The 144,179-nt window shown below is 37.1% G+C and overlaps 2 protein-coding genes and 1 long non-coding RNA gene across 4 annotated transcripts; all 3 read right to left on the reverse strand.

Annotated features, from left to right (window-relative positions):
* Window positions 1-26,739: 26,739 nt before the first annotated feature.
* LOC140135479 (uncharacterized) lies at window positions 26,740-41,324 on the reverse strand. The gene is made up of 3 exons (XM_072156997.1): window positions 41,064-41,324; window positions 32,258-32,359; window positions 26,740-31,059 (listed from the first exon to the last, which is right to left on the reverse strand). The coding sequence occupies exons 1-3, from the start codon at window positions 41,266-41,268 to the stop codon at window positions 31,055-31,057; spliced, it is 312 nt and encodes a 103-aa protein (XP_072013098.1). The 5' UTR covers window positions 41,269-41,324; the 3' UTR covers window positions 26,740-31,054.
* Window positions 41,325-41,821: 497 nt separating this feature from the next.
* Window positions 41,822-103,435, reverse strand: LOC140135478 (uncharacterized). 2 transcript variants are annotated; one of them, XR_011856521.1, is made up of 6 exons: window positions 103,294-103,435; window positions 66,718-66,840; window positions 66,309-66,357; window positions 65,570-65,594; window positions 62,217-62,273; window positions 41,828-41,923 (listed from the first exon to the last, which is right to left on the reverse strand). XR_011856521.1 is itself a non-coding variant. In XM_072156996.1 (3 exons), the coding sequence occupies exons 1-2, from the start codon at window positions 59,674-59,676 to the stop codon at window positions 58,473-58,475; spliced, it is 375 nt and encodes a 124-aa protein (XP_072013097.1). In that variant the 5' UTR covers window positions 59,677-59,846; the 3' UTR covers window positions 41,822-41,923; window positions 58,421-58,472. The 2 variants fall into 2 exon arrangements, 1 of the variants encoding a protein (XP_072013097.1); XM_072156996.1 differs by lacking the exons at window positions 62,217-62,273; window positions 65,570-65,594; window positions 66,309-66,357; window positions 66,718-66,840; window positions 103,294-103,435 and adding exons at window positions 58,421-58,791; window positions 59,621-59,846 and having other exon boundaries at window positions 41,822-41,923.
* Window positions 103,436-131,432: 27,997 nt separating this feature from the next.
* LOC140135480 (uncharacterized) lies at window positions 131,433-136,155 on the reverse strand. The gene is made up of 5 exons (XR_011856522.1): window positions 136,060-136,155; window positions 135,475-135,627; window positions 134,169-134,693; window positions 133,171-133,300; window positions 131,433-131,597 (listed from the first exon to the last, which is right to left on the reverse strand). It is a non-coding gene; the product is annotated as an uncharacterized lncRNA (long non-coding RNA).
* Between the last annotated feature and the right edge of the window lie 8,024 nt (window positions 136,156-144,179).

The following is a 144,179-nucleotide window of genomic DNA, read 5'->3' on the forward strand; positions in this document are numbered from 1 at the left end:
ACATCATTGGCACTGAACAAGAACGATTCACACGCTGGATAAAGGAGGCTATAGAAATTAGAAACAGGAGGGGCACCACCATGAACAGAGACGATGGGCAGTATCAACTCTCACACATTTTTGATGAGTTTCTAGAACTGGGTTCAAGAAAATCCCCAGATGGAAAATCAACTGGCAACACCAAGACCTACGCTGGAGATACATCTAGCGTTGGTTGCCAGTAGGAATCACTCATCATCAAGTGTTAATGATAAAGGTAACAGTGTTGCTGAAACGTACACAAAGTAAGTGCAATTTCTGGATCAGTTATCGAGAACTTTGGTTAATGGGGATGAAAAAATTGTTTAACTAACCCAACCTATGTTTTTTTGCTATCGGAAGGGAAAGAAGAAACAAAAAAGAAGAGAAGATGAGCAAAGAAGTCACTTGATACCCCCGGGATTCAAACCTCGGAACCCTAGCATGCCACACAGAAGATCACCGACCTGACCCACACGGGTTACGCTGGCCCGGCCAGTGATTCCCTGGGTATATATGACTTGGGCTGATTGCATTATCACATCACATGGAATGCATGCTCAAGCAGTGGTTTTAATAGTGAGATCTAGTGATCTCCCGTTCCGTTAGGGTTAATTAACGTTCAATTTGTCATCTTTACCAAATTACCATATTGTGAATAATGTACCCACCAATTCCATTCTTGTAGTTTAATAAACTTTAAATGAATGATTCTCGGTACACACAAGTCAAGACACTTTCAAACATAAATCTTTGTTAGCTTTCCAAATTGATTTATTAAAGTAACATACAGGCCCATACACAGAGGGGATTTTGGGAAGAAGGTTCACTTTTCATAAAATTGCCCCCCCCCCCACCTCAGTGTCCTGGAAAAGGTCCACTTTTTAAAAATTCGCACCCCCCAATCCTGCGTACGGGCCTGGTAACTGATAAGCTATTAGAGTCAAATGAAATATTACATCTACAGGGTGTCCCTAAAGTCTCAATACCATTCTGAACCGTCATATCTTTTGTTAGGATTGGCCAACGGGATATCAAAATACATATTTAGAAAGAGTAAATTCATGCAATTTATTAGATACCAAACATGATACATTTTCCTCCGTTATAAGGCATACATGACCAATGAACAATGCAACTCAAATGCAACATGTCAATACTGGTAACCAAAAATGTGCGTTTCTCGTTGAGAATTATGAAATCGACATCGCTCTTCGCCTTCTTTTCAAGTAAAATTTCGAAGAAAAATCTTATCTTATTCTGTTATGATATTATATTGAAATCATTTCTTCATAGAATTTCCAATTTAACAATGGTTATATTTTCAAATAGTAATTTCAACCCTGGCCCTGATCACACTGATGATGAAGCACCAACTGAAGATCAAATGTGACAATTAATGTTTAAAATATGCCTTGACTTTGAAACACTTTTAATCGAAAACGACTGGTTGTTTTCCTTGGGGTTGCAGTTACAATATGAACCATGACACTTAATGTTGGCCCCTCCGTTTTTTTATCATCTACTGCAAATTATTAAGAGTTATGTCCTTACAGTTCTGGTGCAGGAATCTTGTGAGAGAGCAGAGCATTGAAGAATGGAAAATTACCCAACTTCAGAAGATAGCTTTTAATGGCTTAAGTTGATTTCTGAATAATATCAAAGCATAAGTACACATTTCTTGGTGTTATTTGTCACCTTGATTATTTTGATAGTCTATTTTTATAATACGAGAACTGTTTGATATTTGCAATTGAATTGCATGGGGGGACGTTGGTCTAGATGTTGAGAGGAGGTAGTGGATACTTGGGATCCGGAGATGTGCTGTAAACTTATTGTATGGTTTTGTGTGCAATATGCCTTACTGTTTCGCCGTTGATTATTTATTATGGTAGTTGGTTTATATGTCAAATTTAGTGTCAAAAAAATTGCCAGAGTTTTCTCTTTGCAACGATACCTTCATCTTTGTTGTCACGTGCTGTATACTAGAGTTATGAACGTTTAAAATGGTATCGAGACTTTTGGGACACCCTGTACAATGAAACTGTTGAAAATACCATCCTACCCCAGTAAACAAAAGGAATGAAATATATACAACACATATAAGAAATATCAAATATTTGGTACAATCTGATCCAACCAGGCCAAAGGAATCTGAACTTGATATACTGGCCAAAATAGGGATCAAAAAACAATCAAATACATACGAAAATGGGCAAGTTTATATAAGAGCACATGACTTCACAGACATACGTATATAAATATAGGGATGCAAGTATTTCTGCGATTGTGTTCTTGCTTTCCCATCAGGCTGCAGATGACGATGATAATACAATGTTCAAAAGTGCTTCTTTTTTAGCATGTTTGGATCAAACTGACATTTCATACATATGACTTTTGATATTATTGAACATGTTAGCCTGTCTCTAGTATCACAATAACATAACATAACATAACAACGGCGCTTAATATAGTGCTATACCAAAAATATGAACATTAAGCTTTACAAACATACAAAAATAACAACAGCAAAAATTATACATTAGAAAATATATGTTTTGAGACCCTTTTTAAAAGATTCAACTGTGAGAGCAGTGCAAAGGGTAGCCGGTAACTGGTTCCAGAGGGTTGGACCAGACACACTAAGTGGGACATGGACTAAGTGGGACATGGCCCAAGTGGGACATGGACTAAGTGAGATTGGACTAACTGGGTCTGGACCAAGTAGGATTTGGACCAAATGGGATTGGACGAAGTGGGATTGGACCAAATGGGATTGGACCAAGTGGGAATTGCCCCACTAAATGAACCATCACCAATTTTTCTATTACTCCTGGGATTACTCCTAGTATCACAATGAGATACAAGCTGCCCTTAAATTTGTTCACAATGTAGTTCACAATCAAAAGTTAAAATAATAAAAATTCCTTTAAAAAGGAACAGGGCGAACAAATGAGGAAGTGTCAAGATAAAGGTATAGTTATTTTATTGTTTGAACTGTTTCTATAATTCGCTTCGATCATTATCGAACAGGGTATCGAACCCCAACGGTTTTAGCTTGTATTTATATTATTTATTAACATAGGCCTATTTGTTTGTGATATTTCAAACATTTTAAAATGTCAAAATAATCCAATTCAATTACACGGTTGACGGTGGAAATTTACTGAATTTAGAGAATGCACTGCGACCACCACCTGAGACTTATCAAAATAATATTATTAACTAATCCCATAACTGTTCAAATAACAGCCCTCACTTAACAGACATTAAGTCTCAATTGACAGGGACAATAAGTGCTAAAGTAAATATATTTTCTCTTTATCGCCTGCCTAAGTTTCCCCATTTAAGGGATGGGGTATGAACGTTTGGACAGTATTATTGTGGGACATTAGAGCACATCAGACATGTTGAATTGCATTCTGAATAATGAAGAATGTCCTTTTGATATAAAATAATTTTGATTTTTGAAATTATAAATGATGATTTTTTTAAAGTGTATGTAGGTGGGATGAAAAAAGCCGACGATCAATTGAAAATTTTGACCTTTCAGATTGAAGATATGGATCTTTTTCCCAAAACACAAAAAAATTAGGTCATTTTGGCAAAAAAGTCCATATTTTTAATATGAAAGGTCAAAATTTTTCAATTGAACGGCTTTTCCTCCCAGCTACATACACTTTAAGAATATATGTCATTAGATTCATAAAATATACTTGAGGACTGTTATATATCAAAAATATGAAAATATCAAATTTTAATAATTTGTCATAAAATTTGTAGGCCTATTAGATCGTGATTTTCAAAAAATGAAAATTATTTGATATCAGAAAGACATTCTTCGTATTCAGAATGCAATTCCATATGTCTGATGTGCTCTCATGTCCCACAAAAAATACTTTTATATCGAAACGCCCATTCTGTGATTCCAGATCCCTTAAGTACTCTCTCTAATTTACTCAAGGTTGTGTTTGTATAAATGAATTCAGTTATATAAACACAGCCTTGTGAAAAGGTCATGTTGACATAAATTAATTGACTGTGTGTTTAACATGTTAAAAGTATCAATAACAGATTCTAAACGCTATACAAAACAACAAGCACATACAGGCAAGTATTTTGCCAGTATCAATAAAACTATAATGAGGCTATTAATGTAGCCCAACTGTACGTACAATCTGGCAATACCGCTAAATCTTAAAGAAATGAAAAATATCTGTTGCATTTTTCGGATTTGCATAAAAGTAATTCTAGTTCATCCAAGTTGTAAAACAATTATTTCTTTTAATACAAACACATTCCTTGGTAAGACAACTTTATAGCACTGTTTGAATATCAACATGAAGTAGTAATGACAAATTTAAATGTACACTATCGCCTCTGTAGTTTCCTGATTACATAGACAGCACGATTATTTTACTTTTATTCTGCAACGCTGTGAGGAAATAAGTATGCCAAAACCCATCGCAATAAGGACGAAAAATGCTTCGCATTTTTCGCCCAAAAACCCACTTCAGTGTAGAGTAATAAGCCTACATAGTAATTGTGATCCATTCCCACAAAACCAATTGAACATGTCAGCAGATGATGTATGATAAACTAAGATTTTGATTGTTTAATTGTGATAACAAAAAAGATGGCACAAAAAGAGGATTATTCAATTAATAATAATTGTTGCATGTTGAATTATCTCAATGCCATCTGGGTGCTGTATTACATACATATACAATTTATACCATAAATAGTCACTTGATAGTCGTTTCACAGTGCTCAATACCAATTTTTAACAAGGTAGAGCTAATTTAATAAAACAATTTTAGCTAAATAATATTCAGCATTTTATACCGCACATAATCAAATGAAAGCTCTAAGCGCCTTTACAAACTACAGCCAAGGCTGGAATAGAAACAAACAAAAATACAAAAGGAATAATTAAAACATATTACATTTGTAAACATAAAAAGGTGTGTATTCTTTGCTCTATTTCTCAGAATTGAATTTTCAATATTTGTCAAAATAGAATCCTTGATAAATTACACTGTCAAACTAAATAAAAGTATACATGGTACAAACATGGTACAAAAAACAAAACAAAACGGAAGCAAATTTTGACTTATTCCTGCTATGCTGGAACAGGTCACAAATTGTCACGCTCATAAAATAATTGCCAAATTCACAAAGACATAATGACCAATTTCAGATTTTTGCCCAAGTTAGCTCTTCAATATGAGAGACACTGTAATAATGCTTAATTCACACACTCACTCTTAAGTGGTGTAGCTAAATCAGCAGAATTATTTCCTGAGTCAAGCAAGTGACTTAGGCAAATAGTTTTTTTTACTTTTCTCAAAAGTAGTAATGACTAAAGGGAATTATTTTATGAGGGTGACAAATTAAATCATAGTGCTGTGCTTTTTCATTCCCAAACACAAAATTTGAACTCATTCGTGTCATACTCAAATGTTACTTTTTAAATTTTATACCACCATTATGAGATAACTGCTCCAACACATACTTGGTCCCCACAACATGGACAGTATTCATTTCATACTTTCTTTGCCAATAACACCTCCATGCTTCAGACACAGATCTGTGCTGCAGAGCAATGTCGGAACGCCACTATGCTACTTTTCTCAGTAATGAGACCGTATAAATATAGGCACTAAATAATGCATGGAAGTTAATTATATAAAGTCTGCACAAAAAGTAACTCAGCTGTTATAAATATGCCTGTAGCATCAGAACTAATAATTGTGTTCACAATATTTTAACATCAAAAGAAGGATGATTTATTTACGCGCATTTTGATACCCCATTTGTACAATTTCGTTCAATATTAACAACACAGCAGTGTTTTTAATGAACATAACCCGAATTTAAAAGTTGCAGCTATTTGTATTGATTTGAAGTCAGCGCGAAGATAAATGGATGGTTTTACGTGCCACAATGCTTGCGTAATAACCATTGATCGCTGTAAACGGCAACTTTTAAATTCGGGGATTTTTCTTTAAATGCACTTCTGTGTTGTTAATATTGAACGATATTTGACAAATGGTGTATCAAAATGCGCGTAAATAAATCGTCCTTCTTTCTATGTAAAAATATTGTGGAAACAATTATTAGTTCTGAAGCTATAGGCGTATTTATAACAGCTGAGTTTCATTTTGTGCAGACTTTATATTGAAAGTATGGATATACAACATTTGTACATAAAATAAATTGTTCACCAAAGATTTTCACAATAAAGATTGCTTGCCTTATATTATATATAATAGCTGTTTATTTTTCAACAAAACATCAATTTCTCTATTTCATTTTCATACCATTTACCACATTATGGTCACAAATAAATCAATTCTTGCTGACCATTGTAATACAACATCTGAGAATTATTGCAATTGCAACATTTCTGATCTAAATTCAAATTAACACTTAAATTTTAACTCACAAACTGGGACAACATGACCACACTTTTGTTGTGCACCTTCATTTTGACTTAACTAAAAAAAATCAACCTAATTTTGGCAAATTTTAGCATTAAAATGTCAGTTTTCAAATGCTATGCATGCAGTTGTCCTAGTTAACGTAAATCTGGAAATTGGTCAGTCTGTGTAGTGTGTTTATTTATCAGGAGCAGGGGAAAAGGGGGTTGGCTCACAATACCCGATTGATATTATATATGGTGTGTGTGTGTGGGAGGGGGGGGGGTGGGGTGTGTGTGTGTGTGTGTGTGTGTGGGGGGGGGGGGTTAATCTGACAAGTATTTGGATATTTTTAATTGCCCCTGACCCCACAAACCCTAGCTTCGCACCAAGGTAATTTGTCATGTGCTCTTCGCGCAGAATTTGCCCCCCATGAAATCTTGTGCACACCACTGCTAATTAGAGTTAGTTGCCCTGACCCCAACCAAGAGACTATGTGAGTGATCTTAATCAACACTGAAATACATTAGTACTAATTAAATTATTTCCCTTTAGGGAAATTATTTAATGTGATTTGTAAATCACATAAAAATATAAGCGATTCTCTTCAAATAGTAAGTGATTCCCATAACTAGCTTTCAGTTTTACTGAAGTCATTTTCTTAACTTTTTCCATTAAGTTTAAGGAACCCCCTTACCTCCCCTGGTGGAAAAGTTGGAACCTCAGACATCAAAAAATTTGATCCCCCTAAAAAGGGTGGATTTTTTGATCCCCTTTTATGGTCTAAAATTTGTTGATCCCCCTTTATGTCCTAAAAAAGAAACCAAAATTATATGTTATTAACTCATAAGCTAAAAATGACTGTTTGGAGTTATTACTCATTTGAGTCATAGTGTTACACCCAATATGTAAAGTGCGCAAATTTTGTTGATTTGAAGCTTGAGAGTACACATTTGAATACTTAACATTCAATGCACGCGCGCAAAAAATTGTAATGTGCATGCCTTTTACCCTCAAATTTTATTGATCCCCCTATTAAGGACTGAATTTTTTTTATCCCCCTGTTTTGATCCACATATTTTCCAAGCCCCACCACTAGAGTATTTATGAGCACCCCCTAATCTGCCCTTAATCAATTACAAACTGTCTAAAACTTGTGTATAGACGAATCCAACGAGCCAAGTCATGGTCAGGATTTGGTCGGCCATCTTTGGTTTCCCGCTAGCACCAACCTGGGGTTTTGAGCACCCGATTGTGCAAATAAATGCCGCCTAACACCTAGAGAAGATGCAAAGACGAGGAGGGTTAATAGAATAATATATACAATAGAGGTAATCCTGTCGCATCTATTCATACATTTCATCCATTTGTACATCTATGAATAGATGCGACGGGATTACCTGCGGAATTATCTCTATTGTATTATTCTATCAACCCTCCTCGACCTTCTCTAGGTGTAAGGCGGCTTTTATTTGCACAACTGTTGGAACTGTATTGTGTGTGCATTCTTTTGTCTACCTGTGTTTTCGCGGAATGTTTAAAACGGGTGATGGAATGTAGTTTAAAATTTCCACCAAGGCCGAATCATTTCACATTTTGGATGCATTGTAGCCGACGGGGACCCAACTAAAGGCTGCTAGTCAGGTGTAGGAATGCGTGTATTTGGATTCGTCTATAGAGGCCGTCAGCGTGACGTCATATGCCGCCATCTTGTGGGTACACGCTGTGATGGATGTTCGATCTCCATGCGTGAGCAGCAAAATCACCGCATTGATGCGCGATAACAGCTGCGTGGCAAGCTGCGCCCTGCTCGTAGTGTCCAACGCATAAACACACAGATCATTTGTACCCACAAGATGGCGAAAGGCTGACGGCCTGTATTTTCTTTGCTTGTTTCTTCTCACTTGTCATTGGACAAACATGTTATAACTGCACAATGTATAAAAATAAGTAATGTGTAAAACACATTAAAAATACTAATTTCAGATGTTGTTGGGATACACAGTTCACAAGATTTATTAGCATGCATTGTGATGTTCATCCTGATATCACAAACTTTTGACGCCCGGTCCCGATAAGGAGGAGCAGTGGCACAGCAGAGGCATCAAGGAAGCCATCTGGGAGAGAGTAGAGCAGCCGTCACTTAACAAGAAAGGGGGACTGAGACACAACTTATCTCACACATGGGACCGGGCCGTCAAAAAGATACCTAGTCGCCTTTAAGTGTCACATGACCAGCCCTGCGGGTCAGTTGCCTGATGAAGTCTGATGGTATCTGACGCAACATGCAAGTTGTACAATATTCACTATTTTGTCCATCATGATATATTAACATTATTTTATTACTTGATTTCACATCCTGTAGTTTGAATAAAGCATACAAATATAGGTTTTACAATAATTGTTACAGATATCACCAAAATGACTGATTATATAACCTCCACCAAAACATAAATAAATATGTGGTTCATAATTAAGGTGACCCCACAATAAAGGTTTGTAAATACGAAGAATATGCAATGAAGTCGGTAATATTCATAAATGTCGAAATAAATGACAAAAATTATACAGCAGAAGAGGATCATACTCAAAATATGCAAATAAGTTTGAAACAAGCTCGTTAAATCTATTTTCCATATATCCTCTATCGCCTACCAAGCTTGAAGTTGATAAATTATTACACTGAAGCTGCAGAGTGGCTAAGGGGTGCACCATTAGATTTCGGGGCATGGGAGTTTAGGTCAGGATGATTTTTTTTTGGCTGCCTAAGGTGGCAAATTTTTGTCCCTTCTTTGGAGAAGATTTTTAAAGGTCGATGGGGAGAATTGTTTATTTTTAAGTATCATGTTTGCTTCATTAATTTTTTTTCCAAAAAAAATTCCAAGTAAAAATTTTTTTGTGCTTGCTTCTCCGGTTTTTATGGTCTATTGCCAATTGGTCTAATACCATTTCGTCTAATTCCCGTTTAGTCTATATTCAATTTGTCTATTACCAGAAAGGCTAATTGCCGTTTAGTCTAATAATCATATAGTCTAATGTCCATTTAGTCTAACATTGTTTGGTCTAATAACCAGTATGTCTACTAACCATATAGTCTAATAACCATTTGGTCTAATATTTCTTCAATAACCGTTTGGTCTAATAACGGTCTAATAACTTAGGTCTAATACTTGTATGGTCTAATAACCATTTAGTCTAATACAATTTCGTCTATTTATTAATAAACTAAATGCTTGTAAGACTAAAATGGTTTGTAGACCAAATGGGTATTAGACCAAATGGCTATTAGACCTATTGGTTATAGACCAAATGGGTATTAGACTAAATGGTTGTTAGACTAAACGGTTTTAGACTTAATGGTTATTAGACTAAATGGTTATCGGACCAAATGGTTATCGGACCAAATGGTTATAGGACCAAATGCTTATTGGACGTAGTGGATATAGACCTAATGGGTTTAGACAAAATGAATGTAGACGAAATGGATATTAGACCAAATGGTATTAGACCAAATGGCAAATCCCCTTTTCAATGTCCAAAAATTACTTTTTGGACAGTTGTTACTGGTTTTCAGATCTTTGTACAGAAATAGGGGCAACAGTTACCTACTATTTATTCTATTATTATTATACAAATGAAATTACCACATCGCAATACAAATTTGTTTTGTATGGATGGTTTGACCCATCCACACTCGTCAGTTGCAATGTGTAAAATGACAAAGAATATGTCTTGAGTTTTGATGCGCGCGCAAGAGGAATCTTAAAGTTGCGCAATACAATACGCGTCTTAAGTGCGTATCCATGTCTGGGCCTACTTATTGCTAAACATGCTAAAAGAGCGACTTATTTATAGTTACACAGTAAATGTTTTTTTCTATGCCTGCAGCCACTTGTTAGTTCGTTTCTGTGGTTCAAGGTTGACATTTGTGGTTTAGTTATAATAAAGTATTTCTCAGTAATGCATAGATTGCATTTTTTGCTGCTGGTAGAGTACGATTTACTTGAGCAATAATTTTCCATTTGATGGAATATGATACTTTCTTATCATTAAGGTTCCAGATGTAATTGCTCAGAGCAGTGGCGTATCTTTGATTTACAATGTCCATAACAGTACACTGAAACTTTATCAACATTGGGGAACAACCAACAAGATTGATGTTCTATAAAAGAATCTATTTTTGTTAGGGTGGAGGGTTAAAATGTTGATTACATTTCCCCTATGTTCTTAAAAAACGTTGATGTAATTTTGACCCAAGTTTCATTACAGATAGGAAGGGATGGGAACGGCTATGAAACAAAACTAGTTATGTTTATAGGACATCATAGATATGATTGTTCACTTACAAATTTTGATTTTCCAGCTTATTATATCATAATATTATATTTACAGCTACATAAAATTGATTAAAAGATCCTATTCCTGTGTGGGAATGGGTCTCCTGAGTGCAAAAGTCTTTGCAGTAGCTCATCATACATGTACAGTTGTACACATGGCAAAAAGCGCATGTTCATATAACATATTTTATTTACACTTACACAACTTCTACGAACTAGCAAGTTAATAGATACAAGATATAAACTTAAGTTTTGTTTCTGGGTCAGAAGTGGGAAGAGTGTAGCAAGATATAAATAGCCTTTTAAAATTCAAATTCAAAGCGTATTAAGTGAAAAAAAAATGTTTTGCCTAAAAATATCTAACCGTGTATCTATAAATTGACAAATAAAGCAATCAACTGTGTTAGTTTTACTAATAAACTGTTATCTACTCAGGTATCTACCAATAGAAAACTGGAGAAATTGCAAAACATAATAATCAACTGAAAAATATTTTAAGTGGTATTATAAAGTTTGTTTATTAGATAGATAGATAGATAGATAGATTTATTATTATCTTTTCACTCATTACATGATACAAGAAAAATACATAAGAATAATACATTATAAAGATATAAATAATAATACAAATATAATAATTATGGAAATGCATAATACAACGATGAGTGAAGGAATTACAGTAAAGGCCCAAAGGCCTGTAGCTCTGTAACCCTTGATACAGGTATATGGCATTTATTTGACATGGCAGCAGGTTGGTAGACAACAAAATGCCGAGTCCAACCAACCAGCTGTCATGTCCATCAATGACATATCCTATGTTAACATTTAAGGAAAAACAAAGAAAAACAAAATGCACATATCAAAAACTAATTATTGAAGTAAATTAATGAAATTAGTGAACAACATATTGGTGAGGTACACATGATTGAAAGACTAAGAATAGCTTTGCATAAGATGTTGTTTATACTTTTTCCGAATTGCTTCACTGATGACGAGCACTTGATATCAGAATCAATAGCATTCCAAAGCTTTATACCTGCATATTTAATAGATTTCTCACAAAAGACTTTCTTGACTCGAGGTAAGATGAGATTGTTTCTATATCTAGTGTTTATAGCGTGAATTTCAGAGTGCTTTGTAAAAAGGTCGTCAAAAACATTGGGTAATAAGCAATTTGTATGTTTATACATGAATGTCCCAAGCTCTAGAGCGTACATATCTTTGATGCTTAAAGTATTATATTTAAGTAACAGAGGATTAGTTCTAGATCTGTAATTACTGTTACTAATAATACGCAATGCTCTTTTTTGAATTTTAAACAGATTATGAATATATGAAGAGCAGGCACATCCCCATGCTAAAATACTATAATTCATGTACGGCAAGACTAACGAACAATATAATGTATACAAAGCTTCACTGGGTAGAAAATGTTTAACTCTGTTAATAACGCCGACATTTCGAGAACAAGTTTTAATGACATTTACAATATGCTCCTTCCAAGTAAGATTTTGATCAATTTGAAGGCCTAGAAACTTTGTGCTGGTGACTCTTTCAAGAGGGGTGACTTCACTATCATTTGAGTCAAGACAAAGATGTAGAGTATAGTCAGAGCATGTATTTTTACCACTGCCAAGTAACATGTAGTTGGTTTTTTTTGGCGTTTACAGATAGTTTGTTTACTTTAAACCATCTGTCTATATGAGTAAGCTCTTTATTCATTACTGTTTCTACCTCCTCAAGTTGGCTGTGTGAGAAAAACAAGTTGGTATCATCTGCAAAGGATATAACATCGAGAGAATTTGTAACGAGATGGATATCATTCACATACAGAATAAAGAGCAGTGGCCCCAATATTGACCCCTGAGGCACGCCACAAGTGATATTTTTTGCTCTCTGATGAAACACCATTGTAAGTTACAAACTGTTTTCTGTTACACAGATAGTCTTTAAACCAGTCATAACATACACCTCTAAAGCCATAATGGTATAGTTTACTAAGAAGTATTGAGTGATCAATGGTATCGAACGCTTTCGATAAATCCAGGAAGATACCAGCAGTAAATTTGTTTTCATTTACTGCGTCCGTAATTTTATTCACCAAATCTATCACTGCCATATATGTACTGTGGTTCTTTCTAAAACCATATTGGCGCTTGTACAAAATGCTATGTGTATCTAAGTATGATACCGATCTGTTGAATACAAGACGTTCAAGAATCTTTGATAGAATGGGTAAAACAGAAACAGGACGATAGTTTGAAAACAAATCACATTCATCCTTCTTATACAGGGGAATGACCTTTGCTATTTTAAGACTGTCTGGTACTCTGCCAGTGGAAATGGATACATTGAAAATGGTTACAAGTGGATGCACTATTCCAGGAGCTACCTTTTTGATGATGAATGAACCAAGACCATCCTGGCCTGGACTTTTATTTGAATCAAGTTTATTGATTATTTTGAGAATTTCATGTTCAGTGATGGGTGGAAAGAGGACGCTGTTGTTGTTCGCAAGCTTACTCTTTGAAAGAAAATGTGAATAGTCAATGCCAGGAATACTGTCAATTGATTGACCTAGATTTGGACCAATGTTTACAAAGAACTCGTTAAAGCCATTAGCAATATCCTTTGAATTAGTGTAAACTTTATTTTTGTCCCGAAATTTATTAGACTGTTTCAAAACTTTATTCTTATTCAAAATATTTTTAAAGTTTTCCAAGTATTTCTCATATCATGCTTGTAATTTTCTAATTTATGAGTGAAATAATTTTTCTTAGCTTTCCTTAGCACTGAATTTAATTTGTTTCTATAAAGTTTATATCGATCTTGTTTATCGGCCGTTCGGTGTTTCAGAAACGATTTGTATAATTTATTTTTATGATTAATTGAATTCAGAATACCTTTAGTTATCCATGGCGAAATCGGCTCATTTTTCCTCCTATTTTTAATTTCTTGGTGGGAATACACTCATCATATAAAATACTAAATTTATCCATGAATTTATTATACATTGCGTTAGCATCATTTGGTGATTGACAATTTAAGAATTCATCCCAGTTGACTAAAGAAAGTCTGTTGTTTAGTAAGTTTATGTTATCATCTGTAAATTGCCTTTTATAGTTACTTTTATTTTCTTTGCATAGATTATTTTTTTTACTATTTAAATCAATATTAGTCCTGGCAAAGATTGGAAGATGATCACTGATATCTGCTACAAATATACCAGAATGATACTGAGTGTTGTTATTCGTAATTATGTTGTCAATAATAGTAGCAGAAGTTTTGGTGATTCTGGTTGGCTTATTAATTATTGGATGAAATGTATAAGAATATACCATGTTCAGAAAATCGCCTATTGGTCTATGAATCTCTTCCTTCAGCAGGTCTATGTTATAATCACCGAGTAAGTAGCTGATTTTATTCTCATTCAAATTTTATTCAAAGTATAATCAAACTCAGAGTTGAAATGGGCAATGGGGTTATCATTTCCCGGAGGTCTGTAGATAGCTCCTACAATAATATTCTTGCAATTTTCTCTTTCAATTTCGACAAACACTGATTCAAATGTTTGAGATGTTATTTCAGTTAAGTCAGATCTAATTTTGAAATTTATGTCATTGTGAACAAAAATGCCAACACCACCTTTGGGTCTATCTACTCTGTTTTTATACACAAATTGGTAACCTGGTAGCTGAAAATAATCAGGTGGTGTACATTTAAAGTAAGTTTCGGTGACGGCAATGATCGAGAACTGTTGGTTGATGGATTGCAACAATAAGTTCAGTTCATCAAAATGCTTGTTCATACTGTCTATATTAAGATGAAAAATTGAAAGACCAGATGTACCTTCACTGATTGAGCTCGAGTTGTTAACATGACTGTTAAAGCTATCATAGGTGAAATAAGTGCTGTTACAGTTTGTGTTTTGCTCGCTTTCATTTGAATTGAGATCATCATCATCTCTTAGAGGATTAAAACACAAGTGATCATAACAATGAATATTATCAGCATTAACATGAAAGTCTGCATCTGATCCTTCAATAGCATCAGTGAAATCATCATCATCACTATAATGATTAAAAGGAAAATTAACTATTCTTGTGGTACATTCAGAACAACTCCAAAGATTTGAAGATATTTCATTCCTGTTTACAAGGATGCAATCATTGTGAGCATAACCATGACATACAATGCAGTAATTTTGGTTGTTATCAATTTCATTAACATATTTGGAACAAATAATACAGATGTGTGCATTCAGCATTTGAAAGTAATTTAAGCTAACTAATAAGATAAATAATAAGACAAATTTACACAAACAAACAATATACCTGCAAAATTATTATTTTTTTTTGCAGCACCTGGTCTCTCGACCAAAATGAAAATTTTTTAAAAACATGTCTAAGCAATCAATTTTAAGGAACTGAGCAAATCAACACAGTAAAAATTTGTCTTGCACCTGAGACAGTAATTCAGATGATAAACTGTTTTTCTAAAAACCTGTTTTCCTAATAAACTTTATTTTTTCTGATTTTTCTCATAAACTTGGCTTTTCCGATGTTCTTTAGATAAACCATATTTTCAAATTTGTCGATGTCTGATAAACTAATTTTATCAGAAAAACAATGCTTATCAGGTAAAATAATAGTTTCTCATAGACATGATAGAGGAACTTAGTTTATCACAAAAACTACTGAGTGCTTGGCTTGCCATGTAAATTTAGATCAGTGGACAAATAAGGCTGGTTTTTCATAGCTTGCTTAGAGGCCATGGAGCAATTATACCTGAAGTCATAGGAATGATGAAACATTTTAAAATAAAGTCAGAAGATTGTCTCCTTTGGTAGGACTAGCCTGGTGGCATATAAAACTTTGCCTCTAGCTGAGCTTACAAACCAGGGATATGAGACAATAGAGTTCATCAACCTCTCACCATTTTGGCATCAAATCCATAGGATCCAATAGACTACTATAAAAACTACTACTATCATATTCACATGTTCATAAACAGATAAACAAGTACATGTAGATGACATCTTTTTAAATGTTTTCCAAATTGTAAACATGGCATAAATATGAAAAATGGATGATTTCAACATTGACCTTTAGTGAATTTTCCCTTCAAAAAAGGGCTGATTTTCAATGTTTTTACAGAAAAACAGCGGAACTTTGTATTTGAATTGGCCTCCCTGACTACATCTTTGACCCCAACAATGCTCATTGTGACCATGTGCACAGTACATGAATTTACATATGACAAAATGTTCAAAAATGTTATTTATTGATTAATTGGTTGACTGTAAGCAGTTAAAGTCAACCAATATTTCGCTTATTTCTCATAGGCAATGTCATTTTGGTCTAGTCTATGTGTACATACAGGGTGTCCCAGAAAAAATTACTGAGTGAATAAAATTGAACGTAAGTCGAGAAATAGACAACGAAATCAAAAAAATTAAAATGTAGCACATAGCCTATTTTATTGTGCATTACATACGAAAATTTTATTTTATTCGGTTGACTGGTTGCGAAGAAATTAACGATTACATAATGCGCGCATCAATTCAGTTCATTCCAAGTTTGATCAACAGGCGCTTTTTTCATACTCGCTCACCGCTTCCTAAAGTTTGTGTATCTCATTAGATTTAGTCCACATTATCTATTTTATAATCCGACGGTGTTATGTTATGCATGCTTTCACTGAAGATGAATAACACAGTGGCGTGCACAGCACATTGAAAGTCGGGGGAGGTTGGAATAACAGTTTGTCCGAGAAAACTTTGATTTCAATTGGAAGCTTTCCAACTTTAATTCTTTAGGTTGTGTAGATATGTTATATTTTAACTTTCCAAATAACATTTGAACCAAGAATGACAATGATCAAGTGCTTCAGTTTTACGTGTGATTTTTGATACCATTCAACGTTAATGTTGAAGTTTTAAAAGATTTAAACTTTGCATTACAATTTCTTGGAAATATTCCAAAAACATTAATGTGTGTGATAATTTAAGCCAGCTGGAATTCTTTATGCAATAATTCTTTATGCAACATTTATATCAACATTAACGAAAAAAGATATTTACAAGTACCGAGCATCATCTTACATGCAAGCTTTCATTTTTAATATCGTGCCGGTTTTCAAAATTGAACAAAACCTAATTAAATGTTCTGCATGATACATATTGTTTAAAAAAAGAACGAAAAGGATTTCACGGAACAAAATATGAAGCCCATTGACGGTTAACCACTAGTGCGCATTGTGTTGAATGATCTTTCTTTCAAACTTGGAATGAAGTGAATTGATGCATGTGTTATGTAATCGTTCATTTCTTCGCAATCAGTCAATCGATTCCAGCAAAATTAACGTAAAAGATGCAGAATAAGATGAGCTACACGCTGATTTTTAGATTTTTGGATTCTGATGTCTATTTCTCGACTTACGTCCAAAATAATTTGCCCGGTTATTTTTTCTGGGACACCCTGTATGTCATTTTGCTGCAGGATGTAAAATTAATATCTGGGAGTATGGATGGAATTCATGCAATAACACGTTAAGGTGTTTTTAAAGAAAGGCTTTTAACTTTGAAGTGCAGTACCAGTGGTTACACATAGTTATTGGCAAATAACATTACTGCAATTAGTCCTGGCCCTAACACTCAAAACTATACCGAGTGTGTAACCATGATCATTCTAACTATCACAGAAATAACTACCAACCTCAAAATTGGTAAAAATAGGGATTATTTAAAGTCCCACTCTCCACGTAATTCAGAGAAAATCTGGTGCAGGTGATTGGTCATGTATCAGATAAGAAATGAGGGAAATTCAAGGTGCAAACCTGGCTCATGATATAATCTGCAAATCATGATATATTGAGGCTTTTCTTGTTGTTTTCATACCCATTGTGTTAAAATACTACAGGGCGCTGTTGCCAACATGGCGAAATAACGTGTTTGAATTTGGCTCTCCAAAATACGTTTGTTTTCATCAAAAAATGGGATGTGATACGTCAACATGGCGGGCCCAAATAGGGACATATCGTCACCCGAGAGCTTGGAGATGTGTGGATGTTCCTGGGAAGTACGAAAATGGTGGAAAGACGGACTTTTATACAGATATGTGTTGGCGACTATTTGTGTGTACAGTCATCATTAACACTGTATTCAGCGGAGGTCGGCAAATGGCTGGTGTACTGCCAATGGCTATTGATACTACGGTATCATGGTTCGCCGCCTCATACCAGCCTGTCTATGATGGACTTTATGTGTCAACTACTATCACCTCAGCGCCGTTTGTTTACCAGCCCTATGTGCCAACGATTCTGTTGCAAGCTGCGGACATTGAAACGAACCCAGGACCAGATAATGAGGACATTATGAAATCCATTGACAAGCTTGGGAATAAACTGTCTACGGAGATACAAGGTTTGTCGTCAAATATCAAAAAGCTACAGACAGACTTTACCGCGCTAGCTATCAGACAAGGCCTATTTGAAAAGGATTGTGAAACCATTAAAAAAGATCAGAAGAAATTGATGGAAGAACTTCAGGAGCTGAAAACGCAGAGAAAAAAGGATGCAGTAAACATTGGTGAGCTTCTTAAAAAGTGTGATAACCTGTCTGGATCTGTTGATAAACTTGATCAAGAATGCGATCGCCTTGAGGGTTTTTCACGTCGCGATAATGTCAGATTTTTCAACATCAAGGAAACGGAAAACGAAAACTGTAAACAGAAAGTTCTGGATGCCTTGCGTGAAAACGTTGGCGATAAAGATTGGAACGATAGAGACATTATACGCGCGCATCGCCTCGGGAGATCTGATGCTTCAAACCAGGGTAACTCACGACCATTGATCGCAAAATTCGCTCACTGGGAAGATAAAATGCTCATCCTAGGCTCGCGTGATGAACTCAGAAGATCGGGAATACGTGTCGCGGGTGATCTTACAAGAAGACAGCGGGAGAATTTAAAACGTGTTAATGAGGAAACCGGTAAGAGATGTTATTATAAGGGTCAGAAATTAGTAATCCCGGAAGATCGCGTTACAAACTCCGGATCTAGCTCTGAAGAGGATCGTGATATTTCTTCCACTGACACACGCAGACGCCCAAATAAAAGACCCAGGGCTAACACTCCACAATAGGGGTTAGGCCGAAGCCAGACTTTAAATAACATTTCTGTAACTGCTTGGAACGTCAATGGGTTAAAATTTAAGTTGCATGATTATGACTTCATTCAGTTTGTTAAATCATTTCATATTATCGGTTTGGTTGAAACGTGGCTTTATGCTGACACTGCTGAGTGTACCACCATTTTCCCTGAGTTTAAGATTTTTTCTTACTTCAGACCGAAGGCAAAAGTTAAAGGTAGATACTCAGGTGGTATTACTGTTTTAATTAAACATGACATTGCTAAAGGTGTTAAACGTGTGTATAATGATTGCCATGACATGATTTTTCTTCTTTTAGATGGCAACTATTTTGGTACTGACAAGAATATTCTCGTTGGTTTTATATATATGTCTCCTGAAAATTCAACTGTTTACACTGATCAAAATTATGATCCATGGTATGAGATTGAAAATGTTCTTGCCAAATGTTATTGTGATTTTAATGACCCAAATGTGTTACTCGTGGGTGATATGAATGCCAGAACTGGCACAGAGTGTGATTTTATTGCAAATGATACTGAACATGTATATCCCCGTACCTGAAAATTATGATACTGATGATGTTTTGCCTAGAAAATCTAAGGACGAGTCTGTCAATAATTTTGGAAGGAAATTATTAGACTTTTGTAAAACAACTGGTATGCGTATTTTAAATGGACGTACAGAGGGTGATAAAGAAGGTCATTTTACTTATGTTTCTCACACAGGTCGTAGCGTTGTTGATTATGCAATTTCTTCCGTTCACTTTATGCATTTAATTGTGTCTTTTACAGTGGAGTCGAACCCAGAGTCTGATCACATGCCTATAACTACTGTCATTTCAATCGATACAGGTGATCTTTATAACAATAATCCGGATATTATGAATACATTCAACCCATTAAAGTACATATGGAATGCCAGACATAAAGATTCTTTTTATACCAAGGTTCAATCACTGGTTACAGGTGTTTTTGAAAGTGTGTCATATGATAATGTTAGTGATTGTGTAAAAAAACTATGCAATGTTTTCTATGACGCTGGCAGAGCGATGAAATAATCAGAAAAGTAGCAAACGAAATAGTGTACATACAAATTCCAAAGTGTGGTACGATGATGAATGTAAAAGGTTAAATCTAAAAAGAAAAAGTGCATTAAACAGCTTCCGTCAGAGTGGTTCTCAAAATGATCGTGATAATTATTTAAAGTGTAAACGTGCTTACAAGTCTACTTGTAGGCGTAAGAAGGACTTGTTTTTGAAAGATCAAAAAAACATGCTTTATAACGCTATTAAATGTAAACAAGATCTATGGAATGTGTTTTCAAAACTCAAACCTAAGAGCCCTGAAGTAGGGGATCTCATCAGTGCTGCTGATTGGTTTAACTATTTTAAATCACTGTTTGCTATATCTAATGATCGTGATACAGTGGCTGTTAATTATTTGATGCAAGCAAACAATTATTATGATGGTTCATCTCTGAATACGCCTATAACTGAAGATGAAGTTGCCAGTGCTATTTCTCTTTTAAAAAATGGTAAAAGTGCTGGTATTGATGGCATTCCAGGTGAAATGTTTAAATGTTGCAGTGACATTTTGGTTCCAATTATCACTAAGATTTTCAATGCTATCTTTACAATGACGAGGATTCCTGATGACTGGAAAAGGGGCATTATAGTGCCAATTCACAAAAAGGTTCTTTGAAAGATCCAAATAATTATCGTGCAATTTCTCTCCTTTCAATATTCAGTAAACTTTTTACACGTGTTCTTAATACTCGTCTTATGAATTGGACCCATGAGTTCAATGTTATCACAGAAATGCAAGCTGGATTTACGTAAAGGTTACAACACAACCGACCATATTTTCACACTTTACACAATTATTCATAAATATTTGAGGAAGAAAGGAGGAAGATTGTACTGTGTTTTTGTTGATTTTCGTAAGGCATTTGATCTAATTAGACGTAATAAATTGTGGTATAAACTTCAAAAGCTTGGAATTGATGGTCTTTTTCTAAATATACTCCAGCAGTACTATGATGGTATATCATCTAGTGTTAAAACAACTAAGGGATGTACAGATTTCTTTGACTGTCAATTCGGTCTTAGACAAGGTTGTAATTTTTCTCCTCAGCTTTTCTCACTTTTTATTAATGGTCTTATTGACCATTTTAATCAAAATAACATTCATGGTATTCAAATATATGATATTGATATTTCATGTTTAATGTATGCTGACGATATTGTTCTTTTTGCCGATGATCCTTTTGAATTACAAAATATGTTAAATGCTCTTGGCGAATATTGTGATATGTGGGACCTAGAGGTCAATATGGAAAAAACAAAAGCTATGGTTTTTCGTAATGGTGGTATTGTTAAACGCAGTGAAAGATGGTGGTATAAAAACAAGGCTGTTGACATTGTTCCTTATTATAACTATCTAGGTATTAAGATCAGTTCTAGAGGAGCTTGGTCTGTAGCGATCGCCTTGAGGGTTTTTCACGTCGCGATAATGTCAGATTTTTCAACATCAAGGAAACGGAAAACGAAAACTGTAAACAGAAAGTTCTGGATGCCTTGCGTGAAAAACGTTGGCGATAAAGATTGGAGCGATAGAGACATTATACGCCAAGCATCGCCTCGGGAGATCTGATGCTTCAAACCAGGGTAACTCACGACCATTGATCGCAAAATTCGCTCACTGGGAAGATAAAATGCTCATCCTAGGCTCGCGTGATGAACTCAGAAGATCGGGAATACGTGTCGCGGGTGATCTTACAAGAAGACAGCGGGAGAATTTAAAACGTGTTAATGAGGAAACCGGTACCCTTACCAAAGTGAATGCCTTCGCTATGCAGTTTCTATGCAGTCGTAGATGCAGTTATTTTATGTAGTCGGTTTAAGTAGTCGAAATGATCTTCATATGCATCGACATGTCCATATTATGCCTTCAAAGACAGGATATATGCCTTCGAAGGCTTATTTGCAGTCGCTATGCCTTCCCACAGCAAAGTTAATATGCAAATTAGCTATGCCTTCATTGGTCGACTGCATAGCTATGCCTTCATTGGCCGACTGCATAGCTATGCCTTCATTGGTCGACTGCATAGCTATGCCTTCATTGGTCGACTGCATAGCTATGCCTTCATTGGCCGACTGCATAGCTATGCCTTCATTGGTCGACTGCATAGCTATGCCTTCATTAGTCGACATGTCCATATTGTGCCTTTTAGAATTTTGTCATTCTTTACCGAAAATGTTGAAATAATAATAATAATGATAACTATTAGGAAGGATCTCTGTCCATTTTTAGCCAAATTAAATATTCACAGGGTAACACTAGCTATTTCCATGTTTTTGATTCTATGGGGGAATTAAAATTGTAATTAGAATCAGGCCAGTATGCAGCGGTGTGCACCCCCCACTCGTGGGACCCGATTACAATCCAGGTCTTTATGATCATGATCAATGTGCATTTCAGTGGAACGGCATAACCTCTACATGCAAAGGGCAATTACATTAAAAACAGTGTAAACCCATTGCTATAATTATGCCCTGTTACATAACTACTCATGAATACCCTTTATACTCATTAATTGGGTTTTCCATGTGTTTACCATTGTGACATTTGCAGGATGGCAGTTTGGGCCACTCACTGTGACAAAAAGTTGAACACAACAGTCCCAAAGAAATAGGATGACCATTTGGCACCATGCATAAAGTCATGGCTCTTAAAAATTGTCTGCCAAAAAAGTTTAGAACCAACATCTTGATGAACCAATATAAACCTTATTGCTCCCACCTTTCAGCCTGCCAAAATAAGACAGAGATCCCCAGTACATTAATTATCCCTGTACCACATTAATTATTGTCATAATACATGTACATGTCAGCATAATTATAATGAACCAAACTGTTCTGCTATACAAATCTAGGTTGCCACTAAAACTAATTTTGAATACATGATACATCTCTGATGTACAAGTGCTTGACTGCAAAATTCAACAGGTTTGCAGTAATCATGTAGAGCATAAATCTTAAGCTTATACATGTCTACTCATCTACATGCAGTGAAAATCTGTAAGCCTCAAATTTACCTGTTTATACAGTCATTGTAGTAATCTGTAATGTGGAATTTCCTTTAAAATGTCTGAATTATGTAAAATAGTGCCCAAAACATCCACCATCTTCTTACAGCTTGTAACTGCCTTGAATCCAACAGCAAATTTGAAATGGCAGTTGGTGATCATGTGACATGTATGCAAATTAGCTCTCGACTGCATAATTTGCCTTCCATAGGACTGCATAATTTTGAATTTGTCTTTGACTACTTGTTTTCCCAAGCTTGACTGCATAGGACTGCATAATTTACAGTGACTGCCTATTTGAAATGTCTTCGACTGCTTTCTATGCAGTCGAAGACATAACTACATTGTAGAACTGCATGATTAAGTAGTCATTTGTCTTTGACTGCATAAAGACTGCATATTATGCAGTTTTGTTTGGTAAGGGTAAGAGATGTTATTATAAGGGTCAGAAATTAGTAATCCCGGAAGATCGCGTTACAAACTCCGGATCTAGCTCTGAAGAGGATCGTGATATTTCTTCCACTGACACACGCAGACGCCCAAATAAAAGACCCAGGGCTAACACTCCACAATAGGGGTTAGGCCGAAGCCAGACTTTAAATAACATTTCTGTAACTGCTTGGAACGTCAATGGGTTAAAATTTAAGTTGCATGATTATGACTTCATTCAGTTTGTTAAATCATTTCATATTATCGGTTTGGTTGAAACGTGGCTTTATGCTGACACTGCTGAGTGTACCACCATTTTCCCTGAGTTTAAGATTTTTTCTTACTTCAGACCGAAGGCAAAAGTTAAAGGTAGATACTCAGGTGGTATTACTGTTTTAATTAAACATGACATTGCTAAAGGTGTTAAACGTGTGTATAATGATTGCCATGACATGATTTTTCTTCTTTTAGATGGCAACTATTTTGGTACTGACAAGAATATTCTCGTTGGTTTTATATATATGTCTCCTGAAAATTCAACTGTTTACACTGATCAAAATTATGATCCATGGTATGAGATTGAAAATGTTCTTGCCAAATGTTATTGTGATTTTAATGACCCAAATGTGTTACTGTGGGTGATATGAATGCCAGAACTGGCACAGAGTGTGATTTTATTGCAAATGATACTGAACATGTATATCCCGTACCTGAAAATTATGATACTGATGATGTTTTGCCTAGAAAATCTAAGGACGAGTCTGTCAATAATTTTGGAAGGAAATTATTAGACTTTTGTAAAACAACTGGTATGCGTATTTTAAATGGACGTACAGAGGGTGATAAAGAAGGTCATTTTACTTATGTTTCTCACACAGGTCGTAGCGTTGTTGATTATGCAATTTCTTCCATTCACTTTATGCATTTAATTGTGTCTTTTACAGTGGAGTCGAACCCAGAGTCTGATCACATGCCTATAACTACTGTCATTTCAATCGATACAGGTGATCTTTATAACAATAATCCGGATATTATGAATACATTCAACCCATTAAAGTACAAATGGAATGCCAGACATAAAGATTCTTTTTATACCAAGGTTCAATCACTGGTTACAGGTGTTTTTGAAAGTGTGTCATATGATAATGTTAGTGATTGTGTAAAAAAACTATGCAATGTTTTCTATGACGCTGGCAGAGCGATGAAATAATCAGAAAAGTAGCAAACGAAATAGTGTACATACAAATTCCAAAGTGTGGTATGATGATGAATGTAAAAGGTTAAATCTAAAAAGAAAAAGTGCATTAAACAGCTTCCGTCAGAGTGGTTCTCAAAATGATCGTGATAATTATTTAAAGTGTAAGCGTGTTTACAAGTCTACTTGTAGGCGTAAGAAGGACTTGTTTTTGAAAGATCAAAAAAACATGCTTTATAACGCTATTAAATGTAAACAAGATCTATGGAATGTGTTTTCAAAACTCAAACCTAAGAGCCCTGAAGTAGGGGATCTCATCAGTGCTGCTGATTGGTTTAACTATTTTAAATCACTGTTTGCTATATCTAATGATCGTGATACAGTGGCTGTTAATTATTTGATGCAAGCAAACAATTATTATGATGGTTCATCTCTGAATACGCCTATAACTGAAGATGAAGTTGCCAGTGCTATTTCTCTTTTAAAAAATGGTAAAAGTGCTGGTATTGATGGCATTCCAGGTGAAATGTTTAAATGTTGCAGTGACATTTTGGTTCCAATTATCACTAAGATTTTCAATGCTATCTTTACAATGACGAGGATTCCTGATGACTGGAAAAGGGGCATTATAGTGCCAATTCACAAAAAAGGTTCTTTGAAAGATCCAAATAATTATCGTGCAATTTCTCTCCTTTCAATATTCAGTAAACTTTTTACACGTGTTCTTAATACTCGTCTTATGAATTGGACACATGAGTTCAATGTTATCACAGAAATGCAAGCTGGATTTCGTAAAGGTTACAGCACAACCGACCATATTTTCACACTTTACACAATTATTCATAAATATTTGAGGAAGAAAGGAGGAAGATTGTACTGTGTTTTTTTTTTTTTTTTTAAGGCATTTGATCTAATTAGACGTAATAAATTGTGGTATAAACTTCAAAAGCTTGGAATTGATGGTCTTTTTCTAAATATACTCCAGCAGTACTATGATGGTATATCATCTAGTGTTAAAACAACTAAGGGATGTACAGATTTCTTTGACTGTCAATTCGGTCTTAGACAAGGTTGTAATTTTTCTCCTCAGCTTTTCTCACTTTTTATTAATGGTCTTATTGACCATTTTAATCAAAATAACATTCATGGTATTCAAATATATGATATTGATATTTCATGTTTAATGTATGCTGACGATATTGTTCTTTTTGCCGATGCTCCTTTTGAATTACAAAATATGTTAAATGCTCTTGGCGAATATTGTGATATGTGGGACCTAGAGGTCAATATGGAAACAACAAAAGCTATGGTTTTTCGTAATGGTGGTATTGTTAAACGCAGTGAAAGATGGTGGTATAAAAACAAGGCTGTTGACATTGTTCCTTATTATAACTATCTAGGTATTAAGATCAGTTCTAGAGGAGCTTGGTCTGTAGCAATTAAAACTCTAAAATCAAGCAAATAAAGGCCTCTTTAAGATCAAGAACTTCACTCAAACTATTCCTGATCTTGGTGTTGAGACAAAAATGTATCTGTTTGATGCTATGGTCAAGCCTATTTTACTTTATGGCTCTGAGGTTTGGGGTCAAGATGAATGTCAAAACTATGAAACTGTTCACACAAAATATTGTAAAAATGTTCTTGGTATCCCGTACTATACTGCAAACAACAGCACAAGAGCCGAATTAGGTCGATTTCCATTATGGATTAAGGTTTATAAGAGAATGATTTCTTATTGGTTAAAAATCACCAGTATGGACCCAAATCGTATCCCACTGAAATGTTATCTTTTTCTCAAACGTTTGGACAAAAACGGTATTGATTGTAATTGGGTCTCAAAAATTCGTAAAATTCTTAATTATCATGGTTTTGGATACGTTTGGTTGAATCAAGGTGTTGCAAATCATTTTAATTTTTTGAGTGTTTTTGAACAGAGATGTAAAGATGTTTATGGTCAAGACTGGAGAGCTATAACAGACTCAGAACACTGCCGCTTTTATTTAAAAATTAAAACTGGTTTCGATATTGAAGAATACATCAAGCATGTAACTGTTTTCAAACACAGGTGATGTATTACACTCTTAAGGACATCCTCTCATAATTTGAATTTTAACAAAAGATGTAAAGACCAAATAAATGGACTTTGCCAGATGTGTGATTTAAACGATCTTGAGGATGAATTTCATTTTTGTCTCGTTTGTCCTGCCTATAAGGCTCAAAGAGAAACCCTCTTGCCATCACACTTCTGGCAAACCCTTTTAGTTTAAGAGAAAAGGGGCCTTTGAAATAGTAGTCCTTGAAAATGCAAAAGGGAGTGTTTTTGCAGAATTTTGTACTCAATTTTGAATGAAAAATTGAGGTGTAGGTATCACTGACACCCACTGTATCGGTACTAATACTGTCATCATGGTGATCATATTGTTGAATGTTGCTGACTTTAAAATAATATGGCCTACTACTATACTAGTATACAAAAGTAAATCCGAACTGGTTTGCAGAAGCTTATGATCGAATTCCCTTGTATCAAGCATACATGAATCCTGGTCCATGTACATGTATAACAGCTTATAGCAGACAGTTCATAGCACAGGTCACGCCGCGCCAGTTGTACAAATTAGCTCCCACCCAGCGATAAAACAGATCGCAGAATTGCGTGCATGGTTTACCACCACTCTGAGTTGTGGCGCTTGTGGCCTACCATATGAGGTACCTTATTTGCTCACAACATATAGTCACAAATTACAATTAAACTTTAAAGTACTCCACATGATAACATTTTTGGTGAAGAAACAACTATTTCCCATGGCCACCTGTTGGCCTATATAATCAAATATATTGACATTCTATAAATGTGTACAAATGACTTTACCAATACAAATATCTGATTTACATCCTTGGCATCAACATAATCCAAGCTGATAACACTAGGAATACATAATGATATGGATCACAATTTCCACAAACTATCGTGAATGAAATGCTTTCATACATTCTTTGTTCTGAAGTATTACAATTTACATTTATTATCTGAGTTTGGTTCCTGGTGCTATCTACTGCAGATGACAAGAACAGTCAAACAATGTCGATATTACAGTTAATCGCACATCACTAAAATTGTATGCTTTACAGTTAATCAGTTATCTTAGGATATTTAAATAAAGGCACTTAATTTAATGCCCACGTGATTAGATGGGCGCTGATATTACAGCTCGTAGACAGGACGTCTAGAAAATTGGCCTTTGGCACAGCGGGTGGTCTTCCTGTGTTGGAAACATGGCATGCATGTCTAGATTTTCTTGCAAATTTGTCATTCTTTTGCAGCTTTGTAGTATTATTGTAAGAGTTTCCGTCAATAACTTTTTTATCCATTGGTAAAAACTTCCAAAATTTAGTTCAAAAAGCAGAATCCCCCAATGTGTAATTAAGTTGCTTTATACATTTTTAGCAATTTTGATGATATTTGTCTGAAAAGTTCCTATCTCTTAGCATTGTAGCACATCTACTGATCACTTGGTGGTCTTTGTATGGCGGCCCCCATGGGTCACGTGGGCATTAAATTTAGTGCCTTTTATTAAATAGCCTATGTACACTGTATATACACTATCAGAACTTCTTTCCATCATCACAATACACTTTTTATGTGGTTGTGGCAAGATGTAGATGTGTTGAGATGTAATGAGTATGACAAATCCATGGTGGGGGATTTCACATGCACCTTTATTGGCTATGTCACTGGGTAGCCTATATGTCAACTTTTCTGCATGATATTTGCTATCTGCTGATGACATTACATCATATTAATTCAACACTGACTCAAAACCTGTATAGCCTGCATCACATTTTAACAACTTTTTTGTGATATATTTATTAGCAAACAAATTATTCAAATTTCAATACTGAGAAGTTTATGCTTAAATTTTCAATGCATATATATATTTGTGCAAGTAATATAATATCTACTGATGGTAACACAAATGAATATTTGAATAATTGATCTTCACCAAATGAAATTACTGAATTGTATAGAGTATGTCTCATTATTAATACGGTAGGCTACTATGTGCTGTATAATACTCAAGATAGCGAATGTAGCTATAGTTGATTTTTAATATAATATGTATCTGTGTTGTCTACAGAAGATAGCAAATGTAAGACCGCCCACCAAATCCAAAAAAGAAGGGAAGGGAAAAATAAATTAGAGGGGGAAAATGTAGGTTAAGTTACATTTGCCTGCAATTTGGACAATTACAAAAAGAGGTCCAAGTGCAAACACAAGTTGCATCAAAGGTGTGAGCAAATTTGGACTGGTAAAACTCCAAAACTTGTTGCTTAAATGAAGCAACAGAATTTGTGGATCTGATAATACTAGGGAGCTGGTTCCAAATGGGCACCATACGCTGAAAAAAGCCCATCTTGTGGCACTCAGTTTTAGAAAGCTGATTTACCAGCAACAAAGGATCAGAGGAAAATCTGACGATGGGACGGTCTTTGTTAATACCATTAAAAACTACATAATCATCTAGATTGATGTCATATAATCCCAGATTGCACTTGAAAAATTTATTGAGATCGACATATTCTCTTCTAAAACTTAATGGAAGAAGAGTTAGTGTTGTTAACCTTTCTTTGTACTCAGCCTCGGGATAATCTAAAATGAATTTAGTTGCCCTTCTCTGGACCCCCTCAACTTTCTAGATGTTGCGCTTTGAGGTACCACTCCAGAGGGGACTGCAATATTCCAAATCACTACGAACCAAGGCCGAGTACAAAGTCCTGGATACATTACGAGGGGCATTGAAGCCAATGGTGCATTTAATCATACCAAGTGGTTTGTTACACTTTTTAACAACCCTGTTAATGTGATCATCCCAAGTGAAAGATGAGGAAATATCAAGACCAAGATCTTTGATGGAACTAACACGGTCTAGAATAGCACCATTCATTTTATAATCATGACGAATTGCATTCCTACGTCTGGTGATTGATATGATCTGGCATTGAGAGGGATGAAAATGGAGATCCCATGTTTTGCTCCAATTAAATAATGCATCAATATCACTTTGGAACATCAGAGACATCAGAGATGTTTTTATAACATTTATAGTAATCTGCAAACAAAGCTAAAGAAGAATTCTGGGCAACACTGGGCATGTTGTTAATGTATAAAAGAAAAAGCATAGGCCCCAATATTGAACCTTGGGGCACCCCTGAAACAACGGGAAGCCAGTCGGAATTAACCCCATCATGTTCTTTCCCATTGAGTTAAGTTTATGAAAGTGGTCAACCTTGAGCAATTTCACGACTGGACTAGGATATTAGACAGCAGGATAGACTTGACTTTAAAAACTTAGCTGGGAAACATTATGTTAAGTGATGGCCAATCACATGACCTGACCAACTTTAAATCAGGCTGATGCAATTTTGATCCTAGCAATCTGTATCTGATATCTTTTAATAAAAGCACTTAAATGTAACACTTGATTAATAAATAGTGAGTTCTCTATAAAAAGAGAAGATAATACTTTGATAGATTTAATCACATTGAGGATCATAGACAATTTAAAATGTATCACAAATTTTGAAGCCTATCTTGCTATAATATTAATTGATGAATTTAATCATTAAAATATCTTTGCTGGTTACTGGTTTCTGCTGAAATAAAATTGGTATAGAAAATTGGCACATGGTAAGATCAAGTTTTTACTGAGTAACAAAGATTGGGCTCTTTAGCGAGGGTTACCACTATGAATATCTCATCACTATTTATGCTCGCATACGCATAAAATAAACAACGACTCCTTTGAAATGTAAAGTACCAGATGTTAATTAATTACTCTGCGTGATGAGTGGATGGTTCCACATGACTGTTAATTCTGCATAGAATGTCTGGCAGACCTGATGAATGAAGTAATACATAGCACTTGAAACACTTTGCAATGCTTCATTTATATTCTTGATAATGTGTTGAAATTTTGCACTGTAAGTATACACTTCAAAAATCTAACCAAGGCTCCCTAGGCAGTAGCGTGTTCAGGGGAGGGGCTTTGGGGGCTGAAGCCCCTGCACTTGGTTAAAAATCATGTAAAATCAGCCGTTTTTTAGTGATTTTAGCCACTAGCCCCCCCCGCATAACTCTGAAAGCCCCTCTGAGCCACCCGCAGGAACAGCTCCTGGACAAGCCGGTGCCTACTGAAGTAGAATAATTTTACTTCATACATCAACAGTAAAAGTATAGAAATATGTAACTTCTTCCTTAGGAATTTGTCGCACATCTCCAATTGTATCCAGCAAACTGGAACGGCCCTGTTCAGTTCAAATTAATATCTATGCTAAACAGGCTTGTAGGAAAAGTCATACTTGATGTGGTGCATGCAGTCCACGGTGGACGATAGGTTGACTCAGCGGTTGACTCTTCATCATGCTATAAAAGACAAATAGAAGAATTACTGTAAGGTTAGAATTTCATACACAGATTACCAGTCTTTTGTGGGTTGCATACTTTTGTCTATAATAAACATATATGTATTGTGGCACCCAAGGAACTGGAATCTAATCAGCAGGACAACTTTGCAATTTAATAATATTTTACTCTACTTTTGGCCAGAATGCCAATAACACCATGCAGGCAGATGCATTCTTGTAAATCTGATTCTGGATGTGTTATCAGTAGACAGACAACAGGTGAAGTTATCAGCACAGTTTAGCAAGACCTGCAGATAGTTGCACATTAAGTTCAGCTCCAGATGTGGTTAACTTCACGCCTGGTGGTTGCTACGTATACCCATTGTTCTGAACAGGCATTATTCCGACGTTATTCTAAATTGAGCAAAATCCTAAGCATAACCTTACAACACGAAGGGGCTGTGAAATAATTAAGTGTACACCCAGGGATGGTGAATTCTCCAAATGGTCTGCCAAAATTGCTCACCCCCCCCTTGGCTGTACCAAAACTTTTGCCCCCCCCCTTTAGAGATGTGCCAAAAAAACTTTGCCCCCTTTTGACGTTTTTAATTTTAGAACCTTGAATTGTCTATGCCTAATCATGTGATTAGTTTTTAATCATCAAATTAATTAAAAAATCATTGGTTAATCAAATCCCTTCTGAGGTTTAGAAAATAGCCCAAAATGGGGGAGGGGGGAGTTTCAAACTTGCCCATACCCCATTTCTAAAGGGTCATTTTTACTTTTAAAAACTACTACATTTTGCTCTTTTTTTTAACATGGTCCCATTCAAGTAGCACATGATGTATTAACATGAAAGTCCCAACCCACATTGCTTTTTTCACTCGCTTTGCTCAAGCTAATCTGTCAAACCAAAAATATTTGGTTACGTTGGGCCCATATAGAGGTTATCCGTGTTCTATAAGTTGCATATCCTATCAGCGACTGCTATACCTTGTTTAGGACTTTCAAAAGAGGTACCTGCATGTGCAACCATGACTGCTTCAAAATAGCCCGCCAAAGTCATGCAGCCGCACCAGGTAACTCCGAGGTCATGCATTAAATTGGTTTGAACGAGGAATGCTATGGGAACCAGCGCCTTTTGTTAGAAGTCACACATGAGTTAAGTGGATAACCTCTATTGCATGCTTCACATTATTCATTATAAAAATGTTTACCTGATTTATATAATTTCCTTGTGTCTATCTTAGTCGTACCACTCGATGAAGTCATCCTTGAAGTCCTCTTTTTGTACACCTTCAGGGAACCATGGAGAGAGCCTGTGTAAACATATAAATTAAACAGATATTATAAACCAAATGAGATTCTTAGTCACATTATTCTTTTATGGATATGACATCCTTGGGTGGGGGGATATGGGGGGTCATGCTCACACAAAAGTGTCACCCTCCCATCCCAGGGTCTTAGCTACATGTAGCATTTGACAAATGCGCATCATTATCACAAAAACTCCCTGTCCAGAATTTGACCATGAAAACATAATTCAGACCTGTACCTGCATCTTCTGGCAGTTCAGTCAGTTCAAATAGTTGGGTCTTGTTTATTCAAGCATTATTTTTAGAAAGTTAAGCATTTGCCAGAGGCATAATCTTGCCTATCCCAGGAGCAAACTGCCCATCCAAAAAGTGGATGGGTGGCTGCCGCGACACTGCCACCCACATTCGACAACATCTGAAATGCATCCTAAATGGCATTTCGCACACAATTAAATTATGCAAAGGCTACCCTAAATTGTATATACGCTATAACAGGGATTTTATTTTTATATTTCCTGCAGAAGAATAAGAAAAACAAACATGGGAAAATAAAAAACCTTTCTTACACAAAACATTAAATATGAAAATTTGATCACATAACTCCTATATTAAAAGATCTTCACTGGCTACCTATTCGTGAGAGAATTCACTTCAAAATACTCATTTTAACCTGGAAAGCTTTGAATGGCACTGCACCAGAGTATTTAATGAATCTTCTTCTTCCTTATACTCTGAGTCGCACACTTCGGTCTTCTGATAAACAATTACTTGTCATTCCACGGGCTTCATCTACATTTGGAGATCGAGCCTTTTCTGTTGTTGCACCCACGCTTTGGAACTTGTTACCTCTGAATATAAGAAACTGTGATTGTTTTCAGACTTTTAAAAACTTGTTAAAGACTTATTTATTTAACAAAGCATATACCAAACATAACTGATGTAACTGATGTATGTATATATTTTAATGTTTAATTGTACTTGTACTTTATGTATGTTAATGTTTAATTGTACTTATTTGTTTTTCATGTCTGCGCCTCGGAATAGTTCTACTAGATTGATGGCGCATTACAAATGCTTATTATTATTATTATTATTATAGAGTTTTACTATTCAATTTCTACTTCCAAGTCAAGCAGCAAAATAGCCAAACATAAATGGTGGCTGTTAAAAACCCCCTAAATAGTGCTACCGGCTGTAAAAGTATCTCTTTTTTCAAAAAGACGTTGACACTGCCGTGTGGTGAAAATAGATTCCCATGTTTCTCTTGGACACAATGATTGTGAGCCCTGGAAGGGGGGTTGGGAGGGGCAAACTTTTTTGGCAAACCAAAAGGGGATGGGCAAGCAATTTTGGAAGGTCAAAAGGGTAGGGGTGGAATTTCCTGCTTGCTACGCTCACATTTTATATCCAGACTATTTAAGGTTTGCAAACTGGGTTCGCATGTGCAAGGGGGGGGCAAAGATATTTTGGCAGGCCGAAAGTGGAGAGCAAAGATTTTTTGGCAGGCCGAGAGGGGGAGGCAAGCAATTATTGGCATGCCATTTGGAAATTTTACCTACCAGCTCATTATTGCACAGCCCCTTAGCAACACATGTGGTGAGTAACCCCCTAACCCTGTTTGATGACTTAAACTTAAAACTTTATTCAGAATATAAAAAATAACAATAATAATAATAATAATAATAATAATAATAATAATAATAATAATAATAATAACACTAATAATAATAATAATAATAATAATAATTAAAAATAGCGAGTTGGGGCATACGGCCTAAATGGGCAGGCAACACAGTTCCCAAAACTGTTTCATATGAGCTCATATTAGAGATTAAGTACGCTTACGTATTTACGTGTCATTATAGATTACTTTTGTGTAATATAATTATTTTTTGTGAAGTTAATTAAAAATTTTTAGCATGCATGTTTTTTTTCAAAAATGCCTTAACTTTTTGGGGATGAGATTAATAGTATAAATTTAGACTTAGGGCATCCAAATGACCTAGGGTCACCTGTGTTAAAAGTTCCATTGCCTCAAAATCAGCTATTGGACTGGCAACTTCTCACTTCCGGCCTTGTCAATTAATCGATTTGGTAATCAGCTGTTGCTCTTGTTGATATCTGGTGTGTGTCAATTTCGACAAAATGAATCGTCATGACAGATTACATGTTTAGGAAGGTCTTCAATCGATCTGATTCGTGATGTATGAGGTGCTTGAATGATGTAACAATTACATTGTAATGTCATGAACATGTGAATGTAGAGAGGTGTACACTGTATTGTAGTGTATGATGTTGTATTTGAACATTGTTGGTCATGTTGGTACCGGTAAGCTTAATCTTCTCATGTATGTACAATGTCAGTGTATGACTGTGGATCATTTGCAAGGTCTTTTTAGGTCTTGGTGAAAATAAAAACTTTAATCGGTATACGGTTGTGCAGCCTGTGCATGTGTGTGTTAAAGCCAATGTGTTATTTGCTTCACAGCGAAACCCTCAATTTTACTCGGATTTCTACTTTTTGCATAATTTATTATTTTAATGCCAAAATGAAATGGTATACTAAAAGTAAAATACCACATAAAAGACTGAGCCTGAAGTGCTTTAATAACAGTAAAAATTTACATTTTGTATTAAAACCGGGTAGACCGGTTTTATTCAGAGTTCAACGAGTGCTTGCTAACATTATACCGCGGATTTATTTATTTATTTATTTATTAGATCTTATTTTGCCTGGGGAAACCCAATCATGTGTGAACACTGTTTTTCATGGGTGCCCAGGGGTCAAACAAAATACATCAAAATGGTTAACAATTTACAAAAATAATAAATATTATATATTAAAATACATTCAAAATTGCAAACTCTGGAACTTAAAGACACTTAGGTACATATAGCAAATATATATTAAAAATATAAAAATAGCATTAAGATACAATTCTTTTAAAAGTTCCAAGCTTGGCTGGAAGTGGTGCTTTAGCAGCAGTTGGAAGGTTGTTGAATGCTAAAGCCCCCCTATAACTAAATTTTCTACTGTCAGATGTGTTACGACAGAGAGATAGGACCAAATTTCCCTGAGAACCAGCTCTTGTCCCGTAGCTATGAATGTCAGAAACATTATTAAAAATATTGCACAGATTTTAGGGTAGACTGCCAGTAAGACTTTTGTAAACCATAATATTAAGGTGTTTCAAACGACGACCACAAAGTTTTTCCCAGTTCAGTCTTCTTAATAAGACATCAGTTGGAAAACGACGTGGAAGACCAAGAATGACTTTACCAGCAGTATTTTGAAGTACTTTCAATTTAGACAAAAGAGTATTGATGTCAGCTTGTATATTGTATACATACATTTCGAGCGCAATGCTCCGTGCAGTTACATGTAATACAATCGGCGAGCAGAGTACACGAGCTTCAACATATTGTAGGCGTTGGAATGAAATCGCAATTTTCTTCGTTAATATACCTCATTTGTTTGGCTCGAAATTAAAAGCCTGGGCTAATGTGATCAGTGAAAACAAACATTAAAATAAGAATCTATTCTTTATGCAAATCACACATTATTGCTTTAAGTTTAACATTTTGCCCCAGCATTTTAATAATAATAATAATAATAATGGACATTTATAAAGCGCACAAAACAGAGGGTCTCTAGGCGCTGCACAAAAGGAAAAATACCGTAAACTACAAACATCTTAAAACTACCGAAGCATAAAACCCATCAAAATTAATATCAACTCTTAATCTACAACAGGATAAAACCAGCAATCATAATAATACACAGACATCAATAATGCTGAGCCAATTTACACTTAAAGCTAAAAACGACTAAAATCAGCCAAATATACACATGCTGAGATCATTTTCACAAGAATCAATCATAGAGTACATAATCAGAAATAATGTGAAGTAACATGGTTCGCGAGCAGTTCAGCTGCAAGCCTGGTTGAAAAGATGAGTTTTGAGATGTGTTTTGAACTGGTAAATTGTGCCGGAGTTTTTAATATGAGAAGGAAGACTGTTCCACAACTTGGGTGCAATCACAGAGAAACTCCTTCCATAAGTAGTTGTGTGGCTGGAATGCTCACGAAGCAAGTTCTGTGAGGATGATCTTAAAACCCGATTTGGAGTGTACGCGACAATTAGATCAGAGAGCTAGACCGGCGCATGACTATTGCAATCTATAGCTAAAATTATTATAATAAATGTTTCCCGATCCTGAGTGAGCTCAATTATTGGCACGCAATGATAAATGCAATCGACAACTGTGTCATGAATCACTCAATGCGATGTTAAGTTAAGGTCGTGTGTCATGAATTGGGGCATAGGAAAAGGTGGGGATGTTACATTTTTGAAAAATTTTCAGGATGTTTTGTCCCAAATCTCAAGAATGTAGAGGGCTACTGAGCTAGAAATGGTCTCATTTTGTTGCTAATTTATCTAGCTAAAACTGTGGAAAGTAAAAACTTCACACTGTATTTACTTTTTGAGATATTGCAATTCAAAGGATGCAAAGTCAATGGTGGTGGTGCCTACGGTTGAGGTGTCTACGGTTGAGGCATGTGTTAAAGTATAGGAATATTGATTTTCAGTGCCTCTCAAATTTATTTTTTACTGTAACTTCATAACCCAGCAAGGTATTAGGATGGATTATGTACCATTGTTTTGGTATTTATGTCTAGCAGGTAACGTGACCAATTTTACTCCAAGCTGGTTTAATTTGTTGTTAATGTGCTGCATTCTGTGTCATGGGTTCTAGGCTTTTCTATATATACGTTACTGTACTAAACATGCATTTGTGCTCCGAAATTTTCTGAATGTCATATTTTTTAAAGAAGTTACCCTACTTCTGTAAAAGTTAACATTTTTTAGAAGGAAATTTGATGAGGAATTCAAATATGCCATTGGTTTTTGTGTAGGGCATGAAGGAAAAAAGTTTTGATTGATAATGTCATAAAAATCATAAAAATTTATGTACGACTTTTGAACACCTGTATCTCAGTTAGGCAACATAACTCATCATTACAAGTTTGCTTTTTTGAGAGCCTACAATGTTATTAGCACATCTATAAAGGGTTTTAGCAGAACAGGTGGTTATGTTGGTGAGTAAGAGAGGAACATTTTTTTAAAAACTTTTCCACCCTATATGATATTTGTGGCACCCTGTATATCAACTTAAAAGTTGCACAATTGTCTTCCTTACACTTTCAGCTTTATGATGATATAAAAATTGTAGGTTTCTGACAAACATGAGATAAATTACAATCATTTTTGTGTGAAAGCGTGATTATTTTTCAAATTTTGAGCATGTAACGCATTTGGCCCCCAATTCATGACACACGACCTTAAGCGATTTTGTTGATATACAACAAAAAATATAAGACCTCAAAACATGGAAAATATCTCTATAGAGGAGATGAACAATAAGTGCATTATTTCAAACAAATAGCATTGTTCAATCTTTTAAGGTCAGCACATTTTATCTTCAAAAATGATTATATTTCATCATGACATAAGTTTGGTAACATTAATCACTACCAATTTTGAGAAATTTGCTCCAACTCAAAGCAGGGAAGTGCAAACTTGCACTTCCCTGCTCAAAGATTATCTTTACTTATTTACTACATTGAGCAATATACTGTGTGCATGTGCATGGAAGCCATGATGGATAGCATATATGAAATGGACATGGTAGTCATAAGTGCATAATTTGAGATGGGCTTTGGTAGGCTTAAACATTCTTTAATTTCTTAACATCCTGCACATTTTGTCTTCAAAAATAGTTAAATTTTATGAGTATGTAAGTTTGCTTGTCTGAATCAATCCAAATTCGCATTTCAACACCTGATGCACAGATTGGTGTCACTTGTTGTTGTTCTCATCTCATTAATTTTTTCTTTAAAATAAGTTGATCCCTTGATAAAGGAAGGTCCTCTCTATTTACTGACCAATAAAAGTTTGGTTAATGTTTTCTGGTGGAATAAGGAATTTTTTGAAACACCAAGTTTTAGGCCTATAAATTGGACCACAACAAGTACTGTTACCATTTATCATGGCTTGGACTTACTCCCTATTCCAGAAAAATACACAACTAATTTTCTGGGATAAAAAAAAATTATCCTGTTTTTTCCAAATGTGACATGATCTGGTCCATGGGGGCACAAAGGCGGCAAATTTGAAACTAGGATAAAGGTCAAAATTAGAAGTAAAAAACAATAAAATACATAAGAAAATAGACATCAAAAAACGTCATAACTTAGGAACCAAATATGGTAGACCTTTGGTGTTTTCAGTAAATTATAGCCTGTTGTATGTATAATGTAATAATTACAGTACCTCAATTGTCAAAAATGCCTCCTTTGGCCCCCGTGGACCAGATCGTGTCACAAATGAAACATCTAGCTATATCCTAATCCTTTAGTTAGTCCTAACTATAATGAAATAAGGGCCAAAAACATGTGATTTTAGGGTGTTTTTCGTATGCTGTGACAATCAAGCCCAAAGACGTGAACTAAGACTAATTTCAGTTTATGCATTGTAATTTTGGAAAACACATGTTTCATTCTTATTAACCAACCAATGTTTAATTAAAGTAACACAAAAAAGTGAAAATCAGAACAAAATTTCGGCATATTACTCAAGATTTTAAACGCTTGTTCCAAGTCTTTGATTTTTGTGACTCGATTGTCAGAAAAAGTGCCGAAAATGCATGTGAACTTTTTCTTAAATTATCTTCAGTTAGGACTAAATGAATGATTAGGATTGAGCTATGTTTCATTTGGCAGAACTTGATAATATTTTTTTAATCCCCCAAAAATAGTGCTGTATTTGCATAGACAATACATCCATGGGTGAGTGTACACACACACATGCCAGTAGGAAACCGTTCTAGCAGCAAATGTATTGACAGTGGACATCCCTAACTAAAAACTAAACCACAGCAAAGCCCAAGAGACAAAACAAATGTTTTATGTTATAAAACAAATGTGGTATGTTTTAAAACTGCAACTGTTAGCTATCTTCTGTGGTTAAGATCCTGCTTTAATTCTTTGGTATTTTACAATATATTTATTTACTTTTCAACTTCTTGGAAAATTCAAGTTGTCACGGTGGCTTCTCTACTATATTAAATGTAGGTCACCGTGCCTAATGATACCTATCAAATTTTACACAAAGATGTTCAAAGCCAAATCAGTCTAATTTTAACATGTGACCTCATTTGACCTTCAACCTTGCGTTGACTCTTATAAAGCTGTGATATAATATATAGCTTATGCCAGTGGTTCTCCTCACCAAGTTTGGTGGTCATAGCATGCAATATAAAGGAGTAGCAGCATTTTTAAGATTTTCACTAAACTACCCCTAATATCCACTATCTGACCTTTGAGCCCTATCTGTGAACAACTTATATCAAGCTTGGGTCAGCGGTTCTTATGGCCATGTTTGATATAAAAATGGATCGATTGAGCCCATATTTATTGGTCGACCTATGAGTTTTAAAATATTGGAGGAGACTAAGATTTGACCACAGACACAACCCTTCCAAATGTTCCAAATTGTTTCCCAGGTTTGCTGTCACCGAGTTTGAGCCTTGTACCCTTATTCTAAGATTTGACCTAAGATGACCTTTGACCTGACCCCTGCAAATGTTTCAAAATATTCCCCAGGTCATGAATTTTCTTGTCACCGAGTTTGAGCTACATACCCCTTACAGAAAAAGCATTTAAGATTTAACCTCTGCATGACCTTTGACCCAACCCCTGCAAAATGTTCCCCTGGTCATGAGATTTATTGTCAATGAGTTTGAGCCCCATACCCCTTACAGATGTCCAGTAAATGCAGTAAAGAAGTAAAGAATGTGTTAACATTATTTCCCCCAGTAAATTCCCACCAGGGGTGACACTCCTCATAGGACCCGGGTCAGTTTCCTATTTGGGGTCGTTCCTATCTCAAAATCCTAAGAAGATTGACCCCTGTTGGACAGCGGTATACCACAATATACTGCCGAAGCCCCATGGTTCAGCTATGGTGTGGTAACCGCTCTAGTTTATTGTATATTAGCATTGGGAGAGTTGAGACATACTACACTGAGCTCAAAAAGAAACTTATAATTTTTACAACTTGTGAATCACAAGGTCATATCTTAAAATACTGTGAATCAAAATGAACCAAAATTACACACAGGATTACTTTAATACTCTACTCAAAACACATGTCAGTAACCAAGCAGTTGTCCAACTGACACAACAGCAAAATGCACTGTCATGAGACCGCTTCCTGGAAGTTCCTCCACTTTCACAGCCCAACATTTGGCACCCAGCACAAAAATCTTGGGCACTCAACTGAAATTTTGGTAGGGGCGTGCGCCGAACTTTCGGAACTAAAGAACTGATTTTGGGGAAAATAGGGGCTTGATGAACTGAAATTTCAACATTTTTGGTGTGTCTTGTGAACTAAAATTGGGCCAAATTATAGGCTTTGGAGCTAAAAATATTCCAAATTTGGAAAATTTTGGCTAAAGCGCTACAATTGCCAGAGTTTGAGGCTCAAAGAACTGGAGCATGATCCAGATGTGGGTCTTAAGGAACGGCCGGGGTGCCTGAAAAAGGGACCCTTGAGCGCTGCACATACCCACACCCCATTTACATGTGAGTATCCCCACTGCTCTCTACTCAAACGTCTTGTCAGCAAGACAAGACAAGCTTACCTTCATTTACAGAGTCTAACAAGTCACCTTGTGACGTAGCAACCTCAGCAGTATCAGCAGTAGGCTCCACCTTATTCATCTGGTATGTCCTTACTGTGACATCTAGTGGATAAGCTGGCTCTTTTGTTTCTCTTCCTACTGGTGTTACTGGTTGTTCATGAGTTGGTTCTGTGGGTTGTATGTATGGTTCTTCTGCTGCAAACATTGCCGGTTCTGGGGTCTCTAAAGGCCGGCTTGGTAAAGCGCTGTTGCAATAAAGTATTAAATAACATGACGACTTGCTGCTATTAAATGATATGAACACAGATGATTCATGATTCATTGTGTGAAAAAAATGACACATCTACATTTGCATATAGCCGTGAGCGAATACATGTTGGTTTGCTTGTACACACTGGTTCGTTGGAAAGGCTTAGTGCTGTTAGATTATAGTTAAGCATTCAAAAGCATTGGCAACATCATTCTGTTATTTTTGATATGTGACACAATCTGGTCCATGGAGGCCAAAGACGGCAAATTTGAAAATGAGATATAAGCAAAACGGGTCACATATATATAGATCATGAATGGTGGACGGCAAAAAAAGGCCTGGAAAATCAAATGTGCTTTTCTCAAAACTGCATTTTTTTCCCAGAAATCTGCTGTGCTAGTTGGATTCCTTGCAGTATTTCCTTTCTGAAAATGTATACTTTTATGTATTTATCATTTACTACAGTTGTAGGTCTGTGGAAAATATGTGTGTTTATACAATGTACTCACCCTTTTTTTGGTGGCAATGATGGTATTTTCTTGACATGAGTTTTTGGAAACCATCCTGATGTGCCGTTACGCTCTCCTAAATACCATGTGTCCTGCTCTTCCTTCAAAGTCACCAAAATGCAATAAAATAAAGTTAATACCATATTTACTCTATCAAAGTTTCTACTTTTTGTTTGATTTTACCCAATGGTGTACTTATATAAAGAATAAGCCTGAAATGCTTTAATTACCAAAAATAAGGGTTTTTATGAAACTCGGATTCCGGTTTAATTGCCAACCATCAGAATAGGAGCAGAATCATTTATGTATAAACTATGCCTATGTTACTATGCTACTTAAGTTATGTGAGTGAAGCTAGTGGGTGTTTGGCAGATCAACATCGAAACATTGATACAGACATTGATATAATATTGGATGGCTGAGCATGATACCATAACATATCGGATGAGTCATAAAAATATCGGACGAGCCAACGGCGAGTTTGATATTTGTATGACGAATCCGATATGTTATGGTATCATGCGAAATAAGCCATCCAATATTATCATTATTAGGTTTTCTTAACTCCTAATAACCCTGAAAACATAATAATGAATAATATCGGCCGGTATTTGCATTTTCCAAAATGGGGCCTTTATATGAATGCATGTTTTGGGCAATTTGTAGCCATATTTAACCAACAATAGACAACATGTCCATTTTATTCTTTTCTTGCAACACACAAGTTTCATTACAATTGAGGTGGCAGCAGGCGCGTCGCCATGGGGGTGTAGGGGGTGTGACACCCCCCGCCGATCCCTAAAAAAAGGGAAAAACAAAGAAAGGAAGAAAGAAAGGGAGAGAGAAGGGGAAGAAAGAGGGAGAGAGGGTGGAGGGGAAAACGTACACTCAGTTCAGTAATATAGGCCCTATTGGGCCGGTATATGGGGCCTACAATGATGTTGGCCAGGCGCGTTGAGGTGATGTGCACAAAGAATTAATGATTTTGCAAGATCATTATGTGCGCATCCCATGACGGCCTCCACACTGCGCCCTTTATCAACACCAATGGAGATTAGCCATGGGCATAGGCATAGATCCCATGGGTACGCATTTATTTTGGCAAACCCATTTCTGTGAGTAGATCTGCGAGTCGCCCCATTGGAAATTCCTTCTTTTTTTCATCTCAAACTTGAACATGATCACGAAGTCTTAAAAATGACAGTTATAATTCCATCCTTTCTATTATGTAAATCATAAGTATGAGTGCTACCAGTAGGTCAGCTCCTCTGATGCTTGGAATAAGCATAAAGCTCACAAGCTGGATTAAATGAATTAAAAGTTGTAAAGGCCTATGCATCTTCCTTCAGCACAATTTTAGGACACAATTGTCCTCATTGTGTTCATTTTAGCATTGAAATTGCAATTTTTTCGCACGCTTTATCCGAGTAATGTTCTTTTAGTAGCAGATCAGTGAGACAATTTGGAAATTTTGCCCCCTGGCCCGGTGACTCCCGTACATCCCCCTTTGAATTTTGGCATTAAAATAGCAAATTTTCACAATTTATCAATATTTGGTTCACTTAGTTTCCCGGTAAAGGAATTCTGGGGACAGCTTGGAAAAACTTGTTGTGGGGGAGAGGTAATGGTTGTCAGCGCCAGGGGTGGCAATCATGTTGCGCAGGTGACAGCAAAAGGTAAATTAGGCTACAGGCCAATACCAGCCAAATTTATTTCTCGACACCCCCTCTGAGAAAATGGTCTAGCGACGGCCCTGGGTGGCAGAGTTTCCATAGCAATGGGTATTAACATTAAAGATGTCATGTGCGCTTAACAAAAACATTGCAACTAATCACACACTACTGTCTGTCCAATTAACTTAAACACCCAGTTTTTGTTACTTATTTGAAAAAATATCCACTTTCAAAGAAAGTCGTGAAAGCAAAGTGTTAACATTCGCTGAGACCTAACGGGATTTTGTGTTTCCAAAGCATTGAGTGAGAGTTTACCAGAAATTCTATTGAAATTGGAAGGTTTGTCTCAACACTTTAAAAATAATCTGGTAGAATTTGGGTACCAATATTTTGGAAGGTCTCATTATACAGATTTGTAGGTATGGTGATTTTGGATAGTGATGAATAGTAAATTAATTATACTCCTCACCAAAAACATTTGTTCAATATAATTCAGTTCATAAAATGCAGACAGTGTTTCTAATTGGCATATTTATTCTTAGTGTATTAACGCTGCTGTGTACTCTAGACATTGTTTCTTTCATGCAAAATTGAGCTTTTTTGAAATGTATTTACTTTGTTATGTTTTTTATAAATACAAGGAAAGAAAATCCAGATTTGTAAACTCTAACTGCTCTATTTTATTAGCTAAAATACAGGTTTACATTTACTACCTTACATTATCTTGCTGTATTTCAGCTAGAGCGCCAAACGACAAGCTTCCGGGTTTTTTTTGAGAACAATACTGTTATGTAAGATGAAGAAGAAACCCGCCTCGAGCCCGCCCTACTCATTATTTCATTGTACTTATTGCAATTTGCCCACACATTACGTAATCAACACAAAGCTTTTGTGAGGAGTGAGTGGATAAGAAATTGACAGCGGAGGACACGAAGGACACACCGATTGTTAGTTGTCAATCATGAATTGCCGCAACGTTTTAATATTTTACTGCATGGCATTCCGCAAGCACCAAGACAAATTATGCTGTATTTTTCCAAAGATCATCTCATATGAAGTAAGCTGAATGCGTTCTGTACTTTTGTAACATTCCGATCGCTTTTGATCACCAATTATCGGAGAATTTGCTTGAAAACACGTGAGTTCATGTTGTGTAAACATAATTAGCATAGACACAAATGAAATTACGATGCAATACAATGCAATTTGAATGCGCAGCAGATCTATAGAAATAAGGCTGCCCGGTTTTATGCAGAATTAGACCACATCTGTATTTTATGGATTTTATTTAACTATTTCACTCGATTCCGCAATTTAAAAGGAAAGAAAATCTTTGTTGTACCATCGGGGTACACGCGCGCAACAACGCATCGCGTTTTATAGTCTCGCAATTTGTTAACGCACAGATACGCTACGCATAGCTTATCTGCATGCGCGGCGCATCTTATGGAAGCACCACGGAAGCACTGATTATACAAAAACCTAGCGGTCAAATGGCTCCGTTTCAGCTGATAAAATGTGAATTTTTTCCAGTTCTTTCTCCCAATTTTAACATCAAGATATGAATAGATTTAGCCCAAACTTCTCAAGGGGCTGTGGATTTACCCAATGTTCACGTAATGTAAGGTAGAAAAACAAGAAATGTTGCATTCTCCTGTGAGCTTTGATCAAAGTGCAAAATGTGACCACTTTAAACTTCAACGGCCTTTATTTCAATGTTCATTTTCTTGGTATAATGACGATTTAGGTACACGATAACTCAATAAATACAGCATCTACAGGTAAGCAATTATGCTCATCATAAATAGCATGATCGACTTAAGGTGGTATTGGATGCATTTTCTAGAAATTAGGAAATGCTTTGCACATGTTTTAAACAGATTAATTGAGTAGGGTAAAGTACACTGATCAATATGCCTTTTGTTTGGAGCACTGAAAACGGACATATAGTTAATATAGTTAATGAGCTAAAAGGACTGCAAAGGCTCATTAATATGTAATTTTTGCCAATATTTTGCTAAAAATCCATGCATAAATGTTCAGGGTACTTTTATTTTGCATACTTTTGCCCTGAAACTTGGTCAAAGTGTTTCTAATATGTTCTAATGTATTATATAGTGAAGCCGCCCTTTAATTTTCATATTTGCATAATTAATGAGCTAATTTGCATAAATGCTAATTAATTATGCAAATATGCAAATTAGGGGGCGGCTTCATTATATAATACATTAGAGCATATTAGAAACACTTTGACCAAGTTTCAAAAAAAATGCAAAATAAAAGTACCCTGAACATTTATGCATGGATTTTAGCAAAATATTGGCAAAAAATTATATGTTAAGGGGGTACTACACCCCTGCCCAATTTTGTGCCTATTTTTGCATTTTTTCTCCAAAATTATAGCGCATTGGTGAAAAGTAAGATTACGTATTTAAATCGAATAAACGCCCCGGGCGTTACATTTTCCCAAGGGGGCGTTTATTAGAGGTCATTTTAGCACGAAAATTCCCGTTAAAATCATTAGGTAAGCTTAAAAGTCACGCTAAAATGACGAACTATGACCTTTTGACACTGACTTTTGGTTCACTTCCGGGTTCGGATGCAGATTTTCGCCATTTATTGCTGCTACTCGCGACCATGTGAGCAACTTGGTAAGCTTACACAAAATAGCATGGAAATATCAGAATTTTTGAAACATCTTGGTTGAAAAAAAGTGGTGGGGGCGTTTATTTGAGAGGGGCGACTATTTGATGAAATAAGGTATGTATATTATAGGGGCAAGGACTACAACTACTGCACTGAAAATTCAGCAACTCAAGGCAAGTAGTTATTGATTTATTGATCAAATATGTGTTTTCCCTCATTTTTGACTGTAAATCCACAACTGTTGTTTGTGTTGAAATAAAATTTCCAGTGCAGTAGTCGTAGTCCTTGCCCCTATAATATACATATCTTACTTGTCACCAATGCGCTATTATTTTTGAGAAAAATGCAAAAATAGGCACAAAATTGGGCAGGGGTGTAGTACCCCCTTAATGAGCTTCTCCAGTCATTTTAGCTCATTAACTATATTGATTATTGATAAAAACAATAAGATATAAAGAAAATATAAATTGATATATTTTGAAAACCGTATGTCCGATCAAACAAAAGGCATATTGATAAGTTTGCTTTGCTCTACTCAATTAATCTGTTTAAAACATGCTTAGAGCAGTTTCATAATGCCTCCACAACCACCTTAAGAAGCGGTCTCTCATTTTTATATTTTGGTCTATTTCCGATTTTAGGCATCATTTTGTGCAAATAGGCATTTGTGAATTTTGAAAAGTTCATTTATGGTCAATATCTCAAAAAAATAAGGCCAATATCAAAAAACTAAAAAAACTGTTTTTGGTATGATGTCTCAAGACTAAGAAAAAAACAAAACAAACATTTTTGGAAAGACTGTTTTTTTGTTATGATGTACCGAACAAAAATTGCCAAAAACTCACTTTTTTTGTGATTTTCTTGATAATTGTTGTTTTTACCCCAAATCTGTATTTATATTAAGATTTATTGATGTCTTGCCTTTATTAAAAAGTATACTTTTATATGTCTTTAATTACAAAGTTATGGCACGTTTACTATATGCATGTCTGAGAGTACACAGCTGCCTTTAACTCAGTGATCCCAGCTGTCCTTCAGCCAATTACAACAATTCGGCGTGGTATTTGAATCTTCTTCTGTGCATGGTTTTGGCTTGGCCCAATTCTAAAAAAATACAAATTGTATGCCCTATGAATGTTCTGATGTTATTGGTGAGGAGTATAATCCACAACTAGAAGGCTATATATTTGTACACAAATACGGCTATACCCGCATGTTATCGGTGTACCCAAACTTACAGTCCTTATTTGCTGAGGACTTAAAATAAAGAAATTGTAAAAAGTCGCCCAATTGGGCAGAAAATGTGTAAAAAGTGAAAGTCCAAGTCACAAGCTTTAATTGAATGTAGGTTGCACTGTCGTAGCACTTAAAATAAAGAAATTGTAAAAAGTCCCTCCCAGGGGAGTCGCTCTCTTACTCTCCATAGGTTGCTGTTGTCAGTCTCTCTTACTCAGGTAGTATGTAAATTAAATGAAACAGCCATTTCAGAGGGAGTATGTAAATTAAACTGAACAGCCTTTTTTGGGGCCATTTCAGAGGGAGTGTGTAAATTAAATGGAACAGCCAATGGGTATGTAATTTAACTGGAACAGCCTTAACGTTTCACGCTGGTATTTCCAATTATGATATAATACGATCTGTCTGTTTAGTCCTACGTGTGTGGGGTGGATGGGTGCGTGCGTGGGTGTTTGTAACAATATAATTCTCAGGTGCTATCTGTGTACAAATTGCTGAGGACTTAAAATATAGAAATTGTAAAAAGTCGCCCAATTGGGTGGAAAATGTGTAAAAATTGAAAGTCCAAGTCACAAGCTTTAATTTAATGCAGGTTGCACTCTCGTAGCACTTAAAATAAAGAACTTGTAAAAAGTCTCCTGCCAGGGGAGTTGTCTCTCCATAGATTGCTGTTGTCAGTCTCTCTTATTCACAGTGAGGCTATGCAATGTGATTAGGGAAAACTATTCCAGAGGGAGTATGTAAATTAAATGGAACAGCCATTTTAGAGGGAGTATGTAAATTAAACGGAACAGCCTATTTTGGGACCATTTCAGAGGGAGTATGTAAATTAAATAGAACAGCCAATGGGTATGTAATTTAACTGGAACAGCCTTAACGCTTCACGCTGGTATTTCCAATTATTATATTAATAATTATAATACGGATATGTCTGTTTAGTCCTACGTGTGTAGGGTGGGGAGGGGGGGGTATGTGGGTGTTCATAACAATATAATTCTCAGGTGCTACTGTGTACAAATTCTGAGCCCGGAAGCTGCTTGATTTGATGAGAAACGGCCGCCCTTTGTTTTAACATTTAGGGCCATGGGGCCCATAATATTTGACTTATGAGGCCCATGGACATATGTTGAAGTTTAATTCTCTAGTGCTATCAGTAGACTCAAGCTGGGCACTGTAGCTGCTTTATTTACTGAGTAACGGCCGGCCCTATGTTTTAGCGGTTTGGGGCCCTGGGGCCCATATAATGTAATATATGGGACTCACATGTACATATAACAACGTGATTTTCAGGTGCAATCTGTGTACTAACTCTGAGCCCTAAAGCTGCTTTATTTACAGAGTAACGACCGGCCCTATGTTTTAGCGTTTGGGGCCCTGGGGCCCATATAATGTAATATATGGGGCTCACATGTACATATAACAATGTGATTTTCAGGTGCAATCTGTGTACTAACTCTGAGCCCTAAAGCTGCTTTATTTACAGAGTAACGACCCGGCCCTATGTTTTAGCGTTTGGGGCCCAGGGGCCCATATTATGTGACATATGGGGTACATATGTACATTTGACAATATAATACTGAAAACCTATCTGTGTACCAAATCTGAGCCCTGTAGCTACTTTATTTGCTGAGAAACGGCCGGCCCTTTGTTTTAACATTTGGGCCCCTGGGGCCTCTAGCCTTGTACATCTGGGGCCAAAATGGGTAAAAGGCACATCTACAATTTAGGGCTTATAAATGTGCAACATATGAGCCCTAGTGCCCTTGTAGCTTTAGAGCTAGGCTTGTCAATCTGTTGCCCCATATTTTTAACATTTGGGGCCCTGGGGCCCATAATATATAACATATGGGGCTCATGTATACTTGTATTTATAGAGTACCCCTGGGGCTATCAGTGTACCAACTCAGGGCCCTGAGGCTGCTTCATCTGATGAGAAACGGCATGGTTTGTGTTTTTACATTTGGGCCCCTGGGGCCCGTGACCTTTGACCTCTGGGGCCAAGATGGGCAAAAGGCACTTCTATGGGGTAGGGCCCATAAGTGCACCACATATGGGCCCCAGGGCCTTTGTAGTTTTAGCGCTAGCCTTGACAGAATGATGTGTTTGATGGAGAAGAAGGAGATGGAGAAGGAGAAGAAACTAGATGACACTGTTGTGTTTGAGCAAACACGAATATCTATGTCTGTGATTTCCCCTACCCCCCCCCTTAACACATCATGGCACCCTTTACCCATCCTGACACCCCGTAATATGTTTAATACTAAAAGACCTATCAGTATACCAACGCAGGGCATTGTAGCTGCTTTATTTACCGAGTAACGACCGGCCCTTTGTTTTACCGTTTGGGGCCCTGGGGCCCATATTATATGATATATGGGGCTTTTATATTCATATAATAATATAATGCTAAAGACCTATTAGCGTTTCAAATCTGAGCCTTGTAGCTACTTTATTTGCTAAGAAACGGCCGGCCCTTTGTTTTAACATTTGGGCCTCTGGGGGCCCCTAGCCTTAAATATCTGGGGCCAAAATAAGCAAAGGCCAATCTACAAATTAGGGCCCACACTTGTGCCACATATGAGTCCTAGTGCCCTTGTAGTTTTAGAGCTAGCCTTGTCAATCTGTTGCCCCTTATTTTAACATTTGGGGCCCTGGGGCCCGTAATATAAGACATATGGGACCATGAACACTTGTAAATTTAGAGTACCCTAGGGCTATCAGTCTACCAACTCAGTGCCAAGAGGCTGCTTTATTTGATGAGAAACGGCATGATTGGTATTTTTACATTTGGGCCCCTGGGGCCCGTGCCCTTTGACCTCTGGGGTCAAGATGGGCAAAAGGCACATCTACGAGGTGGGGCCATTAAGTGTACCAAATATAAGCCCTTGGGCCCTTGTAGTTTTTCAGATATGCTTGTCAATATAAAGGGTCTGGAAAAGGAGAAGAAGGAGATGACTAAAGAGCATAAGCAGAATATCTATGCCCTGTTCCACAGGCATAGATAACCACAGGATGGGAAGATACCCTGCATGCTATTGCATGCGGGTATAATACACTCCAGACGCATAGTAACTTGCCCTATCATTTGTTATAATGCACCAACTGACATCTTTTGAGTTATAGAGGTTTTGCATGAAATTATTGATTGGCTCCAAACAAAGGATTTGAACCGGTGTCCTTCACCGTAATCATGGCACAGTGCAGTACATTATTGTCATCAACCTATTTGATCATAGTGTAAATTTATTTGTTATGTGTGTGAGACGAATTCTCACAGTAGATTGCAAACATGCTTTTGTTGAATGCATTTGAGTAGACTGCCATTATTGTGAATTAGTAAAAGCATCTATTTAAGGTAGTAATGTTTATTTTATTTCATATCGCAGCCCTAAGGCTGAATTACATGGAAACTTACAATTTTAAAACACATCAAAAATATATGATATTACATGTATATACAACAATCAAAATTACTATATTGCACTTGACACATTTCAAAACACAATTTATCACACAGCAATAAATAAGTCATGCAAATAAAAATTACAAAAGGGGTAAAATTTCATAAAAGTCAGCACAATGGCATATAAAAACAATGAGGGGGCTGAATGAATTAAGTTAGCAGGACAGTCCTGGGCAGGAAATATAAAAACTGCTAATTATTATTATTCAATAAACTAATAAAAAATGGGATGGGGCTACCCTGGAAGCGCGAAGTTCTGGCAAAAAGCTGGGACAATTTGTCAGCATTGCGTAGGTTGCGACCATGGACCCTGCCCCTGACAGGGGGAAGTAAATCATTTGTTCTGGTATTATTGGAGAGCCCTTCGGCAAACCTCAGACAATTAATGATCCACCCTCCTGTCACAGAGAGAGTCCAGATCACAATCACTCAGTGCTTCAGAATAAGATGTGAAATTCCTGCCCAGGACTATCCTGCAAGCTCTTCTATTATTATATTGCATCGATGATAAGGATCAAAGAAAAAAGGGTGGTATCACTGATCAATATGCGCCAATAAATGGATTAGGGATTAATCTAATGTGATAATCACAACCAGGCACATGTAGCTTCCACGAGTGCAGAGACAGAGAGAGAGAGCCCATCCAGGCTCAGTGCACCTTAAGGGCACACAACTATGAATCAACTGGCGTAACTACCTCTTTCTCTCTTTTTTTTTTTTTTTGAAAAAAAAAAGATCACTTTCCTCACAAGGAAGTGAGGATAACACTACTAAACAACTACTACTAACAACTGACTTGCAGAAACCAATCTAACAGCTTATGTGAATGAAGACACTGCTGGTTAGAACACTCAAAATAGGCAATGTGCCAACAGTCAATAACATCAACAGTTCAAGAGTCTTTTTGTCTGCAATGACAAACTGACATTCAACATGAATGTAAAATGGTTCAAAGTTTAAAGAAGTAAACGTCAGTTCCAGAGTTTTCTTTTAGAATTCCAAATGACATACGTAAATCAGTTCAAAGTACAATGAAGTGACCATATAGGAGGACACCGATGATGGATTAATGTCATAGTACACAGTGACCTGTCCATTTAGTTTAACACATAGTCTTTCAGGTGCTCAGGAAGTTTGTGAGGGCGCCATGAATGCCTTTGTGTGAGCAATGGTGGCATGATCTCAGGGCCAACCATACTAGCTTGGGGGATACTTTCACTAACCTCACTGCTGTTACCGGTACATGGATTAGACTGTGCAACCAAACCGGAGGTATTGCTGGAGCTATGACCGCTATCGCGCAAGGGATCGCGAGGATCGGACTCAGAACTGGGGTGCGAGTGATTAGCATTCCTGGGCAGGGGGTCACAAGTAGCAGGTGTGGACAACTCGCCAGGTATGAAAGGAGGCTCTGGAGGAGTACATTCAGGGACCACTTCAACAAACTCGGAATCCTCGGTGGGTGGAGACGACTTGGGAAAGGGACGAGAATCCAGGTCAGGATAATACTGGACCTTAAAGCACTCAGATTTCTTGATACGATAAGAAGTATTCCGAAGCTGAGAACCCACAAACTTGCGGATGTTGCACCATGGGCCTTCGATAGTAGTGACTAAGTAGCGATCTCTAGCATGAGATTTCTTGCGATCTGAGTAGAGGTAGACAAGATCACCAACCTCCAACTCTGCTGCTGGGGAGGCAGAGGCTAATGGGGCCTTTGAATGAGCACTGTGTGGGTGGTTGGCTTTTCGCAAGGCATGCTGGGCCTGAATCATTTGACAATCAGTGAAAGGAACCTGCTCATTGGTAAACTGGTCTCGCTGAAACCACATCTCACGGGCTGAAAGACCTCGGGATCTGATGCGAGTATTAAGGGCTGCAGTAGCAATGGCAAGTGATAATGCTGTAGCCGGACCACCTGTAGAATCTTGTCTGAGCAACTCATCTTCAAGCTCACGAATGGCTTTCTCAGCAACAGGATTCTTGTTATTATTTTTAATACGACCGATCTCAACCGATAGATGGTAACGTGTGAGAAGTTTGTCATTGGCGAGTCGAACAAACCCTGGTGCTGGGTCAGTACGAATGACTGCAGGGGGGCCATCAAGTGGACGAAGTTCAATGCACAATTGAATCAGGGCATCACGCAACGTGCCATGTTGTTCATTCTCGACAATGCAAGAAGCTGTGTAGGGGCGTTGAGGTTTCGCGCAGCACAAGGACTAGCTGGCGGCTACGCTTCAGGATATCAGCTGCAAAAGAAATGCCAACTGCATCGGGAGGGTCACTTGAGGACTGCTCGATCAATGTCTTAGGGGCATTGGACAGAGAAGCACACTGGTGACAAGTTGATGTCACTTGATCAATAGCCTTGTCCATATCAAGAGCATAAAAGTAACGCTGGGTCACCAAACTGAGCTGATGTTTGGAGGGATGGTCAAGTTGGATGTGCAGGGCAGTGAGAAGACCATTTAAGACCTGTCTGGGAACAACAATACAATCGCGAGTTGGGGACAATGGTTGATCACGACGAACAACAAGTAGGCCATCTCTAGCGATAGATGCAACCTGCAAATAGCGCTTCACATCTTTGACAGAAGTAGCTTTCTTTGAAGGGCGAGTGCCCTGAACTAGATGAGCATGTGTTCGTCGCAGATCCGGGCATTCCTGCTGAATAGCATGCCAGGCTGCTTTGCTGGCAAAGGGAGCTTAGCTTTCCGGACAGAATGTCATGTGCGGAAACACGAAGGACAGTTGCTTCCTCTTCACGCTTTGATAAAGGAGCATATTTGACAAGTGGGCTCAGTGCAGTCAGGGGCATTACGACTAGCAAAGTCTGAGGGGGTGTTAGCTGATCCTGCAAGATGACGAACAGATGCTTGGAAACGACTGACAGTGGAGAGGAATGTGGACACGCGAGGACTGGCTGAAAACTCACCCGGCAGAGCTTTTCATATGCCTGAACACAAGGTTTGCTGTCAGTGAGGATACATGTCTTGTGTTTGGACTGAATAACATAGGGACTGAAGTGCTTGGTGGAGGCAGAGATAGACAGCGCCTCAATGTCGCAGGGTAACCATGTTGGCTGTCGATCACGCAATTTAGCACTGAAGAACCCGGCGAGGAAGAGTTTGTCATTGCGGGAAATATACAATGTCGACCCAATGCTATGTTTCTTCACGGATCCATCAGTAATGATCCAAAGCTGATCATTGGGATGGGGAAGTGTGACTGCCCTAGCGGAAGACAGTGCTGCTTGAGCCTTGTGAAAAGCAGTATGCAGACTATCAGACCATGTAAGCTCTTCAGTTGATTGGTGCCCTGCAATAGCATCATCTAATGGGGCTACCAGACTGGCACAATTCTGAATGACACGGGCCAGAACCTTGTATGCACCGATGAAGGACCGCATGCCACCAACTTTGCTTGGAGGCGAGCAGCTGGAAAGTGTGGCGATGCTATGGGGGCTAGCACAAAAGGGTTCCATTTGACCAAATCCAACCCAGAATTACTGTCTTTTGGGGGCAAATGACTGTTTTGGAAGCAGAAAGACGTAACCCAGACTTAGACAAAGCTTGCAAAACTTAACGCCAATTCTCAACAAGTTCATCCACAGTATTACCACCACAGTACAAGTCATCAGCGAGTTTTGCTACGACACCTTTCTCTAAGAGGTCACCAAGGACACGACACATCAGTTCCTCAAGGGCTGTTTCAGAACCTGGCATACCCATGGCACACCGTGTATACACACGCACCTCACGAAAGGGAGTTGCAACACCACAGTATTTCATGGACTCATGGGATAAAGGGATTTGGTAGAAAGCACTAGTCAAGTCAGTGGCAATCAAATACTTCCATTTGGCAATTGAACGCAATGTTGAGTCCACATTGGGCATTAGAGAGGGTTGTGGCTTGCTATATCTACCGACATCAGCAAATGCAGTAACCAGACGAAAGCCTCCATTAGGCTTCTTGACAAGAAAGGACGGGTTAAGGTATTCGACACACACACCGACATCTTCAGGTCTAGCAAAGACGCCTGCTTTTTCAAGCTGATCAAACTTTGATTGCAACTCTTGGAGCTTATCCTGTGCATACAATGGGAGACGACCTTTGCGTTGGGGGGGTTGGACCGGTCCCATATTAACCACAGATTTGAAAGGGCCGACAGCACCATTGTAACCTGGGAAACTAGGGTCAAAAACCTCATCGTACTCATCGAGAAGACTGCGGAGGTTGGATTGCTCACAAGTGCCAAGTATACCGTCTGGGTCAAGGGCAACAGCAGCTGAGTAGTTACCCGGTGAACTGGGGTTTGGGACACTGACTGATGCTGCTGCAGCAGTGTGTGATGGCTTAGAAGTTAGTGATGGTGAAAAAAACAGTGTGTATCTGGCCAAGATGTTCATGCTTTCTGATGACAAGTGGCACACCAGTATTGTTGGGAATGCGAACCCTGCCTGCAATACTTGTGATTACATCAGGCTTGGGCCAGGCTTGTTTGGGCGGTAGGAACCTACCGAGCGGGGTATCAACACGGGGCACAATGGCAAAAGTAGCATCTGATTCAACGATGTCTGCAGGGAGATTTACCTCAACGTATGAGCCTGGCCATATGGTAGTGTTTTGAGAAGGTCCACGAAGTATATGGGCACGACGAACAGTGTGCTGGGATTTGGGGCTCTTGTTGGCGCCATAAGTGATAATTGTACCATCTGTCAAGATGATTTGGTTCTTAGCAGGGCGAATTACGACATCATTGCATTTCATGAAGGGAATACCTGCAAGGATTTCTTCGTCAAGGTCTCTAACAACTAGACCTTTAAAGACAAAGGAGTGTCTGTCACGAGTAAAGGTGAGGGTTGTTTCCCCAACTACCTTAAGAGGGGATGACCCATCAGCTTGACGGGCAGACTGCGAACTCTGATGAATGGGGCATCCTAATCGTTGGACAGTGTTTTTCGCGAATGAGATTACCAGTGGATCCACTGTCAATGGTGATGCGGACCGCATGGTGCTTGTGGAATGCATCTACATAAGGAGACTGATCAACATGAATTGAGCGCTGTCTGAACATTGGGCTGCGCACTAAGGTCAGATTGGTCAACAAAGGCGCATGCTAAATCTGAGTCGCTGTCACAATCATCAAGGATGTTAAGCTGACGAGCTGGCCAGGTATTTTCTGTCCTTTTCAGGGAGGTACGAGCACTCGCTTAAGAAATGCGCATGGTCATGCCGACCAGCTTGCTCACACCGAGGGCAGGATTTACCAAATGCTCTCCCCGCTCTCAACCTAGGCATCGGTCTACGTGACTACAGTGCGCATGCTGCGAGCAGCATCGCTTGAGCTCAGCTCATCCAGGAGCGAATCCAGAGCTTGAGAAATTTCGGCTTTGATAGAAGCCAAGGTGCGGATCTTAGCTCTGTACCGCATCGCTGCTTTACTAATCGGGCAGATCAGGGTTTATAAGACGCAACCACGCTAACACTACAAAGTTTTCGAGTGTAGGCGTAATCTCCTCATCTTCATCGATGACTTGGTCATGGTGACTGATGCCGCCTCCTTCACGCATGAGGTTGTCTTCGGTGAATGCTACTAGACGCTGGTACAAGTCCTCTGGCCGCTTCATCAGGGCCAAGGGTAATATTGTTGAACTCTAGGAAGTGGCCACCTGTTGTTTGGAAGCCAAAATGGAGACGGATGGCTTGCCATATCGCTTTTCAGGCTGGTGCAGTTTTTGAGTATTGTATTTCAGTGAGATAATTGGACAATAGTTGGCTATTTGTCCAAGCATAAGCTCCAATGCAGCATTTTTCTGGACTGCTGTTTTCCTTTGGGCTTCCTGTATGTCCTCACCGTCGTTAGTGAGACCTCGAAGAGGGAAGTTTTTGACTTTTGCCCCATACCGCTCCTTCAACCAAGTAGGGAGAAAAGCTTGGGTCTAATGACAGTTTATACTGGAGGTTATGTTTCCAGCTTTCAAATGAGTTTATTGTTTCGTTCTTTGTTAGAGGCCATTGCTTGGTATACGATGTGTTGTGGCCATTGCTGATTGTTTTTACACTCGTGTATGTGAACCAGAATAAAAGCTAATATGCAGCCTTGCAGGCTTAAGCTTACTGTTTTAAGCTTACTGGTCGCTCACAGTCTTGTGAAAGATCACACATTTAGGGTTCAAGATGACCACCAATTTCGTCAGGAAGGTCAGCTGAGAGACTTCAGAGATGACTGGTTTCTAATCCAAGCTGTCACCACGCCAATAAATGGATTAGGGATTAATCTAATGTGATAATCACAACCAGGCACATGTAGCTTCCACGAGTGCAGAGACAGAGAGAGAGCCCATCCAGGCTCAGTGCACCTTAAGGGCACACAACTATGAATCAACTGGCGATGCATGATTACAATGTTCAAACACCCCTTACTGTAAATAGATTATCCCATCAAAAGTTTCAAGCCATTAGGAATATTCGGCTGGACCCAGATATCTTGCTGTAAATCAGTCAAAATTGAATAAAAGTAGACAAGGACAACTATTTTTTCATCGCTTTACTAATAATTTCTGTTAGGTCTGACCGTGTTTAGCAACTTTTCTTTCATGATTTTTTGCCAAAGTGAAAACTTTACGAAATAAATCATAAAAACTGGGTGTCTAAGTTAATTGGACAGATATAGTGGACTGTGCATTGTACAATGCACGTAATGTACCACATTGCTCATACTTGAATGATGCAGCATATTGAATGCAGTGTCTACTGCATAGTCTAATTAATATGAATCAAATCGCCAGGAATTGATTGGTTAAATACTTTTTGATGCTTGTGAATGACCGGTGTTGTTTTTGTAAAATTCCTATTGAATATGTCTATTGGGCTATGGATTATTTGGAAACTGCCATGTAAAAAATGATCTTAAGGTCATGTCTTCCATAGGGAGCATATGGATTTCAACTTGAATAGCCCTGAATGACAAGTGGTTTTCCTTTTTAGCCTCCCAATTATACACGGCTTCAGCCTTAACATCACTAGTTATGAGTTGACCCTATAAAAGTAATACATTTGAAAGTGTAAGATGCTTCTAGTTGTACCAGAGATAACATAATGAGAGATAAGACATCAGGGTTTTCTTTAAGCCCTTTGTTATACCCTTTCAATTGTGAATTTTTACTCTTACGGGATGTAACACATTGCCCATGGGAATTTTTTTAATTTTCAAATACTTTTTTAACAATGTGTGCAATTTGACTAAGTTGTCAAGCTAGTTTTCTTTGCCATGGTAAATAGTAGGTGCATGGGAGCTGGTGGGGTACTGATACATATAAATTGTTGCTTGTTCTCCAAGCTATTCCACTGGCCTTTTCCATAATATATGTGGCAAGTAAGATCTAAACAGTATCAGAGGTAGATTTTCAAACTGCTATTCTGTTCAAGCTCCTATCAAATAATTAACATGCACTGGCAGGACGGTGATTGATTAAGTAATACTCTAACCCCCACCCAATAAATGAATATGATTCAACAAAATGTTATAATATTCGAAAAATAATGTGAAAACTAAAACTAAAAGCAACTCTTACCAGACCAGGAGTTGGCGATAAAGTTGACGGCTTCGCCTGCGTAAAAGTCGACCTATTGGATAACAATTGATTCCACTATCTCATTGCCTTCTACCGGCCTTGGGGATGCAGGTGTTCTCACTGGTGATGATTTTGGAGGTGACACATTTCTCACTGGTGTAGGTTCTGGGGTATCTACTTCTTCTACCGGAGCAGCAGAAGGAGGTGGAGTTGGGGTAGGCTCTGGTGATGCTGGTGTTCTCACTGGTACAGGTTTTGGTGGTGATACTTTTCTCACTGGTGTAGGTGTATCTAATTTGACGGACGACGGTGTGATCATCGAAAACTGTTTTGTTTTGTTTTCAGTTGGTGGCTCCTCAGAAGATGGAGTCCTAAAGAAAAAAACAACTTTGTAAATAATATTGTGGGTTATATATATATATAGGTTTCATTAGATTTTGACATTTGTAACTCTACTTGATGTGTATCAAAGCAGAGACCAAACTGAAGACTTATCAAGCTTTTGTCATACCAACCCTGTTGTATGGATGTGAAACTTGGACTGTATACCAACACCATGCCAAGACATTAAACCGCTTGCATCTAAATTGTCTGAAAAATCTTCATAAGATCATGTTGCAAGACAAGATTACAAAGTTCCAGCATGTTCAAACATAATGAGCATTCACACACTGCTGAAGAAATACCAGCTTAGATGGACTGGTCATGCGGTCTGAAATGCTAAGGCACACATCTTCCAAGATCTTCTTTGGAGAGCTTAAATATGGAAAAAGGATGTGTGGTGGTAAAAAATAAAAATTTCAAAGACATGCTTAAAGTAACTCTGTAGAGCTTCAATGTTGATATTTAGCAGTGGGAAACTCTGGCTCATCAAGAACAAGACTCATAGCAGAGTATTATCATAGATGGAGCTGTCACTTCTGAGTCAAATAGGAGACCAAAAGACAGCTACGCAAATCCAGAGTCAACGGTAATACAGCAGGTAGTATAGCATCTCAACAAATCTTTCTTATCCTGTTTGTCACAGATTGTTCTGCGTACAGATTGGACTCATTATCACATCTGCGCATACATCAATCTCTGTCTTCTTTTTAACTGTTGTTGTCATGGTCATCATCAATTTGATGGATGAATCAAAGAAATTACCTATCGTTATTTATTATTATGTAGAAATTAAATCACATTGATTTACACTTATACCTCCTTATTTCCTTGATTGCCAAAGTCAGCCCATCCAGCAGCAAAGTCGGGACCATTAGTCGTCGGTGTGGGCGCTTTGGACAACACTTTTTCTGCGTAGTTATCAGGAAACCGCCCTACCATTGCACTCTCCTCTCAGCCAGCCTGGCTCTGCACTCTGGCTGCTTACAACCTAGATAGAGTAATACATACATATAATTATACACGCTTTGTAATTAAGTTGGCCGCACAACAAAGGTTTGTACAGAAATAAATACATGTATATTTTGCAAGATCTGGACATGCTCTGTTCATTAAGGTACTTTTTGTCACTATCGAGTAATGAAAAACTCTAACATGATTGGTCAATTTAGCAAAAAGTCAGCTACGCGTAGCAGCTCCACGTTGTGGCGGTTGCGGCCTACCATATTAGTATCCCATAAATAATTATGATATTTCTATTGCAAGAAAATTTTATTTGTTGTCAGGTAAATCACAGGTTTTATTTTAATACACGTACTGGAAATTAAATACACTAATCAGTCAACATTAATAGGTAAATTTTCACGGGAAAATTTTCTGGACACGTGACCAATGCGTATCAATGTGAGTGTAACCTCGAGCCTGATCTCTGACCCCCGGCGGTGACCTCGCTATTCAAGTCTTAGTAATTTTGAATTGGAATAGTATTTTTGACCGCAATTTTAATAGAAATTTGTGCATTGCAAATTTATTGAATATTATGTTACCTTAATTTTTTCACAATATCATCAAAACGTAATTTCAAAAATATCTATCTACGGAAAAAATATCTATCTACGGAAACTCTTACCATTACATCATTAACTTGCGACAAGTAACTTATTTTGCCTCAAAGGAGGAATTCTTCCTATTCAAATACATTGGAAGAACACCCGCTGTGCTCAGGGTCACATTCCATAATGCTAATATGTCTGCACCCATGGGTGTCACGTGTCCAGAAAATTTTCCCGTGAAAATTTACCTATTAATTCTGACTGCTAATTACTGAGGACCGGTATGTTGCTGTGGATATGTTTAACTGCAATTTTGCGGTAAAACATTTGAAATCCTGGGTAAAAATTGTGATAAATTCAACTCTTTGAGAAAATAATTATATAAAGGAATGCATGTAAAATCCAGGTGCAATACAATGTACATTATTGACACACTGTCACTCTCTTTATCTACGTCAATAATAGAATATCGATTCAATCGAATTGAATACATTGCTCCATTTTGAGTTTGTAGTTGACTACTAAGCGATCGATTGCTAGCCAATCAGATAGAACTCCTTTTCTTGCATTCGGTGAAATACCACTTGCACGTCGCTCACCAACGGAGTATTAAATTTATATTTATCGTATAGGGCGTCGACACTGTGAACCATTCAACAATCCATTATAGCATTAATTTTAGGCCTACGATGCAAAATTCTGGTCATACTACAGTAAAAGGTTTGTTTGAACTTTTCAATGCTTTATAGTGGAAAACAGAAAATCACGGAATCGTCCAATTTGTAACACAGATTTTAAATTTTGTAACACGTAGAAATCATGGCTTTGGGCTAAGCATTAGTCATGATTAGGTTTTTGTGTCTCGCAACGGACGAGGTACAAAAGTCATAAAGGATCAAATGATGATACAAGATACCTAGAATATATAAAAACAGGCAGACTTGAGCCAGGTATACTTGTACCAACTTGATGTAAGGAAGACACAGAAAAAGGAAGATAGTGCATGTTCCGCAGCCTCCAAAATTGTCCATCACTTTTAAATATTGACCTCCGAGCACTTTTTTTCTGAGAAATATTTACCAAGAAGGATCGAGCCAATGCCATCCTCTTAGTTCTGTCTTCAAAATGCTTTACTGATCCATGTGCGTATTTTTGAAATCTGCACTGCTGTCCAAATTTCATAGGCCTATATTATACCATAAATATTATTAGGGTTACACAATATATATACATGTCTGCATGTCATTCCTGTGCCTGGTCTGTATGAACTATTTTATTCCACCTTACTATGTTACTTGTATAATATGAAAGACAAAGATAAAAAGACTAGTTTGCGTCTGACGTCACTGTCAATCAAATTCCCTATGATCCTTGATTGCTTGATAGCATGTAAAAAGAAGGTCGATTTATCTGGTGCCGATTGGAGAAAAGGAACAGCAGAACATGACGAAAAAATACATACTTTTGCAAGGCAAAAAGCAACTTTTCTAGGCATTGTTGATATTGTACCTTCGCAAAAGAAAGTTTCTTCTATAAATATTTAACTTTTGAGATGGTTTGTATGTTTTTAAGGTGCAAAATCAACAATAAGGCGTCCGGTTTTTTACCGCCGCGTTCAGCAACTCATATCATCACTACACTTGTAAACAAACCGTGCTCGAATTTGATTGACATATAATGTCAGACGCAAACTAGTCTTTTTATCTTTGTCTTCCATTATAGATCACCAGCATTTGCACAGATTATATGTTGCTAGGAAATGAAGCAATGCATGTATACTTCTTGCTATTGCATGTCTACTGCAAATTGGTTAAGTCTGTTGGACAGTCTCTTGACTCATATATATTGTACATCATACTTACCATTGAGTTTACGGAGCACCGCAACTGGTTTGCTGGTGCTGCTGTACTCCGCAGGAACTGAAATATGAATGAAACATTTACAATATATGTGACGTGGTACATGGTATATCAAAGAGAGAGACTTTTGGGCAGGTTATCAATTTTGAGTGTTCTTAAATACATAGATATTTTGCTCCACAATGTCGTTTTCCCCCAATGAAATCGGATATTCCTAAGCGAAGATAAGGTATTATAAAATTGGAAATTGAGATACAGGCCTTTAAAATAGTATTGACAATGTTGAGAGTAGGAATGACCTTGCAAAATGTCTGGCAAATAATTATTGCACAGCCCCTGAATCTAAAACAAGAAAACTTAAGAAAATGGTATTTTTCGTAACCACTATCACCCACCACTGATCACTGTTCTCAATTAAAGATACAAGACCACTGCAAACAAAGTTCAACCAGATAAATGTTCATTCAATGTGTGCGTGAACAAGAAGGATGATGTTTCACAACACATGTTTTACTGTAACCAATTGCACCACAGCCCTTTCTCATTATTTATAATTTTTAAAACCCAAATTTCAAATTAATTATTCATGAGTTGGCCAAGTTTTGATTTGGCACTTATTAGTATTTAACTTGAATAGTGATTACATTTGCATGACTATTGAACTAAAAACTTGACCAGATTCAGAATCAGATTAACCATGCAGTTTCTTGCTGACTGCATGTTAATTAAAAAGCAAAGATTATCCATGGAAGATTGATTATTCTATTGTAGAATGTCGGACAATAAAGCTTGTATTTATACAGTCTCTATACGCTGGCGAAGTTACGTAATTAATCAGATTAATTACCATAGCAATAGGTGAAAACAATTTTGAACATATCGCGCTGCACTACAAACAGGTTACACTCACCACCTGTGTATGTCTGCAATCATAGATTGAATACAATACTGGTCTTTTCAAAGATACTAATCTAACAGGTGCCAGTAACCGGCATGATATGGTTCAATGAAGAGGTAACGTGTAAACGTATCAGTGCAGCGCGGTATATTCAAAAATTGTTTTCACCTATTGCTATGGTAGTTAATCCGATTATTACGTAACTTCGCCAGCGTATAGATCTCAATAAATAGTCCGAATCGACTGGCATTTCTGAAGCACCTATAATTGGATTGATATGAATTGTGTGACCAAACCAGCTCAAACCACGCTCCTGTGCTATAGGTCTATGCTAGCTGATGTGTTTACTATTTATATGATAAAATCTCAAAACCATACAGCACAAAACCATGCATCCCACGTACATAATCCGATTGGATTGCTTAATCCTGCCAAACTATATACATATAGGCACAAAACCTATATATGAATGTTAATCACACAATATTCACACAAATGGCTTGCTGTACCCGTTCTGCTCACTGGTTGGCACCAGAGGGGATGATGGGTCAAATCTCAGGTAGGGAAAAAAACTTTTCACATTATTTTCTTTCCTTCCACTTAAATAAAAGACAGTGGGAGTCAGGGTTAACAAATATAAAAGTTTTGCGTTTGATTTTTAGTGTCAGCTGCTTCACTCTCTGTCATTAAGTAAAGAAATGAATGTGTCTTACCCAAGGAGGGGGGCACTCACATGTAAAGGTTGTATGGGTATGTGCAGTATTCAAGGGTTTCTTTTTCAGGATCTCTGGCAGTTCCTTAAGACCCACATGCTCCAGTTCATTGTGTTACGAGTCGTACTTGACTAAGGCCAAAATCACCTTTTACCCGAACTCACACGAATGCACAACACAAACACACTGTTCGTTTAAGCTAACAAAATCTAAGTCTTTAATTGAAAGCAAGTTTCGTTTGGTACAATATAATGACTACAAATGCACATATACATTAATCAAATATAATCACTCTTTATCTATTTTGTACTTAGCCAGCATTCTTCTTCTTGGTGATCATAAAGTTCTTGTAATGTTCTGGACGACTGATGTAATATATTCCTATTCACTTGTCCTGCACGACAATCAGCGAAGTCCTTTGTACACTTGCATTGATAACTCCTTGTATAAAATCCTTACACTAAAATGGTGTTCTCCAAACACGCTTACAACTCCTTGCATAATTCTCCTATACTAAACTCCTTGCGCTGCCCCTCCTATGCTAAACTCCTTGCGCCGTTCTCCTCCTATGCGAAACTCCTTGCGCTGCTTCTCCTATGCTAAACTCCTTAGCAGTTCTCCAAACTTGGTGCTATTTCCACCTTTCACACAATATCTTCAGGAAGCAGGACTCATGATGCAGTTGTCCCCACTTATTTTGACAGTTGCGTTGAATCAAAATACCAGACTTCAGCAAGTCGACAGAAGAATATATTTCCTTTCTTGGAAGAACAACGTTCTTTGACGATTCTAGATCTTCTCCGACAACACTGGTAAATAGTAGTACTTTGACTACATAAAATAATTCTGGTTTGTAATTTCCTTTCTTTCAAGGAATTGGACTGTAAGCATAGCCCAGATCAACACTATCAACTGTGACAATAATAAAGGCTATTGCAGCCTGTCAGATCTGTATCCAGATGATAATAATTGTAACAAAATTTCATAAAGTCGCCTCTACAATCCGCAGTAGACCCTGGTGTCTTACTTTGGTCCATTTTCGTAGCTCTCGAAATAATAATCATAATTTCAGTCAAGGCTGAACTTGTAGCACTGTAGGAATCCTCCATGGCCACACTTTGTAATACTCTCTGAGTACCCAGCTTAATTATTATTGATCTCTTTTTGAGAGATAACTACACCAACCACATATTACAATCACATCGACACAGGTCTGCCTAGAATTATTATTAACATTGTGTTTTATCCCCCATCTGGGATTTTCCCAATGTTCTAAACATAGACATTAACATTTCACCTTACATCACTTCCTGTGGGTTTTTCCCATGATGTCATCATCTCTCTTTACAGTCTCAGGGATTTCCCCTTGACATAAATAGTCTTCATAAGTGATGTTGTTATTGCATTCATCTGGGTTTTCCCCCATGATGTCATAATAAACAAATGATTGCATGATTAGAAAGGTAACTTCCCCTATTTCATGATACACAATTATACAGGGTACATCACAATTGAGTCTCAACATCTGAAAATTTTAGCTCTTGATGGCTCAAATTTGGAAAATAAAAATGATTTTTTTATAGCTCTAATGCCTATGATTTGGCCTTGGAGTTCATAGCCACCACAAAAATGTTGAAATTTCGGTTCATCAAGCCCCTATATTGCTCAAAAATCAGTTTGACGTGCGTGGGACACCCCTACCAAAATTTAAATTGAGTGCCCCCCTCCGCTGTTTTATGACTTACTGGTGATCTTCCCCAGGTCAATTTTCTGAAATGAAAGAAGAAAGTTATTAATTCATAATAATTAATTAGTTATTAATTCAGTTACATGTACAAGGCAAAAATAATGCTCCACAATCAAAATATATCGGTAAATTACAAAACAGTTTTTATGATAAAAGGTTTCGATGAAATGATAACTAACATAGGCTTCTAAAATTGATTTGGTTCGGATATATGGTGACATTTAGTTCATAGTATAATACAAACAGGGAGAAAGCAATCACTCAACATGACTTTTTATGAGACACATAATTATTTGAAAAAAAAAAGAATTTTGGGTACAAAACTTGCAGCCGATTGAATACTAAAGGGGATAATTATAATATTCATAATTAGTTGTAAAAAAAATCCTGTTGATGGAAACTATACCCCAATACACTCCGACAAAAACCATGCATAGCATTTAATCACTTTTATCATGGTAAAGGTTTAAGCCTATGTAAGGGGGAGTGGGTAAACAATACATTATATGATATCAATTCTGTGTGGTATCAGTCGCACCCGGCAGTCGCAATCGTCTATGTGTCATCTATGAAGTGATTATGTTACCGATCATGGTCCTGAAGGAGACACAAAATATAAAGGAGGGCACACCATTTACAGCAATTAAATAAGATTCAAGTTTAAGACCTGGAATACTGACAGTATCACAGTTTAAATGGTCTTCACAGATTAAATGTCATGATAATTTGCAACTTACATCAATGTTCTTCTCTGCCTCCTTGGTAATGTCCTGCGTTACGTCATGTCTGTTTGAACAAAGCATGTTTATCCAAAAATATAGTTTTCTCTATTATTAGAAGAATCTCTCTTTGCTACAACCTTGTATCCTAATTGTTTTCACTTTTGATATTACAGTGGTTTAACTGAGGTAACCCAACATTTCAACCAATGACTCCCCAATTCTCTTTGATATTATGACACCTCGGGCAGTGACCATGTGCAAGTTCATGCTATTAAATTAATTTTCAAGAGTTTGAAACCAGTTATGACTTTAAGTATTTGATCTAGTTGATAGGTTACCATGAGTTGTTTCCCTTATATTCACCAGTTTTCAAATGGACACTGAATTTATATCAATTTTAGTAGGTTCAAAATATAATACTTACAAATCCATAGTCTCACATTCACATAACACCATTTGATTGATGTAGTGCAGGTGGTTGTCAATATCGTGTGATTTTAAGTCCTCATGACTGTGGAACTTTTCATTACATATTATGCATCTGATTCTATGAAGTAAGCAAATTAGCAAACAGGATAAAAATGAGTGGTTAGCAATTAAGTGAAAAACCATGCAGTTTCATTAGCAAATGATTAAGCCTGACACTTTTTACATAATTATTTCAAGCTACATGTAATTGGTAAATTAAAAAGTAGGTTTTTTTTCTGTGTCTATTTGGTTTAGTTGGTCTGTGCACAGTGATTTTCATCACTTAATTGCTCCAGTGCACTTTTGTATTGTTAACTTGATTCTGGTTGGTCCATATTGTTTTTGCAGGTATTACACTTTTGTGTGTTCTGGAATTGGTAAACTTATTTGCCTACTATACTGTACTGTGTTCCACCACATCAAGTTGGTATACCTTAACTGGGCTTTATTTTCAGGTTTTTGTGTATTCAGTATATCTTATTGATCCTTGATGTATTTTCGCTAATTACACATCAATCAAAAGTTGAGACTCACACACACAGCTCCATTCATGATCCAACATGTTTCCGATTGTCCTTAATTTCAGACTATTTTAATCTAATTAACTTACTTTTAGCATAATTTGAGAAAGAAGCTGCTTAAAAAAAATTTTCAAGCAGAATCATTGTGTCTGTGACATCTGCTATCTACTGAAGATAGCATTGTGATTACCATGTTAAAAGTTCACCAAGACTGAGACTTTCAGCAATTTACAGTCAAGAGGGACAAGTAGCCAGGCAGATCACACAGAAACAAAGAAGAACATGACCACAATGTCTAAATTATAAGTGTTGAATTATATGGCCTATTAGAGAAATCTTAACTCTCCCCCCCCTCCCCAAAAAGCTTACATGTACCTGATCCAGGCGCCTATTTCATGAGTTCCGACCAGTACCCTAGCACCAAACTGATGTCTTCTCTATCTGGCACTGGGTCATTGCATGCCATTGATCATATATGCTTACAAAATATTATGATTGTAAACATTGCATGGGCCTAAGTCACTCTACGAAATGGAATCTTTCACTCAAACACACATTTCAGGTCATAACTCACCTTAGCACTGGTACATTTGTAGCAAATGTTGCAGTTCTCTTCAATTTCAGCCTTTAATTACATAAATTCAGTCAATGCACTTCTTCGGTGAATGCAAAAACGCTAATTACACACAGGGCTAACTTGCTCCATCAAAAGTTGAGACTCACACACACAGCTCTATGAATGATCCAACATGTTTCTGATTGTCCTTAATTTCAGACTATTTTAATCTAATTAACTTACTTTTAGCATAATTTGAGCAAGAAGCTGGTTAAAAATTTTTTTCAAGCAGAATCATTTTGTCTCTGACATCTGCTATCTACTGAAGATAGCATTGTGCAAGACTTAGGCTTTCAGCAATTTACAGTCAAGAGGGACAAGTAGCCAGGCAGACACACAGAAACAAAGAAGAACATGACCACAATGATCAAGGGGAATGAGTCATATGTCGGTCCTGGTCGAAAATGAGTTTTACACAGGTTTCTAAAGAGAACATTTAGAGCTTTCAGAAACTGAAAATCCCATGTTAATACGACTTTTCTTTGTTAAGTTACGTCAATTTATCAATCACTAAAAACAATATAAAACAAAAGAATTTTTACACTTTCTTTGCCAATATCTCAAAATCAATATTAGCGACATCCGACTCATTTCCCTTGATTGTGTCACATTTTATGAGCTCCAACCAGTGCCCTAGCCCACGTGCCACCATACAGGGTGTATCAAAATGATTGGTACCGACGACTTTTCATTTTTACCGATTTGTTTTACTATTTTTTGTACCAGTTTGGGGTAAATTGTTTACATATTTGTAATTATAATAGTTTTATCTTCTCTAACAATTTTAGATCATAAAGATAGCACATTCTGTTCAGAAGTTACATGATTCTAAAGGAAAGTAGGGGTTTTACACTTTTCATCGTAACGCTAGATCAGTAGCGCACCATTTTCAAAGCTCAGTTTTACTACAAATACCTTGTGAGAATGATATGTTGAAAATGATGGCAATATTTAATTGTTCCTTGCCTATTTCTTCATTCATAATATATATAAATGTTCTAATCTTAAGAAGTAAAAGTATCACAGACAGCTATACAGTGCTCGATACCAATAAATGGTAGAGCTATTTTAAAAATATAGACACAGATATTAATACATTTCACAACACTGTGTTTCACGCCAAAGCGATCTTCAGGTGAATAAAAAAAAAAAAAAAAACACGATGATCAAAGGCCTTTCCAAAAACTCCGTAACCTAGCAACGAAATAAAGCGTGCATAACGTCTGTGATGCCGAAAAACACACCTAAGCGCAAGTATGACGCGCAACGGCAGGTGGTGAAATAGGTTATGGAGAAAATAATGAATAGGCCTAAACATACCATATGAAACATTACTTTTTCTTAACACGGCTATGACGACATTTGCTTATCAGCTCACTTCTTTTGTTGAGCGAGATTCTTGGATTACTCATTTTTGAGTTTAAGATTGCCATTTTTCTTCTAAACAAAGGTTACAAATTCCTGATTTTCTCATTTTGGTGTTGGATTTTTGGACTATATCCCAACTGATGTTGAACTTTTCATCTTTGTGTTTAAGCCCCCAAACATATTTCGATAGTTCTGTCTCCTTTTTGTATTTTTCTACCTTAAAAGACTTAGTGTGGTTGTTGTACCTTTCCTTAAATGTACCGCCTGCTAATCCAATATATTGCTTTGATTCATTGTCTGAGTTTACTGTGGCTTTGTAAACTATAGCTTGAGATAAGCACTTTCCACTGAGAGGACAGCTGTCCTTTTTTCTACAATTACACTCTTTTTCGGTGGCTTATCGCTTACGCTGATTTATGCGTTATGGGATTTCATAATCGCGCCTATATTTCTCGTGCAACTATAACTTACTTTCACGCTGTTCTTGTTGAATATTTTAAACAGCTTACTCCCTCTTGGAAAATGCTTATTAATTAGGCGAATAAAGGTACCTCCTACGCTTTGTTTTAACGTTCTTACTAAATGGCGGATTAAACCATATAACCTTCCTTTTTCTGCTCTTATTCTTCTTTTTGCTATAGTCTTGTTTCGTCGAGTTGATGTTCTCCTTTTCACTGTACTGGATTTTTTCAGAATAGCCACATGAACTTAACGCTTCGTTCTCCCTTTCTGCTGCTTGGTCGAAAATCTCTTTGCTTGAGGACAAAGTAGAAATTCTCTTACTGATTGCTGCAGGTATATTTCTAATTATTGTTGTGAAATGTATTAATATCTGTGTCTATATTTTTAAATGTTCTAATCAATATTTATTGGTTGAGAGTAATATTATTGACTTGAATAATTTAGGTGGGGTGAAATAAGTTTGTGAATCAACACCTTCTAGGGCGGTAATTTAAATTGCAGTATTGAGATTACTATTAAGTAGATGGTGTGGCAGAATGGCTATAGACTGTTGACAGTGTAGGTTAGGTTAGACCTGATAAAAGTATTCCACAGTGTTCAACACTTCAGCGTGCATTTATAGTAAAGAATCGCTGGTTAACACGACGCTATGGTGCAGAGAAGCTTTTGAAAACAGTTTTCAAGCGCAAGGAGTATCTCATGCAAACATGTATAACTTGCAATTTTTCACAATTTGATATGGGCAGTTACAAAACGGATTCTTCTCAGGTGTTCATTCAAATTCATTCAAGATAGGGCTTCACCTCATACTGCCAGAGTCGTAAGGCATGGTCTTCAGGAACTATCTTTCTAAAAGCATGTGTAAAGCAATTTGAGACTGAGGTGGGATATTGAAGAGCATGTATGCAATAAAAAGTTCAAGCAGTGAACCTATTCATCTTGTGTTGTGTAAGTAAAACCATGATTACGTCGATCTTCGTTTAAATGACAATAGCTCCCATATGCAGCAACCAATCATATTCATATTATTAGATCAATAAGTTAACATATGCCCCTTTCTATTTATAGTACAAAAACTATATTAATTAGCAATTTTATATTTTTGATATATTTTTGAAAATGTCACATAGCCCAGTACCAATCATTTTGATACACCCTGTATACTGATGTCTTCTCCATCTGGCACTGAGTCATTGCATACCATCATGATTGTAAACATTACTTGGGTTAGCAGTAGTGGAATCATAAGCTTAGCCTACCCCCCCCCCCCCCCCAACCAACAAACCGTAAGCCTACCTGATCCCGGCGCCTATTTCATGAGTTCCGACCAGTACCCTAGCACCATACTGATGTCTTCTCTATCTGGCACTGAGTCATTGCATGCCATTGATGATGTAAGCTTACAAAATATTATGATTGTAAACATTGCATGGACCTAAGTCACTCTACGAAATGGAATCTTTCACTCAAACACACATTTCAGGTCATAACTCACCTTAGCACTGGTATATTTGTAGCAAATGTTGCAGTTCTCTTCAATTTCAGCCTTTAATTACATAAATTTATTCAATGCACTTCTTCGGTGAATGCAAACGCTAATTACACACAGGGCTAACTTGCTCAATCAAAAATTGAGACTCACACACACAGCTCCATTCAGATCTCACACCACCAAATCAGAGTCCCATAGAGATATGTGCTAAATTTGCCTTAACAGGAGCGACTGAGTTTTAAGCGACAGCTATGATGGTTGAAATCAGCCCTTACCAGATCCCTCTGTCTGGGAAAAAATATCGGTTGACCATCATTATTTTTTACGACTGGCCCTCAAAGTCTACGATGTCCGGGAATTGCCTATTTTACAGGGAAAACCATGCATTCATATCCATATTGGCCACACAGCCGCGATATACCAGAATAGAGGTGTATGTCACATATTTGCGACATAGTGGCGTATGTCACTGATATGCCACTATGTCTTCCAAAACAAAGGGAATGTTGTACACAATAATTCCATTGAGTGAGATACGCCAAACCTAATTAGTGATAATACTTTATTAATTAATGACATGCATGTCTTGAAAGTTTGTCAGAATGTAGAGCTTTATACATAGATTATGAAACTGATCTTATCTCATTTTGTCAAAAATGGCTGATACGCCACTATGTCTTGGGAGCGATGAATTATGCAAATTTCTGCTCATTTTAATGCTTAAATTGAGAATGCATGGGTTTTTCTGAGAAGTGAAATTAAGGGTGCATAACCATATAATTCTATTTGGTTGTGTGAAATCTGTTCATGATCCAACATGTTTCTGATTGTCCTTAATTTCAGACTATTTTAATATAATTAACTTATTTGTAGCATAATTTGAGCAAGAAGCTGGTTTCAAGCAGAATCATTGTGTCTCTGACATCTGCTATCTACTGAAGATAGCATTGTGATTATCATGTTAAAAGTTCACCAGGACTTAGGCTTTCAGCAATTTACAGTCAAGAGGGACAAGTATCCAGGCACACACAGAAACAAAGAAGAACATGACCACAATGTCTGAATTATACATGTTGAATTATATGGCCTATTAGTGAAATCCTAAGTCTATCCCCCCCATAAGCTTACCTGATCCATGGGCACATTTTATGAGCTCCAACCAGTGCCCTGGCCCATGTGCCACCATATACTGATGGCTTCTCCATCTGGCACTGAGTCATTGCATACCATCATGATTGTAAACATTACATGGGTTACCAGTAGTGGAATCATAAGCTTAGCCTACCCCCCCCCCACACACACAAACCGTAAGCTTACCTGATCCAGGCGCCTATTTCATGACTTCCGACCAGTACCCTAGCACCATACTGATGTCTTCTCTATCTGGCACTGAGTCATTGCATGCCATTGATGATGTAAGCTTACAAAATATTATGATTGTAAACATTGCATGGGCCTAAGTCACTCTACAAAATGGAATCTTTCACTCAAACACGCATTTCGGGTCATAACTCACCTTAGCACTGGTATATTTGTAGCAAATGTTGCAGTTCTCTTCAATTTTAGCCTTTAATTACATAAATTCAGTCAATGCACTTCTTCGATGAATGCAAACGCTAATTACACACAGGGCTAACTTGCTCAATCAAAAGTTGAGACTCACACACAGAGCTCCATTCAATGATCCAACATGTTTCTGATTGTCCTTAATTTCAGACTATTTTAATCTAATTAACTTATTTTTAGAATAATTTGAGCAAGAAGCTGGTTAAAAAAATTTTCAAGCAGAATCATTGTGTCTCTGACATCTGCTATCTACTGAAGATAGCATTGGGATTACCATGTTAAAAGTTCACCAAGACTTAGGCTTTCAACAATTTACAGTCAAGAGGGACAAGTAGCCAGGCAGACACACAGAAACAAAGAGAACATGACCACAATGTCTGAATTATAAGTGACATGTGACTCATTCCCCTTGATCATGTCACAATTGTCTTCCTTACACTTTCAGCTTTACAATGATATATGGGTGTGTAGGTTTCTGACAAACCTGAGACGACTTGCAATCATTTTTGTATAAAAGCATGATTAGCACGTTTTGCCCTCAATTTATGGCGCATGACCTACCATAATTATTACATTATACATACAATAGGCTATCATTTACTGAAAACACCAAAGGTCTAGCATACTTGTTTCTAAAGTTATGAAGTTTTGTAATGTCTATTTTCTTAAGTATTTTTTTGTTTTTACCCCATATGTTTGCTTAATCTCAGTTTCAAATTTGCCGCTTTTGGCTTCCATGGACCAGATCATGTCACATATTACAAAATGCTTTTTGCTACGCATCACTCATAAAAAACCCCAATCATCACAGAGTATAAACTTGGCAAGGAGGTTCTAACTGAAACCCAAAGTCATAGTTACCTAGGTGTTGAAATAACAAGTGATCTAAGGTGGAATGCACACATAAACAACATAACAGCAAAGGCAAACCGCCAGTGGGGCTTCATTAGGAGAAACCTCCTATCGTGCCCTAAAGAATTAAAAGATCAGGCTTATACAGCCTTGGTCAGACCTCAGCTTGAATATTCGTCCAAAGTTTGGGATCCGCATACAGGAGAACTTAAACAGCAGCTTGAATCCATCCAAAGAAAAGCTGCAAGGTTTGTTATGAGAGATTACAGAAAAACCAGTAGTCCAACAAGCATGATGACCGATCTCGAGTGGGACACTTTAAAACTCAGACGCAAAGTAGACAGACTCACCCTCAGGCACAAAATCACCAGTTTCGTAACACATTAATATTTTATATGACTATTGCAATTTGCCAACAATCACACATTCGCTGACAATCACATGGTTTTGATGACAACAGTCAATATTTGCCGACAAAATTGTGTATTGGGGGTGTCACACAACCCCAATAACCCCCTCTAGTGGCGGCCCTGTGAATGCTGAGCTACTGAAGATAACATACATGCATATTACATAGTCTGAATGCTGCTATCTACTGAAGATAGCATACATGCAAATTACATAGTGTGAATGCTGCTATCTACTGAAGATAGCATACATGCATATTACATTGTGTGAATGCTGCTATCTACTGAAGATAGCATACATGCATATTACATAGTGTGAATGCTGCTATCTACTGAAGATAGCATACAAGCATATTACACAGTGTGAATGCTGCTATCTACTGAAGATAGCATACATGCATATTACATTGTGTGAATGCTGCTATCTACTGAAGATAGCATACATGCATATTACATAGTGTGAATGCTGCTATCTACTGAAGATAGCATACAAGCATATTACAGTGTGAATGCTGCTATCTACTGAAGATAGCATACATGCATATTACATAGTATGAATGCTGCTATCTACTGAATATAGCATACATGCATATAACATAGTGTGAATGCTGCTATCTACTGAAGATAGCATACATGCATATTACATTGTGTGAATGCTGCTATATACTGAAGATAGCATACATGCATATTACATTGTGTGAATGCTGCTATCTACTGAAGATAGCATACATGCATATTACACAGTGTGAATGCTGCTATCTACTGAAGATAGCATACATGTATATTACATTGTGAAAATGCTGCTATGTACTGAAGATAGCATACATGCATATTACAATGTGTGAATGTTTAGTCAATTTCATGAAGTGTCTATGGATGATGTGAGACGTACTATCACCATAGATACTATCTATGCTATCACTAAGTCTTCTAATTCGACGTGCCTTTTAGACCCTGAGCCCACATGGCTCTTGAAGCAACATTTAGAGCTCCACCTTCCAGTATTGACTGAGCTTGTCAATAGTTCTCTGAGAACTGGTATTTTCCCTGCCAACGCACATTCGGCGGTGGTTTCTCCTCTCCTTAAGAAGCCTTCTTTGTGTAAGGATGATCTGAAGAACTACAGACCAGTCTGCAACCTCCATATCGCTGCTAAAATCATTGAGAAGTGTGCTGCGACACAGTTTGTTGAACATCTCAGCTTGCACCAACTAATGGATCCCTTGCAATCTGCTTACAGGGCCTGTCACTCTACTGAGACTGCACTCATAAACTGACATCTTGACTGAAATTGACTCAAAATGTGTTGTCCTCCTAGCGCTCCTCGATCTATCAGCAGCGTTTGATACTATAGAACATAACATCTTAATAAGCCGTCTTGAAAAACGCTTTGCTGTATCCAACACTGCTCTACAGTGGTTCACCTCCTACCTACATAACTGTAAAAGCCAAGTTAATGTTGCAGGTCATTTATTTGATCCCATAACTAGCGATTTTGGTGTGCCGCAGGGCTCGGTAATGGGCCCACTTCTGTTTACTGCATATATTCGTCCCATAAGTGACATTGCCATCAGTTATGGAATTAGATATCATATTTATGCGGACGACACGCAACTTAACATCTCGTTTAATCCCAGCATTCCCGGTGATATGGAGCGTGCCCTGTCTACATTGACTCGCTGTATCCATGAAATCAAAACCTGGATGTCATCAAACTGTCTGAAGCTGAACGATTCTAAGACAGAGTTCTTTGTTGCAGGGTCACCTTACAATCTTTAACACTTGCCCTTAATTGAACTCACCATTGGTACAGCCAAGATCAAGCCATCTGAGACTGTTCGAAACCTCGGCGTCATGTTCAATCCCACAATGACCCTTTCCAGTCATGTCAACTTCCTTCGCAGATCCATCAATTTCCAATTACGAAATCTCTGGCGTATTCGTCAATTCATCGACCAGGACACTTGCCACCTTGCAGTTCTTGTGCTCATTTCATCTCGCCTAGACTATTGCAACGGACTCTTCACTTCATTATTCGGCAAAGAACTTACAAGACTGCAACGCCTACAGAATAATGCTGCGAGACTGGTTTTTGCAGTTGGTTGTAGAACTGACGCTACCGATCTCCTAGTGACCTTGCACTGACTTCCAGTTCGCCAACGAGTACTGTTTAAAATCCTTCTGTATCGCATTTGTTTTCAAACCACTTGTGAGCTTTGAGACAAACCTTTTTTTTTGCCTTACATAGTGTGAATGCTGCTATCTACTGAAGATAGCATACATGCATATTACATAGTGGGAATGCTGCTATCTACTGAAGATAGCATACATGCATATTACATTGTATGAATGCTGCTATCTACTGAAGGTTTTTCATTCATGTCCGTTTCATTAATTTATTATATATTTTGTTTTATCCGTACAAACATATTTCAGCGAATTTACTTTTATTTAATCTCCATGATCTTATTGTTTTTCATATTCAATATGCTTGTCATGACTAATAAGTTCTGGGTTTTAATGTTCACTCTGAGGTTCACTCTAGACTATGCCATAGTCTTACTTTTACTTACTTACTTTTTACTTTTTCAGCCATTATCAATCCACTGCAGGATGAAGGCCTCAGCATGATGTCTCCATGTGTCTCTGTTTTGTGCTTGTTGGTACCAGTTCACTTCTCCCCAGTAGTTTTGCAGCTCGTCCCTCCATCGCCTCGTTACGCCCTCTATTTCGCTTCCTCCCATAAGGTGTCCAATGTGTGAGTGTTGAACTCCAACGATTGTCTTGTCTCATGGCTGATATGGCCAGCCCAGGTCCATTTTCTGCTTTTGATGGTTTCCAAGATGTCTTGAACTTGGGTCTGCTCCCTGATCCATTTGTTTGTTTTCCTGTCCTTGTAGGTGATGTTTAATATACTTCTCTCCATGTTGTGCTGGGCTGCTGCTAGTTTTCTTTCCATTTTTGATGTTAAGGTCCATGATTCTGCCCCATATGAAATAGCTGGGAGGATGCATTGGTTGTATACCTTTCGTTTAAGGCATATTGGAAGATTGCCTTTCATGATGGTGCTGTATCTTCCAAAAGCTTGCCACCCGGCTTTAATTCTCCTTCAATTTCAGAGTCTTGGTTTTTCTCTCAAGAGAGAAGCGTTGTCCAAGATATACATATTCCTCGACCTGCTCAATTTCCACCCCTTTTACTTTCACTGTCTTTGGGACTGTTTCTAATCCTTTCATTACCTTTGTTTTCTTCATATTCATTTTTAATCCGTTACCCTGCTTGCCTCATCCAACTCTTGCAGCATTGTCTCAAGTTCATTTAAGTTGCTTGATATTGTGACAATGTCATCTGCAAAGCGTAAATGACTCATGTGCTCTCCGTTTATGTTGATTCCTTTCTTGCTCCAGTCGAGTGTTTTGAAAATTCCTTCTAGGGTGGCTGTAAAAAGCTTCGGTGAGATAGTGTCCCCCTGACGCACGCCCTTCTTTATCATAATTCTGTCACTGTCTTTGTGCATTTTGACTGTGTTGTAGCAATCTGAGTAGATGTCTTTGAAGATCTTCAGGTATGCATTGTTGATTCCTTGTTCTTTGAGTGCATTCAGGACTGAACTGGTTTCAACAGAATCAAATGCCTTCTCGTAATCTATAAAAAGCTACGCAGAGCGGAATGTTATGCTCCTGGCATTTCTCCTTTAGTTGGTTGATGGTGTGGATGTGATCCATGGTTGAAAACCCTTTCCTGAAGCCTGCCTGTTCCCTTGGTTGATTTCCGTCTAGGATGATTTCAAGTCGGTTTGTTAGTAACCTTGTGTACAGCTTGTACAAGTTTGAGAGGAGACTGATGGGTCTATAGTTCTTTAAGTCTCGCTTGTCCCCCTTTTTGTGCAAAATGATCATAGTGGCTTCTTTCCACTGATGTGGCACTCTCCCTTTTTGCATACATGTTGTATACAGCTTTGCTAGTTCTTTGGTTATGATGTCCCCTCCTTCTTTGATTGTGTCGATGAGCACATTGTCCGGTCCAGGAGACTTTCCTCTCTTCATTTGGTTTACAGCATGCTGTACCTCCCAATTTGTGACATTGGGTATTTCTTCTTGTGGTTCTCCTGGTTCATCTGTTTCTGTGTCACTGGCATATAGTTGTTCATAGAATTCTTCTATCCTTTTCAGAATTTCGTCTTGGTCTGTGATTTCTTGCCCATTGCTATCGAGGAGGCTTGTAATTTGCTGTTTCCCCTGCGCTCGTTTCTTATATGTTTTCTTCAGACTTTTGTTTTCCTCAATTGTGGATTTGATCATCTTGGTGTTGTAGCTCCGTATATCTTCCCGTAGCTTTTTTCTGATTGTCTTGCAGGTTTCTGTATATTCAACCCGCTGTATGTTTGTTCCCTCTGCTTTCATCGATCTTCTCTTCTCCATGAGTGTTCTGGTCGAATCTGATATCTTTGTTTCTCGAGTCTTTGGTTTCTTTCCTGCAATATCCATGGCCAGTTTTTGTGTTGTTTCCACTATCTGGTCATTCCATAATTCTAGAGTCCTCTCTTCTGGACATTCATCTGCCAAAAGTTGGAACTGGTTTTGCAGCTGCAGTTGGAATTCTATTCTCTTTTCCTGCAACTTCTCTAGGTTGATGCTGCTCTGCTTTGGTCTCAGTAATTTATGTCTCTCTAGTCTGGTGTTGATTTTAACTTGCTCATTACCATCCTGTGGTCACTACCTACGTTCACTTTGTTGACTGTCTTTACGTCTTGAATGATGTGTGGACTGTCTGTGAGTATGAAGTCAATTTCATTCTTTGTGCTTCCATCTGGGCTTCTCCAGGTCCATTTCCTACTTGCTGGCTTTTTGAAAAAAGTGTTCATAGTCAAATTTTAGTGGCCATAGTCAAATTTTATTAAAAATGTTATTATTAGTCATGATGAACCCATTTCGTTGAACTCAAAATTATACTGATGTTTATTAAAATTAAAGTATTCAATAGTAAAATGGTCATAAAGAATTCAGAATATCAGATGATTAGTGACAATAAAAGTAATTGAATGCAACATTATCTTGCATACTTATAATGGCTCACTTTAATACTGAACAATTCTGATTTTGGAATCTACCAGTTTATTGATAGCGAACAACGAAAATCCGACTATGGACTTTGAATTTTATGCAGAACTTTGCTCCGGGACTTTGCTCTCTAAAAACACACTGTCAAGCATACTTGTTTATCAGTCCATTAACCACAAGTACTAAGCATGGTATAGTACAAGACGCTAGATGTTTGATGAGAGATTAACTTTTATGTCAACACAAAAGCGCCGCAAATACCACAGATAGTTGTGTACAGTGTAGTTAATGGTAATGGCGCGGGCCCGGAAGATTTAAACCATAGTGAGATATGGGCGACCAATCACAAGACAGATCCATTTAAAGATGCATTACATCATGGCCAATTTTAGTTAGGCCAGAAATTGGCCTAACTCTCCATAGAGTCCCGTGTTAAAATCTTAACTGCAAGGCAAAGTCAGTAGTCCACTTGGGAAGCTAACAAACAGAGAGAGTGCGGTGACTGAAAAGATCAGATACAGATGTGAAAATCTATCAGTTGCACACAAATCAATATAAATCAGAGTTTTATGCTTAAATGTAATAGCCAGAGTATGCAAAATGGGCAAGTGGACTACGGAGAAGTCTAAGGTTCACTCCTGTGCCTGCTGTTATCCATAGTCTCGATGTAAAATAAAAGCACATATGGTCAATTCCAGCGAAAGCGGGACAAAATTCTCTCTATGTTAACTTTCCACTTTAAAATGTCATTAATAAAGGAAATTACGTTATTGATGGAGCATATCATGTCACGTCCAATGTGCTCTCTTTGTGCATATAGACATTTACTAGCAAGTCATACCAGGGGACAAGTTATGATGGCTTAAATGAATTGGTGTTACCCACGAATTCAAAGATAAAGCACCATATATGTCATTGAATGTCCTTCAATCAAAATGAAATTATTACCCGTTAGAAAGACGTTTGCATGATCTCTCATCATATGTAAAACGATTGAATTCCACCAAAGTTTGTGGACTCTAGAGGCCATTAAGTCAATTTGGCTAATAATTTTGTTACCCAGCGTATCAAAAATAAAATGATCGTTCTGAAAATGTTAAGTGAATATGCCATAAATGACTATATCATGAAACGAAGTTTCGTTCTATAATTCTGAGGTCCAAGTGATTATTTTATGCAAATACGTTTTACCCATAAAATTCCATAAAATCAAATTTGACGTTACCCACGTATCAACTGTTACCCACGAGTCCAGCAAATATAACTGCCATAACTTAAATTAACATTTAATGACTTTGGACACTGAATTTAGTTTGACAAGCGCTTAAAATTGTAAATCGTAAAAAATACGTTCACCGCTTTAAAAAGAATCTCTGACGCTTTAAACTTTTGTTACCCACGAATCCCGAATAGATGCTAACCTTGAAAAACAAGGAGATTGTTTATTTTAAGATTAAATCAGCACATATTCAAGCCATGGGTATGCTATAATTTTTACAGTACTTACATTTTATGCACCTAAGGAACGCAAACCCCAAACGGTACTATAGTACTTATAGCTTTTACCCACGAATTTTGTGTTACCCACGAATCAAAGGATTTACTCGTAAATTATATGTTTCTTATGCATCTTAACATTTTGAAAACATGCGAAATAGGTTCCAAAACAGTCCTGTTTAATAGCGTCCTCTTGAAGGTATACTGAAGCTGTATCATGAAGTTTTGATTGATTATCCTAAATTACCATTATTTGGGTAAATGCAATTGGTTAGAGAAACGGGAATCATTGAAACACAATGGAGGAATAACCGCATGATGGTTTCCAACCTTCTGTAATATTTTCTATTTTGCCGCTTACCAATACATACCTTCAAATATGTGTTACCCACGAACATTTTGGTTACCCACGAATCCCTACTTAAATTATAGTTAACAATGTATTGATAGTGTTTTAGTTCATAGGAACTGTCAAACACGAGTTAATAGAATATTGCTGCATGAAAATATGGAATGATTTTACTAAAATAATAATATAAAACTGTTTGCTCTGTCTATTTGAATTTGGCAACTTCATTATTCTCAAAATTTTTATACCCAAAATGCCATAATGATCCATTCTAAATAGTCCACGTAGTTTGTATTTTGATTAAAATTCATTTTAGTGCCATTGCAGCCTGAATTATTGACATACGGAAAGGTATTTTTATTTTATTAAAAAATTTAATAGGAATTGCTATTTTCCAGACGCTGTTACCCACGAATCCATCCGAGATCCTCATCCTGCATGACGAGATCTGAAATCTAACTTTATATTTATATGAAGCATTTATTCTAATCTTTCGAAATAATACAGTAATGTTAAATGACAGCCACTTTGGAAAGAGTTCGAAGAATTGACGCAATCTTAACTGTACACCTGGTTCTTTCTTAAAATTTGTAATAACCAAAATATTTCTTTGTAGATATATGTAATAAAATTCTATTTTACGTTCAAAGTCTTCACCGATTTCTAGTGTATATGAGTCACACATAAAATATTGAAAGATATTAAAGAAAGTGAAATTTTATGGCGTACAACAGGTGAAAAAGGCTTGAATTGTGGGTAACATGCATATCGCATTTAACACTTTATTTGGTCTAGCAAGAAAAGTTATTTTTCAATCCGATGGCACTTCCACCTGATGATTCACTAGATATGATCGTCTCATTTGATAAGTCTAGAATTGAAAAGGAAAACATTTTCAAAATGGCCCCCAGAGAGAATTTTGTCCCGCTTTGGCTGGAATTGACCATATATACCGGAGAGTATGTTATGTGGAAACTAGATCTGCTCTCTTGTACACCTACTGGTATCTGGTCTGCTGCTCGTACCACATTACCTTTTTCATCTGATCTATTCTGATATCACCTGTGTACACGAGTTCAAATCCTTACTTCCCATTCCAATCCCCCATTAACGCTGCAGATATTCTATGTCATTTACATCATTTTGATTATTTGTTTTATCTGTACAATTTAATACCTGCATAACGTCATGATTCGTCAGATTATTATTTTATTATGTTTCTGTTATTTCATGATTGATCTGATTATTAGAATTGTTTTCATATTTTTCTATGTCGAAAGGTATTAATTAACATGTGCTTTAAACCTTAATGCTTATTGGTTCATCTTTTCCATGTTGATACCCAAATAGTTTGATTTACCATGTTCACCTTTGATATTTGTTTTTCTATTGATGATTCGGTTATTGTTTAAATTATTTAGTTCATTTAATTGGTTTTTCATTCATGTTCATTCATATTTAATATTTGAGTCTGAGAGCTTAAGAGACTGGTGCATTTTTTTTCATCACTGAGCACAGCCTCTCCCACTTTCATACTAATTATTCATATCTTTTGATTTGTTTACAAGTTGTAGTTTAAGTAAATTTATTGGTAGTTTAAGTTCTGTGTTATTTGTATAATGTCCGATTTCATGTCCAATATCACATTTGATCCATTTTCTTTTAATTGCTCACTTAAAGGAGTATTTCGTGATCCTAGCATCCTCTTTTTATGACATTTTTCAGTAGATATCAACGAAAAAAGCTTATTTCCAAAATTTCAGTTGCTTCCGATTTTGCGTTTGCGAGTTATGCATGATTATATGTATTGCACTGCTCCATAGACAATGTGTTGTAATTTTGTTCTGGTGCACCAGAACGAAATTCAAATTTCACGATATCTTTGCTAAACGAAGTAATCTGCAAGAATTTTTTGGTACATAAACATTATTCAGTCAGAGGTTTCCAGTGATATAAAAATCTCAACTTTTTTTGAGAAAAGTGGGGGAATGATGCTGTGGATCACGAAATGCCCTTTTAATTCTCATAATGATTTCTTTGATGACACCTTGAACCTCAATTATAACAAGATCAATAGCTGTCAATATTATAGTAGTGATGATTTACCCGACGTGACTGAATTAAGCACCAGCGACCTTTCTATCCTGCATTTTAACATCAGGAGCCTCAACAAACATACCACCAATGTTGCAAACTATCTTTCTATGCTTGATCATCACTTTGATATTTATGGCTTCACGGAAACGTGGTTTTCTCATGATGATGATGCAAATCTGGCTGATCTTAGCAATTATTCATCAGTAACATGAAAGGAATGGTGGCGGCGCCTCAATTTATATCAATCCATGTATCAATTTTCGGGAAAGATGTGATCTTAAATTAGACTGCCAACATTGTAATTCTGTGTTCGTTGAGATGAATCACAAGTCTCAAGAAACTATTGTTGGAATTATATATAAGCCGGAATATGTGATTTTTGAAGATTTTATCAATCAGTTGACAAAGACCCTTGAAGCTATCTCTAAAGAAAAGAAAAAATGTTATATTATGGGAGACTTTAACATTGATCTTCTAAAATACGATCAATTGCCAAGAGTTAACCAATTTGTTAACCTTTTCTTTTCTCATGATTTTTATCCATGCGTCGATCGTCCGACTCGTGTATATCGCAACCGGCTTGGCGCTACTGGTTATTCATGTATTGATAATGTATTCACCAACGTTGTTTCAACTAATCACAAGTCTGGTGCTTTAAAGGTCTCATATGGAGGGTTTTTTCACCGACGGAAAATGAAAGAATTTGCTTCAGAAATTAATGATGAACAGACCGGAGTATGATTTATAATCATTTTTACTGTTTAAAATATCATTTTTTGCAATAAAATACATGCCCTTCTGAGCCCGACTTTTGAAACGATCGAGTCTGCTGGCGCAGAGCCAACATGACCTGTGACGTCATAATGGGTACTCGTCAGATCTCTCGGATCACTTCCCTGTGTTCACCATATCAAAGGGCTCCAGGTTCTTCCCACCACCCAAACCAACTGTTAGGCAAGTTAGACAATTCAAGCCTGATAACATCAAAGGCCTCAATAATGCCCTTTCCCAATCTGACTGGCATTTTGTGTATGGTATTGATGACCCTGAGGAAGCTTATAATAAATTTAATGATAAATTACTTACTTTACTTGATATTCACTGCCCAATAAAAACTACTCAATCTAACTACCGCAATACTCCTAAAAAACCTTGGGTTACTAAAGGTCTAATTAAATCTATCAAAACTAAAGATAAATTATACAAAAAGTATATTTCTAAACCTACTGATAATAATAAAATTAAATATAAAAAATATAGAAATCACCTTAATAGTCTCCTCCGTGTTGCCAAAAAATCATTCTACACTAAAGAAATTGAGCTCCACAATAATGACATGAAAAAAATGTCAACCTTGAACAATTTACTCGGGCGAAACAAACATTCAAAACTTCCTGACTTTTTTACTGGTAGCAAAATCACCAATGCCCATGAAATTGCCACCAAATTCAACGATTTTTTTCACAAACATTGGTGCTTCCCTTGCTGATAAAATTCCACCTCCATGTGGTGATTTTCAGGCTCCATCAAAACCGCCACTAATGAATAGCATTTTTTTATCCCCAACAACACCGGAGGAACTAATTAAATTATGTGCCAACCTAAAATCAAGCCATAGTTCAGGCATGGATGGCATCAGCACCATCCTATTGAAATTAATCATAAACAATGTCAGCAAGGTCCTCTGCCACATTTTTAACACTTCACTTAAACATGACTTAGTTCCTGATAAACTCAAAATTGCCAAAGTGACACCAATCTTTAAATCTGGTGACTCCCATGATTTTTCGAATTATAGACCAATTTCAATCCTTCCCGCCATTTCTAAATTACTTGAAAAGGTTGTTTATAACCGAATCCATGATTTCATTTCATCACACAACATTCTTAGTCCCAATACAACAAATTTGGATTCAGGCAAAAACGGTCAACATATATGGCAATTAATGAACTTTATAGCATAATTACCCAGAATTTAGATAATAAAATTCACACTGTAGGTATTTTCCTTGACCTCAGCAAAGCAAACCTCATCTGAAATGACATCAATCATATGCGGTGTCCCGCAAGGATCGATATTAGGTCCACTGTTGTTTCTAATTTACATTAATGATCTTCCCCTTTGTTCCACCACCGCAGACTTCATCGTTTTTGCAGATGACACAAATATTCTCTTTTCTCACAAGGACCAAAATTCTCTCAAAACCCTGATTAATAATGAATTGAAAACTATCTCTAACTGGTTTAAGCTAAATAAACTCTCACTAAATGTTAAGAAAACTAATTTCATGATTTTTAAAAATAAACATACTACCAAACATCAAAAGGAAATTAATATTCATATTAATAATAATAAACTATTTATTTATTCAAGAAATGGAGCTCAGACAAACTGGCATTATAATAAAGGAGAGAAAAAATCAGAACCTATCGGATTCGAACCAGCGTGCACTAACGATTACATTATAATTATATTTATTTATTCGTTATTTATTCAGGAAATTCCATCAATACAAATGTACTGGTCTCCCTGGAAGACCTGATTAAAATTATATATATACATAATACATGAACATGATAATAACAAAATAAGAAATATATATATTATACAAAATGAAAGAACCAAACATGCATGATACAAAACAAAATGCAGCAATGTTGAGCTCAAAATATAAATACAAAACTTACAGAACAATTGCATTTTTGAATCCACCCAAACTCATTGAATTAAAATTGATACGAAGATTTGGAGGAAGATTGTTCCAAGCAACTGAAGATCTGTAAAGGAAAGTTTTCTTTCCAGAAGAGGTTTTCCATATTGGAACAACCAAACTGTTTTGAGACTGACCCTTGTACATTTGGAATGTGTAGAATGAGTGAAAGTAAAATGAGACGAAAGATAATTAGGAGCAATTTGTGTGAGACATTTAAAAGTTAAAATAAGTAATTGATGCTCCCATCTACAGCCAAGTTTAACCCAGTCTAGGTCCCTCATCATATTGTCTACTGAAGTTCTAATGTCTGCAGAGAGCAAAACACGGGCTAGCCTATTATGCAAAATTTGGAGCTCATTTTTGTTTTGTGACAGGCACTGAAATTGGACCAAACAGAACTGCAGTAGTCAAAATGAGGAAAGACAAGGGCTTCATGAAAGCATTTTGACAGTTTTCCATGGAAGGTATTGCTTTACTCTACGAACTCTACGAACTCCTATACGCTTGGATATGTTAGAAGATAAATAATTTACATGTTCATTCCATGATAGTTGTGAATCAAAGGTAACTCCTAAATATTTATACTTTTCCACTCTTTCAATTTGTTCATTTCCATAGACAAGAGAAACATTGTTAAACTTATGAAGAGCTTGTCTTGTTCCAAATAACATCAGTTTAGTTTTCTTTATGTTAAGAGTTAAATTGTTGGCCTGGAACCAATCAGCAATGTTATTCAGGTTAGCATTAAGATCATTTTGCAGAATATTTGGATCAGATGAACTAAGTAAAAGAGTTGTATCATCAGCATACATTACACACTTACAGTTAGAATTTACAGACTCGGGCAGAGAGTTAACAAATACAATGAATAATAACGGTCCCAAGATTGAACCTTGAGGGACACCGATACCAATTTCCTTAAATCTGAAAGGGTAGAGTTTATATTTACTGCCTGAGATCTACCACTAAGATACGAGTGAAACCAATTAATTGCATTACCTTTAATACCATATGATTTAAGTTTAGAAATAAGAAGGTCATGGTTCACCGTGTCAAATGCCTTCTTTAAATCTAAGAAAATTGAACTTGTAACTTTACCATTGTTTATATTATTGAGAATATGATCTGTTACATCTAAAAGAGCAGTATTAGTACTGTGATTCTTCCTAAAACCTGATTGACATGGATTCAAAATATTATTACATGTGAGATAATTATACAATTGATCATGTACAGCACGTTCCAAAATCTTTTAAATACAGGGAAGAACTGAAATGGGCCTAAAGTTGCTGACATCATTTTTGTCACCACTCTTGAATATAGGAGTAACCTTTGCTTTCTTCCATTCACTTGGGAAGGTAGATGTGAACATGGAAAGGTTACAAATATATGCAAGGGGGTGACAAATTACTGGTGCAGCTATCTTCAAGAGTTTAATACTGAAGTTATCAATACCTGAAGACTTATTGTTTGCAAAGTTACAAATTTGATCAAAGATGAAATCTGGAGTTATGATATCAAATTGAAAATCTTCATACATGTAATCCCCAGTATTAGACAAAACATTATTACAATCATCATTATTAAACTTATCAGCCAACGTATTACCAATAGAAGTAAAATAATTATTAAACTGATTGGCTGTTTCAGCATCATTACAAGTAAAACCATCCTTAGTTTGAACATTAGTAGCAGAAGACATATTTTTAGGAATCAATTTCCTTATAGTACCCCATAATTTCTTTGAATCATTAATATTATTATTGATAGCATCATTGCAATAGTTCTTCTTTAATGTCTTATTAAGTTTATTTACATCATTTCTTAATTTTCTAGCCATTGCCCAATCATGAGGATTATTAGACTACCCCGTAGTCCACTTGCCCATTCTGCATATACTCTGGATATTGTATTTAAGCTTAAAACTCTGATTTAATTAATGTGTGCACAGTTGATAGATTTTCACATCTGATCTTTTCAGTCACCCTACACCCTCTGTTTGTTAGCTCCCCAAGTGGACTACTGACATTGGATTGCGGTTTTCACGCTCAACACGGCTGTCTATGACTGAGCTTCTATGGATGAGATTGTCGGAAATCTGGCCTACTAAAATTGGCCATGATGTAATGCATCTTTAAATGGATCTGGCTTGTGATTGGTCGCCCAGATCTCGTTATGGTTTAAATCCTCCGGTACCTATCATTACCATTAATAACTACATGGTACACAAGTATGCAGCCATTGTGTTGTGTAATTGCATGAACAGCGTCAGTATTGTGCATGGCGCGTATTGTATTTGCTTGCGGTTAAATTTGATTGATAAACAAGTATGATTGACAGTGTGAGAGTTAGGGACTTTGCCGCTGAAAATCCCGTTTAAAATTTGAAGTCCATAGTCTATTTTTAACCTGGAATTTCGCGATTAATAAACTGGCAGATTGTAAAATCAGAATTGTTCAGTGAAGTGCCATTACAATTACGCCATTATGATATGTTGCATTCAATAATATAAGCCTCTGAACACTTTACTTTTACTGTCACTAATATAAACTTTTTCATAACAATTTTATACTAGTATATATTTTAATGTAATAAATATCAGTATAATTTCGAGTTCAACTGAATGCTTTCATCATGATTAACATTAATAACATGCTTTTATTTATCAAAAATAGACTTTGGCATAGTCTAGAGGATTATTGGATTTATGTGCTTTTGAATAGTAATGATCCCTATTTTTCGAAAGCTTTATATATTCACTTGTAATCCACTCAGGAAGTGATCCTTTATCCTTTTTTTCTTTCACAGGACAATGCAAATTGCAAATTTGGTCAAACATGTCTTGAAAACTTTTATAGGCATTGTCCACATCATTACACATAAGTATCTTGTCCCAATTAGTTTTCTTAACCGTGTCAATAAATGTGTGCTCATTGAAGTTCTTAAAACATCTAGATTTTATGATCTTAGGAGGTACCTTTACTTTTATATTTTTACGAATTAAGTATGTAAGAGAGTGATCAGAAAGTCCTAGGCTGTGAACTACAGATGAATATACCTTATCAGGTTTTGATACAAAAATTAAGTCTAGTTTAGATTTAGTTGTCTCAGTTATTCTAGTATAATCATTGATAAGCTGAAGCATATTACAATGTGAAGAAAGATTATTAATTTTATGTGAGTTAATTTTCTTACTTAAGTCTAAATTAAAATCTCCTACTACAACAACATCATCATAAAGGGAGGTATTATTTTGAAAGATTGAATCCAACTTGTCGAGGTATTCAGCCTTAGAATCAGGTGGCCTATAAACAGTACCAAGAAGGATAGGCTTGGTATGAGGCGAATTGAGCTCTATCCATAAAGCTTCAACATCATATGAACAATTATGCAAATTGGAATTTTCTTTAAAAATAATACCATCTTTAACATAACATAACATACCACCATGTTGCATATGGGTTCTATCAAGCCTACTTATGTTATAACCATCAATTTGTATCTCATTATCACTAATATTATTATCCAACCATGTTTCAGTGAGACATAACACATCAAAATTGTTGTCATTAAGTAAAATTCTTATATGATCTACTTTGTAGCGAAGACTTTGAATATTAACATGTCCTATTTTAAAACCTTTTGATAAAGAACAATTAAAATCAATAAATCTATCCTTGAAGGGTAGTTCATCATTGGCTATTCTGAAAAACAATTGTCACAAAACCAGTTACATGTGTAATCAGAATTATTTCCAATACATTTCACATGAAAGTGAAGATCACAGTTTTTACATACTTTATAATCACAGGTCTTAATTTTACAAACACATTTACCACACACATTCAAATTCTGTGAATTCCTCATAAAATATTCACCAAACTAGAAAAAGTCCACACAACCAAATTTCTTGGCATACTAATTGACGATAATCTTTCCTGGAAATCTCATACATCCTATATATCTAAAATAGTCTAAAAATATAATGGCATTATTCGTAAAGTTCGTCCTTTTCTTCCTCAGGAATCCTTATTTACACTTTACAACACCTTTGTAGTTCCCTACATTTCATACTGCAATATTATCTGGGCTGACAAAAACAACTCGCACCTTGAATCACTTTTTCTCCTTTCTCCCTTTGGCTGGCACACACAGAACCACTCTTCAAGCAACTTAATACACTTAAGATTCAAGATATACATTTTCAGCAACTGGGAACGTGCATGTTCAACTTCCACCACAAATTATCTCCAACTGACTTGTCTCTAGATAACTTGTTCATTACAAATGCAAGTATTCACGATCACCTCACAAGACAAGCCAGTAATTTCCATGTTAATTTAACCAAAACAGAACTTGCTGATAATACCATTAAGATTCAAGGTGCTCTACTATGGAATTCACTTCCCCAGTCAATCAAATCCAGCCCTTCTGTGTCATCTTTTAAAAGTAATTTAAAAAGCATCTCATCAGTAGCTACATTTCTGACTAATGGACCAAATATATATATTTTTTATTATTATTATATTAAAAGTATATAGTATTTCAGATTGGACTTGTTTTTGTGTGTTTGTGCTATTTTGTTCTCTCTGCCCTGCGGGTAGATCTTGGTTGGAGTTTGTCCCTAATAAATTATTTTCTAATTATTTTTTGTATGTAACTCCAATGTCATTATTGTATATCATTATCATTATTGCTATATTTATCATTTACTTTGTAGGTTCTAAAAATAATCTTTTCACAATTTGTCATGTAAATGTTGGATTTAGGCCTCTGATTTGCTCATGCATGCATGTTTTGTTTTCATAGTTGTATATCCAACACTGTTACATTTTGGAAATTGTTTAAAATGACTTAATATTTTATCGAATTTTGCATTGATAAATCTTGTAATTTCTCTACTTATAGGGCTTGTTTGTCTTTGTTGTTTTTTTCTAATGTATTAAATTTGTTTTGCTTCATTTAGTATTGTATAATTGAAACATTATGTATAGGGTGGCACAACATCACGCTGTGCGTTTAGTGGCATCCTCATCCACTGCTTCTCATACTTTTGTCATATAATTTAAAACGTTCTGCACTACTCTGTCAAAAGAAATTATTATTCTGTATTATGTTTACATGTATAATTGAATGGATGAAATAAACTGAAACTGAAGATAGCATACATGTATATTGCATAGTGTGAATACTGCTATCTACTGAAGATAGCATACATGCATATTACATAGTGTGAATGCTGCTATCTACTGAAGATAGCATACATGCATATTACATAGTGTGAATGCTGCTATCTACTGAAGATAGCATACATGCATATTACATAGTGTGAATGCTGCTATCTACTGAAGATAGCATACATGCATATTACATAGTGTGAATGCTGCTATCTACTGAAGATAGCATACATGCATATTACATAGTGTGAATGCTGCTATCTACTGAAGATAGCATACATGTATATTACATTGTGTGAATGCTGCTATCAACTGAAGATAGCATACATGCATATTAAATTGTGAAAATGCTGCTATCTACTGAAGATAGCACACATGCATATTAACATAGTGTGAATGCTGCTATATACTGAAGATAGCATACAATCATATTACATTGCGTGAATGCTGCTATCTACTGAAGATAGCATACATGCATATTACATTGTGTAAATGCTGCTATCTACTGAAGATAGCATACATGCATATTACATTGTGTGAATGCTGCTATCTACTGAAGATAGCATACATGCATATTACATTGTGTAAATGCTGCTATCTACTGAAGATAGCATACATGCATATTACATTGTGTGAATGCTGCTATCTACTGAAGATAGCATACATGCATATTAAATTGTGAAAATGCTGCTATCTACTGAAGATAGCATACATGCATATTACAGTGTGGAAGCTGCTATCTACTGAAGATAGCATACATGCATATTACATTGTGAAAGTGCTGCTACATGCATATTACATAGTGTGAATGCTGCTATCTACTGAAGATAGCATACAAGTATATTACATATTGTGAATGCTGCTATCTACTTTTTACCCACTCGCCCTCGAGTTTCGTACAAATAAAATGATGAAGAATTTGCCATGAGTACTACTGATAAAGAGCAAATTGAGATATCATCAACAAACTGTTCTCCTGGAGCACAATGATTGGGGTTCGGGTCAGAGTGAGGGTTTATGGTTTGGGTTTAAGGTTAGGGTTTGCGATAGGTTAAGGGTTAGGGTTAGGGTTAGTGCTCCATAAGGACAGCTGGTTGTGCTCCAAGAACAGCTGGTTGACGATATCTCAGTTTGGCTGATAAATAAACTGCCAGCCCTGGTTTTAAAGGCCTACCTGTCATTGTCATTCTTAAAATTGCCTTTGTATTACAGCTCATGAAGTAATGCATGTTGCAGGACAGAATATCTGAAATCAAGGTGTGCATCCTTCCTTGCATCACAAACCTGGTGAGGGGTTCTCAAATTTTGTTTGGGTGCGGATGTGTGGCTGGGTATGAGAAACTTTCAGAATTTAAACCATAATAGAGACAAAATCACTGTTGGCATAATTATTATAGAAATTGTTACAATGACTCATTGAAATTTCTTAGGTCAATTGGTTATTATGAATAAAATATTGGAAATTACCATAATTTTTGCCATTTTCTTATGTACACATGACCCTAATTTTTACCCTCTCCTTCTTACACATGCTTTGTGGACAACTTAATGGTGAAAAATATGGACAAATTATTATTATTATCAAAACTCTGTCATAAAAATTTTCGGGTGCATTACATACATATGGATCTGAACAATTGGGTTAAATTAGAGTCCGAAGTTTACCGTTTTCTAAAATCCATTTTCCGTGTTGTAATCCGTGTTGTAAAATTTGTAAATCCGTGTCATGAATAAAGCTTAAAATGTATAAACAATGATATTAATATCACAATAAAGTGTTCAATATCGCAATCAATATGCTCTGATCGGAATGTTCTCACGATAATAGGCCGATTATTACGATGTTTGGAGGGATATAGGGGGTTCATGCCTCGGTAATATACCTTTATTTCGGTATTATTAAACAGTATTTTTATCATAAAATTGACATACACAACTCATGATTGTTTTTAACATTTATTTCTCTTATCTTTTAACAATTTTTGTCACATCATACAAAAATGTCATTTTCCGTGTTGTACCTCCGATTCCGTGAATTTCTTCTGTTTTCCGTAAAACGGAAAACTTCGGACTCTTGGTTAAATCCATAGTGACGGATGTTGAGATTTCATGAAAAATGGTTATTCCATAGTGACAGATAACTTTGGCAATCTATTACATTATGTGAGATAAACAATTTCATAACATTTTAACCTTTTGAAAATAACTTTTAATAGATACATGAATTGCTGAAAATTAATGGCAAGTTTATAATCTATGCCCAATACTATTCACCTACTCAATGTTTTTCCGATGTCCATATCTTGATAAATTTGCAATCGACATCCGTCATTTTATAAAACACCCCGGTTTTGACATACATCACTATGTAAGCGAGCAGGGACACATTATACGGAACGCACCTTGGCTGGCGACATGGAGGAAAACAATGGACATGCATAATCAGCTTTATTGTTTTATACTTTCTAGGCATGTTACAACCTCTAGTCTCACACATTTTAGAAAGCAACTCCTAAGTATATGTTATATTAATAAAAGTTATTTCTCACTGACGAAACAAATTACTGAAGAATCAGTTGGTATTAGGAGGGCTCGCTAAGTGAAGGGATTGCCTGAATAAGTCAGGAAAATGTGCCACTTGAGAAGAAAAGCCGGAGTCTTGATGATGTTAAACAACCCCTCAGCTCCAAACAAGAACTGCTATCGGAAGCTGAACAAAGGGGTCAAATATCAAGTGAAGCAGTGGAAAAGAAAACTTCTTGTTCAAGAAATGGAAGAAGCCCATGCAAAGAACATAAGACATGATCTCTTCAAGAAAATCACAAAGCTAGCAGGTGATAAAACCAAAATTCAAACTGCAGCCAAAGACAAACATGGTTCACTGAAAACAGCCCCAGGGAAGTAATGAAATGCTGGGAGGAATACTTCAGTAAACATCTGAATACAGAATTCCCAGGGACTGTAATATACTTAACTCCATCCCGGAGCCTGTCAACACTGCTACAGCAAGTTTGCCCTTTTCAATAGATGAAGTTGAAGAGGCCACCAAGAAGCTTAAAAACAACAAAGCGTGTGGTTGGGATAAGATCTCAGCAGAAGTGTTGAAAGCAGGAGGACCCATGATGAAGCAAATGTTGTTGAAGATCATCAACACCACCTGGGTTTAAGGAAAAATTCCTGAAGACTGGAGTAAAGGTCTAATAACCCATGTATACAAGAAGGGCGACAAACTGGACCCAGCCAACTACAGAGCTATTACCCTCTTGTCAATCCCGGGAAAAGTATTCTGTAGGATGGTTCTTAACCGAATACAACAGACTGTAGATAACCATCTGAGAGAGGAACAGTGTGGGTTCAGGAGTTCCAGAGGCACCTCAGATGCGGTATTTACAGTATGCCAAATCTATGAAAAGGCTAAAGAAAGGCGCATTCTAATACACTGGAACTTTGTAGACTTCAAAGCAGCATTTGACACCAAGGGAGGCCCTTTGGAAATGTCTGCGATCAGTAGGAGTGACACCAAACTGGTGAACCTCATTGCAAAAATGTATGAGCAAACCAAATGCTCAGTCGTGGTAAATGGAAAGATCACCGATTGGTTTGAAGTCCTAGTTGGTGTTATACAGGGATGTCTTCTCTCATGCCTCTTCAATCTATATCTGGAGTTTGTCATGAAGGACATCCAAGATCTAGGCTCACGTGTGCAGATGGGTGACATGTGCATTAACAACATCCGATATGCAGATGACACCACACTCATGGACATGGACTTTGAGAACCTGCAAATCTCCACTAATGAATTGGAAAAAGCATGCAGCAGCTGGGGAATGAAAATTAACCCAACAATATGCAAGATCATTATCTGACGATCCAAGAGATATCATGCTGAACCAAATGCCCATTGCTGGGTAGCAGTGTGTTCTCAGTAGAAGAGGATATTAAACATCGCACAAAAGTTGGCAGCCTGGGCATTTGGTAGATTGAAAAATACCATCTGGTCTAACCATGACATCACCAGATCGCTGAAAGTAAGGATTTACCAGTCACTTGCCACCTATGGGTCAGAATCCTGGGCGTTACGTGAATCCGACCGATACAGACTGGATGTTTTTGAAATGCGATGCCTTAGGGCAATGCTTGGAGTTTCCCTACTTGACAAAATATGCAACAATTCCATCAGACAGAGTCTTACCATCACTAGCTCCATCAATGATGTTATCTGCGGAGACGTTTGAAATGAGCTGGGCACATCTTCAGGATGCCTCTACCCCACCAAGCCTACATTAATGACTTTAACAAGAAAAAGACCACCAGGTCCTCCACCAACCAGATGGAAGGACCAAATTCAGAGGATTTGGGAATGACCCCACATGAAGCAAAGACACAAGCAACAGACAGAACTGAATGGAGGAGGTTTACTCGGTAGAGAGCAAAGGGCCACACCGGCCTGTGCATATAAGTCAAGTCAATCAAGACGAAACAAGTCTGAATACGTACGTACTTGAAACTATGGGCGACACAGATTTAGCATTTTGAACACTTTATCGGAGAATGTGCCATAAGCTTCTTCCCTTGTTTGTATAAAACATATTAGGCTGGCGGGGAAGCATCATTAATTGATCTCATACACTGTTTGTTGTTTGCTGTTTTCCCTAACTGCTGATTTTCCATAAGTACCCGACTTGAGCCCTGTTTATCAGGGATAGTCTGTGTAGCTCAGTGGTTAGAGCGTTACCCCGACAAGCCAAGGGTATGGGGTTCAAGTTCCCCCACAGGCACGTATGTCCTGAGTTTTTCTCTGGTTTATCTGCCTATGCATGTTATGTTTTCATTGTAATTTTGTGTTTAATTGTGCTACATGTAGTGTGTGATGCATGATTCTTCTTTCCCCTGTATATATCAAGAATTACGATTAAGCATCATTAATTTGATGTCTAGCCCTAGTTGGTTATGTTTGAATATTTTTATGTTCCAGTTTACAATGAGTAAGCCTCTTCCTTTCTTTTTGCACTACATGATTGTATATCAGAATCTCCTCACAAAGTTAATACTGGCTTAATGATCAGGATAGTATTAATGGTCAAATCTGTTCACCAGTATTCAGGGATAGCGTTAAGTTAACTCAGATTTTCAAGCACTTTCACTCATGAATTTTGTAAAGTCTGCAGGAAGTTTGGGAGTGAATTTTCATTCCCAAAATTTGAGCAACATTGTAAGAGAAAAATCTGTTCATTCACTTAGTAGCATTTATATAAAATGATAAAACATATTTGGTCACTCCATCTCAAAAATATTTTTCACCAAAATTTCATTTTCACCCACCACATTTGGTTTTCATGCAAGTTCTGTTATGTATTCAGTATATTAACCTTTAGTTCTGTTTCCCTGTCTCCCTTTCATACAGATCTGGTGGGGCTTAACTGCACCTTAGAGTAGAATAGTAGAGAACATTTGCATGAACTTTCATGGTAGCAGAGCAAGGTTGCTGAATTAAAGTAGATAACAGAACAGAACATTAAAGAAGGTAACAGAAGATTAAAGAAGATAACAGAACATAACATTAAAGAAGGTAACAGTAAGACTAAGGACAATGGCTGACTCATTGAAGGAACGCTTAATGGCCCCGCCAGTGTGGAAAACAAAAACTACGTCATACACAGATTGGAAATTTGATGTGTTGTTATGGACACAGTTCACCAAAGCAGAGAAGAAAAGAAGAGGTTTTCTGTTGTACAGTGTTTTGCCAACAGAAAAGGGTGTAAATGAGAAAGTAAGATTAGCAATGCAGAATGGTGAGATAGATATCAACCAAGAAAATGCAGTTGATCAGATATTTGATGTACTTGACAAGTGGTACAAGAAAGACGACCTTAGTGTTGTGTGTGAAACCTGGTCTTCATATAAGAATCTACAGAAAAAAGATACAGATACAATGGATCAGTTCTTGAATGAATATGAAAAGAATGTCAAAAAACTAAAGAAAGAAGGGAGCACACTCCCAGAAGTGGTGTTAGCAATGCAGATTATTGACAGTGCAGGATTGGATAAGAAAGAGAAACAGATTGTTTTAACAGCTGTTGACTTTTCAAAGAAGGAAGAAATGTATGATCAGATGAAAATAGCTTTAAGAAAATTCTTTGGAGATCAAGCCATGTCAATGAAAGGACGAAAAACTGATATCTTAACAAATGAAGAAACAGTGCATGCCACTGAGACAGAAGAAGAAGAAGTGAATTATACAGGAGGAAGAGATTTTAAACGTGGAGGAAGTGATGCAGCAAGTCGTGGACGCCCGCGTTGGTCTGGAAATTGGTGTGGTTCTTGGCGTGATAGTACCAGAGAGAAGAATGAAACAAGTAGATTGCAAGACAATCGAGGCCGAGGTCGAGGATCATATAGAGGAAAGACAAGTGTTAGTAGGAGAAATCCATGTGATGCTGAAGGAAATCATCTAAAGTGTTTCATATGTGAGTCAATAATGCATCTCAAGATAGATTGTCCCCATGCATCAAGAGTCAGTAAGAAGGGAAGTGTTATGGAAACCACAGAGTGCAGAAGCATACAAAGTGCATGATTACTCTGATGAGGAAAAGCAAGTATTAATGACTGAGGCAGCTAATGCTGCAGTTCTTGACAGTGCATGTTCAAAGACTGTAACAGGGCGTGCATGGAAAGAGATGTTTATGGAGTCATTGTCTCCAGAGGAAAGGAAAGAAGTAAAGCTACTTCCTGGTGGGACAAAATTCAAGTTTGGAGGAGAAAGTAAATTAGAATCTAAAGAAAGGATGATGTTTCCATGTGTTATTGGTGGGCAGAAGACAAGCATCACTACACATGTGGTTGATAGTGACATACCATTATTGCTCAGTAAGCCTGATATGAAGCGTTTAGGATTCAAGTTGAACATGATAGATGATACATTAGAAGTAAATGGGCACAAGATAGACCTAGATACAACATCATCAGGGCATTACTATATTCCACTAAAGGAATGTGAAGTACAAGTTGAGAATGTTCATATGGTAATAGATCAAAAGACATATGAAGAGAAAGCAAAGATAGTAGGTAAACTTCATCGCCAGTTTGCTCATCCTACAGCAAAAAGCCTCAAAGCAATAATGAGAAATGCTGGAGTATTAGATGGCGACTGTGAGAAGTTATTGGAAGAAATTACCAGCAAGTGTGATGTATGTAAGAGGTTCAAGAAAACTCCAGCTAGGCCAGTTGTATGTTTGCCACTTGCACAGAAGTTCAATGATGTGGTCGCCATGGATTTAAAGCAGTATGGTGATGTTTACTTCCTTCATTTCATTGACTTGTTCACTAGATTCACTAAGAGCAAAGTAATAAGAAGAAAGATGCCAAAGGTGATCGTTGACAACATTGCTACAGAATGGATTGCAGCTGGCTTTGGGCCACCAAAGAAGTTTCTTGTTGACAATGGAGGAGAGTTCAACAATGAAGAATATAGAGAGTTAGCAGAACAGTTCAATGTGGAAATATGTGCCACTGCTGCGTATTCACCATGGTCTAACGGCATTTGTGAAAGAAATCACCATGTTGTTGATGTATGTGTTCAGAAGATGATGGAAGAAGATCCCAGAATGAGCCTGGATGTTGCCCTTGCATGGTCTGTTAATGCTAAGAACAGCATGCAAAATCACTGTGGATTCAGTCCAATTCAGTTAGTATTAGGAAACAACCCCAATCTACCATCAGTCCTTATGAATAGTCCCCCAGCCTTTGAAGATGCTGAAGTTAGCGACACTGTTGTTAAGCATCTTAATGCCCTTCATGCAGCAAGAAGAGCATTTACCAAAGCTGAATCTTCAGAACGGATTCGTAGAGCATTACGTCATAATGTGAGAGTCTCTGAGACAACATTCCAACCAGGGATAGAGTATTCTACAAGAGAGATGACAGTAATCGATGGCGTGGTCCTGGTAAAGTAATAGGTCAAGATGGCAAGATAGTGTTCATTAGGCATGGAAGCCAACTGGTTCGGGTTGCGACCTGCAGATTAATAAAGGGTCAACAAGATATGATGGCAACAGACAAGCAAGAAATGAGAGAACCAGACATTCAAGTTATGAAGCCAAACACAAGCAAGCAAAATGTAACAATCTCCACAGAAGGTATTGTGGTGCTTGATGATACTCTACAAGATTCTGACAGTCATGACACTGTTGATACTGAGATACATACAAATCAGCAGGAAGGTATTGATCATATGGAAAATGACAGTGAAATACCAAGACAGGCAAATAACAATGCACAAGATGAAAGTGAGCCTCAGCAGCAAGGAAGACAGCCAGCAAGGAGCCATGACAGTGAAGATAGAAGTAAACATACAAATATGGTACTACCAAAGGTTAATACTAAAATAAAGTATCGCCTCAAAGAAGAAGATGATTGGACAGAGGCAAAAGTAACCAGTAGAGGTGGAAAAGCTACTGGAAGAAACAAGTACTATTATGATGTGCAAAATGACTGAGATATGAAGAAAGTTGGAGTGCACTTAGATCAGCTTGAATATGAAATTGTTGAAGATTCACCAAGTGACATGAGCGAAGATAGTGGAAAAGAAGAAGAGGAAGCAAATATAGTCTTTATTCCTATTTGTCACCATGGAAAACCTGAAGTTGTAACAGCCAAGCAACAAGAGTTGCAGAATTGGAATGATTTTGAGGTGTACAAAGAGGTACATGATCAAGGACAGAAAACATTGTCTACAAGGTGGGTGGTAACTGAAAAGAATATGCCAGATGGGCATGTAGGAGTGAAGGCACGTCTTGTTGTAAGAGGGTTTGAAGAAGAAGAGACGGTACAGTCTGATTCGGCCACGGCAGGCAAATCCACACTTAGGATTGTCATGGCAATTGCTGCCAGTGAAGGATGGAAATGTGAAAGTATTGACATCAAGTCTGCCTTTTTGCAAGGAAAGAAGATAGACAGAGAAGTGTATCTAATGCCACCAGAAGAAGCAAGAGAAGATGGCATCTTATGGAAGCTGGACAAAACAGTGTATGGTTTAGGTGACGCATGCCGGAACTGGTATTTTAGTGTTCAAGAGGAACTTCTCAGACTGAACTGTAAGCAGTCGCAACTTGACAAGGCACTCTTCAGGTGGTATAATAATGGCAAATTGGAAGGAGTGTTTGTTATGCATGTTGATGACTTCTTGTTTGCAGGATCAGAGGCCTTCAATAAGGAGGTAATTGACCTGATTGCCAACAAATTCAAAGTAGGTAGAAGATTGATTGAAAGCTTTCGCTATCTAGGACTTGATGTGTCACAGAACGAAGATGGGATCAGAGTCAACCAAGAAGACTATGCATCTGAAATAAAGGAAATACCTGTATCTTCTAAAAGGAAATCAGAAAAGTCATGCCCTTTAACCAAAGCAGAAATGCATAACTTGAGAGCTACGGCAGGACAACTTAATTGGTTGGCTACACAGACCAGGCCAGACATAAGTTACGATGCTCTGGAACTTAATATGACCAGAAATAATCCAACAGTGGAACAGCTTTTAAGGGCTAATAAAGCAGTTCGTCATGCAAAGAATGCTACAGGAGACACACTGTTCCCTAACCTAGGACCTTTCGGTGAGTGGAAAATGGATGTTTTTTCTGCGATGCATCATGGGGGAATCTTCCAGATGGAGTCTCCAGCAGTCAAGGTCATGTAATTTTCTTGATGGGACAAACAGATAGAAGTTGTTCTCTTGCTTGGACTTCTAATAAGATAAAGAGGAAGGTGTCAAGCACTCTAGCAGCAGAAACCCTTTATATGCAGAATGAGGCTGTGTACCTTGGAACTTTGATTACTGAGGTGTATTGCAACAGCTATGCAGAAAACAAAGTACCCATAGCTGTCTACACTGACAACAAGTCTCTACATCAGAACATTCATTCAACCAAGCAAGTATACGAGAAACGCCTGAGAATCAACATCGCTTGAGATTCAAAGATTGCTTGCTGCAGGTGAGGTACAGATGATCGACTGGGTCCCAAGTAAGCTTCAGCTGGCAGATTGTCTCACAAAGCGAGGAGCAGACAGTGACTGGCTACTGGAAGTTTTCAACTCTGGTGAACTGAAGATGGATTAAGTTTCATAATTAACTGTTCAGGCAAACATTCAGTTCAGAATTAGATATTTAATTGTTAATAAAGTTGTTAATTGTTTGTGTGAACACCTTACAACAAAACTCTTAGAATGCTTTTGCATTAGACTGTTTATGAACATAGGTGTTCTCATTAAGTAACTCAACAAGTAATTGAGCATGAACACCGTACAACAAAACTCTTACAATGCTTTTGCATTAGACTGTTTATGAACATTAGTATTCTCATTAAGTGGCTCAACAAGTATTTGAGCACCCATGCCATAACTTGGCATCTTTTGAACTCTTATATGACTTTTGTCACACCATCAGATTCTGTAAAATTACAAAGAGACAATGGGGAGTATGTTATGTATTCAGTATATTAACCTTTAGTTCTGTTTCCCTGTCTCCCTTTCATACAGATCTGGTGGGGCTTAACTGCACCTTAGAGTAGAATAGTAGAGAACATTTGCATGAACTTTCAAGTTCGGGGGTGAAAAATTACCCCGACTTTCAATCCTTACTGCCTACCCTGCCAGTATTCACCTGACTCCACCACACATACCCCATGTGTAATCGCTTCCAAACGTGGCCGCCGTTTAGGACTATGCAAACGCGGCCGTCTGAATCCATATTCAATCGACATACTGAGAACATTTTCTGCCATTTTTTTTGTATTTTTGTGTGTATGAAATTTTACCTGGGGACATTATATCTCAATTACAATAGAGGACCTATCTCACAAATACATTACACATGCAATTGCAGTCATTTGCAGACCTCCTTGAAATAAAGATGGTCCCCCATTGCAGAGAGGTGCACATCGTCATCATCCCTATATCTTCGTGTCAAAAATTGCCGTGATAGTACGGCGAATCCTCTCGTTTTTCAAAACCTACGCATGGCGATTTTGTTCGAGATAGGCTGAGCGACTCAGGCTAAGCATACCATTTACATGATATGAGATATCACATAGAGCCTGCCGCATAGTTTCTATTCTATGATTTGTGCATGATCACCCCCACATACGAGGGGGTATCAAAAAGTTTTAGAAATCGCCCAAAAGTGAAAGAGCTATATCAATGAAATTTTGTCAGTGCAATCACTGGTCCTTATGTACACTATATGGTGCAAAAATGGTCTCATAGGTATGTTTACTTTTTTTACAGGCTGCGCTAGTTACTGCAAGCATAAACTGCAAGATTGCGAAAATTGAGGCAAGCAGCGTTATTAAGATCCTGCATTTGAAGGGTTGCAGTGCCTAGAAAATCAATGATGAAATGAAAGTTAAATTCGGTGGTGATTGTCATATTGTCACTGTTGCTTTTGGAAAATGAATTTTTATTTCATCACAGATTTTTTGGGCACTGTAACCCTTAAAATGAAACTTAATCATGCTACATGCCTCCATTTTTCTCCATTTTGCTGGTTATGCGGTTACATAGGCAGGTACTGACATCTAGCTACCCTTCAAATGCAGGAGTAAATCAGGCTCATGTCGGCTGATACACAAATTGAGATTTTATCATGTTCTACATGAATCAAGAAACATTTTAACACCAACTATATAGTATACTATGTTCAAAGTTATGGATTTTAGGATCTTAGAGGGCAAGTATCATCTGAGAGCAATATTACAAATTTGACCAAATTTGACCAAATTTGACTGTGTTGCACATTTGTTCCCATAAATCAAATTGGTATTTGGCAACATCAGCCTGATTTCCTTGTGTTGAGTCACATATGCATGACCAAATGTTTTTCACAACACCCCCATGCACAAGTTTCATCCACGCAGCATAAATATCGCTACCAGAAACTTTCAGAGCCAATTTTACCAAATTTTTGCCTACACATTATGGACTCAATTTACAACAATTTTGGCAAACTCAGTACCCTTAAGTTGAAGGAAAACTAACCTTTATCCCTGAAAATTAACATTTTAAGCCCCTAAAAATGTCGTATGAGTTACTTGCTAGCTTGCCAAAATTAATTTTTACCTAAAAACAGGGATTTATTTAACATGTGACAATTCTTAAGGCGCTGAGGGTAATTGTATGCAGATATAGCATAATTTGTTTTGTTCTTTAATTTTGTGGCCCTGCATGCTTATAGCGTAATTGTAGAATGGTCTCATATCAGTCACATATTTGCATCACTTCCGTTGCTTTTTTGTTCATTGAAATTGCCATTCAATTTCCTGGTTCAAATTTCAACATTATTCTCACAAATTTCAGCAATCTTACCTGGATATCGCAGTTGCACATGTTGTGATGAGGCTATAGAAGTCCAATTATACGCCTGATGCTGTCCACATATATTTACAACACATATAGTTGTGGATATTTAGGAGTTTCTATGGATCAAATATTCCATGATTCCACGAATGTTTTCTATCTCCAAGCCTGTTGTTTAAACACACAAAAAAGTCAAGGGATGTGTTAGATAATTGATCCAGTTACCCCTTAAATGCTGACCATATGTGACATGATCAAGGGGAATGAGTCGGATGTCGCTAATATTGATTTTGAGATATTGGCAAAGAAAGTGTTAAAATTCTTTTGTTTTATGTTGTTTTCAGCAATTGATAAATTGATGTAACTTTGCAAAGAAAGGTTGTATCAATGTGGGGTTTTCAGTTTCAGAAAGCTCTAAATGTCCTGTCCTGTTTAGAAATATGTGTAAAACTCATTTTCGACCAGGGTCGACATGTGACTCATTCCCTTGATCATGTCACATATAAATGTTTCTTAGTTTTGCCTTGTTGGTGCATGAACACATGTTATCCTATGGAAGAATCAGTGGCTATATTTATACAGTTACAAAATATGGGCCAAAATTATGTTTAAAATATCAGCCCTATGATTAGGAAATTTGAAATGGCAGGATAATCCAAGGCAACTGGAACACAGCATCTTCGCAATGACATGCTTTTCAATGCCCTGAATATAGGGCACTGAATCCAAAGTGCCTTGGTGCCTTTGGTTCTGTGATTATCATGACCTGTCATATGTGGTGAAAGTTTTGTACCCATATTTCCACAGAAAAGTGGCCCCTTGGCCCCCGGTCCCCGCACTCCGTGCATCCGCGGGTATTCATGCTTGTCGGTGAACTTTAAAAGCACCCCCTTTTGCATCTCATTTCGCGAAGTTTTTAGGGGAAAATCACCCCTTTTTTTAGCGATTTCGTGAATTATTTGCTCGGGGTATTTTTGCTAAAACACAAACAATATTTCTAATATGCCCTTTTTGGCAAAAGGCGTAGGCTGCTTTCGATGAAAATACCCTTTTTTAAAATTTACGCAAACATGTGGTTTGAAAAAACACCCCTTTTTGTGTGTTTCATGAATCGCATTTCTTCATCTGAAAACACCCCTTATTTCGTGAAATTTTTGACGAGCATGAATACCCGCGGATGCACGGAGTGCGGGGACCGGGCCTTGGCCATGCACTAAAAGGTTAGAAAGTTAAGGATTACAATTAAGCACAAGAAAAAGAAGTATTGCAATTAAGACATGCGAGAGGAACAAAATTAACATGTTTAGAGCACAAAGAACAGGTCGACAACATTTCAAATAGTGCCGATTTGAGATTAGCGCTGGTTTACATTAATTTCGATTGTCTCAAGTTAACACATGGTCTGGGTTAACTTGCTCAATTCTCCTAATATTTGATAGCCCTAACACAGCCGCTTTTTAGATATGTTATATACCCCGAGACACGCTATACTCATACATGTACACCAAGAACTGCTGAAACCCAGCGACCGCTCCACCCATTTCTCGGGTGGAGTGGCCTCTGGGTTTAACAGTTCTCGGAGTATAGCGTTTAAAAAGTGGCCCTCCCTTTTTCTCAGGTGGAGCGGTCACTAGGTTTTAGCGGTTCTCGAGTACGAGTATAGCATGTCTAGGAGTGTAATGTGAATAAAAAGCATCCCTATATATTTGACACCCACACCCACATGTACTTCACCCCCCCCCCCTCCCCACATATACACCCCCACCCACACACCAGTTTGTTTTTGTGACTATCGGTGACATGTGGCTTACTGGGCATTAAAATGGCAGATTTGTTTTAGTTTGTTTCTGACACCCCCACACACCCGGTCCCCACACACATATAAACAGACCCCTACTTGCAACCAGGGTTCATTTTTTTGCTGGCAAAGTGGCAAAAACTTGCAAAAAACTCATATAGTCACTAAAATAAAAAGTAACACAGGAAGCTCATAAACAGTTTTAAAATTCAAGAGAGACAAACCTACTCCGACCTGAGACTAGTATACCTAGTATAATATATATGTTTTAGGTATACTAGTCTCAGACTCCGACAAACAAGAAATGATCTTAAATACAATTTTTATATTGTTTGAAATATGCTGTTGGGGGAGAGGAACTGAGGATGTCCGTGGTTGGTGGGAGTCCACTGTTATGCGGAGTGTATTCTGGTCAACTTCCTCATTCTTTTATTTATTTTTATGTACCCACTTCTTCTTTACACAACCTGAAAACCTTCGCTGGACTATGTATTATTTCACCTACAAATGTAGACCTATGTTAATAAGCATGCTGCTCTTTATTGTCCTCTAATACAGGTTGTGCATATGATGTATCATACCTTAAATATGGCAGATTACTCAAATGCATTCAATAAAAGCATGATTGCAATCTACCGCAACAGTTTGTCTCACATAACAAATGCACTACGACCAAATTGATTTGATTGAATGGACTGTACTGTGCCATTATTACGGTGAAGGACACCGGTTCAAATCCTTTGTTTGGAGGCAAGGGCGGATCCAGGACTGCTTCCCCCTGGGGTGCTTTAAAAAAATAATGAAATGTAAGAAAATGGCCGGGAAGCAGTCAAGTAATTAGAAACTTTTGGAAAATGAATGAAGACCTAATTGAAGCGATTTGGTGTACCATTTTGGCAACATTAGTGTGTAAAAATTTAGTTTAAAAAACGTGAAATTTGTGAAATGACCGTGAAATTTGTGAAATGGGCCCTTGTTTAACCACTTCGCAGGAGGATGTCTGAGGGGTATGTTTCCCCCCCTGAGTTGGAAAATTTTGCAAATTGAAGACCTAATTGAAGCGATTTGGTGTACCATTTTGGCAACATTAGTGTGTAAAATTTTAGTTTAAAAAAGCCGAAAATTTGTGAAATGACCGTCCATGAATTGAAATCTTTTGTGGACAAGTTTTCCCTATTGTAGTAGGTCTATATAATTTGTTTGAAACATAAATTGGCAAATGTTGAAAGCAGAAGCAGAAATGGGCCCTTCTTTAACCACTATATGCAGGTGGGGGTGTCTGAGAAGTAAGAAACTTTTGGAAATTGAAGACCTAATTGAGGCGATTTGGTGGACCATTTTTTGCCACGATTAGTGTGTAAAATTTTAGTTTGAAAAAGCAGAAAATTTGTAAATGACGGTCCATGAAGCTTTCCGTGGACAAGATTTATCTATTATTGCAGACCTATGAATTGTTTTAAACATAACTTGGCAAATATTGAAACCAGGAGCAAAACTGGCCACTTCTTTAACGACTATACGCAGGGGGGTGTCCGAGGGGGATGTTCCTCCTCATAAGTTGGACAATATTGCAACATGAAGGTCCACTTGAAGCCATTTGGTGCAGCATTTTCACACTATCATATCATTGTTTTAATTTTATTTAAGCAGAAAAAGGGCCCAAACTCAATTTGCAAAATTTTAAATGTTACACAGATCCACTGACTCTTTACAAGACTCGTAATTACTATGGGCCGATGTTGAAGTCAGCATAGAGTCATAGAGTCGTCTTAATTATGACTTTGGTGATAAAATGTGATGGGCCCTGCATATCAGTGGACCTGCAGTAATTTTCAGATGCTTTTGGGACGAGGATCAGCCTTCAAGCAATGCCTAAAATAATCGCAGGCCTATATTATAGGGCCTACTTCCGATCGACCCGACTGCGTTTTTTTAGGGATGGACCTAGCTACATGTACTCAATTGAGATTGCTTTTTTCGCTCCTCCTTTTCTTTTCTCTTTTTCGCAATTTTCCCCCTTTCTCTTCTCTCCTTTCCTCTATTTTGTGAGAGAAGGGCCGCCCCCCTAATCTGCCTCTGCTGTAAAGTTAGTGACCCAAACAGGGTTCCAGACAGTGTTGGAAGGGGCCCTCAGCCTAGGGAAATTTTGCTTTTCTGTACTCAATTAGTGTGATTTAGTGTATACTTTTCTTCTTTCTCTTTTTTTTTTCTTTCTTTCTTCTCTCTTTTTCTTTCTCTTTTTTTTGGCGATTCATACCCCCTGGATCCGCGCTTGTTTGGAGCCAATCGATAAAAGCATGCAGGGCCTCTATATGTATTGTAACCATGGATCGACATTCACATTTTGTATGACCATGCATGTTTTATGCCTGGGGTTTATTATTTAAGGCATACGGGGATGTGCCGCTCAATCAGGTAGGTTTTTCATGAGAAATCCTTGACTTGGGTCTACGTTTTGAAGAAAAAAAATCCTTACACATTGGTCTCCTTTGAAAATTTTTCTGTGCTATGGTCGAAAAAACACAATCATACTTTTGGTTCCATTACATACATATGGTTCCATTTTGTGGGAAAATCGGCAGATATGGGCCCTATTTTCAGAAAATCCTTAGATACGGGTCTCTATTTTCAGTAGAATTGCCCTATAAGAAATGGGTAAGGGTGTGGAAGCTCAAGCTGCACTCCCAGTTGAAAAATAATCCAAGTATCCCCCCCATCCCTGGGCATGTATATGTGACATGATCTGGTCCATGGATGCCAAAGGAGGCATTATTGACAATTGAGTATTACCATACAAACAGTAGGTTATCATACATGCTGAAAACAACAAAGGTCTAGCATATTTGGTTCTCAAGTTCTGACGTTTTGTGGTGTCTATTTTCTAATGTATTTTATTGTTTTTTACTAAATATTTTTCCCTTTATCTCAATTTCAAATTTGCCACCCTTAGCCTCCATGACCAGATTGTGTCACATATCGTCACCCTCATAACCAAAGTGCATAAGTCATTATTACATGTTTCTCATTTGCAATTTTGATTTTCTGAGTAATAAGCCCATAATTAATCAAATTTCCAGCCGCATTCTTGTGGAATTCATCTCTTTTGATGTATTCCACAAGTTAATGAAGAATGCAGCTGGAAATTTTATTAATTATGGGTTTATTACTCAGAAAATCAAAATTGCAAATGAGAAACATGTAATAATGACTTAGGCACTTTGGTTTTGAGGGTGACGATATGGAAGTCTACAGGCAAAGAGGTTAAAAACAACGGCAGTACAACTTACCATTTTGCAATGACAGATGATCTTGAGATATTATCAGAAGTGGGGTGCTGGCTGGGGTCCGCTCCATCCGACAAAAAATGACACATTCCTCCTACTTCAAACTTGTTCCTAGTTATTGACTGCTGGCAACTTGTCTCATCCATCTTGGCTGAAAATATATTGGTACACAAAAGATTTTGCACAATTTTAACAACTTCGCAAACACTTTAGGGACTGTTCACAAACACTTGTTAGGGGGGCCTGATGTAAAAAGGGGGGCCTGAAAATTTTTGACCCTCCTAAGGGGGCCCTGAAAAAAATGACCACAAATTTTCCTGGGAAAATTGAGTTTATATGCTTTTCTATGGGGTTGACCCATAATTTTCATGTCAAAAAGGGGGGCCCTGAAATTTTTGAGATCTGAAAAGGGGGGCCCGAAAAATTTTCGAGATGAAATTTTTTTGCATCAGGCCCCCCTAACAAGTGTTTGTGAACCATCCCTTACAATAAATAAATGAGTAAAATGTAATTGGGGCAATTCTACCTGATCCCATAAAATGTTTCCCCCATTTGACTTCCTTCCTGAACTAAAATAAAAATCCTGGGCGCAACCACCATCCACAATGTACAATCTATAAAAAAAAAATTGTTCATTTTATTCAAAACTGATTTTTGTAATTTTGGTGAATAAATTTAGATTCATCAGGTATGTTCTTCAAATAAAATAACAATTTTTGCTTGACAAAACCAGTAAGTTTTTACATACTAATATTTCGTCCATCTCAGAGGATCAGATCTGAACATCTGATCCACTCAGGGCCGTTCCGACCATTAGGCCAGGTAAGGCGGTTAAGCCTAGGGCGGCAAGCGTGAGAGGCGCAAAAAGGGCGCAAAAGAAAAAAAAACAGGAATGGAGAAAGAAAAGGAAGAAAAATGACAGCGCCTCCCTTAAGGGCGCCAATTGATCAATTCAGGAGTGATTCTGCGCCTCCAAGTGATGAAAGTCTAAATTTTCGCGCGCTTTGCGCGCATTTCGCACAAAATCATTATGACCCAAATTAATTAGAGGTAAGCCCTATTTGTGCACATTTTTGCTCACTCCTCACGCAATTGTGTCAAGAATTATGTATCCTTAGCACTGGGCGCCTCAAACCCTAGCTCGGTCACTGGAAAAAACTGATGAGTTTTCAAGGGGTAACCCCTTAACACTTTTTTGGTATGCTCTGGTGGGGCGGCAGGGAGAGGCTTTGCCTAGGGCGGCAAAATCCCTAGGAACGGCCCTGGATCCACTTTCCATCCTCACTACACTTAAGAAAGAGAACAAGATTGAGGACCAGCAGTACAAGCTTCTGTACCCAACCACAGCAAAAATTCATAAAGCAAGGCAACCCATATGACCAATTGTCGATTATACAGATTCCTTGCCGATTTACTTTGATCGGTACCACAGAACACATGTAGACAGGTCCAGATTTCAATCATTTTAATGGTGTATGCATTTCATGCTTAGTTAGGGTGATTGGATGATTTGAGGGTGCTGAATTCAAAAATGTTGTTTATCATGCTCAATTTTTTGGTTTTATCTAACACTCAGTCTGGAAATCTGATGGTTCAGTAAAGCTCTTGGTGTATATAAAACCAACTTATACTGACCAATATCTCAATTTCAACTCAAAACACCCCTCCATCAGAAAATGGGATTAGTATGAACCTTATTCAGGGCTGTCAACTTTTTGGAAATGCTTGGCATGAGACAGAGGCGTCCGGGATTTGCCGACTCCAATGTTCATTTTGTACCATGCTTATTTGAGCCACGGCGCTTGAGAATGTGAAAAGTGGTGGGGGTGGGGAGGGCGGTAAGCAAATAATTCCAGACGATGCGTGAGATTTTACTCATTTTGCGTGAGATTTACTACCTAGGCGTGAGATTATACTACCTTGGCGTGAGACCGTGAGAAAGTGACCCAATGCGTGAGACTCACGGCCAATGCGTGAGAGTTGACAGCCCTGCCTTATTTGACCATATTTGCAGTGTGTTTATAGATGAAGAGGATAGAGAGAAAGCAGCGCTTAGAAACTGCAGCTATGGATCAAGTAAAAGTTAAAATGCACCAAAAATCTAAAGCTGCTGTGAAAGCTGGCACGAAGAAAGATCACAAAAATGAGGACAATAGTAAGGGATAGTAGTGCTCCCTTATGTGAATGGAATTTCAGAACGAGTCCAAAGAATTTTTAAGATCTGAAGACAAATTCGACACTACGATCAAACCCCAACAAACCCTCAAAAACTTCTGGTCCATTCCAAAGTCAACAGAGACAAGCTAAAGACAGACAATTGTATTATGAGATCAGCTGCTAAAAACTGCGATCTCAGTTATGTTAGTGAGACCGTAGTAGTCTAGCCTTTACGCGGATGCGTCCTTAGCAACCAAGTCTCGCGGGAAAAGCAGTGGACTAGTTCATCTGTGATCAAGCCATCAGCCAAGATGGCGAAAGCTCAGATTTGTGAGTAATTTCTATTTGGATTTGGCTAACAAAAATACCAGTTTATGATTTCAACAATCCTACCAAATGAATCTCTTTACTGAATATCCATGATATAGGTATACTAGGTGAATTCAAATTTGACATCAAATTGCATCGTTTTATATATCAAATTAAAGCCCTTGAGTAAACTAAGCCAAAACTGAAAACCTTTTTTTCATAGCACTTTCCGTAGCAAAGTTACATCTTGTCAAAGATTGACTTTCATCAAAAAGATTCAGCTAGCAAAATTCCCCAAACGGCATTTCGGGGTGTTTCTAGATCTTAGTCTCATGGCGATAGCAGCTTTTTTAATGGAACTGCTATCAAAATCCTCTAAAATTCCATGTGCGACTTGATTATCACCATAAAAATCATATATTTGGGTCAAGTGAAGTATAGAAAACATATTTATGTAGGTTTCCTTCACCCACCTATTCTCGAAAAAAATTCAAATTTCTATGTAAATATGCATTGTGTTGGGGCCCCGGTCTCGGCGAATTCGCTGACTAGTAAATGTGTTAACTAAGGTTTGCCTAGGTTACCTACATGATAGTCTTGATGGCTTCCAGCCCAGAAAATTTGGTTAAGATCTGAACATGATCAAAAGGAGCAACATGCAACAATGCAACCACAAACTTCTAGGTTTGTAAACAAGCTGTGTGAACAAACTTTCGACTTGTGTGAAATCACAGATTATGGGAAATTTTATCGGGGTAGGCCTATTTACAAACACGTTGATTGAATAATTTAGAACTATTTGCTGGCTTTCCTTTATATCAATGAGTTTCAGGATTTTTGGTTGGATTTACCACCAATTGTAAAATCAAGATGCTTTAAGAATTTCAATGAATTGGAATTTATCAACACTGTCAATAATATTGATTGGGACAACATTTGCTCTGTTGACAATGTAAACAATGCTCTAAACAAATTTGAAACCTTATTCACAGAAGCTTGTGATAAGCATGCACCATTTAAAGAGAAAAAAATTAAAGGGTATCTGCCAGAGTGGATCAATGGAGACTTTTTAAGACTGTGCAAAGATAGGGACTATTATTTTGCAAAGGCACATAAAACAAATAATCAAGAGGATTGGAAACAGGCAAAGTCACTCAGAAATAAAGTCAACAATATGAGGTTTTATCTGAAAAAAAGTTATTGTAATGATGCTATTATTAATAATATGCATGATAGTAAGAACTTATGGAAAACAATCAAGAAATTTATACCAAATAAGTCTTCAAGTGTACCAACTTCAATTTCCAATAAGGGCACATGTGTATCAAATGATAAAGCGATTGCCAATGAATTCAATGAGTACTTTACATCTATTGGTAATCAACTTGGCAAAAAATTTAATGAGTATGATAATATCAAATGTCCATGTAATAACGTGTGTTCTGGACAATATTGTAAAGTAAATAAGTTTAAATTTAATGAAATTACACCTGAATTTGTTTGTAATCATATTAGTAATATGCAAAATAACAAATCACCAGGATTGGATCAGTTTAATGTCAGGTTGTTGAAATTGGCTGGACCCTTCATTTCAAATAGTCTAGCTCATATCTGCAACCTGTCATTGAGTGGATCTACTTTTCCTGATGAATGGAAAAAAGCCAAGGTGACACCAATATTTAAGTCAGGTGATAAAACAGATGTAGGGAACTTTAGGCCCATTTCAGTATTGTCAATTCTATCTAAAATTATGGAAAGGGCTGTGCATGATCAATTGTATATGTATTTAACTAATGCAAGCCTACTGTCTAATGCTCAATCAGGTTTTCGTGCAAATCATTCCACTTCCACCACACTACTTGATGTTCAAGATTTCATTCTAAATAATATGGATGATGGATATGCTACAGGTGTAATATTTCTTGATTTAAAGAAAGCGTTTGATACAGTGAGCCATGAAATTCTTATTAACAAACTTCAGACGTATGGCATAGAGAACAGTGAACTTTTATGGTTTAAATCGTATTTGAGTAACAGATCGCAGACTGTTAGTGTAAACTCAACACTTTCTGCTCTATACTAGGCCCATTATTATTCATAATTTTTGTCAATTGCCTGCCTGATGTTGTTGGTTGTAATTGTAAAACTGTTATGTATGCTGATGACACATCATTAATGTGCAAAGCTAAGACTGTTTCTGATCTTCAAATGCAATTAGAGTCATGTCTAAGTAAAGTAGCTGATTGGTTCAAAGCTAACAAACTCACTTTAAATGTTGACAAAACTAAATTTATGATATTTGGCACAAAACATAAGCTTGAAAGGTTCAGTGAAATTCAACTTATAATAGTAACATTATTGAAAGAGTTGATGAATTTAAGTATCTAGGTGTAAAATTTGACTGTAACTTGTCCTGGTCAGCTCATGTTGATTATATGTGTAAGAATGTTTCAAAAAGAACTGGTATTATAAGGTGTGTAAAACACTTTCTTCCATTCCATACCACTGTAATGTTATCAAATGCCCTTGTTCTTCCTCACCTTGACTATGGAAGCACAGTTTGGTCAAATTTTTCAATTGAATTTCATAACAAATTACAGGTTCTTCATAATAATTTGGCCAGATCAATACTTTCTGCAGATATTAGAACACCAATAAATGAAAAATGGAAACACTTCAGTGGCTTAAACTAGATAATAGATGGCATAATCAATTATTATTGCTCATTTTTAAATGCTTAAGGAACTTAAGTCCATCATACTTATCTTCTCAATTTAACTTTGTACATGATATCCATACCCACCAAACTAGAAATCATAGTACAAATACATTGATTGTGCCAAAATTTAAATCAAATTCAGGGCTACGTACATTTCATGTGAGAGCAGCCTATGCATGGAATAATTTATCTCCGGTAGTTAGAGCAGAGTTGGAGAATATTTCAATAGGCCAATTCAAATCAAAAGTTTATCAAGCTCCTGTTTGAAAAGTTTATCCTTGAGTATATTGTAATTTTCATTCAATTTCATTATTATCACATAACTTTTTTGTTGTATTTCTAAATCTTGTGTAAATTTTAATTATGTCTGTATATATTATAATGTACTTTGTATGAGGGCCTGCTTGGAAAGCAGTGCTTGTCACTGAAGCTGTTTTACCCTCAATAAAGAAAGATTTCTATCTATTTCTATCTATAATTAATCCTGTAGGATGTTTTAAATGGAGACGAAATTAGGAAATAGATCAAGTGAGACTGGCCGTGTTTGTTACTTTGTCTTCCAACTTCATAATGTGTAGTTTGCAATCACCACAGTGGCGGATTTAAGCTGTCAGCAAGTCAGCAGTTGCTGACAAGGCCCCCTGTTATTTTGGCCAAAGGGCCCCTGCTTTTTTTTTTTTTTTTGTGCTTTGTTTTCTGCAAGGTTCAAAGGTGCGGAGCGGGTAGAATAGTAATGAAAAGGTTTATATGCCCATGCATGCAAGAGGACATTCTATTTATGCCCGCATTTATGATTCTTGAAAAGTTTCATTAAATTTTGCCCGTTTTGGCCACAGCAAGAGGTCAAGGGCCCCAGGGACCCAAATTTAATATTTGGAAATACAATTTCTATAGGATCAGGACTACGAATTGGTACCTAGAGCATTACACATTCTCAAAATACAAGTAGGTCATCTAGTATGGGTCCAGGGCCCCCAACATTAGATAAGCGTATCATCAATGCTGGCTCTAAAACTACAAAGGACCCCAGTATGTGCATAGGCGTAGATCCCGGGGGGATGGGGGGATTTATCCCCCCCCCCCCAATATTTTGCCAGGGGGGATGGTCCATACAATCATCCCCCCCCCCATGTTGACGCCTGATAATGGGTTTCTGACCAAATTAACCTCATATTTGCCCATTTTAGCCCCAAAAGTGCAAATTTTCACGCGCTTCGCGCGCATTTAAGCTACTTTTACACCATATTTCATCAGTTTAGCTTCAAAATAGCAAAAATTTTCGCGCGCTTCGCTCGCATTTATATTAGAAACTAATTCTGTCACCAAAGGGTGCTGGATTGACTATACTTCAAGATTTTTTTCCAACTTTATCCCCCCCCAATGTCAAAAAGAAATCTACGCTACTGCGTATGTGGACCGTGATGCACGAAAGGTCTTTCCCCTAAGATATGAATTTTGCCAATTTTGGCCCAGATAGCCAAGATCAAGAGTTCCCGGGGGCCCAAATGTCACTTGGCCCTGTGTTTTAACATTTATGGCCCTCTGCCCCAAGGCCTAAAATATTTTTTTAAAGTAATTTAAAGCAAATATAACAGTTCATAGTTCTGAGTTGGAACACCCAGCACTAGGGCAGTGTACCTTTACATGGGCACATGACCTCATAATGTCAAATATTATGGCTACAGGGTCCAAATGGGCCCAGGCCCAGGGCCCCCAAAATGTGTCCCCCAAGGCCAATTGCCCTGTGCGTCTTCCTTTTTAGACCTAAAACACCATGTTTTGGGCCAAAATAGGGTAAAATTGCATAATTTTGCCCGCGCGAAGCGCACACTGGCCCTATATATAGTAAAATTTGCCTTAATTTTGGGCTAAAACAGACTGATTATTTTCCGTGCTTCACCCGCAAATGTCATAGTAAAATCAAAAACAAAATATGCTCGGCTCTCTCTAAATTGTTATGCTTCTGCCGCAATACGTAAATCAAATTAAACTAAGCCACTTGAGTGCATATGGCCAATTCCATGCCAAAAGTGCCTTTTGTAACGTCCGTAACAAAACTTTGAAACATTATTGCTCAAAACAGGAGCATTTATTTCAAATTTGGTAATCATGCCTCCATAGATTGATGTCAGACCTACTTCAAGATAGTAAAGAAAAAAATCTGAGGAAGCACCTTGACAGTTTTTTTTTTCATTATGAAAAATATTACGGACGTTACATTTGAGATAAAATGTAACGTCCGTAACACTAAATCAACAGTGTAGGACCATACAGGAGTATTAATTTCAAACTTGCTTTTCATGTTTACATAGAATGGAGTCAGGGCTTGCTCAATATAGTTAACAGAAAAAAATCAAACACAGAACTGAATGGAGATTTAAGGATATGTACCATCTCACAAAAAGGCAGGCACTTTCACGTAACGTCCGTAACGCTCGTTTCTAATTTCTATAGCTAATTAACTAAGAAAGCCAAAACAAAATTGCTTCATTGTATTGAACATTAGAGTGTGTACTAGTAGCATACTAAGAAATAAAGTGTTATCCTAACCGCAAACATGTGTGCTATTCACTTAAAAGTTGCAAGTTGCATGTATCTGTAACATCCGTAACGGTGGAATTGGCCACATGCCTTCCTCACAGTGAGTTTTGGGCCCTCCTAATTTTGGCCAGGCCCAGGCCCCCCCCAAAAGGCAAATCCAGCCCTAAGGTGCATAGGCGTACATCCGGGTGTGTGATAAATCCCCCTTTTGCACCATGTTTTAACAGTTTAGTTTCAAAATGGCAACATTTTTCGCGCGCTTCGTGCGCATTTGTCACCAAAAGGTCCTGGATTTAAGATTTTTTCCAACCCCGTCCCCCCCAATGTCAACATTTACGCTTTGCACGACATTTACCAAATGTAGGCCTAGGCCTACATCAACTTTTATATAGCCTACTTCTAATAGTATAAAATGGAATCCGAATGAATGTTCGCACACTACGCGCATGTATCTCACTAATGATCACTACCAAATTTTGTTCTTGCCCTCCACATAACAAAAATTCTGGCACACTCCTGATTTCACAACTCTTTCCTATTAGGCCCCCACGATATTTTGTTGACAGGGCCCTTTTCCTTAAATCCGCCTCTGAATCACCATGGTCGTCATTTACATTGGACTTGCAGTTCAACATTCTCTTGTAGCATGTTTCTATTGAGTCCCCTGCATTTTACCAGTAAAACTGTTCGCGGCAAATAGCGGCGAAAGGCGGAAATGGTCAGTTTCCATTGTACGTTGTTTGCGGTAAACACTTTCGATGTACAGCATCGATAGACACACCTCAAAGTTTGCGGCGAAAGGTCATGCACTGGGGTCAATCCCCGGGTCAATCGCAAAGCATTGTGGATTTTTTGTAGTATTTTCTTAATTTTTTGGCTAAAATAATTTTCTGGCTATGTAGAGCTGCCGGCATATTTTTTTTACTACCATACACCATCATCTTAAAAAAGCTCCCACAGGCAGCAACTTGGGGTTAAAAGCACCTGTACCTGTTTCTGTGTGTTTACTTGTTTAGGGTAATAATTGCATCATTAGGCTTACTTGTTTAGGGTTGGGGAAAAGACAATTTCTTGTTTAGGGTAGCAAATCGTGCTACTTATACTTGTTTAGGGGTGCAAATTTCAGTATACTTGTTTAGGATGCTTTTTGAGAGTCCACGGATGCGCCTGATACCCCCTTCACCACTACAGTGGCCCCCCGGGCCAATTTTCTATGCTTTACCTCACTTGCTCGGCTCAAAAGTAAAAGGGGACATTTCTGACAGTAAAAGCTAACATTTTATGGAAAATATAAATACTAATCTATTTTGACAGAAATGTTATAATATGGCTTTAATAGGCCTACTGACTTTGGTGACAAAATGTGACGGGCAGAGGACCCGACTTCAAGCAAAATAATCACAGACCTATATAGATTGACCCAACTGCGATTTATGCATGGACCTACTATACATGCAATTTAACGTATTCCCTTCTCCTGTTCTCCCTTTTCTCTTCTTTCCTGCTGCCCCCCTGAATCCGCGCCTGCCTGCTAAAACATGTAGTTCTTTCAACCAATTTGTCATTCAAAGACACAAAAAACAAATCTTTAAAAGACCCATTTTCAGCAATCTCCATGACCACAGCCAGCGCTGTGAAAAGAAAATCGAGATCAATCTGTGACCAGATGACTGACTGTACATAGGCCCGGGCTGTAGGCCTATACCGGTTACAATAATTGGGCCGGCTCCGACCGGAAGTTCCAACAGGTGCTGTGTATGTGTTTATATATGTTTATTGTGCATTTCACATACGGCCACGCGTTTTAAACTCGCAACCCAAAAATGGTGGTTTTGTTACGCTTTTCCAAATCGAGACTTGTTCAAATTGTTATATCTCTGCTTAAACAAAAGGTATTGAAGTGTGTTTGGTGTCATTTTGTAGCTAAATGAGTGCCCTAACAGACCTCCAAAGGAGAATTGGTTATCAGCTAAGATAGTGGAGTTAGAGTTGTTTGAGTTCAGAATGACCAAGGTGGTGGATGAGGCGGTGGCGGATGAGGCGGTGGCGGTATGTGCAAAGTCTATGGGAAATAAAGATTTTGTGTGTGCGCGTTGAATCAACTGATCATATTGTTATGATCCTGTAGATCATGTTTGATAATAATTATGCACGATAATGGCCTATATAAGATTTGTCTTATATCATTAATTTATGACACTAAAACAAGAGTAGCTAATATTCAGGGTAAACAAATCAACCACAGATTCAGATCCAACTCCGACAAATAGTTTGGCGAGAGCAAATCATCCACAGATTCAGATCCAAGGACGTGCAATCCTACAAATAGTTTGGCGAGAACAAATCATCCACAGATTCAGATCCAAGGACGTGCAATCCTACAAATAGTTTGGCGAGTACAAACCCACAGATCTGGGCCCAGAAAATATTGGTGTGGATATCGCCTCAGGGTTACTCCAAAAAATGTGTGGTTGACCCGCCTGAAATCTGCAGTTTGACCCCTACAAAGTTTTGATCGTATGCTAATGAGCCATATATAAGCCACGTGCTTGGTAGAGTAATCATTCAGTTCAGAGTCTTTTGTTTATTCGAGTCGATTGTTTATTCAAGTATTCGCAGCATGTTCATGATCATATACGTTATAATAAAACCTTAAGTGAATCATCAATGTCTTGCTCTTAGTTGTCGTGTTTCTGTAGGCCTATATTATTAATAATCATTGTGATACTCCAAAATAAGGGTTCGCAACAATATCTTTGCATCCATATGGGCTACAGACATGGTTAAGAGCTCTTTTGAAAGATTATTAATTCTGCTAATTGTTTTTAATCATTTTTAACTCTTTATGATTGGTTTAGTCTATAAAATGCTAACTTTTATGTACAAAACTACCCGTTTTCATATTAAACACTGTAGTAAGCAATGCGGATGTCTTCAAAATCTAAAAGTTGCTGTAAATTTTTAATTACTTATCCTATCATAGTCAAAGTTTACATTTTCTGAGAGGAAATTTGATGAGGACTCTAAATATGGACTTACTTTTTGTGTATGGGTTAGGGGTAAAATGTTTCAGTTCAAAATATGTTGAATTGTAAAACTATTTGAACATATTTTGGGACACCCTGTATTCCGAGATTATCAAACAGCTGTGATTTTTTTCTTCCAAAGTCAGTAGGCTCCCCCTAACCTCTAACCAAATCAATGTTGTTTACTTTCAGTTTATAACTGCAAGTTAGTAATATAAGCAATGCATTAAGTGACCGATTTTTTATTTGGATTTTTTAATTCCACCCTGTATAACTTCAAGGTCACCCTGTACAATGAGTTGAAATGTGTATATTTAAATTGCTTTTGCCTTCAGCTTTCCAAAAATGTATACTTTTGCTAGTTTAGGGTTGATAGTTGTGGAGATATTCTAATTTGAAACTTGATTGGTGTAAAAATTCATAATATTTTGTGATGTAACGCTAAGGGTGGCGAGTTCAAAACACATGGCCATACATACTTTAGGTATCCCAGGCAAACCTTAGTTAACACATTTGCTAGTCAGCGAAATTCGCCGAGACCGGGGCCCAAACACATATTTACATAGAAATTTGAATTTTTTTCAAGAACAGGTCGGTGAAGGAAACCTACATAAATATGTTTTCTATACTTCACTTGACCCAAATATATAATTTTTATGGTGATGAGCCAGTCGCACATGGAATTTTAGAGGATTTTGATAACAGTTCCATTAAAAAAAGCTGCTATCGCCATGAGACTAAGATCTAGAAACACCCCTAAATGCCGTTTTTGGGGAATTTTGCTAGCTGAATCTTTTTGATGAAAGTCAATCTTTAACAAGATGTATCTTTGTTACGGAAAGTGCTATGACAAAAATGTTTTCAGTTTTGGCTTTCTTTACTCAAGGGCTTTAATTAATTGACATGTAAAATGATGCAGTTTGATGGCAAATTTGAATTCACCTAGCATACCTACACACTTAGCCATCGGTACGAAGAAATCGTTGCTCCAAAAATGATTGCAAATTACACATTTGTAATAATTTTTCACCACAAAATATCATAACAGGTGAGCAATGTATGAATATATGGAGTGGTCAAACAGGGTGTTAATTATTTTCAATATTAAAGGAGTATTTCGTGATCCTAGCATCCTCTATTTATGTCATTTTTCATTAGATAACCACGAAAAAACCTATTCCCAAAATTTCAGTTGATTGCGATTTTATGAAGTTATGCTCCATAGACAATGCATTGTAATTTCGTTCTGGTGCACCAGAACGAAATTCAAATTTCACGATATCTTTGCTAAACAAATTAATCTGCAAGAAATATTTTGTACATAAACATTATGTAGCCAGAGGTTTCCAGTGATATAAAAATCTCAACTTTTTTTGAGAAAAGTGGGGGATGAGGCGGTGGATCACAAAATGCCCTTTTAATATTCTGTGACATTTAAAAAAAAAAAAAAAGCGCAGTGATTTATAGTGCGCTAGGCGTTGATCCACAAGCTTCAGCACGCTTTACAGGTTGTCGCTGACCACTACGGCCCCACATCATTTAATAAACCATTAAACAACAAATCAGGGACTTTGCTGCTTCAAGAGCGCACACCCTAGACATTCCACAAATAACCATCGCAACCAGGATCAGCTCCCCGAGTTTCGTACGGGTTACAACGAGACAAATTAGCAGTAAGTTCCTTGTCCAGGGGAATTTCAAGCCAACTCAATTTTTCCACGAGGCGTACTAGGCAGTGGCGTAGCCAGTGGGGCGGTGCCCCCTGCTCGTCATGGCCATCGGTTTATGTAAGGCCGTCGGTAGACGGAAGGTGTTAGTGAAAAAAAATTGGGTTAACAATAGGCTATTATTCACCGGAAAAGGGGGATAATTCTCAAAAAAATGATTTAATGTTGATATCGCTTATTAGACCTAGATCCTGGCTACGCCACTGGTACTATAGGCACCACCAGGGTTCGAACCCGCAACCTATCGCACCATAGTCGAACGCCTTATCGATTGAGCTAACTTGACATTTATAATGAAAACAATTAACATTGAATATGCGTAACTGTTCCCTTGAGGTTAAGGCCAAGTGTTACAACGCCTTTGTTAGACCGATAGCAGAGTATGCCAGCTGTGTTTGGGATCCACACACTCAGCGCAACATCACCAAAGTTGAATCCATCCAACGTCAAGCAGCTCGCTTCGTCATGAATGACTACAGTAGAGAGAGCAGTGTCTCCGCCATGCTGGATGAGCTCAACTGGGATTCCCTACAACATCGACGTGCTGTGTCCAAAGTCACCATGATGCACAGAATCACCAATGGGCTGATCGGCATCCCTCAAACCCAGCTGAAGCCATTAGAAACACATACCAGAGGCAACAGTAGGCGCTTCCACATACCAAACTCCAGAACTACTATGATGAAGGGCACATTCTTTCCAGACACCATCCGTCTATGGAACTCGCTCCCTCAACATGTAGTCGACTCTCCATCCACAGACGTCTTCAAGGCCAGAGCTGGAGACGTCACCTTCTACTAGCGCAGCCATCCACAACAATATTTTATTCCTGTATATAATTGTCACTGCACCTACCCTGATAACACAATGCCGTCGGCCCGACGTTGGCGACTGGTCGGCGAAGTCGGCAAGGGGTCGGGGTCCTGCTGAAGTAGTCGGGCGGACATCGGCCCTCCGTCACTAAGTGAACGTCGGCCTGCTGACTTTGGGGCGACGTCGGGTTGGGGTCGACCCTCGTCACTAAGTGAATGTCGGCTCGCTGACTTTGGGGCGACGTCGGGTTGAGGTCGGTGAAATTCGGTGAATGAGTGCCGACCTATAACGTTGTATGGATCGTCGACACGGCGTCCATGACAGAAGCAAAGATGATAGGGGCCTATATTTATTTATTATTATTATTATTATTATTGTTCTTTAATAATTAATGTTATTATTATATTAGTGTTAATTATTATTATTTTTAATTATTATCGTTGTTGTTTTTCTTGTGAATTGTTCTCTTTTTTTTTATTGACCTTAAAATTGCGTGTGATATGGTTATAGGCCTACGTGTTGGGCCAATGTTATTAATCCATCCATTGACCAAATTTTTTATTTTTACATGTATATTACTTTATAAAGAAAACAAATCAACAAATTTAGTAAATGTTATCAATATTTACAGTAAATTTGATCAAAATATTGCTTATATTAACTTAAAACACTTCATCAAATATAGAATCCTCGGTAGCTCAATCGGTAGAGCACCAGATTTATAAACCGAAGGTCCCTGGTTCGAATCCCGGTAGGTCCATTAAGGTAAGTGACTTGTGTAATTTAAGCTAGGAAATTTGTGTTCGTTGTAAAATAGAGAGAAGGTAAGTGTAAGACTCGGTGTAAGCGGAGTATACGCTACTAAATAATATTTTTGATTTATTTTTCGTCTCATTGGGCTAACTTGCCAATCGTTGGATCGACGTTGGATAATGGTTGGTCCAACGTAGTTCCAAGGTCGGGCCGACCGCCGACGTTGTTGAAGTCGGGTTAGGGTCGGCACTGGCTTTTAAGCAGTCGGCATTACGTCGGCCGGTGGTCGAACCGAAGTCGGGCCGACCTCGTCGGCAGGACATATACCCAATGAGCAGCCGACATCTGAGCCGACGTTCAGCCACCGTCCATGGCGACCAATACCCGACGTCGGGCCAACCACTTTGTGTTATCAGGGTACCAGCTCCACGCTCTTCCACATCAAACTTTTTTATCCTGTACATATATGCTGTTCAAGTGGAGCATGTTTTGCACCTGTATGTCTACAAATCAACCAATGTGCGTCGATACTCTTTTGAGGTTTTGCACAGTACCGGAAGAAGAAGAAGCATATGTATGGCACCTGCTACGAGAACATCAAACGTTCGAAATTTGTACAACTGGGCCTATACATTCAAAGGCTTCACATGTTCAGCGTTTACAATTCGATTCATCCCCGGGGATTCATCACTCAATCATCATAGCAATGAAACTGAAGTCAATTCGTATATTCCCCATACTTACAAACTACTGCAACTACTTTAATCTCGTTTGTTCTCCGTCTAAAGGTGACTCTTTTAAACAAAATCGCCCCAAAAAATCACAATTTCGCACAAGTTTACTTCATAAACTTTTAATTAGCATCAACGCTACATTTACGCATGCGCAGATGGGCAAACTACTATATACAGCTTGTCGATTTACATCTAGGGAGCACACCACTAAATAAATGTCAGGCCTGATAAATGGACTTATAAAGTTATAGATATTACGAAGTTCCCCTCTGGGCTTACAACAGCGACCCCTGTTATATTTTCATTCCAGGGCTCAATGCCCGGTGGACCTGAGCGCCACTATTATATTGTCTATTAAGAGTATTATTTATATTTCTTTTTAAATATATTGTAAATATTTGTACTTGTAACTTGTAAGTTTCAGATTACAACTTTAATTGTAAATATTTATATGTGTAACTTCAATATTAACTATACCAGTTTGTTTGGTGAATGTTAATAAAACATATTGATTATTGATAAATGTCTAGGCTAATAAATGTCCTGATTCAATATATCATATAGGCCTACACGTAAAATACAAGAGTAATTTTTCCTGGATTTCCTTACAAAGTATAGGTAAAAAGAATGAAATATGCTTTTTTTAGCTAAGTGTTATGCCGCTATTTTTCATAACTTAGCATAATTATGGGGATAGAAATCTGTATATGAATGATGTACGCATACAAATGAATAAAAATCAGCCCGAAAATTTCAATTAGATTAAAATTTAAAATGAGCAGATATTGGCATAAGCATTCATAAATTTGCATAAGTGTGCATAAATTAATATAATTATGGGTCTAGAAATCTATAGGAATGGTGTAGGCATATGCATACAAAATTATTCGAAATCAGCCTAAAGTTTCAATTAAATTAACCATTAAAATGAACAGACACTATCATAATCAAGCATAAATTTGCATAATTGTGCAGAAATTTACATAATTATGGGGATAGAAATCTGTATATGAATGATGTACGCATACAAATGAATAAAAATCAGCCTAAAATTTCAATTAGATTAAAATTTAAAATGAGCAGATATTGGTATAATCATGCATAAATTTGCATAAGTGTGCATAACTTAACATAATTATGGGTCTAGAAATTATAAGAATGGTGTACGCATACAAAATTATTCCACATCAGCCTAAAATTCCAATTAAATTAACCATTAAAATGAGCAGAAATGATCATAATCATGCATAAATTTGCATAATTGTGCAGAAATTTACATAATTATGGGGATAGAAATCTGTATATGAATGATGTAGGCCTACCCATAAAAATGAATAAAAATCAGCCTAAAATTTCAACGAGATTAAAATTTAAAATGAGCAGATATTGGCATAAGCATGCATAGATTTGCATAAGTGTGCATAAATTTACATAATTGTGGGGCTAGAAATCTAATGGAATGGTGTATGCATACAAAATTATTCCAAATCAGCCTAAAATTTCAATTAAATTAACCATTAAAATGAGCAGAAATGATCATAATCAAGCATAAATTTGCATACTTGTGCAGAAATTTACGTAATTATGGGGATAGAAATCTGTATATGAATGATGTACGCATACAAATTAATAAAATTAGCCTAAAATTTCAATAAGATTAAAATTTAAAATGAGCAGATATTGGCATAATCATGCATAAATTTGCATAAGTGTAATTAACATAATTATGGGTCTAGAAATCTATAGGAATGGTGTACGCATACAAAATTATTCCAAATCAGCCTAAAATTTCAATTAAATTAACCATTAAAATGAGCAGAAATTATCATAATCATGCATAAATTTGCATAATTGTGCAGAAATTTACATAATTATGGGCACAGAAATCTGTATATGAATGATGTACGCATTCAAATGAATAAAAATCGGCCTAAAATTTCAATAAGATTAAAATTTAAAATGAGCAGATTTTGGCATAATCATGCATAAATTTGCATAAATTAATATAATTATGGGTCTAGAAATCTATAGGAATGGTGTACGCATACAAAATTATTCCAAATCAGCCTAAAATTTCAATTAAATTAACCATTAAAATGAGCAGAAATTATCATAATCATAAATTTGCATAATTATGCATAAATTTACATAATTATGGGGATAGAAATCTGTATATGAATGATGTACGCATACAAATTTTTAAAAATCGGCCTAAAATTTCAATTAAAGATGAGCATTAAAATGAACAGAAATTAAGCATTTTTTATTATTTGTGCATAAATTTACATTTTTGTGGGGATAGAAAATTATTCAAAATCGGCCTAAAATTTCAAACTAACCATTAAAATGAGCAGAAATTGGCATAATCATGAATAAATTTACATACTTATGGGCCTAGAAATAAATAAGCATATGATGCATACATTTACATAATTATGGTGATAGAAATCTGTATGAATGATGCAGGCATGCAAATTATTAAAAATCAGCATAAAATTTCAATTAAAAATGAGCAGAAATATAACAATCATGCATAAATTTAAATAATTATGCCAACTGAGCCTAAAAATCTGCATTATTTTTGTAATTTTTCAAACACTAAAGATGGGATATTTATCCACATTTAATGCATATTATTCCAAATTGGAGGCGACACAGAAGAATCACAATAAGATATTATGCCAAGTTAACATGAATATTTTATTACATAAAATAAGAGAAAACATTTATAAACACAAACAATATTTGAAATATTTACATACAAATATGGATATGTTATGAAAACTTTGCTTTCCTATTTGGTATGGTACTATTATGTGCAGCAGGAAATGTGTGGAGAAACATGATTTCATGTAACGCAATTCTATAGCAGGTATATACAGTTGTGGAGCTTAAAAGTCATAAACATCTACCAAAGAGTAATTACCCCCCCCCCCCTTAAGGGATGGGGTATGAAAGTTTGGACAGTATTTATTGTGGGACATTAGAGCACATCAGACATCAAATTGTATTCTGAATACGAAGAATGTCCTTCTGGTATCAAATAATTTTGATTTTTTGGAATTCGTAATGTAATTCACATTTTATGGCAAATGATTAAAAATTTAACAGTACTCGAAGTAAACTTTAAAAAAATCTGATGATTTATACTTAAAGTGTATGTGTAGGCGGGATGAAAAGCCGACGATCAATTGAAAATTTTGACCTTTCAATTGAACGTCGGCTTTTCCTCCCAGCTACATACACTTTAAGAATATATCATTAGATTTATAAAATTTACTTTGAGGACTGTTATATATCAAAAATGTGAAAAATATCAAATTTTAATAATTTGTCATAAAATTTGTATTATATCTTGAATTAAAAAAAATGAAAATTAATTGATATCAGGAAGACATTCTTCGTATTCAGAATGCAATTCGATATGTCTGATGTGCTCTCATGTCCCACAAAACGCCGATTCCAGATCCCTTATGCATTTGAAGCAGAATTTATTTCTGTGCATTATGACAACCTCATTCGAGAAATGGTAAAAAAAAAAATGCACTTGTACGGAGATGGTGATGGGTTCAATGCACGCCCATGCACCTTCGGGACTCCTGCATTAGCTGCATCAACATCTCAGTATGTAGGCCTATGCACTATTTTGTACAATTTCACTCCCAACAAGTGATACATGTTTATTGAACAATGAACAATGAGTATTCTATTTAGCAATATTTCATTAATTAGATGTTATAATGATGTTAGACATTAATGACTGTGCATCATTTGTTTTGCTGGTATTGTGAAAAATTTGCTTTTGGAACCGAGAAATATCCTGATGAGCACAGCCCCTAAGGATATTCCAAGGTCCAAGCAAAATATTTCAATTTTTCACAATACCCTGAAAAATAACTGATGTAAACTCATTCAAAACACTCATGTCACTTTCAATTTATTTGAATAAAAAAAACTACAATTTTAACTTTACCTTTAATTTAAAAAATGAATAGCTGACAGTGCTTAATTATGGAATGGACATGTACAAAATATAGTAGTTGTGAGCATGCAAATTGTGTGTTTGTTTTGTTTCGGAAAAAAAAAATACTGTCTTGAATAAAAAAATCCAGAAAATGTGAAATCTGGGTCGGTCAGGCCCATTGAACAGGGTATGTCCGTATGCACAAAATAAGTCTTACTTTAGACTTGAACTAACTATGGAGGTTAGACTTGGGGAAGGATCCCTTTAATCTTTTCTTTTCCTCCTTAACTTCTAACCAAGTCCAAAAATTAAACTGTATCCATTTGATATTAAACTGCATGTATTTGCCCTTAATTAGGGGTTCATTCATAGGATTGAGGGCATGATTGCTGTTTATGCCCGAGGCATGAGCCGAGCCTCAATCCTATGAATGAACCCCGTTCATACATACCTAACATTCTTCGCAATTCAATACAGTTGAAAATAATAAGGGTTTACAAGTTTAAATAACATTTCCATACCGTTTTCCTTCATAAATTGGAAGAAAATGAGTAGGCCTACTTGCAGGAAGCAGCTCGGCTCATGAGGTCAACGGCTGGGAGTCAACGCGTGATACTGCGTCATCTTTTAAGCTCCACTAGCAAATCGTGGATCATGTTAATTGGGTTCCAAAGCTGCGTCATGCAGCTTGTTTATGCCCTGCGTACTGGTCATAAACGGAATTTATGACCAGCAAAAAAGGGCCCAAATCCAATCAGAAACATCGTTATATTGTGAGTATGTATGTATGAACAAGAAATAATATGGAATAAGGTATGTAAATACCAAAAAGTTACTTCTTCTTCTTCCTATATATACGTGCATACCTCAAATTGAGTATTGTCGCACGGGCTTAACATGCAGTTTTTTTACCTAGGCTATGCACGATCCTGGAACCTAGGATTGATTGCAGATATCAGAACCGGGGATGGTCCCCCTTCTCTTTTTGAATAGCTCTGACACTTAACATGCACAGGGTTTGACTCTTCCTGTACACGGGACCAACGGCTTTACGTGACTTCCGAATCACGGACGAAGCACATACACTACCTATATCTGCACGTGATAAGCAGTGTATGGGGGCGAGAAGAAATTCTTCAATTAAATTCTGAAATTAAATACTGAACTGAATTGAAGGATTCCTGACCATATAGGAACTTTTTGGGAGGGAAGAGAATTTTCACCTAAGGCAAGCCCAAGGCTCGAACCCTCGTCGATCGTATCTCCCGGCCGGCAGCGCAACGCCTGAACCACTCGGCCATCTCGCCCTCACAGAACTACTTCTCCACAGAACTAACCACCATAATTAGACAAGGTCTTAAGGTAGACCGGGTCTAAGTTGTTTTGTGCATACTGACCTAAGGGATTGTGATTAGGGACCAATCATGTATTAGATTTAAATATCCCTAAATATGTGGGTACTGGGTACTGAATTGTTACCCTACATTTACAGCGCAGCAGAAACGACTCGATAAAGGTGAAAGGATTAAAATGCAGGTGACGGTGAATGCAAGGTAATGCAAGGTGCTCAATATAAACACGCTAAATGAAACAGATTATAACAGATTATAACTATTCTTTCTAAACCTTTCACATATTATGGTGATAATCTCAAAAATCTACTAAAGTTGGATCTTTTTAGTTGTTGAAGTTGAAGTTGATAATAGGCCTAACTGTAATTAATGCAACAATATTTTCAGATAAGGCCAAAAAAGGTTTGTCTCAAAGCTCACAAGTTCTTTGAAAACAAATGCTAAATGTGATTTCTTTTTTTATTATTTTATTATTTTTACTATTCCCTACTCGGTATTTTGATGGTATTTTGAGAAAAACCTAAAAAACTTTGGTTTTTTTATACATTTTTTTTCAAATCTCTGGATTTTACAAATGCGCGCGCAAGCTTTGAGACAAACCTTTTTCTTTAACAACTTTTGTTAGAACCATATTTATTTTATTTTTAAAACAACCACATTAAAACAGTCCACACTTGAAGAATTTTGTCAGTTGAAACATGATATCACATATGTTTAAAAAGAAATCGGAATGGCTGAGAAATTAAAACGTGAATGACTTTTGGGTTGATTCAAAACGTTGCAGCATCATTTGCCATGTAAAAGGATATGTTTTGACAATGCAAAATGCTCCTCCAAAATGGAAAGATCAGCATGATCAGGAATCATTCTATGGCACATGTGCGCCACTGACTTAGAACGGAACGTACTTGGCTCTATTAACACCTCATATTCAATTTGAATTTGCAACTTTTGAAATGTCAAATTATATCAAAGGGATGCATTTTTGGCTGCCACCACTAGCAAGTCAGAAAATCCACCTTTTGTCAAGAAGCGATCGATTACTTGACTTTTGACTTGAATCTTAAATCTTAAATTCTGCAGGAAATTCAAGACAAAATCAAAACATGGACTTTATCTCTTTTTCATAATGTCTAGGAATAAATACCAGACCCATTTGAAGAGGTAGGAGGTCATTTCAAGTTATTCTTAACTCACATGGTTTAGGAATAGAGAAAACTCCTTAACCAAGTGACATGGTGATGATTTGAAATTACCTCCACTTGAAATGAGTCTGGTATTTATTCCTAGCTAGGGTGCATTACATTATATTATGAAATATTATTAGTAAGGTTTTCTGGTCATTTTAAGTCAAAAGAATGAGGTAAAATGAAAGAAATACCACTTACTATCTGAACTATGCCCGGGAACTATGTTGTTCTGTGGGTGGTTTTAATGTCTTTAATTAAGACTAATTATAAAATTGCTCTGTTTTCCTACTAGTCCAATGAAATTGGCTAAATCCAATTAGCATTACAAATATGCTGAAATATCAGGTTTGAAAAAAATTAGCCAATTCATTTTAAAAGATTGTACATTATGGCTTTAATATTGTTGTAGGAACTAACAAAAATATGTTCCAAACTACTTCTTCAAATATACTAAAATGCTTGAATAACAATTCTAGTTTACTATACATTTAAAGCGGGATTCAATCATGTTTCATTGTTGTTCATCACCGATTAACAATGATGCATCCGCATGGTTTACTTCGCGAGGGCAGCTTTAGCTCGTAGTAAACCACACAGACGCGGCGAATGCGAGTTGTTAATCTGTGCTGAACAATGGTGAAACATAGTTTCAACAACGAAAACAAGCTAAAGATCATTAAATTCACATGATTCTTTCACTCTGAATGTCAGCTTGTCATTGTGACTCAATCAGTTGATATTATAGCAATAAAACTGAAGAACAAAGCAGTAATGTTTAGCTGGCTGCTACCTCCATGTTACGCAAAAGTTCCAGGCATGATGAATTTTACGTGCTAATGCGTAATATGCAACCTGGCGTTCACTTATATGCTATTGGACTGTGGATTCATCACCGATTAACAACGCTTGGCTCCTGTACAAACGTAGGAAGAGTTGTTGAAGACTTGATCCAAGCACAATGATGAGAATATAATGTCAGGAAATAAAATGAAGTGGCGAGTTGCTGACAATTCTTTATTGTGATCACATTACATATAAATGGTTCACAGGTTCTAAGTTCCCTTAAGTTGTTCATAAACTTTGAAAATATTCTACAAATTATAGTAATCTCTCTTTATTGAGGGTAAAAAATAAATTATTGGTGGTCGGTTTTATTTTACACATGGTCCAATTCACAATGTCAAACATTGCATCAAAGTTTGGAACATTTTAATTTCACAAAGCTTGCAGAATGTATTCTACAGTATGTCAGACTTGCTGGATTGTTTGAAAGTTGAATGGACCAAAGTGCAACTTTCAATCAAAACTGCATCTTTTCTTACATGAGCCATTGTGACCAAACAATGTGTGGCCAAAAATGCTTATGATAATTAATAATTTGTTAATTAGGAGGGAACTGGTGAACCCTCTATTTCAAAATCTTTCATTTTCATGAACGTCAACTATAATCATCATCGATTACACTCAACTTGGCATCCCAGCCAATGACAACTCTCTTGGCAGTTAGGTCAGAGGTCAAAATGCTTTTGTCATCTGCTTTGATCCAATCAAAACTTGATTTGACTTGATTTGCTTCTTTTGGGAGTCTTGTTAGATGTTCAAACCACTTTGGTCTCTTGCTTTGTTTATTTCACTCCATTTGCTGCCATGGCCAGTCTCTTTCTCCTCTTTATATCATCTGATGTGTCCAGATAAGTGCCTAAATATTTGCATTTTTCCCATGCAGTCTCACCATTCCTTTTTATTTTGTGTTGTTTAACCTTGTGCACCGACTCAGACAACTCATACAACGACTAGTTTCTCAGCACTTCAGAACTTTTCACTTTCCACTTTTTGCAATGATGAAGGTCAGGTGAAGGCACCTTATGCATGATAGAAAAAACAGAGAAGTTTGCAGAAAATTGCCAACTATATACAATGTAGATCACCTTATACGCCAGGCATCTCTGAAATAAAACACATTTTAAAAGCTTAGTCAAATTTTTATTTTAAAAAGTCAGATCCAGTTCATATTTGTATAAGGATTAATAATCAAGACCATATATTTTCTGTTTCTAACCTTTTCTAATGTATTTCTTTAAGAATCTTGCCACTTTTTCATTTTTTAAATTCTTGTTTGCTTGGAAGGTATCAAGAGATGCACTCTGCAGACATCAACAATTTTGATTTTGTATCATATATCATACATTTGGATCCTTGTACTAGCTGCAGTTAACTAAGAACTGTTTTGTTTCCATTTAAAAAAACTATTTTGACTTTGCAAACAGCTAATTAACATGGTATCAATTGCAGTATTTTTTGCTATCTACTGCTGATAGCAATGACAAATTACACATCACTAGCTTGATGCATTACTGCATTTTTTCGCTTTATTTACAAATGTTTTTCTTATGTATTGAATAATACAAAGTAGTTTTAAAATATTGCTTGGATTTGAAAAACAACTGCATGATTCTTGTGGGTTTTGTTTTTTATTTATTTTATTTATTCGTTATTTATTCAGGAAATTCCATCAATACAAATGTACTTGTCTCCCTGGAAGACCTGATTATAATTATATATACATGAACATGATAATAACAAGATAGAAATATATATTATACAGAATGAAAGAACCAAACATGATACAAAACAAAATGCAGCATTGTTGAGCTCAAATTATTATACAATTTAACTTACAGACCAATTGCATTTTTGAATTCACTCAAACTCATTGAATTAAAATTTCATTTATTGAATTTGAAGGGACTGGGGAAGACATTGTGTTTCACTTTAATTTATAAATTATCACTTGCTTCATCAGGCCCTGCTCATTAACTGATTTGTTGGATATTTCAACAAAATAAAAATGTATTCAGTGTTCTGATTTTAGTTTGGATGGAATGATTTAGAATTGATATATTTTACTCCATCAACGCTAAACTGAATATATTAAGCAAGTTTATGCATGTACTATGTATTAGGTATAGTTTGCATGTTAGTCACTTGGAAAGCAACCTTTATCCAAATCCAGGTCGATCCTTCATGTAATTATTTCGTGTAAACTAATCCTAACCCTAATCCTAACCCAAACCCTAATCCTAAACTAACCCTAACCCTAATTTCGTGTATAATTACATGAAGGAGTAACCCAAATCCACACCACCCCTGTTAGAATTTGCAAATATCTTCCACAGGGGATATCAATTTCAAATGGAATGAACACATTCAGCAGCAGCTCCATTTGGATTTCATACACCCTCTGAGAAAGATTTAACCTTAATCTTCCACTGAAGGAGGATGAGTTTCAAATAGAGCTGCTAATGTACATGTTTCTGGCATTTGAAATTCATAACCCCCCTTGTGGTAGATATTTCCCAAATCTTCCACATGGGTAGTGTGGATATTGAATGGAATATATGGCCTAATACATAGATAATGCCTTGATTAACTTTGACACGAAAAAAAGGAAAGAATCTTGTAGATTCTAAGCCTAAAAAGCCTGAATTGAAAAAGTTGCAAAAACTACATGTATCTCACCAGGAATTCCACAGATCATTCTAACAAAATGATCAAGGTTAATGGATACCGCCTAACAGAAAGATGCCAATGTTGCAGTTGGTGCAGTTCTTTGACCCAGAACCTATGGAATTTCCCAGGTAGAAGAATGCTGCAAGGCAAAAAAATACAAAGCTTGTCAGTAGCCATAGCAGAAGTACATTTAATACAAGACAGGCTGATGATTCCAATATAATTATGTGGTGTTGTTGCCACTGAGTATGTAAATATGTAAACATTCCAAAGTTTGCTAGAGGTGCATGGTTTTCTCCATATTTCTCCATGGATGAGGAAGCTATGTGCAAAACTTGCTATTCGTTCACCACGAAATTTTCCTTTCCCCGTACAATTTAATTTCACAAATTTGAGGTTTTCCATGCAATTCTCTATGAAATGTTAATGAAAACGGTCCTTTTTTGAAGCGTCACAGCCATGCCAATCATTTGCGAATTCTTATAGTTTTGCATATTAATGAATCATCATGCCAAAATAATGTTTGTCTTCACATGTATGAAGAAACTTTGATCTGTTGGAACAGCACACAAGTGCATTTAATACTAGTTGGGGAAGTACAGTAGGGGTGAAAATAGTGATTCTGTATGCAACCTTGTCAAATGTAGGGACACGCCAAATAGAGGGCGGTTTTTCAAAATGGCCACCAAAATGCCTAAAACAATTGCAACAAATTGTGTGATAATGTTAAAAGAATTCTTCCTGTGTGTTTCATGTGTGTTTTATGTGTAAAAGCTCCACACAATTTGCTATTTTTTTCTACACAAATTATTTGTCCATGAACACAATGCCACAAATATGATCAACAAACCTCTACACTCACTGACTGGTTCAAGCGTGTAATCATGAACCATGATCAGTGGTAGACTTCACTTTGTTGAAAGTGAAAGCATGCAATGGGCTATTCCATTTAAAATCCAAACCTCCTGTGAAAGATTTTGGAAATATCTTCCACTTAACTTACTTACTTAATTTATTTCGAGTGGTGTCCTCAAACTTTTTGTTCTCCATTGCTATCCTGAAGTCTGCTGCTTCCAATCGAGCGTCATCATTCAGAATGTCTACATAAGTTATAGTGGTCTTCCAGATTTCCGCCTCCCATCCAATGAACCATTTTTAATGTGGGCTCCTCACTTCTACTGATCTTGTGGCTTATTTTTGGAAGATCTCCTAGGTATTTGAAATCATCGACCCCCTCTAGTACTACACCGTCATTTGTTGTGATGCTTTCTCTCTTGTTATTGTAAGACATGAACTTTGTTTTACTTCCATTCATCTTCAGGCCCACTATTGCCGCTGAAGTCTCAACTCTGTGAAGCAGTTCTTGTTGTTTTCCTCAGACAACAGTGCAATGTCGTCAGCAAAATCAAAGTCTGTCACCACCACCGGTACAACTCTCCTGCTCCACCTCTTTTCAAGGTGGAATCCTAGCTCCTCTTCGCTTCCATCAATAGTCATTCTCAGTGCAAAGTTTCCACATTTACCTCCACAGTCTACATAGAAAAGAACATTAAAATTCATTTAAGACCTGCTGCTCATTTTTGACAAAAAGCAATTGTCAAAAGTTTTACCATTTGAATATATCTTTTCATTCAACTTTTAAAATCTCATTAGATTTATTGGAATGACATATGGTTCAAGATCAGGCATGCAACCCAACCAAAGTCATATAAAATCAAAGGCATATCTGTATACTTCCCCTTAAACTGTTAAGGCTCCCAGCACTTTAAAGCATACACTTTCTGCAAGATAAGGGTCAGGAGAATCTAAATTTAATCTAAACAAATAACAAATAAACATTGCAAAAGCGGCATCTAAATAAGAAAAATGGCCTATAATGAAAACACAAATATTTATATGTGAATACAGATTAAACATCGAGTTATATTATTACATAGTGTAGTTTTGAATGCTACCAGACTCTAGAACAGATGATGTGAGGTTATTCCACTCTGATATGGTATTTAGAAAGGAACTGTATTTGTACACATTTGATGATACTCTCATGGACCGGAACTTCAGGGGATGATATTGTCTAGAAGTCTTTTAAGCCTTTTCAAATGTATTTCTTGAATTTAAAGTTTCCCATTTTAAAGTTTGTCTGGAAAGTCATATCAGGAGATTCCTATTTACAGATACACACCCTTGTGTTTGTTCATCTTCAAATTGACTGAAATACTTTGAATCAAAATACAATCAAAGAAAGATTAGTAATATTTCTGCAAGCATTTTTGGTCTGCAAAATTTAAGACAATTAATGATTATGCTTTTTACCTCATCCAGTTTTGTCCACTTATATAGTAAAGAGAGAGCAGTGGGACTATCATGCTCCTTAGGTCATCAGTCTTCTTGAACACTGTTGAGATGTGTAGCAAACTCCTTTATTTTGATGCCTTAGCAATAGGTGTGGAAAGATGCCTGTAGGCCCTAAATGAAAGATTGAAAAGAAAAAAACAATATTAAACAATGTATTCTTTTTATCAGTATATTTCTACCTATATTTCTATCCAATAGCTTTGATAAACAAAGCAAGAAATGGACAAAAAATAGTGCAAGAGGAAGGACAGAAGGCCACTCCCGAACACAATTTTGTAAAATTTTACTCTTACCCCTTACTTTGTGAGAAAGGAAATTGGAATTCCAATCTCAAGCCCAGATGCAAAGGCTGTTATGTTATACCCCCTATGGGCCTGCCAGAAAGCCCTCTCAGCCTGCCTAAAGATCCCCCAATTTTAACGACCCATGGCTCATAATTATTGCACACATAAAGAACATGCATCATTGGCTTAGTTATGAGTACACAATTAAACAACTTGTTTGTTTTCAACAACAACATCTTCTATGAACATTTTTGTATACCTTAAAGTCAATCGCCTTTAGTGTATCTATTGGTTAACTGCATGTAGAGTGCTATAGCAAAAACACGCATTGGCCACAGTTGTTGAATGCTGTGTTATTCACTGCTGCATCCAGGCGCGTAGCAAGCGGGGGGACATGGTGGACGAAGTCCATGGTCCCCGAGGGTTCAGGGCCCGGAGCACAAAAGCGAGAATTAAATAAGGGCTGATAATGGAGAGCAGGGCCGGATGTTTATACCATTGCGCCAGATGGGCCCGGCTCCAGGGCCCCAACATTTTTGGGGCCCCAAAATTGCCCCATGCATCTTTCTTTTAACCCCAATAACAACATGTTTTTGGTCAAAATAGGGCAAACTTGTAAAATTTTCCGCGCTTCGCCCAAATTCAATTGGCTGAATTCATATTGATCTGGAGCCAAAATAGTCTGAAATTGAATTGAACAAAATATGTTAGTCCCCCTTTAGTTAAACCAAAACTTGGCCATGAGTGACTCACTTGACATCATGCACATGCCTTCCACGGCACGTGAGTTCAGGGCCTCCAAATGTTGGCCTGGCCCAGGGCCCCCATAAGGTAGGCTAAATCCCGCCCTGGTTAAAAGGGCCCGTACTGCTCCTTGTCCATGGGCCCCTGATGCTCTTGCTATGCCCCTGGCTGCATCATACTCTGCCATATCAAGCCAGTCATCTTTGTCATCTTTTTATGGATTGTCATCTTCATCAAAACTGGGATTGCCTGCCTGAGGAAATTAAATCTGTAATTTCAAATAATTCAAAGTGTATTAATAATTTTAATCTAACTAGTCATGACAAATGAAACTAAGTATTACAGGAAATTTGGAAGTAATGCATCATATAATTTTGCTTTTTCTATTGTAAAGATTAGTTAGTATTTAATACTAAGCAAGCTCGGTCCCTGTGTGTGATTGTGATTTACTATATCCAACATATTAAGTACATTTGATAACATAACCACCTTAAATGCTGCTTTCATGTTACACAGTGTAACATCAGGGGTGTTGAAAAATAAATTTTGCTGGTATGGCCCGATTTACCTTTTGCTGGCACCTGTGCATGGCAACATAATTGCCACCCTGGCTAATTGGATTTATGACATCCCTTCCCCACAACTGTAACCCAAGTTTTTTCCAAGCTGTCCCACTACCAGGAAAAAAGCACACGAAAATTTGAAAAAGTGTGTGCGTAGTGCACGAAAGTTTGCTATTTCAATGTTAAAATTTGGAGATGAACCAGAGTCACCGAGTCAGTGATCAAAATTTCCAAATCGTCCACTGATCTGCTACTAATAAAAAGAACATTAACAAATATGCATGAAACATGCGAAAAAATTGTAACTTTAAATGCTGAAATCGTGCCAAAGGAAAATGCATAGGCGTTTTACAACTTTGGTTACTTTTGTACCGTTATTTTGATCCAGCTGAGGTTTTTTCAGGCATGAGAGGAGTTGCCCTAGCACTCATAATGATTAAGGCTTACATATAGAAAGGATGGAATTATAATATTTTTAAGATTCATGTTTAAGTTTGAGATGAAAAAAAGGAATTTCCAATGGGACGCCTCACAGATCTACTGACAGAATGGCTTTACCAATCCAATGGGACGCCTCACAGATCTACTGACAGAATGGCTTTACCAATCCAATGGGACGCCTCACAGATCTACTGACAGAATGGCTTTACCAATCCAATGGGACGCCTCACAGATCTACTGACAGAATGGCTTTACCAATCCAATGGGACGCCTCACAGATCTACTGACAGAATGGCTTTACCAATCCAATGGGACGTCTCACAGATCTACTGACAGAATGGCTTTACCAATCCAATGGGACGCCTCACAGATCTACTGACAGAATGGCTTTACCAATCCAATGGGACGCCTCACAGATCTACTGACAGAATGGCTTTACCAATCCAATGGGACGCCTCACAGATCTACTGACAGAATGGCTTTACCAATCCAATGGGACGCCTCACAGATCTACTGACAGAATGGCTTTACCAATCCAATGGGACGCCTCACAGATCTACTGACAGAATGGCTTTACCAATCCAATGGGACGTCTCACAGATCTACTGACAGAATGGCTTTACCAATCCAATGGGACGCCTCACAGATCTACTGACAGAATGGCTTTACCAATCCAATGGGACGCCTCACAGATCTACTGACAGAATGGCTTTACCAATCCAATGGGACGCCTCACAGATCTACTGACAGAATGGCTTTACCAATCCAATGGGACGTCTCACAGATCTACTGACAGAATGGCTTTACCAATCCAATGGGACGTCTCTACTGACAGAATGGCTTTACCAATCCAATGGGACGTCTCACAGATCTACTGACAGAATGGCTTTACCAATCCAATGGGACGTCTCACAGATCTACTGACAGAATGGCTTTACCAATCCAATGGGACGTCTCACAGATCTACTGACAGAATGGCTTTACCAATCCAATGGGACGTCTCACAGATCTACTGAGAGAATGGCTTTACCAAGATAAATGCACTTTGTGGCAATTCAGCACTTTTGATAAGTTAAAGATATGAAAAAGGAGAGAAGATGAACAAAGAAGTCACTTGGCACCCCGGGATTCGAACTTTTGACCCCCCCTCTTGCATGCCAACCACATGATTACGGACAGGTAGCTACAGAGGTTATCACTGCATGGGCAGCAATTCTGTGAGCATATAACACTTAGGGTGATTGTGTCATCGCAGACCCTGGATTCATGAATGCGCAGCATTTTTCATTGTGGTATTTTGTGGATTTTGTAAAATTTGTCAGAACATTTCTATCATTAGTAGGAGAGGACACTGACACATGCAGTGCCGGATTTACCTTTTTGGGGGCCTTAAGCCAGGCCAAAATTCGGAGGCCCCCAATCTCCATGTGAGGAAGGCATATGTATTCAACTAGCCAGGTTTTTTAAAGGTAAGGGTGCATACTTTTAGAGGCCTAAGATCAATAGTGCCAGAGACAAGCATATTTTATTCCTATTTGAGACATTTGCATGTGAAGTACACAGAAAATTTTATATATTTCAGACAATTTAAGCTAAAAATAAAGGTAAAAAAACTTTCTTTGTCCACATCAGCTCAACGCCTGGCCAACATCATTGTAGGCCAACAATATAGCGGCCCAAATTACAAACTTATTGTAGTTTTTATCCCCTCGCTCTCATGGTGATGTGAGAGACACTCATACTCTAACCCCTTGTACCACACCCCCTCCTCCCCTTCTCTCTTCCTTTCTCTTTTCCCTTTTTTCGAGATCGCCAGGGGGTGTCAAGAACACTTTTCATACCTTTTTATATACCCTTTGTATATATAACCCAACATAACAGATGTTTTGTGAACAATGTCGAAACCGGTGTTTTCTAGGTATGTCTTACCTCAGTTTCTTTTTGTTATTTGTCTTGACCTCCTCTTCAATCTTAATCATCTTTTGAACAAGCAACAGTGATGTACATGTATAGCAGGTTTACCAGAGCTTGAAAAAGGCATGGAAGTATTGGTTCTCTACAATAGTGAAAGGCTGATGAGGTTCAGGAGGGACTCTCTCTTCTATTACTACTTCTAGTTATGGTATGTGTTGGGTCATTCATGATTTCTGTTATCATATTTCTGCCACACGAAGGAGTCCAGCACCAGCAGTTGTATTTTGTTGATATTCAGTGTAACTGCAAAAATCAAAAATGAGATAATGGTTGAATTAGTTGAATGAATGGATACTTTTAATCATGTGACTTCACAAGGGTTACAAGAAGACAAGTTGAGTGGATCCAGTGTTAATAATATCCTTCACATATTTAATGAATATGGAGTGTTTGATATGACAATGTAGTGACACAGAAGCTAGCTCACAGATTGTCATCTGGAATCTTAATTTAGACCCAGATACCAGGTTATTCAAGTTCTCTAACCCGATATAAGACACACACACCTACCCCCCCGCCCCCACACACATCTAGACCCAAATGCCAAGAGCAAAATTGTACAGATTTGTTGTGAATGGACATTATTTTCCTCGCTCTTTTCCTTTTCTTTTCATGCTTGACAGCTTGGTTTGAGCAATAGCCCGGTCCCATCAGGACCAAAGCATGTGTTCATCCAGACTGACTGGTTAAACAAACAAACAAATAAAACAAACAAACAAATATCGCACCCTTTAGTTAATTGTGACCAGATGTAAACAAGATTTTGAGCCGAACAAGTGAGGTAAAGCATAGAAAATTGGAATTTACTACTAGCGCCCATGCATGTTACTCCCACTGTTGTAATACGATACAATCCTCTGGGTGTGTTTATGTGTATCCCGCACGCCGTGTAATGCGTACTGTGCATACATGTTTGACTAATATTGCCATTGTAATAATAAAACACCGGTTCCATCGTTTTATTCAAAATCTCGGATTTTGACAAAACTACAGCACCTAAAGTCTTGATTTTTGTAGAGTATCTTTATTGACTAAAGTAGATTACAATCGTGCAAAAAACGGAATTGTTATAATATGGCTTTAACATAAATTGAAACAGAAAACATCTGTACCAACTGGTTTTTGTTTTGTGACGGTAAATTTTGTATGTTTAGATCAAGTCACAATCGTAAGCCCAAAAACCACTTCAAGGTAGATGCATATAGTCCAGCTGCAAGTTGTTCTTTTATAAGGTTACATCAGGAAATCCAAATTAATCAATTTTCATTCAAATTGATGTTAAATTCTTTCTCAACATTCCTGATTTAACAAAATTTTGAATTTTGACCCCTGTATTATCTTAAATATCCCACGGGTGATAATAGTTGTGCCTCATACTCCAGTCCCAAATGTGCAAAAGACTACCCCTTACCCTAACTTGCATATTTGGTTTTATTGTACATGGTGGTTCCGATTCATTCTGCATCACCCGTGAGAACAATAATCAGCAAAAGAAAATGTTTCATAAAACTGGCATAACCATCATATATGCCTTTCTTTGCAGCTGGACTACTGAGTCGGGAACACTTAACGGATACAAGACGAATGTTGAGGGCCTCGTTCCTCAAGACAAGACACCCCATGGCCATTGGCCCAGCTTACAAAGGCTCAAGAGGGTCGCAAGACGTTAGAGAACACGCTGTGCATCTGTTTATGTTCTCGCCTCACACCATAGCGGGTAACCAAGTGGCACAGTCCCTCGGAGGTGACATAGACGAAGGACATCATGTAAACCAATCCCTCGCTGGCACTATGACATTCAATAGAGGCATCGTACTCTCACGGCATCTTCCCAGACAAACGATACAAACGCTAACATATATTGTATAGGAGGGATGCACGTACCATATAGCAATGTACTAATTTTGAATTTGCTTATTTTTTTTACTTTTACAGTATTTTCTAAATTTGGGTACATATTGACAGCTAACAGCCTTGCTTCAACTAGAATTCCTAAACCAAAATCAATATAATTGAATACCTAAGTGGAAGAAGGGCCCAACTTCATCAAAACTGTTTTTGAGATATTAAGAAAAAACTTAAATATTTGTAAAAGTTTTATAGACAGAATGTTTTCATCTTCAAGGGACTTTTAATACATGAACATGCAATATTACATACATTCAAAATTATATACGTTTCCATGGCAATGTACAGTTCTTAATACGAGCTGAAGTTGGGCCCTTCTTCCACTAATATATTATAGGTGCGAGTTCCGTAAGCAGATGTGTTATAAATAGCTAAGAGAAATTTGATAATCATCCATTACTTGCACAAGTAGAAGCATGAAAATATGTTAGCAAGAAAGTTTATTGTAGAGAAAAGTAGATTTCTTGGATGAACAAAATTCCTCTTTAACCCAATATTTGTGGAAGATGGGCCAAACTCCATGGAGTTGGGCCTTTCTTCCATGAAAACCATGATTAAGTGTATGTGGAAGACTATTTAGAGAGTGGATTTTGGTTCATCTTTCACACACAAGAAAGAACAGTTTGCAGGCAATAAAATGCTGGGTCTAACTCATTTTTGTAAAAAAATTGAATTAGGCCCTTCTTCAATTCAGGTATTGTGCTCAACCTCAAAATGTCCGAAACCTTATTGTGCATGTACTATGATAGTTTTCGCGCAAATAATATGCAGTTCCTAAAGTTTTATTATTGATTTTGTGTTATCATCAATCAAGTCAGCATCCTCAACACCATCCCCAAGAGTCATATCACCTTCATCATCACCCTGCCAAAATATTCTGTCATCTTGTTCCAACTTTGCCAATCTATCTGTGAGAGATCCTTATAAAGTCTCCATCAAGAGTCAGTAAGATTAATCGAGACAATAGGATATGTTGTTGAAACTGGTATAGAAGAGTCTTGTATCACAGACAGGAAACTCAGAGACTAACCCAACTTGTCCAAGCCATGTGTAGGAGAATAACATCAGCTGAAATGAGCTACAGGGAACCATGCTCACCCAAGTCAGGAATCTCTTGCGCCGATGCGCTTGCAGTGCGGGCTTATGCACTTGCAGTGCACAGATGCCCTTGGCTCGCACTCAAGCACTTGCCCCTCACAAATCAAGCCAAACTGAGCTTCTGACAAAGGCTAGGTAAGGGTATGGTAGGGGTACCTGATCAGGATGCTGGAATCTAGTGGGTAGTCCCACATTTGAGACCTACATTTACAGGAATGTTGCTACCGGGGGTCTCAACTTTGGTTTAGGTAGGGATGAGCCGCTGATACTTCAAAAAGTACCCGACCGTAAACCAAAGGACTAGAAATTCTACCAATTTTTTTATAAATTTGTGTAAATTTGTGTAAGGAAAAATTTGCACTTTTTTGACAAAATTTTGAAGAAAAAAACACCCTTTCAAATTTTCATGAAATTATGGCCATCAATAAACCAAAATGGCTGAAAATCCAACGAAGTCTAAATGGCTGAAAATGTACCCCGAATCTGCCGTACATCCCCATACCCTCATTTCCAAAAAGACCCTCCCCCTTGGTTTTTGCTGTCCAAATGGGTCATGTTTTTCATAGCAAAATGACTAGATGACAAAAATAAAAAAATTCTACGCCGGGCAGTCGGACTTAATGACCAAGTACTGCGCCGGGCAGCCGGACTTGATGACCAATGAAGATGGTGGGATCTAGAGGGTGCCTACACTTGGGGAAAACATATATAGGGATGTGCTATCCAAATAGGTTTATTTGCCAAAACCTTGCTTGACATGGATCAGGCCCGTCGCAGGATTTTTTTGGGGAGGGGTGCTGATTTTGAAAAAGCGTACTTTTCCCAAGGGGGCGATTTTGTGAAAAGTGGACTTTCTTTCCAAAATATGGACCTTTTTTGATATGAAAACCATAAAAAAACCCTGATTTACATGTAATCTGTAATTTATATAGGCCTCTTGTCAATATATACATGTATTTGAATGGGGCTTCAACTTTGTCAATACTATGCCGTCTCTTCATTTTTTGTCAAATTTTTCATTTCAAAAATACCAAATGACAATTTGAATGACTTATCCTTTACTTTTAAGCAATTTATTATCAATTTTGATTTTTTTTATACTTGCGCAGCTGGGATCACTGAATGGTTCTTTAATTATAAACCATTCACTTGACCCTGGCAGACCAGGGTAGAGTTAGGAACGTTCCAATGAGTCCATTTTAATAGCACCTAACTTATACACAAGATTGACCACAATAATATGATTGAATTCCTGATGCAGAAAAATACACTGAATCAATTCTGAAGAAATTGTGTTAATCGTATAGGGCCAACACACTAGCTACTAAAAACTTTTTCTTTCATTTTTTTATTGGATTTTGGTCTAATTGTAGCTGAGAGTTTATATTTTCTGATATTTATTTTTTTCTGAGGAAATGGTGTTCATTGTCAGATATACACCCTATATGCATATTTTTGATTGGTAAAATTGGAAAACTTATGCATGTGAATAAGTAACTAAAATTTACTCCAGTCGGCATTATTTAATTACCAATTTTACGATTAAGGGGGTACTACACCCCTGGCCGATTTTGTGCCTATTTTTGCATTTTTCTCAAAAATTATAGCGCATTGGTGACAAGTAAGATATGTATATGATAGGGGCAAGGAC

Source organism: Amphiura filiformis, chromosome 16, assembly GCF_039555335.1.
Source record: "Amphiura filiformis chromosome 16, Afil_fr2py, whole genome shotgun sequence".
Classification (NCBI taxonomy): domain Eukaryota; kingdom Metazoa; phylum Echinodermata; class Ophiuroidea; order Amphilepidida; family Amphiuridae; genus Amphiura; species Amphiura filiformis.

What these genes read in the sequence shown, in the direction of transcription:
- LOC140135479 (XM_072156997.1), bottom strand. Translation starts at nt 41,268, where the DNA reads ATGTTTGCAGCAGAAGAACCATACATACAACCCACAGAACCAACTCAT. An exon ending in GTTAGACTCTGTAAATGAAG is followed by an intron (nt 32,360 to 41,063) that starts GTAAGCTTGTCT and finishes ATGTTTACACAG; the next exon opens with GCTCTCTCCATGGTTCCCTG.
- LOC140135478 (XM_072156996.1), bottom strand. Translation starts at nt 59,676, where the DNA reads ATGGTCCCGACTTTGCTGCTGGATGGGCTGACTTTGGCAATCAAGGAA. An exon ending in GCAATCAAGGAAATAAGGAG is followed by an intron (nt 58,792 to 59,620) that starts GTATAAGTGTAA and finishes TTTTTTCTTTAG; the next exon opens with GACTCCATCTTCTGAGGAGC.